The following is a 144,179-nucleotide window of genomic DNA, read 5'->3' as shown; positions in this document are numbered from 1 at the left end:
ATTAATATACATATAAACAGTTTATAGCAGTTATAAGGGTGCAGAAAGTAGATGCAGAAAAGAAAATCTACGCTATTACAAGGCTTCGGGATGGGGGATTACATAACCAAAAATGGGGGATGCGGAAAAGTAAAATCCTAGTTTAAACTATTACAAAAAACCTTGCCACCTATACATAATTTCTAAAATTTAAATAAATAGATAAATGAATAATTAAATAAAAGACGAAAATTAAACAAACATGCGACAATCATAGAGTATGGGATGAGAAGAGAAGATCGCAAATTGAATTTTAAGGTTTGAAAATAGGTGAAAATAATCCTAAGTCTAATTTTGTTATTACTAAATTAATTATAAACCTAAAATTAAATCAAGGCTAAATTAAAAAACTAATTACTAGTTAATTATAAACCTAAAATTAAATTAATAAAACCTAATTACTATATTTTTGCTGATTTTTTTATTGGTTAATTTTGAATAATAAAACAATTAAAATAGGTTAGTAAAAACTAAACACAAAAAAAGATAGAATAAAAACAATGGGCCTGGGGTGTGCAAAAAATAAAAGGGGTGAGAATCAAAACCAAGAAAAGCCCATTTGCCAAGGACAATCTCAGCGTGTGAGATCCATTGTGATGGTCTCTGAATGTCCATGGTACGCCTGCAGGTTCGTGGATGTTGGATTCAACTTTGAGATCATCCAAGGGTCTTGATATGAGGGGCACACCATATGTCTCCTTCAGGCCACGCGCATGGAATCTGGAAACACATTAATTCATAAAAATAAATGTTGGGGGCCAGGTTCGAACCACGCCCTAGCTGTTCCAGGTACCCATTGATTACCAACTGCGCTGCACTAATAAGTTGTTAACATTACCAAAATCAACGAATATATCAAAACAAACGTGACAAGTGGAAAATTCAAATAATGAGTCTAACTGGGCCAATGTATCATGGACTGGCCAATCACGAGCGGAGGGAGAGATTAGCTTCGTTGACCATCCAATGGTAATACACAGAGATGCCACGCACGCAAGTCAGCTGGTCCAAAAACTCCCCCCCGTCGGAACAGTATTGTCGATTGTCTTCTTCGGCGGATTCCAATCACCAAAACCTGTAAAAACTGATCGAACACAAAAAAGGAACCACCCAGACCCACTAATTCGAGGGCTGCGAGTTCAATGGGAGTGTTTGTTTTGACTGAAACACCCTGCATCAGGAGATACGAAGCTTGGCCGTAGTTTTGCCCTAACAATGGCACACGATTGTTCCTGCGTCAAAACTCGAAAGCGAGGCTTCTAAATGCATCCAAACATCATATATAACACATATCTATACAGAAAAAAGATTTATATTGCATGCATGAGAAGTTTGGATTGTTAGGAAATATGCAAATCGTGGTGCATTGAGGGGACGATTCCACGCGTTTTGGCCTTGGTCCTTGAGTGTAACAACTTCCTGGGACTTTCAGGAGAATGAATGAGTGCCTGGAACAGTGTGAATATGGCTGGAGAAGTCAACTCGAATTACCCTAGTTTCTTGAATATTTTGAAAGTTTGGAAGTGTTATTTTGAGACTAGGATTCTCCTCCCTTTACCTTTGAGTATGTTGTGTACTCATAGAGAACTGATTTAGGTTAACAATCTTCAAACAAATATCTTGTGATTATTGTGAAATATATGATTGGAAATTTGTATACAAAGTTGCTAAATTTGGTTCAATCATGATCCAATCAACTCCAAATGAATCCCTTGATCCTCAAGTTTAATATTTGATTGATTTCTGATTGAAAAACATAAGCCATGCACCCCTTATTCTTTATTTGATACTTATTTGATTTATTTTGATTTAAATTAAACAAAAAATCAAAAATAAATAAAATAAAAATCATGGTCATGCACAAATGGGCTTAAAGGTCCTCTAGTATGTCATATTCATATTTACACCTCACAAATTAGTCCCATTAACTAAAACACTCAAAATTACTCAATTTGACTTTTTAGCATTTCCGCAAAATTGCCCAACTTTAGAAAACCATAACTCCCTCAATCTCTATCATATGAAGGTGTTCTAGGACTTTTTGGCATTTGGAGATTTTATTTTTAAGATATGGCTCCTGACAAAAAATGACTTTTTGTGAACTTCTAGAAGGACCTGTAATATTTTGGTTGATATCTTCTAAATTATGCATTTTGGACAAGCCTTTAGAGAGACAAATTGTAGAGAATGAAATTTCCTTCAAAATGAGATTTGGTTGGGGAATTTCCGATGAATCATGCAAAAGTTATGGCTGGTCAAAGTTCAGTTGACTTTTAGTTCAAAAACCCTAATTTGGAAACTTCAACTTCGGATCCAATCTTGAGTTTATGATCATAGTTGACTTATTTTGACCATGATAAACCCTTGATAAAATGATGAGTGTTACCTAATATTCTTGATGTTGTTCAAAAACCTTGAAGTTTTACTGTATTTTGACCAAAGTTGACTTTTAGGTCAACCTAGTCGACTGTTGATCATTTGAGCTTGAAGAGATTGTTTGAACCAAAATGGCTTGAAATATGGAGGTAAAATTTTGGGGTATGACACCTTGATTAATCAAAAAGTTGCTAAGCCGCCCGTACCAAGCTCCAGGAGCTTTTTTAAGACCGTACAAGGCACGCTTAAGCTTATAGACATGGTCGGGATAATCAAAGTTTTCAAAACTAAGAGGTTGAGAGACATACACTTCTGCATTAATATGGCTATTAAAAAAGGCACTCTTAACATCCATTTTATATAGTTTAAATTCTTGTGATCATGCATAAGCTATCAACAAGCGTATAGCTTCGAGTCGGGCGACCAGAGCGTAAGTCTCCTCATAGTCGATCCCTTCCTCTTGACTATACCTTTGAGCAACAAGACGGGCCTTGTTGCGAGTTATAATTCCGTTTTCGTCTAGTTTGTTCATAAACACCCATTTTGTGCCAATTACTCGATGGTCTCGCGGAGGGGAACAAGATCTGGAACCTCATTTCTCTTAAATTGGTATAGCTCTTCTTGCATAGCTAAGTATCAATGTTCATAGACTAAGGCATCTTTAGAGTTTTTAGGCTCAATTTGAGAGACGGAATCATAATAATAGGATGATCCTTTTGAGATTTCTCCTAGAATATTTTCTATAGGATGATCCTTTGATGATTTCCATTCAAGAGGGAGATCACTTTTATCACATGGGTGATCTTCCACTTTCCTTTTGAGTGCTTGATCTGATTCCTCCTCTAATTTCTTTGGTAAGAGGCAATCTTTTTCTTCATCTAGTTTAGCCTCCGGATCTTTTAGAATACTCTCAGATGAGATACCTGCACCATCAAACACAATACCTTTTCCGACGGATTTCGAATAAGACTCATCAAAGGAGACATGGACGGACTCTTCAACAATATGTAACCTCTTATTGTATATCCTATAAGCTTTACTAGACTGAACGTATCCTAGGGCGGATTAAAATACTATTCAAAACATAACACGCCGTATTTATAGCGTCGGCCCAAAAATATTTAGGAAGCCCATGTTCATTAATCATAGTTCTTCCGAATTCTTCCAAAACACAGTTTTTACGTTCCACCACTCCATTTTGTTGTGGAGTGTGAGTTGCGGAAAAATTATGATTAATCCCATATTTCTCACAAAACACTTCAAATAGGTGATTTTCGAATTCACCTATGTGATTGCTTCGGATGGTAACAATGCTAGTGTTCAAATTATTTTGAGACATTTTGGCGAATTTTTCAAATGCGGAGAAGGTGTCACTTTTGCTAGCTAAGAAAATCGTCCAACAGAACCTAGAGAAATCATCAACTATGACGAACCCATAATAGTTTCCACCTAGACTTTTTATTCTAGATGGTCCAAAGAGGTCCATATGAAGAAGTTTAAGGGGTCTCGATGTGGAAACAATATTTTTTGATTTAAACGAGATCCTTGTTTGCTTCCCCATTTGACAAGCGTCACATAAGTGATCTTTGGAAAACTTAATTTTGGGTAGTCTAAAAACTAGGTCTTTTGAAACGATTTTATTTAGCAAGTCAAAATTGATGTGCGCTAAACGTCTATGCCAAAGCCATGAATCTTCACTCATAGTGGCAAGACATTTAGCCTCGGTCATTGATACCTCATTTAGGTCAGGCATGTATACATTGTTAACCCTCAGACCGTTAAACACGTCATCCTTCTTATCATTATTTTTAATTGTGCAACTTTCTTTTGAAAAGGAAACTGAGTATCCTTTGTTGCACAATTGACTAATGCTAATAAGATTGTGTTTAAGGCCCTCAACTAGAAGGACATCTGAGATAGTAGTAGAATAAGGATTACCTACACTACCTTTACAGAGTATAGCTCCCTTGTTGTTATCACCATATATCACAAATCCTTTCTTCTTAGCCACGAAGTCATAGAATAAGGACAAGTCACCTGTCATATGTCTTGAGCACCTGCTATCGAGAAACCATCTTCTCTCAGAGGACTCAAGACATTCCACCTATAATATTAAACAAGGGAAATATTTATCCAATTTTCATTGGGTCCTTGTGTGTGAGTGAAACAAGGGTTTCTCATGGGGAACCATTTGAAAATGCCTTTAGGAACCAAGAATCTCCTAAAACGACATTTCCTAATAGTATGGCCCATTTTGCAACAATATAGACAAGTCAAGTTTGTATGGTCATTACATTTGCATGATTGATCTTTTATCACATTAGTGTATTTTTGATAAGGATTAATCATACTATTTCTAAAATGTGATTTATCAATAGCAAATGCAACTTTGGGTTGTGAAGCTTTGTCTAATTTGGTTTTGAGAGTTCTAGCCTCTCTTTGCCAAATGTGACAAGACTCACATCCACCCCATTTAAACCAAAAATCCTTGTCATTTTCGCTCTTGCCTTTGATAGCCTCTATCATAGAATCCTTAAGATTTTCTAATTCCTTTTAGAATCAGAAACCTTTTTCTCAAGGTATGAAAAGATTTTCTTATTTGAAGCCAAGTGTTTGAAAGCTTCCTTGGCTTCTTGATGTAGATTGTCAAAGACTTTTTGTAATTCAGAATAAAATATTTTATCAACATTATTATATTTGAGGTGACTTACATTCTTTTTCTTCTTTTGATGTGCCATAAAACATAGATTGACCATCTCCTCTTCATCACTTGAATCTTCTTTGCTAGAAGAATCACTATCACTTTCCTAGGAAATGTAAGCCCTCATAGATTTTGTTGATTTCTTTTGGAACTTATTCTTGGCCTTGTCTTTCTTGAGCGATGGACATTCCGACTTGTAGTGATCGGGCTTACCACAATTGTAGCATGATCCTTTGACTTGGGATTTCTTACTATCATCTTGTTTGTTAGTCTTGGCTTGACGTCTATAGTCGACAAGGTTGTTGTCTGAGTGTTTGATTTCATTCTTATGAAGATACCAATTGTACTTTCTTACAAACAAACTCATATCTTCATCCGGACTTTCACCTTCATCACTAGAGTCACTTTCACACGAATCCTTGGTGGGTGAGTTTGAGCTTGAAGCCTTTAACGTGATTGACTTCTTTTCAGTGTCTTTTAACTTTTCTTTCTTTTCATGCTTGTTTAGATTCATGAGATCTTGCTCATGTTCTTCAAGCTTTCCAAATAGAGTCGTAAGATCCAAAGTAGTAAGATCGTTGGCTTCCTTGATTGTCGTGACCTTCAGTTGCCATTTCCTACTAAGACATCTCAAAACTTTATTAGTAGCAACAATATTGGGAGTAATATGTCCTAGAGTAGGGATGTCAATGGGGCGGGGCGTGGCCGGGGGATACATTTCCATTACAATCCCCGCCCTCAAATCTATTCCCCATCCCCGCTTCGGATCCCCGCTACGGGGGGGTTTTGTCCCCCATCCACATCCCCGCGGGTCCCCACGGATCCCCAAGGTTCATGGGGATCCATAAACATGATTTTTTATTTATTATTTTAAACCAAATTAATAGTAAAAGCTTCAAAAACTAACCACAAGAAATTTAGAAATTATTCCCTTGTGATAAATATATTGTTTTAATAATATTTAATCTAAAATATTGAGTGTTATGACCACCAAAATTTCCAACAAAAAAAATTGAAATAATCTTTTAGTTTTCACTCTTTTACTAAAAATACATTTATATTTTAAATTTGTGTATAAGATTAATTATATGAAATGACAAATAAACTTACATAATATTTTAAAATTACATATAAATTAATGACATTATGGTATTTTAGGCGGGGCGGGGACTCCACGGGGCAGGAGATATTTACGCCACCCCCGTCCCCGAAGTGCATTCGGGGAGACTTTGCTCCCCATCCCCGTCCCCACGGGGATAAAATTCCCTGTCTTTGGGGCCCCAACCGGAGAATCCCCACGGGGATCCCCGCTAACGGAGGCAAGTTGACATCCCTATCCTAGAGTGTGTAAGCGATTGATAATATGAGAAAATCTCTTTTGCATTTCCGCAATGGTTTCCCCTTCCTTCATGTGAAAGAGATCAAACTCTTGTGTTAAAGTATTGGTTCTAGCTAGTTTGATATCATTAGTTCCCTCATGGGCGATTTGCAACGCATCCCATATTGCCTTAGCAGTTTTGCAATGTGACACGCGAATTACTCATCAACCCCTAGGGAAGCTATAATCATGTTTCTAGTTTTCCAATCATAGACATAATTCTTTTCATCTATTTCATCCCATTGTACTTTCGTTTTTGGTATGGTAACGCCAGCCTTATTGGTTATGGTTATTTCCATAGGACCTTCGAGGATGACTTTCCATATTTTTCTATCAACGGAATTGATATTCACACGCATACAGTCTTTCCAGTAACTACAGTTTTCACCGGTGAAAACAGGCGCTCTATTGTATGCCCCTTTTGGATCGTTCTCCATTTTCTAAAAAGTTATATGTGAAGCACTAGATAAACCGGCGCTCGTGATTCCACTTGTTAGACGATGTGACGGATCTAGAAGGAGGGTTGAATAGATCCTTTGTTTTACTTTTAGCACTTTTTATTTTTCAAACGAAAGCACCCCGGATTTTGAATCGTCTAAGAACGATCAGTTATTGAAAAACCTGATATGCTAAACCAAGTGATCAATGAAAAGAGAATTAATGCTTTTGATGTATCAATGTGCTTACTTGTGTCACTTTAGTGTTACTTACTTCCAATGAACTGTTTAGAAATTACGACAATAATTTGTGCGTTTGATATTTTGTCAATCACTTGGTGTGCAAAATATCACCAAATTTTAACAGCACACAACAACACAAATTATGCTGAATGAAAATAAAGTGCGATAAAGAAAAGCAACACACGATTTGTTTAGGCAGTTCCCCTTGTCGTCCTCGCGTAGGGTACGTCTGCCCCTAATTCTAAACTTAGAATTAGGATATATGGTATTGAATTGCAAAGTGTTTACAAGAGAAAAAATGTTACCAACAACCTACTACAATTGCAGAAAATTGATACACTAATCTTCTCTCCCCTTGATTCGAGTTGAACCAAGTATGCCACCGATCTTTGATAAATCTCCGGTTGTAGCTACCTTGTTGAGAACCAAATTCGATTCTCAAACCCTCTGCTCTGCTGATTTAATTCCAAGATCGTGACCCCGATTCTTCCTTCTCTATCCTCCGATTGTTGCTACCTTGTTGAGCGAACCCTTGATTCCTTAATCACTTAAGCACAACTGAATATTGATGAAGTGAAGAATCAACAAAACCCCCCAATTCGCAATGATCTTGGAGGACAAAACCCTCATGTTTTATTCAAGAAAACCCCACAATCTCTTAACCCGAACAAGAACTCAATCTACCGTCGGACGTTATCAACACACGCTCTTCACCTTGATTGACAAAAATTGTTATGTGTAGTTGTCAATGGATGAATGAGAGGTTGAAGATGATAAGAACCTTGTGTATCTACTTCACTTTTCTTGTTGTAACCAAATGAAATAACCAAAGAACCTTATATGAGTTATCCAAAGCTAAAGCAATAAGTGAACAACAAAAATCAGTTTTTCACAGCGATAGGTCGACCTGAACAACTGAGAGGGTCGACCTGAGCAAACCTGTGGCTGCAACAAAGAAGGCTTGGCAATCTATGCGTTGACCTATGGGTCCACCTGAGCAAACTTGTGGCTCACTCAATGTGCCATGCGTCGACCTAAACAGGGTTGTGCGTCGACGCTTACTTCCCCATCATGACTTCCAGAATGCGTCGACCTATGGGTCGACATGAGCGTTCCTCGAAGCTTCATCAAAAGACCATACGTCGACCTGAACAAGTTATAGGTCGACCTGAGTTTGTCAAACATAAAAAAATACCATTTCTTGAAACTGTGAGCCGACCTGAACCCTGTGTAGGTCGACCTATACATCACAAACTTCCAAAAATGCCAATTTTGAGATCCTTCATGCTCCCTTCTTTGTCTTGTCGATTAGATTCACTTCCAAACTTGAAGTACACGTTTTGACATCATTGAAACGCTTCCTTGCCCTCACATAATTTACTATAGTATTCTTTGTCGCCCCTTTGACAATTTAGAACCTTGTCTCTTTAACAGAAATTATCTCCAATTTCTCTAGTTTAGGAATGTTGCTCTCAAGTTTACAAGGTATAGAGCTTTTCTGCAAGGTGTGTAAACTCAAAACTTTTATTCGAGAAAAGAAATTAATAATAGGAGATGACTTCTATAGGCCTGATAATTTTGTTGTCCCTGTGTGATGCATTGTTTGATCCATTCTAGATGATGGATGTAGAATGGAAAATGGATTATCCGAAATTTTCCACCCCTAACACGTTCTCCTCTCCCGTCTCTTCGCAGATTCCCGTTGTTGTTGGCGTTCTTCACCTGATTTGCTAAATTCGTCATCTGTTCAGTCAAAGTAATTAGAGTCGCGGTAAAAGCCTCGATAATTCCCTAAAAATCTGCTCTGGTTGATCCGCCATAGTTGTCAAGCTACGAAGAGAACAGGAGAAACCTGCTCTGATGCCAGCTGAAGTAGTCGGAAGCCCTAAAGGAATAGCAAGCGCTAAACCTAGAATATAGAATAAGATTGCAAGCGTAAACCTAGAATAAAACATAGAATTGCAAGCGCAAAAACTGTCAGATAAACTCTGGAGTCCAACAAGAATAAAAAAAACTTTAGATTCTATTATAATAAAAGACAATCCTTATGGCCATGCCAAAGGTCTTTAAATACAAAAAAAAAAAAAAACCCTAATGAACTTAAAGACATCCTAATGAACTTTTAATCCAAAACAAAAATAAAACTAAAAATTGCCATAAATAAAACAGAAAATTGCTAGGGATCTTCTCAATGATGTGAATATGACAAATCATGTGTTAAGAGTCCAAAAATCTACTCTATTTACGAATCAGAGAAGTCTTCAAGAAGTTGGAACCTTCCTTTCCAAGAACTAGTAAAACAATTTTGAATCATCCAGAATAAAGATAACCCTTATGTCTACAAAAATATTAGTCGGAGCATATTGCTCTATGTGCTCATCAGAAACAATGCCCCTACATTTAAAAGGAACATCAAATAAACCCAGCAAAAAATAAGAGACAAGTATGGTAATGAGATCGAAAATAGTACTATCGACATTTTGAATTCCATGTTTCCTGTAAGGCCAGAGTAAAGAAATTTGACCCTACACCTATATCATTCCTATTTCCTTTTACTTTCTTTCTATTTACCTCCCTCTAGGCATGGCAACGGGGCGGGTCGGGGACGATTTTTACCTCCCCAAACCCAAACCCGAATCCCCAATCAATCCCCATTACCCGCCCCAAACCCAAACGGGGATGGGGAATTAAAACCCAAACCCGTCCTTAACGGGTTCGGGTATCCCCGCCTCGCCACCATCTATTTCGTAAAATCAATTTTTTAATAAAAATATTTACTTTTTCAAAAATCAAATTACATTATAAATAACAAAATAAAACAATCTCAAAAAAATTCATACATATATTTCAAATATTTAAAATAATAAATACAAATCAAATTATTAAAACATTAGCCACATATTTAATAATATAAATTATGAAATTTAAATAATAATCTACATATTGAAATAAACGGGGCGGATTCGGGGATGGGTTCGGGATGGGTACTAGTGTCCCCATTACCCGACCCATCCCCATGTTTTCTAATCGGGGAAAACCCAAACCCGAACCCAAACCCAGTTAAAGCGGGTTTTCCCCGTCAACTTCGGGGCTGGTTCGGATGGGTACCCGTGGGTCTGGGTTTTATTGCCATGTCTACCTCCCTCTCTCAAAATAGTGATTTTACGCTTTTATTCTCATTTTTCCTGCTCCTATTTTCTTCTGTCTTTTTCCTCCTAAACTGACTAACTATAAAACTAAGGAAGAAAAATAAAACAAACTCAACTACACTAGATATATTGAACATATGCACAAATAAACAGATCATAAAATGCCAAACATATTGAAGCAAAAATATCAGTAGATCTTCTCATCAAAAGTCAGGTTTATTTCTTTCTAAAGGAGGTTTCTTCACTGTTGCAAGGAGCTCTTTAAGCTCCTTTACATGACTATGCATACCTTTAGATGAATACGCTTTAATCATTGTTCTATAAGTTAAGAAATCGGGCTTACAACCTTTAAGTTCCATGATCTCAAGCACTCCCTTCATCTCATCCAAACAATCTAATCTCATATAAGCATCCACCAAGCAATTGAAGAATACAGTGTCCAGTGTTACATCTGAATTATCAACAAAACGCAGGACACCGCCAACTTTTTCAGGCTTACCTGCATGTGCATAAGCCCTCACAAGGGAACACAGTGTGACACAACTAGGTTTTATTCTCTCTGACCGCATTAGTCTAAACAAATACTCCATCTGTTTGAGATCCCCGGCCTTTCCAAAAGCATCAATTACAATATTGTAGGTCACAATTGTCCAAGAATAATGATATTTCTGCATATATTCCATTACAGCACTCATTTTTGTGAAATCACGGGCTTTGCCGTAGGAATCCAAGAAAATGTTGAAGGTTTGAACATTTGGTTGGATTCCAGATGCTTGAAACTTTTCATAACACTTCTCCATTGTTTCTATCTGCCCTAGGTTGCCAAAGGCCCTGATTGTTGAATTCATGGTCCATACATCAGGTTGACAATCTTGTTCAGCAAGCATTTCCAAAATTGTAGATTCCATTTCTGAAAACCTTTTAAGAGCATAAAATTATATTACAGACATGCAAATACGCTATTGAGTTATGCTGCAGCAGGTTGCAAAAAGAATAAAAATACAAACAAACAACAAAATATGAACAATTTTTCACAAGTTTATCGGCGACAATCCAGGACTGAGTAGTGATGTGTTGGAAAAGTAGGTAGCTGATAAAATGAATTTTTCAACTTCAGTCAACAACTAGATTGCGCATGTAGTACTTTCACAAGATAAAGAAAGAAAGGTTAACATTATACCTTTTTGCCTTCCCATAAGCATCAATAAGGGTATTGTAGGTGACTGTGTTTGGCTTGATACCAAGAGTGGCCATATCAGATAAAAGACTCTGAACTTTGTCAAAGGCAGAAATCTGCAAGCACGATTTTATGAGGATTGAATAAGTCTGGACATCAGGCTTACAACCAGGTGTACTCTTCATTTCCTCAAGAAGAGAAAAAGCTTTATCCAAGAGACCACTCCTACCGTAGGCAGCTAACAATGCAGTGTATGATTCACAGTCCAAAACACAACCTTCATCAACCATAGCTTGAAAGAGTTCAAAAGCTTTATCAGGTTGCTTACATTTTCCAAGCATGACTATTAACTTGATGTATACACCTTCGAAAGGTCTGTACCAAAGCTGTTCGCGCAGTAATTCAAAAACCTGAAACCATGAGAACACGCTTCGATATGATATCAAGTCTTCCTGTAAACTAAACAGTTTCACAAGTGTATGTGTGTATGAGAGAAAAAAAGAGTGCAGCTTCAAATTTCAGACCACTGTTTTAAAACTAATTTTATTATGTTTTAATACTTGCAAACAGGATCCAAAATGGCGTCTTTCACAGTACAATAAATTCTTAAAGTTAAACAGCAGAAAGATAAAACGTTCTCGATCAATTTAACTCTTCGAGTCTTCATTTTGTTGCTACATTTTTCAATTACAGTACCATTTTATTTCTTTAATATGTATCTTTTGTGCAAATATGCTTCCTTAAAACCTAACATTAGAACCACATCACTTCACTTTTTCTAGGTCACCTTTTCTTTCCACATCTCTATACATACTAAGACAACACTATAAATAGATGAGCTTCTTCAATAAATTACCAATATTTAAACAATTGCACATTGGATTGGACCTATAAAAGGTTAGGCCTAACTATAAGGGTCCATAGGTCAATCGGATTGAACAGCAGTTGAATTATGATTCTCTCTCTCTTTTGTGAATTAGCTAACTAATTTCCATTCCCATCCATCTAATTAATTATTTCCCCAAAATTTAATCAAAATTCAATCAAATCAAAGATTATCATAGTCAATCAAAGCCACTCATCCATTTATTCTAACTTTCGCTTTCCCATGTTCCAAAGAAAAAATTAACATGGTACACAATTTAATGCTGCAGAACAAACAGCAAACTTATATTACCAGTTACCACAGCTAAACCCAACAACAGAACCCACATGGATTTGAATTTAACTATAAATTATGTTTGTCAGAAAAAACTTTCAAATAAGTCAACCGCAAAAGTTACAAGCACAGAATTCCAAGGTAACACAGATGATCCCTAAGACTCAAAATTCAAACAAATTTAACGCCGCGTCCCATGTGCATTCTCTTGACTAGACTGACATGCAGAAAAAATACCACAATATATAGATAACTCACATACAAATTGTAAGCTGATGACTACTGAAAATTTTCAAAAAACACAAAGGACTGTGCTAGGCATTCAACTGATATTCAATACATGTATATAGAAGTATAGTTGATTCAGTTTGTATTGGATCGGTTTTTCAACATAGCTGTTAAGAGTCTCTCATTGGATGAGATATAGACTGTACATGTGCTTAGAAGTGGGAGCTTTCTTTACCTTACAATAAGAGAAAGTTTTTTTTGTTTCCATTGTTTTGATTATCAGCTTTGCATTGGATTAGATCCATCGATGAACTCAAAACCAAAACCAACCCAATGGAACTCTATTCCATAATCAACTAATCAAATAAACAAACAAAGAAACAAAAACTCATATCAGACTCATATTGCCATAAAATAAACCGAAACCTATGTAATAACGACACTACATATTGAAGGCGTATTCAATGTCTGACACACTTATATTTTCTTAAATTATTGCTAGTTCCTATGTTGTGTTGGTGTTGAGGGAAATGGACCTTGGTAATATGGAAATCAGGAAGTAAGTACAGCCTAGCCAATAATTGTTCCACCCATATTCAAACTCGTTTTTCTTTCAGAATGACCCGTTCTTAAGAGGAGTTCATTAACCATGTGTCACTGGTTGCTAGTTACTATGTGTCATTGTGATATAGGCGTGCTCTTCATAGACCAAAACCAACCATACAAATAACAACAACAACCAAGCATTATCCCACTAAGTAAGGTCGGCTACATGAATCAACTTTCATCACAATGTTCTATCAAGGACCATACTTCTATCAAAATCATTAATCTCGAGATCTTTCTTAATAACTTCTCTTATAGTTTTTCTAAGTCTTCCTCTAGTTGTTTGACTTCTCTCCGTCCGATCTACTCTCCTTAGCACAAAATCTACATGTCTTCTCACTACATGCCCAAAATACCCAAGTCCATTTTCCACCATTTTTTTCTACTATAGGTGCTATCCCAAAACTCTATCTGATAATAGCATTTCTAATTTAGTCCTGTATTCTTACCACACACTCCTGCACTTACTTTATTCTCGTGTTGAATTTTAACGGCTCAATACAACATCTCAAGTCTTACCTCACAAACAATATACAAAAATACAACCATAAATCCATTTCTCCAAAATACCTCAAAACCAACTTACTGAAACTCCACATGAACAACCACATTCAATTCATCTAAAAAAACAAAACAACTGAAAGAAATAAACCTTGAGAGCAGACTCCCATCGCAAAGCCGCAATCCTTTCATTCAACGCTTCAAGGACAGTTCTAGGCAAAAGCTTCTTAGAATTAACCGGACCTTTCTTCCTTCTCTTATCAATAAGCGCCTTCGTGGCCTCTCTACGAAGTATAACAGACACAGCTTTCTGCGACGCTACCTTCCTATTTGTCATCTCCTTTCTCTCCTTCGCTTCCTTTGATTTCATCTTCTCCACTTCCTTCGCTATTCTCTTTGTTCTTTCGTCCGGTACTGCCATTATTGTGTGGCGGAGTTTGTCTACTCCGGTGATGGAGGAAGGTGGGGGAGAATTGGGGTTTGGGTGGGGGTCGGGTAGGGAGATGGATTGTGCGCGAATTGAAGTGGTTCTGCGACGGGAGATTGTGGGTGATGGAAGAGGAGGGGCGAGAGCGGTGGTGCTGGAGAGTGAAGTCATTGGATTTTGTTGTGCTCGGTTCTTTCGAGGCGTGAGGAGGAGAAGAGAAGAGAGGATACGTCATACGTGTATTAAAATCGCTAATACTAATATCCACGTCAACCAAGTATTTTGGTTGTTTGCAAAATAAAATCACTAGATATTTTTTAGTCAATTGATAAAATTTCATATTTTATTTTCTGCTTTCGTAGATGCACATCTAGAAACAGGAGTGATCCTGAGCACGGGCTCGCGGGGCGGGAGTCCAGAGTCTCATAATTTTAGGGACACCAAAATTTTTTTTTAACCCTATATATATTAAAAGAAAATTTTCTAATAAAAAAATACTTGTTAGATTTTTTTTTTGAAAAATATTGGCTAACAAAATTATAGGGACACTACAAAGTCAAAATTAATAGAAGAATGTAATTTTCCATAAATAAAATATAGAGCAGAATAAAATCAATTAATTCTCCTAAGATAAAATAAATTAATATATCTATAATTTTAACAACTAGAAGTTTAATAGTTTTATGTAGAATTTTTTAAGTCTATGACGCAACAAGTCAAAGAATTACAAAATGTTTTAGAAGCTCTTGGTCTAGATATTGATAATGTCAGGGGACAAGGATATGATAATGGATCAAACATGAAAGGTAAACATCAAGGTGTACAAATAAAATGCTTAGATGTTAACCCTATAGCATTATACGCACCATGTGGTTGTCATAGCCTTAACTTGACACTTTGTGATATTGCAAATTCTTGTACTAAAGCTAAATATTTTTCTAGAGTGTTACAACATATTTATGCTGTATTTTCTCATTCGAAAATGTTGGAAAATTCTTAGAGACAATGTGAAAGGTTTAACTATTAAACCATTGTTACAAACACGTTGAGAAAGTCGTGTGAATAATGTATATGCAATTAAATCTCAAACTTCAGATGTAATAGAAGCACTACTCACTACTTCAACTAGCTGAACAAGATAATGATCCCAAAATTAAGAGTAAAGCTAAATCTTTAGCAACTGATGGAATTGGAAACTTTGAATTTTTAGTAACTATAATTATTTGGTTTGAATTGTTAACTGTTGTTAATAAAATTAGCAAAAGTTTGCAAGAAAAGACATGCGTATTGATGTGGCTATAGAACTAGTAAAAGGTTTCATCAAGTATTTGAAAAAATATAGAGAATCTGGATTTGTAAATGCTAAGGCCAGTGCTGAAAAGATTGAGAATGAAATGGAGATTGAATGTGTGTTTATTCAAAAATATATAATTCGTAGAAAACAACACTATGATGAAAATCCATCTCAACCCACACAACTGAATCTTGAGTCTGCTGGAGAGTCTTTCTGAAATCACAATTTTTTATATATTGTAGATCAAACAATTGGCTCACTTGATAGAAGATTTGAGCAGTATAGCACATATGAAAATATGTTTGTATTCTTGTTTAGTATTGAAAGACTTAGATCATTATCTGATATGGATTTGAAAACATGTTGTAAACATCTTGAAACTTGTTTAAAACATGACGATTCTCTTGATCTTGATGGTGAAATTTTGTTTGACGAATTGAAAGTCATTAGATAAGTTTTAATAGTTGAATCAAAATCAAGCTATATCATATTGAGTTCTTTAAATACTTTTAATTGTTTTCCTAATGCATGCATAACTTATAGAACAATATTGACTATTCCTATCAGAGTTGCATCTGCTAAAAGAATTTTTTCTAAATTAAAATTATTAAAATCTTATTTGAGATCTACTATGTCACAAGATAGATTAAATAGTCTTGCGTTGATTTCAATTGAAAATAATTTTTTGAAGAACCTTGATTATGAACAAATTATTGAAAAACATTTTTGTAAAATCATATATCTTTTTACTTACCTATAAAGTAATAATTATATTTCTTAATTAGTGTGAAATAAGACGGAGGGAGTATTATTTAGTATGATAAAATCCTTTCACAACCACATCAAATTATAGTGTGATTTTTACTTCGCTTTAATGTGCCACATAAAATTATTGAAGAATTATGGCGCAAAAAATATATACTCCATTTTCCGTCTCATAAAAAGTGTTTCATATGTAGTTTTTTCAGTCTCAAAATAGTTGTCCTTTTAAGTTATCAATGCAATATTTATTATTATTTTCCACTATTTATACCCTTATTTACTAATATTCACTTTATTCAACAACTCTATTCACTACAACTAATAAGGATATTCTAGTAATTGATATTAGTTTTAGCATTAAAACCAACACATTTAATCATTTTTTAAAGAATCACGCATTACTCAAATGAGATTCTTTTATGAAACAGAGGAGTATATAAGGAGAAAGTGAAGAATCTTATATATATGTTTGCTTGGTAGTTTTTCAATAATCATGGCAGGTCCAAAAAGACAATTTTCTCATAGGTGATAGATAGATAGAGTGTGGAAGAAGGTGAAGGGATGGAAGGAAAAGGTTCTGTCAAGAGCAAGAGCAGGGAAAGAAGTGCTTATCAAGTCAGTTGCACAAGTTATACCTACGTATGTTATCAGTTGTTTCGGGCTTCCAGAAGATTGTTGCAAAGATATTGAAGGTCTTTTACCTAGATATTGGAGGGACTCATCAAAAGAGGGTAAGAAAATGCATTGGATGAGCTGGTCAAAACTGTCAAAAGCTAAAGGTGGACAAGGTATGGGATTTAGGGGCATAGGTGATTTTAACATGAGTTTGCTAGGAAAGCATTATTGGCGACTCTTAACTCTGGGACCCTCATTGTTGGAGAAATTTTTCAAGAGTAGATATTACCCTAGAACTTTCATGAACGAGGCTAAGCTTGGTTTTACTCCTAGATATGTGGGGAGAAGTATTATGGGAGCCAAGGATCTTGTGGAGGAAGGCTCAGGGTGGAGGATATGGAATGGGCACAATGTGAGAGTGTGGAAAGACAATTAGATCCTAGGTGGGGATTCAAGACTCATGGCCCTGCTAGATGTATCAGGGAAGATACAGTGGTCAATGATCTTATTGATCCAAATTTACGTTGTTGGAAATATGATATCTCATTAAGGAGTGCTTTGAACCTTATGTTTGTGCCGAAATTACCAGTATTCCCCTCTCTTGGAAAAGACATGCGGATAAGCTCATATGGTACAACGAAAAAGATGGAATCAACATAGTAAAATCGGATTATCACCTTCTTTCAAGGAAAAGAGCAACATCAGCCGCAGGCCATTCATGCCATATCCAAGGGAAAATGTGGAAAAAGCTTTGGAATGCACCAGTCCATAATAGATTAAGGAATTTTCTATGGAGGCTGGCCAAGAATATTCTCCATACAAGAACGGTTTTGTGTCAAAAAGGAGTTAAAACCACTCTAATTCTCCCCTTTGTCACAATAATCTTGAAACCACTGATAACCTTTTTCTGCATTATGAATTCTCCAAACAGGTTTGGTTCTAATCTCCCATTGGACTCCATATAAACCCTGTTTTTTATCTGACTTTTTGGATGGATAAATGTTTGAATATGAGTAACCCTTATGGGACTCAATTAATCTATGTTACTCTAAGGAAGATTTGGGATGCAAGGAGTCGTGCAATCTTCAATGGTTATGCTTTCAATCCTATCAATCTTGTTGCTAGAGCCAGAGACTAGATCTAGGAGTTTAACTCCCACAATCCAGAAGTTTAAAAAGAAAAGCCTGAGATATGAGGTTGAGGATGGAGGAACCAAAGGTGTGACCATGATCTATGTGGACGCATGATGTTTCAATAACGACACCATTGCAATAGGGTGCCTGATGCAGAGTCAGGAATCATGTATTTTCCTGTCTACGACCAATATTATTCGTATAGAAGCTGATCCAGCTACTGCAGAGACTTTGGCAGTAAGGTACACCCTCATCTTGGCAGTGGACTTCAAAATTTTGAAGTTGATTCTCCATACTGATGCTCTCTCAGGGTCTATTTGGTTGGGGGGTTTTGAGGGGACGGAGGGGATGGAATATTTTAAATTAAGTATGTTTGGTTAAATTTTTACAAGGGGGATTGGAGGTAATAAAATTCCCTCCTGAAACACTTCTTCGTTCCCCCAAATCGAGGGGATTTAGAGGGGAAGGGAGGAAGATGAGTGATGATAAAGGGAGGGGAGGAAGAGGAGTGATGATAAAGTCATTTTTTGTTATATTGACAAAATTACCCTCATTTTTTTTATTAAAATCATAAATTGTCCTTAATAAATATTATACATTAATTTTTGTCATGTTATTAGAAATTCTCTATTTATTACGGCAACTCCATTATTTTTACTTATATGACTAACATTTCTTTATTTTTATGTGTGTTATTTTGTTCATTTTCATTTATTATTTTGTTTGTAAAAATTTAATTAATTTATAAGTTATTGTGTTGTATTATATATCTATATATAATTATAGTATATGAGTTATATATCTAGAATTTAATTTTATAAATATTTTATAGGATAAGACAAATAATCTAGATGAGAAAATGGTTCATCTGATCATACATCATATAATGATTGTATGAAATTTATTAATATTTTATTTGCGCTTTAATATATTTTAGTGTATTTGTAATATTACATTTTTAGTGTTAGATTATCTATGTTTTATGAATTGAGTTTTCTTTTTAATATCACTTTGTTTTAATTTTATTTAGCATGATTGTTATAATCTTTTAAAGGTTAAAAGGTAAATTAGTTTTAAAATCTCTCTTCTCTTCTTGTGAATCAAACATATATTTGATTAAAAATTCTCTCTCTCATTTCTTCTCTCTCTCTTTTAAACAAAACACTCATTTATAAGTAAAATACATTCTCTCACCTCCCGTTCTTTCCACTCTCTTTTATTAAAAAATTTCTCCTCCGTTGAACCAAATAGACCATCAGTTATGGATTGCTTGAGTCCAGTGTCCTCTGTAGCGGTGTTGGAACTTATTATTTTAGATTGTCTCATTGGTTAATGATTGTTAACTTGCTACATTTCTGTTTGTTAGTAGGAACCAAAACATTGATGCTCACTAGCTTGTTGGTTTAGGTCATAGTAGGGTCGGTCCAATTAAATTTGAAGTTCCGTTCTAATTTAAAAAATGGATCCAAATTTAAAAAAAAATATATAATATAATAGTTAAAAATATAATTATATATTAATAAAAAAATTAATTATAATTATTTTGACACAGATCAATTTTTTTTAATGTATTGAGGCCCTTCAAAATATGAGACTTTGTGCTGTAGACAAGACCGGCCCAAATACATGAGGCTTAAGACGACTTTAAAAATAAAATTTAGGGCAAAACAATTAAAATTTATTTATTGGATTTAAAATTATTTATTAAATTATTTTAATTAAATTTACTTAATATTTAATAATTGATAATAAAGTTAATTTATAGTGTTTATTTTAAATATTTATAAATTTTTATATTAACTACTATTATATTTATTATTATTATTATTATGAAAATGTCATATAATAGTAAAAAATCCTTAATATTTTACAATCAAAAATATATTTATGTTTTATAGTGTTGGTCAGTGTTCCTGATGTGTGCGGTGCTATATTCTCTGCAACAATTTATTCCAAGCTCTCTCTCAAAAATAAATTCAAATTGGAAATAAATCAAACCGTACAGTGAAACACGTTTTCAATAATATAATGTTAATATATCAGAATTGGAGGTCCAAGGCAGTAGCTAGTTGGCCTACCCCTTGGACCGGACCTGGCTGTAGAGTCTGCTGCTCCCGCACATGGTCGGACCTGGGTCATAGAGTTAGCTGTAGAACTAAGCTTGGGAGAATACCCTTTGACCAAGTCTTTAATCTTGTATCAGACTTTTCTACCATCTATTGAAATTAGTGTTTCAATAAAAAAAATACTTGTAGATTAATGACTTTTTTTTTTGATATAATGGAGGGCCTAAGCCCAAAAACAAAAGAGAACTACACCGAATCTAAAAATAGACTACTAATCCCTAAAGAATCTGCCGCCATAAGAGGCCATAAGAATTCTGGTGGCTCCTTGTTAACGGTGAAGGTCTTGTCAATATAACTTCGTTTTGCAAGCACATCCGCACACATGTTGGTAGATCTATAGGCATGAGAGATAACAACAATCTCGTGAAGATCCATGAGATTCTTAATCCTACGGAGGATAGCCACACACTCTAAAATGATTGTCCTCCCTTCTTCAAGAGCAAGAACCACCTCCTTCAAGTCAATATTTACCTCTACCTTCCTAATACCCAAGGCTAGAGTAAGAGTTAACCCTTCATAAACTCCCCAAAATTCTGCAAGAATAACACTACTTCTCCCCAAGGCTAGATTAATGACTTTATTTATGTAGTTTGTTGAGTCCAATTTATACATTGTTATCTATTACTATTTAATATAGTTTGTTTTTAATACTCCTTTCATACATTGACTACTATTTTGATTGATTATATAAGTTATGAATGATTGTTAACTCTAATTTTTATAACTTAGACTAATTTCATTGTTCGACTTCGACATCTAACAATTATAGACATAGGGTGCTATTTGGTTTGTGATAATTAGAATTAAGGTGCCAATTATAGACATAGGATGTTATTTGATTTGTGATAATTAGAATTAAGGTTCCATATATTTAGAACAAATCTATTTCAGCTTAAACCTAGTCTTAGGCACACAACAATATTAAATTATCTTAACGGAGAACTCTGCCGTCCAAATTAGTATATGCTATGCATACTGCTTTTTTTAATAAGTCTATTGTGAGAACATAGTTAGTATATTGACCAAATTATTTAGATTTACTTGTACTATTGTATTGTGTATATCAGTTTACATTATATGGTCTTATTTTTGTCAGTTTCAATGTGATAAACCAGTGAAGAGATGATTGATTCATACATGGAAAATTTGTACACATGAAGTTTATCCCCAAATTTGCAGTTTAATGCATGTGGCAGTGCCAACGTTGTGTGTTTGTGGGTTAATTAAGTCTGTAATTGGTCTGTAATTGCAAAGGAATATATTTAATTGCATATAATTTTAATTATCATCTACTATCTACCCATTACTAAACAATTGATCAAACTACCTATTTTACCCTTTCATCAAAAAAAATTTTACACAACAAAAAGGTTAATTTCGTAATCTATTAATTCAACCACCTTTTTAATTACAAACTACCCATAAAACCCTTTCATCAAGATACTATACTCATACTATACATTAACAATCTATACTAAAAATAAAGGTTGTTTCGGTCAATACATAAATAAAAGGTCTTAAGTGTACTATGGATGTACAGTAACAATGTCAACTGTAAAATAACCATTGGTGAGATTGAATATTTCACTTTTCCCTCCTCCCAATACTTTTCCCTCATTATACCATTTCAACTTTGCAATACTTTTCCCATATCCGATTCTCTCTCATTGCTCTCCTCTCAATACAGTTGTACCTTCTCTCTCTCTCTCTCTCTCTCTCTCTCTCTGAACCCCTTTCCTCTTTTGTTTGCAGGTCTCTCCCTCCCAACTCCTTTCCTCTTGCTCTGCCGAATTTGTGGTTTGTTCTCCGAACTCCTTTCCTCTTTTGTTTGCAGCTCTGTTTGTATATTCTTCACCACAAACATCAGGCTTAGTGTATGTATACATCCATTTTATGTATATATCAGGCAGCGTGTAGATAGACCACAACCATTTCGTTTGTTGCTATTTGCTATCTTCAGACCTTTTTGTAGTATAAACATAAATATTGTTCACCACAACCATTTTTGTTTGCAGTGATTTTGTTGCTATTTTCTGACCTATTTTGCTATCTTTGCATAAATACTCTTCACCACTTTTTCTATGGAATAAATTTTCATCTCTTTGGACAGATGCATATTAGGATTGTTGACTTGTGGGTGGTTAAGGAGAAAACTGGCCAACAACACCTTGAGTTGGTCATTCAGGATGGAAAGGTTTGGTTTTTTCTATCCCAGGTTACATATTTATGTTTTTCAAGGCATTGTTGTTCATGTAAATGTTTGGTATTTTCTAACCCATATGACATATTTCTGTTTTTTGATGAACATTGTATTTCTCAAGATATGTTATATTTTCTGAGGACCATTTGTTTTTTAGGACCATTTGTTTCTGATGAACATTATTTCTGTTTCCCAAGATATGACATATTTCTGTTTTTGATGAACATTATATGCAAACATTATGAACTATTTGTTACATAAGTTCATGTATTTCTAAAGATCTTTACACAGTGTACAAGCATGGCAGCATTTCATTTTTCATTCAAAGGTTTGGTATTTTCTACCCATTCAAATATTTTTGTTCTTGCATTTGTTCATTTTTCATCCAAAGGTCAAGGTTTGGTATTTTCTAGCCATTCAAATATTTATGTTCTTGCATTTGTTCATTTGTTCTTGTATTTGTTTATTTTTTATGCAACATCATAACATACAATCTGAACTTGCATTTGTGGCACATGGTGATCAAAATCACGTCACCACTAGGAGTCAAGATTTTAAGGATTGGATTGAATAAGTTCAAGAGAATGAAACATATTCTCTTTATAATGGAGAGACGGTTGTTAATGATGGAGGTCAAAACGAAACATATTCAAGGCTAATCTTTATAATGAAACATATTCAAGGCTAATCTTTATAATCTTTTACGTAATAGGATTGTTTCGCAACCACTATTGGGACAACAAAACGTTTCAAAGCTTCCAAGTTTGGCTGGTATTTTGAATCATGCCCTGGCTGCAAATCTTCTAAAAAGTCTAGAGGCGAGAAATTTGAATGCCCATGTGGAATTACCAATGTTAAACCTGTAACCAAGTGTTCCATTCAAAACTTAATTTACATATATCTCACAATCTGCCCTTTCATATGCCCATATCATATATGTATTTCAAAACTGCATACTCTATAACAGCATATCAAACATATTTACAAGCAAATACAACTATTTGATATCACTCATATTTTCTCATCAACTTTGTTTGCATTCTATTTTCTCTTTTAGGTTCAGCACATAGATACTTTTGTTTACTGTCAATTAATGTCAAAGCATACTTAACCTGCGGATTGTGCAAACTGTCAAGGCAATGTATTGTTGTGTTTTTTTATGGCCATATCTTTGTGCTTTTTAAAAATTCATTTGTACTATTGTATAATTAATATATGTATTTTTCATTGGTAACTGCATCAATACTTAGCCTGTCCGTTTCCCTGCTACATGTCAGAATTTCTACTTCACTTTTTGACTTTGCCTAGCATTTTGGAGAATGGAAAGTACAAGATCACTTCAACCTTAAATGCTAAGGTTGTTTCCCCACGGTAAGCCCCTGCTGTAACTCTTTTAAAAGAATTTTTTACTGTCCTGCCATGTTTCCAGAAGTTTATACCCATTATGCCATACTTTTCAAAATTAATTCCAATATGCCATGTTTTCAAAAAAAAAAAATGCTTTATAGTGCATCCGCCCTTTGAATGGGTGGAGCTTTGCTGCTTTTATGAACATCCTCCCTTTGAATGGGCGGAGCAGTGTACACGTTTTTTTTTTTTTTTTGAAAATTTTAATTTAAATAAATAACAAATTTAAATAATATAATAAATATTATAATTAATAATAAACCAATAATATATATTAAAAATATTATAATAAAATATATTTTTAATTTTACAACATGTTTATAAAAATTTCAATTATTTAATTAAAATATTTTATTATATATTAATCATATTATTATTAATTATAAATTTTAAATACTGGTATATCACTGCAATTATTAGTACCGCTACTGCAATGGCCAGAGTTTTTAAATATTTTATTATTTAATTTCAGATCCGCCACTGTAATGAGCGGAGCTTTTAAATATTTTATTATTTAATTTCAGATCCGCCACTGCAATGGGCGGAGCTTTTGATTATTTTATTATTTAATTTCAGATCTGCCACTGCAATGGGCGGAGCTTTTGATTATTTTATTATTTTATATTTCAACCTTGTCCTTATAAATAGCACTGTCTTCCTGAGTTGGTACTCACAACACTCACCACTGCAACAATGTTTCCAACGTTTCCCATGATGAAAAGAGATGCACATGTTATATTTACGGCAGTAAAGCCTCCGATGAAGATCACACTTTGGAACACACAGACCTTTGAGCATCTTCAGAGGCACTTGCTCCGCTATCCCAAATTCTTCACAAGAAAACTATGTCAACATGCAAACGTCAATGCATAACACCACCCAACATGATTGGAATAACGAGGGGACCAAATTGAGTTATGGCAGTGCGACGGCGGCTGATTTTATCAATTAAGAAATGGTCGAAGAATTATATGATCGCGGATATGAGATAGGTCCTTCTACTCAACTTGCAAATGATGAAGTGCCTCGTAGAAGAACTACGAGAAATGGACATCCTCCCAATTCTGGAACCACCCAACAGTTACGCTGACCGGGTCAAGGTGGCAATTAAATACCGTTTACATTAATTTATTGTAATTTTATTTTTTTTAATTGCATTGTAACTTAATTTATCAATTAAAAGTATTTTATTTATATAAATATTATTTAATATATTTTAATTCAATTTATTTTAAAATTAAAAAAATTAATTGCATTATTTTTTATATCTAAAACAAAAAATATATAACATATATTAATTCAAAAATTAGATTTAGAAAAAAAATTCGTTTTAAACTCATCCGCCATAGCAATGGGCGGAGCCTCTTAAAATTTCAACACTTCCGCCCTTCCCATTGGCGGAACCTAAAAAGCTAACACACCTCCGCCCATCCAATTGGCGGAGGTTTTATACCAATAACCAAACTTTTTTGAAAACATGGTATATTGGGAATTTGTTCCAAAAGTATGGTATATTGGGTATAAAGTTGCAAAAAGATGGTACATGCATAAAAAATTCCTTTTAAAAAGCATATTTGATCCACCTTTTGATAAGGTATAGATACCTTTTTCTAATGTCAGATTTATAGATGATGAAACGGCTATTGATATTTCCTTTTGCTAATCCGAGTACCAGTTTAGTGCTATGGAGCAGACTGCTGTTTTTTACTGCCTGGCAGTCTATTTCCAAAAATATAATTACATCTAGAGTCAATTAGTTTAACTGAACTAAAGGAACTTATTTGTTGAAGGAGACTTGTAATTTTTAGTTCATGCCACTACCTAGAGGCAATTTTTTTAACTCCACAAAATGACAATTGCTTGCAATTTCTAATAACATATTTAATTGTCCTATTAAATACAATGAATAACTATATCCATCATTTGCTAACAGTATCCAAGATGTAAAATCTACTATCTAGAATGACATGGTTTAGTTGGAAGACTATTAAGTTGCCTGAGTTTTTGTTGTAGGTTGAAAGAGTTTCTCATAGAGATGACGTGCAAGAATTTGTGCTGAATAATTTTCAAATAAATTTAAATGATGTTGTTTTTTGTAGACTGTTAATCCTGCTGCAATTTGCACGTCGACAGATTATAATTCACGGCCGCTGTACACTATTTTTCAGTAATTTCATTGATGCAATTCCGGTGGTGAGTTTTTCATTGATGCTTTTTGAATACACTCTTTGATGAACCATTTTTAAGGAGTATTGTATTAGCTAAAAGTTATTTATATTTTCATTTGATGAGTTAGTTTATATGAGTTGGTTTTGATAACTTGGTTTATCTGAGTTGGTTTTAGAAAGTGAAGTACATATGCAAGAGGAGACCAAATCCATCAATATGTCGTTAAGTATTCCTAACTTGCTTTATGTGAGTTGGTTTATGTGAGTTAGTTTATATTAGTTTATATTAGTGACTTGCCGCTATGAACTTGTAAGTAAGTATTCTATTCCGTTTGTGATTTTCTCTCAGCCCTTTTTTGTTTGAAATTAATCGGTTATGGGATCCTGTTAGTGATGTTGAATTCATTTATATTTTTTGTGTTTGATACGAAACCGATCTGTGCCAATCGATTTGCACGTTAGCTCGGGGTGAATGTACATTCTGTTGCAGTAAGGAGCACAATATATGAATATCTTTACTGTATGTCATTTTATGATTTGGTTCTTTTATTTTGTTGCAAATAATTTGTCACATTTTTCATTGCTCCACATACTCAAATTAAAGATTTAATTATAGTTCTTCCTTGTCTTCTGCACCTTTTCTTCTCCACATACTCAAGTACTGCTGGATTGTGTTTGTATGTCTAGACACCGTGATTTCATGATTCCTCCTCCCTTTAAAATTGGTTAGATTTTAATGGACTCCATGTGTTTGAGTTTAATGCAAAATTACCCAATTTCAATTTATTACAGGAATAATAAACCAAATTGGTTAGAGCTTGATACAATTAACTTTGGAGTTTGAAATTGTTACTAATGATGAGGTTGTTAATTTTTAATTTTATCAACTCAAAGGTCAATGTTGTTGTCATAGACCATATTATTCAGGACAACATAGAGTTAGGACTGTATAGAGTTATAACAGATAGAATTGTAATTAATTATAATGTATAGATTACTCCAATCACCTACATCTTGATGATGGTATGATGTTGAGAATGAGAAAATTGAAAGTTGGCATAAATGACAATATTGCTATTGTGTTATTGAAAAAATTAAAAAATTGCTACCGTAAAACTACTAATGTAAAATTACTATGGTTTTATTAATTGTTACTATTGTTTTATGAATTGTACTGTTTTATTGGATTGTTTTATTAAATGACAAAATCAAACAAAAATGTTTGCTTCATTACTTTTAAAGGCTACGGCTATATATATTTGGTAGTTTAACAATAATGCTGAATTCAACATGTTCTGCTACAATATGAAAATAACTTAATTATGATCAACATGTTCCACTACATGACTCTAAAAATTCAGAATTCAACATGTTTTGATACTTGACAACCATGTACTAATACAAAGTAATTAATACAAAATAATTGAATAACTTCAATCAATTAAACTATATCTAAAACTAACTCAAATCAAAACTCCAAGTAGCAGTAGAAATATGTCTTCCTCCAATGCCATGTTCCCTTCTTTGTATATAACAAAATTTTAATAAATATGAGATTAACTATTAATTTTTTTTCACGGGTCACTATCAATACAATATTTATTTTAATTTAATCAACTATTATCTTAATTTAAGAGATAAATTTTATTTTTAATTTTTTCTTCATCTCTCTATTCTTTTTTTCTTCTATTTTGTATGATTATTTAATATAATTAAATCTATATGATTATTGTTTATTTTACAAATAAGTAAATCATTTCAAATTTTGTATCTATTTCTAAAATTTTATATTTATATTTGTTAAAATTTCATTTTTTTTCTCCAACACACATATCCTTTTTTTTATATGGTTATTTAATACAGATAAATTTTTATGATTATTATTCATTTATAATTAAATCATTTATTTCAATTCACATGTGTCAAAATATATTTTATATATAATATCATAATTAAATACCCGTGCGGGAGCACGGGTCTGTTACTAGTTGTCGAATAAAATCGTAGTTTATCTAAAAACACTTAAATGAAATGGTAAGGAATTTATTTCAACTTAAACCTAGTCTTGGACACACAATAGTATAAAGTTGTTACACACTTCATTTTGAGTGAAAATGATAATTTGTCATTTTGAAGATTGATTTGGTACTTTTGTTTTGGGATCTGCTCAAATTAATATGGGATTAGGCATCAATTTAAGGATAATTAATATGGGATTAGGCATCAATTTAAGGTTAATCGTAAAGTAATGATAGTAAATATTTTGGTTTCTAGTATTTGAAAACTGGGATTTCACTCATTGCATGGAAATGAAATGAGTTTGGGAGGATTAAACAATCTATAAGTTCTCAGATTCAGTTATGACTGAACTGTATCAATCAGGAAAATAATTTTGCACATACACCACCACCCTTATCAGTGAGTGCTGATCTATTGACTTCAATAGAGAAGTGGATCAGGGCATTTGACAATGGTCAACGATGGGGCCACATAACAACAAATTTCGTGAAATCAATGAACCCTATCTTTAAAAGACATAAAAAACCTACTAATAACTGCATTTGTGAGAGCAACATATTTTAGGTTGGAGTCACTATTCGAGACCAGGGGTTCAAAATGGAGGTTAGTGTTACAATCGGGGTAGTTATTTAATGGAAGCTTTATGAAATTTATGTAGGAGGAAATTGTTAAAGCTAACATACATGGTGTTACAATGTTTGACCGTATTAAAGTTTGATTCAGTGTACATGAGACAATGAACCATAACGAGGGGAGGCTGTCATACCCCAAAATTTGCCCACCATATTCAAATATTCAAATAATTTCAAAATTGGATTTTTTTATAAAATTTTGAGGTCATTCACATTGACGTCTTGAATTTTATAAATATTCGATTTAAAGTCTATTTTAAAATATAATAATTTACTCTTAAATTATTTATATTTTAATAAATAGCAAAATGTTTTCCCATGCTTCATACACTTTCAATTGGCTTTTATTTCAAACAAATAATATAGCAAAGTTGGTAAGGAGGTAAGACTTGCAAGTACAAAGTCTCAGGTTCGAATCTCACTTCTAACACTTTTTTCTTTTATTTGTTTCTAACTATAGTCTTAATTTTATTTTCATTTATATGAAAAAAAATCACAAAAAAATTTTTTTTTTTTATTATTTTAATTTTATTTTTCGTACTAATTAAATATGCATTTTTTAAAATAGTCAATTTTCACTTTTATGTATTTTTTAGTCAAAAAATCACCAAAAATCGTAAAATATTAAAAAAAAATCAAAAATTGTATTTTTTTCATCATTTAATTATTATTTTCGTATTTATTTATTAGGCATTTTTAAATTTTTTTTTATTAAAATATTTATTTTTTATATTTTTAGTCTACAAATTATTAAAAAAGAAAATTTACAAAGATTTCATTCATATTTCTAAATATTGCATAATTGTATAGTTTAGGAAAGAATCAACATAATTAGTTAAATATTTCAGAAATCAAAATCAAATTATATTTGATTTAGATTTATGATTTATTAATTAATTAATTGATTATTATATTTTTGACATCCTCTTTATTTTTCGAAACACTTTCTTTCAACTCCCCTTTTTTAAAAACCCTTTTCAAATACTTTATCTAGAATTACAATATTTTTGGCCAATGATGATACCTGAGGCCTGTTTTTTTTAAAATCATTGCTTTGGCCATTTTGCTATATTTTAGTTTAAATTTATGTTTTTACGATCATAATATTTTTTTAAACCCTTGGGAATGTTTGCCCTTTTAGCCATGATCTAACTTTCTGAACCTTTCTTTATTTCTTGGGAAAATTTAGATTATATGAGGTCAAACCCATTTTATAATATTTTTTATTTTATTATTGTAACTATTATCATTACTAACTTTTTTTATTATAATTATTATTATTATTACTAATCATTTTTGTTAATTACTTTTATTATTATTATTATATTGTTGTTATTATTACTATTATACTATTATTATTTTTATTACATTATTATTATTACTATTATTATTGTTATTTTTTTCAGGTACTTCCTTTGGCTAAAGAGGAGCGGTGCAGGATCATGGATTTACCATTGTTAGGGCATAAAGCTTTTGCCTCTTCGAAAACCCCATCGGTACACCATGAACCTCCAGCCACACCATATCAGATCAAATCCTGATTTTTCTTTAATTCACTTTTTTAATTATTGGTTTATTGTTTTATTATTTAATTTTCACTAAAACCCTAATTTTTTTCTTAAACCATAAAATTCATGTTATTTTCACAAATCACTCTAAAAAACTTTTTTTTTCTTTTTCTTTTATAAAATTAATTTTTTTATTTTATTAATTTAGAGTAATATTTATTTTTAGGTTTAAATAATTAATTTTTAAATTTAGGTTAATTCAACAATATCATTTTTACTTAGGTTAATTTAATCAAATTAGGATTTTTAGGCTAATTAATAATTTAGGTTTAATACTTTAAATTAATCTTAGTCTTAAAAGGTTTTTTAGCCATTAGGTTTTTCCCTTTGGTGATGTTGTCCATGAATAAGTGTTGGTGTTCTCGTCCATTTTTTAGGCTAGCATTTTTAGGCTTATAATTTTCCCTCTAAATTTTTTAACTTTAATTTCAACGCGTATTCTCTTCTCACCTTAAATTCTATGATTGTCGTATGCTTTTTCCCAGCCTTGGGGTAAAACTTGTTTATTTATTTATTTTTTTCCTTTATTTAAATTTCTGCCTTTATTTAATTTTTGCCTTTATTTAAATTTCTGCCTTTATTTAATTTTTGCCTCTATTTTAAATTTCTGCCTTTATTTAATTTTTTGCTTTTATTTAATTTCTGCCTTTATTTATTCTATTAATTGTGGTTAACTTGTTCCCCATTTGGGGTCTGCCTTTTATTAGGTTTATCATCTACTTAATTATTTCTTTGTGGTTTCCCCACAAAGTTTGTTTGCCTTATGCCAATTGCCTTGCCTGGTTTAATTCTTGCAATATTATGGTGTTCCATCTATATTTTGCCTTGTGTTCCTTCTATATTTTGCCTCTATTTTCCCTACAGGTGTTTATTGTAATAATTTAGATTTATATTTCCGCCTTTATTTTCTGCCCACAGGTGTTTATTGTAATAGCGTAGGAACTTTTAATTTCTGCCTTTAATGTTGTTTATATTAAACTGCGTGGTTAGTAATCCTAGGGAGTGCAAGCCTGTAACTAATTTAGAATAACTATAATTATAAGATAAATATTATCTGAATTAAATCACGTGATTGTGCCACACACACCTTTAGGGTAATCCCTCTAGTTGCCTTGTTGCCTTGTTGCCTTATTGATAATGCCTTAAAATAGTCAAGTCCCTCGATTCCGAGGATACCTAAAGCAAAGGTTGCCTTATTTCATTGATATCATCAATTTTGTCCCTCGAAGCTGCCTCGGTATAACATGATGGTTGTCCCAATTGCTAAGGTATCCTCGCATGATGCCTAAAAATTTAATGACTATTATATCCTTCCCTTAGACTACCTACCTCTTTATGGTAGGGACAGTCTTGTGGCGAACGATAATTTCTCAATGACCCTTAACATCCAATTGAAAGAATTCCTGCCCTTTCATGGTATGGATAGACCCTTTCGCTCGAAAGAGTTAAAGAACAAGAAAGATAGTCTTAGGGTAGGTGTTTTTAAATGCTTGCTCACAATCAAATCAAACTTTCAAATTACTTTTCACACCTCTCTTTTCAAATACTTTCAAAACAAGGCTACGCTTATTTACAAGCTAAAGTCCTTATTCAAATCTTTTACTATTCACACACGACACTTCAAACTTTTCAAACAAACAAGTGAGCTAAGCAATTAAGAGCCCATGGATAACCATGGATACAAAGGGTGCCTTACACCTTCCCTTTATATAACATACCCCCCGAACTCAATCTCTTTTCAAAGGTCTTTCCTGTTCTTTTTGCCTTTCCAATTGGATAAAATAAAAGTCGGTGGCGACTCATGCTATCCGCAACATTTCTTTCTTTAAAGTCAGTTCACAGTATTACAGAACTAACGACTATGCTGGGGAGAATTTTCGAATAAAAGAAGGGTTACCTTAAAAGCTTAGGATTCACTTAAATGTTTTCTATTGTTTGCTTTGCTTGCTTTATTTTTCAGGGCTGTTTTGGGAATTAAATGAAGGACGAATCCTACACCCGAATTCAAGTACACTTAATATAGGAGTGGCATAGTCATGGCGACCTCTTTCACATATGTGGGAGATGAGTCAATATGAAGTTCACGCTTGAGTTAGGACTCCATAGCTATATGCACACCTTTCTCAAATGAGGGAGGTCTGTGTATGTGCCTGTGGGTGCGTCGGAGCTCAAGGACCTTTAGTTACCTTAACCCATCTTGGCCTTTAGGAACGTAGTGGGGGACTACTCTTGACAAATTTTGAGAACCTAGTCGCTACCCGATACTACAATTCAGATAGGTTCTTTCTCAAAGTATCATTGAGAATCTTCCCTTGGTATAACATACCCCCCGAACTCAATCTCTTTTCAAAGGTCTTTCCTGTTCTTTTTGCCTTTCCAATTGGATAAAATAAAAGTCGGTGGCGACTCATGCTATCCGCAACATTTCTTTCTTTAAAGTCAGTTCACCGTATTACAGAGGCCAAAGGGGATATTATCAGGTCAAACTAGATAGAGGTTGGTGCGATTGCATAAAGTTTCAAGCCTTTCGTATGTCTTGCTTCCATGTCATAGCGGCGTTTTCACATGCTCGCCAGGCCCCTTTCAAATATCTATCCCCCGTTTACAAAGTCGGAAACATATTCAATGTGTACATCAATAGATTCTTGGTGGTAGCAAATGAGGATTATTGGCCTACTTATCAAGGGAGCATTGTTTGGCACAATGAGCATATGCGAAGGAAGAAAAAAGGTCGCCCTAACAGTACGCGTATTAGAACTAAAATGGATACGACAAACAAATTGTTAAGATTATGTAGTACATGTCCTCAACTCGGACGTAATCGACAAAATTGTCCCAATGCTGGGTCAAGCTCCACAACATAATTACTGTATATCACTTTTGGTATGTAATTTATTTGTTGTAACCATGAAATTTCATATTAAATTCAACTTTCATTTCATATTCAAGATAACATTCGAGTACAACAAAATAAAGACAACCACGCATAAAACAAGAACACGGTACACAAATAAAATGAATAAACACATCAACATATCTGGGAGATTACAACCATTAAGACAATATCAGCTGATCCATTCATCATCATACAGACATCCTTGTCGGTTTTAACAGGATCCCAAAAATGAGTTTCTCCATTTTGGTTGAATATCGTAACAAGCTTGTTAATTCTTCTAATCTTTTCACCGTCGAGAATGCCTCCATCTAACCAACAGATCAAGCTCCTCTGAAAATGCTCGAAAGTCTGAGTGTTCCAAAATTGGATCTTCATCGAAGGTTTTGTTGGCGAAAAATGTTGAGCGTTTTTTTGATATTATAAAACATTTTTTGAAGAAATGTTTAACACTGAAATGAGGAGATGAGTGGTAAATGGTGAAAATGAATGACCTATTTATAAAAAAACAAATCACATAGGAGCCAACATATGTAGCGCATGCTCCTAATGTTATAGTCCATGCGCCATGCACATTAGCATGACATAGGTGCATGCGCCATCTTTTATGACATCTCTTCTCAAATTATAGTGCATGCGCCAGTTAAGGTGGCGCCTCCTCTACAGGTCAAAAAAATTTTTTTTGAAAAATAATGAGATTGATGATATTTATTATTTTTTGATATTTAAAAAAAATCTACAAGAATATTATTCTTAAAAAAAAAAATTCTGTTGAAACAAACACACCTATAATGGACTGGAATAAAATAACCTGATGGAACACCTATAATGGACTGGAATAAAATAACCTGATGGAACAGAGCGGAATGAGATAGAATAAAATGATATTTCATTGTTTGGATAATTTAAAAACGGATGGAATAGAGCGGATTGAAGTGGTATGAATTTCATTTCATTACATCACTTACCACTATTTTTCTTCCCCTCCGATTTGGGCAGGATGAACAACTTACCTTGTTACGTCCTAAAATTTCCAAATAATGGAATAATATCTTCGTTTTGCTCCACTCCTCTACTCGGCTTCATTCCACTCCGTTGATTTTATGATATCCAAACATAATTTACTGAAATTGATAAACTTCCAAATATCAGTTATTGTTACTCAAGTTTTACTAAAAGGGTTCAATGTTATTGTAAATTTGTGAAATTTGAAATGATAATTTCGATAGCCCACTAACATTTTAGGTTCTTGATCGTACCTGATCAGATGGGTCTTCAAGGCCTGCAAGGATCTGGATCTTCTGTGAACTGGGGGGGTGTACCTGCAAGGTACTCCGATGCCAAAGTGAGAAGAGAGAGCAATCAGAGCGCAAGTACAAGGTAGAGAAAGTATGAAGGAAGTTAACTGACCCTCTAGTGAAAGAGGGTATTTATAGCCCCCAGCGTTGGCCCAAGATCTCGCTATTGGACTGGATGCTCAGGCCCAATTCGGAGACTGCCAGAATTTTGCGTGGATAGTGGAGACCAGTACATGATTTCCATCCTGGGTCAACCACTCCGAAGTTTAAGGGGAGACACGGTCTTTTAGGGAGTGCGTGGACTCTGTCTAATCCGATGGGTTGGGAGTGAAAGAACCCTACGAGGAGGAGGGTCCCTGGCGGAAGAAGCGTTTGCAAGGAGCACCTACCCAGGGTCAGGCATGTGCCCTTGCCCGGATCATGCTGGACTTCGGTCTTTGATCCAGTGGAGTCGACGATCGAATGTCATGTGCTTATGCCCGGCTGACGAGGATGTCACGCGTTCAATCCTACGGGGTCGGGGAGGAATGCCCTTTACGGACTGATAATAATTTGGTCCTTAGTCTGTTTGGGCCAAACGTCGACTCAGTCTAGAACAGTTCTTAAGAGGACTTAAATAACTATTTACTGAAAATCTGGAGCGGCAGTATATTAGTGGCACGCTTGAGACAATGAACAAGATGAGAAAGAGGAAGACTCAAAATCAAACTCATAAAAAGGAAGATTATTGCAAAGGCTAACAAGCTAATGATTCCAAATACGATTTTCAGTTCAAGGTATGTGGCAGTTCAAGGTATGCTGTGATTTGGAGATTGATTTGGTACTTTGGTTTTGGGATTTGCTCAAACTAATATGGAGTTAGGCATCAATTTAAGGTTAATTGCAAAGTAGTGATAGTAAATATTTCTGTTTATGGTATTTGAAAATTGGGATTGCAATCATTGCATGGAAATGAAATGAGTTTCTGAGGATTAGACAACCTATAAATTCCCAGATTCAGACTTAACTGTATCAAATACTTGAGTATAAAATATGGATAAGCCAAGCAATGCTAGCTAGAATTTGTAACGTCTAAACGGTTCATGATAGTCACATTCAAATTGTATTTCTGTCTAATGTCTGTGTGTCTAGTCTAGACTAGGGATGGCAAAACGTGTCCAGCCCGTTGGGCATGTCTGTTTTGCCCGCACTTTTCAGCGGGGCGGGCTAAGGTAATAGGCTCGCAACCTCAATTATGACTGCCCCACTCCGCTCTATTTTTTTGCGGGCTTTTGCAGCCACAAAAATTTACATAAAATTTTACATTTTTTTGCATAAAAGATGCAAAGCCCGCAGGTCCCTGTCCCGCCATCATTTTTTTTGTGGGGCGGGACAAGGTTTTAGGCCGCACCCTCAACTATGCCCATCCCACCTGTTTTTTTTGGGCTTTTGCAAGGCAGACTTAAACAGGCGGACTTGCCCGTTTGCCACCCCTAGTCTAGACAGGGAACAACTTATTTGATTTTGAACATATATCTTCTTAATTTAACTGTTTTTGAAGTATATAAAGACAAACTCTAGATAAAGGCCCTAATTACTCTAATACAAGATTGTTTCAAACAGGTCATTAAGTCATCAAATATTTTAGCTTTATAACCTGCTTTGTTCTAACTGAGCAAATATACATTTTTTTCCTTGTCATGATGATATTTGTTTTTCTAGAAGAATAGAAGTGATTAAATTTGTCGTGGCCGTGGTTATGACTGTATGTAAACAATTTTGGAACTATGGTTCTCAATTTCAGTTTTGCTATACAATGATTGTTTTGCAATATTCTGTTTATAAATTATCCTATTAAAGAAGTGAGTTTGCAAATAGTAGGAACTCTTATAACCTACGGTGGAAAGTCAAATTGGCAGTGCACCAGTATATTGCATTTAAAGTTGTGCACCCTTGTTTCCACCTATTCGTTGACCCGGTTTCATGAAAAGGGCGCGTTTTTTGTTTGATTGAATGGGTAAACCAGTCCTTGAATTTGTGAGCATCAGTTAAAATTGTCTCTGAATTTACAAATTGGCAAATACCTCGAAACTGTAATTGATTTTTATAGTTTAGTTTATAAAACAATTGAATTTTTTTATGATTGAATTGGTTGACCATTTGATATTAAACTAGATGAGGTTGTTTTTTATGTAAAAAAATGAATGTTTCAAAGTTATAGTTTTTGAAAGCATTAGTCAACTGATACTATTTTATTAAATAGTGAAATTTCTCAAATATTTTAGTATGCATCTGACATCATTAAATCAAACAACCTTTGTTATTTAAAATGGTGGTAATCTTCATAATTGTTACTCGTGATTCGTGAGACGGTTGATCATAATCTGTTCATTGATCACCCTAATGAGTTTTAGCAACTGTGGATATTTGTTTTCTGTTTTGTTCATTTCGTGTTTGTATTTGCTACTACATGTTAGTACTGGTATAGACACGATCACATCGGCTTCATTTATCAAGGACCCTGAAACTCTAATCTCCAAAGATGGTAACTTCACCTTGGGGTTCTTTAGCTCAAAAAACTCAACAAATCGATACGTTGGTATTTGGTGGAAGTCTCAATCTACAATCATATGGGTGGCAAACAGAAACCAGCCGCTGAATGATTATAACGGGATTGTCACAATATCTGAAGATGGCAATCTTGTGATATTAAACGGACAGAAACGCGTTTATTGGTCATCAAATGTTTCCAACACAGCATCCAATACAACTTCACAGTTTTCAGACTTTGGTAACCTCGTCCTTTTGGAGAGCACGACGAGAAACATCTTATGGCAGAGTATTCAGCAACCTTCAGATACATTACTGCCTAGCATGAAACTTTCAATCGACAAAAGGACAGGTAAGAGTGTAAATCTCAAATCATGGAAAAGTCGTTTTGATCCATCCGTTGGTATTTTCTCTTCTGGTACTGTTGAACGCCAACATATAATTGAAGTGTTCATTTGGAAAGAAACACAGCCACACTGGCGCAGCGGTCCCTGGAATGGGGGAGTCTTCACTGGGATACAGGCAATGACAGTTGCATACTTTTTTGGTTTTCAAGGCGGGGACGATGGAGAAGGGAATATTATTGTATACTACACAATACAGAATGACGGAGAATTTGTTTTCTATCACCTGAATTCTGAAGGAATATTAGAAGAAACACGGTGGGATGATGAAAAGAAAGAAGTTCGCGTTACATGGACAAGCCGAGACTCAGCGTGTGATGTTTATAGTATATGTGGGGCATTTTCAAGCTGTAGTTCCTTGAATTCACCAATATGCAGCTGTTTGAGAGGATTTGAACCAAGAAACATACTTGAATGGAATCGAAACGACTGGACTGGCGGGTGTGTTAGGAGAACCCCTTTGCAGTGTGAAAGGGTCAACAATAAAACGAAAAGTAGAAAGGAAGACGGGTTTTTGAAACTACAGATGATTAAAGTTCCAGATTTTGCTCAAGGTTCAACTGTTACACCAGATATATGCAGAAGCCTATGCTTGGAGAATTGCTCTTGCCTTGCATATTCTCATGATGATGGGATTGGCTGCATGTCTTGGACCCGAAATCTACTCGACATACAACAACTCCAAACTGGAGGACTTGATCTGTATGTTCGCGTAGCCAACGCAGAACTTGGTACGCTCTTTGCGTTGTTTGTTAAAGCATTTGAAACATAGGTCATTAACATGATTCTATCTCTTAGGAGTTAGGACTTGATTGAATTTTTTTAATATTTTAAATATAAAAGTTTCCTATTTACAGATCGAGGGAGAAACAAGACAATCATCATTATAAGCACAACAATAATTGGAACTCTCGTAATTTTCATTTGTGCATATATCATATGGAGAAGAAGATCAAACCAACCAGGTAATATACCAATATAACATCTTTATTGATTCAATTCGGATCATGAAATTTATTTTCTATTGATGAGGAACTAAGCTCAAGTTGTGAGTTTTTCCTGCAGCTAGACTGTGGCACTTTATTAATTCAGTAAGGGAAAATAACAGCAAACCTTTCCAACTATCTAATAAATGTGGGGCACCAGAAAGTTATACTAGTGACAACAGAATTGGAGAAATGCCTCAAGGTAAACTGCAAGAGCTATTAATATATGATTTTGAAAAGCTTGCAACCGCCACAAACAGCTTTCACTTGTCCAATAAACTTGGACAGGGTGGTTTTGGCACAGTATACAAGGTATCTTAAAAGCAACAGTTGTAATTATTTTGAAACCGTTGTCCATAGAAGTTGTCACATGATATTTTCTTCTAGGGGAAACTGCAAGATGGTCAAGAAATTGCAGTTAAAAGACTTTCTAGTGCATCTAGACAAGGGTTGGAGGAATTCATGAATGAAGTGGTAGTGATTTGTAAGCTTCAACACCGCAATCTTGTAAGACTTCTTGGCTGTTGTATTGAAGGCGATGAGAAGTTGTTGATGTATGAGTACATGCCAAACAAAAGTTTGGATGCATTCATCTTTGGTTAGTTCTTCGAAGCCCTCTTTATCCTTTTCTCGTATAAAATATTTAAGAATGCAGAACTTTTTCGCGGCCAATGAGTTTTTCTTGAAGCATGCTAATGGAGTGATTTTGATGACTTCACTTCATATTTTAAGCGACTTTCTCAGTCCATCCCCTATATGTTTAAATTTGCAAAAATACACTACCATGTTTTTAGGAGGTGGATTGAGAAACTCCCTATTTTAATATTATACTCAAAATAGTACTAACATTACCCTTATTTTTCTAGATCCATTCAAAAATAAACTACTAGATTGGAGGACACGATATAGCATTATTGAAGGAATTGCTCGAGGATTGCTATATCTTCATAGAGATTCGAGACTAAGAATTATTCATAGAGATTTGAAGGCAAGTAATGTCTTGTTAGACGAGGAGCTTAATCCAAAAATATCAGACTTTGGAATGGCTAGAATCTTTGGAGGGGGAGAAGATCAGGTCAATACCTGCAGGATTGTTGGAACCTAGTAAGTGTGTTCTCCCTATCCAATATTTTAGTACTATTAACTTGAGAATAAGTTTTTATATTTTAACGCAGTGGCTATATGTCTCCTGAATACGCAATGCAAGGATTATTTTCAGAGAAATCAGATGTTTTTAGTTTTGGTGTTTTGTTACTAGAGATTGTTACCGGGAAAAGAAACTCAAATTTCTATGACAATGAGCATGGCCAAAGCCTTTTAGGATTTGTAAGCCTCAACAAACTATTTTTCGATTCAACTGCGGCCTTTTTTCTTTTGTTGCTGCAACATTAAAATATCTGATTATTTCTTTTATTTTTCTCGTCTCATTTAGATTTGGACGCAATGGATGGAAAACAATATTTTATCTCTAATAGATCCAGAAATATATGATTCCAGTCATCATAACTACATTTTAAGGCACATACATATAGGACTTTTATGTGTACAAGAACTTGCTGCAGATAGGCCCTCTATGGCTGCAGTAATTTCTATGCTCAACAGTGAAGCTGCATTATCTCCTCCTTCTAGTAAACCTGCATTCATCCTGATGAAGAATCTGTTGAATTCAAAGTGGCCTGAAGAATGTCAAAGTGTTTCTTCCATCAATAATGTCAGTGTTACAGATGTCTGTGGCAGATAGCACATTAAGGGCTCTATGAAATGTTTTTGACGTCAATGGATATATGTTGGCCAATGCTAGAAAAAGAAAACTCTAGTATAATAAAAGATGCAAAATGTATTGTCAATAAGGAATATTTATTCTAGTGATTCTGTTATAACTATATTTGATGTTAGTCGCTGAATATAGGTTAGGCTGTCCAATTGTATATAAATTATAGGAATTAGAATATTTGAATTATCAATGTCATTTATGACTTATGTAATATATATGGATAGCATCATATCAATGAGAAATAAAAAAGAAAACTGAAATTCAGACAATATACTCTTGATAGAATTATATTCTGACATGGTATCAGCAGGTTATCGATCAAACCTGTAAATTTTTTGTTGATAAGTGTTCTCTTCGACATTATTGTTTTTCGTTTTTTTTTTGGGTTTGACTCTTGTTTTGTTTTCGGTGACTCTTGTTTTGGTCCCCTTCTCTGATTTTTGGTCTTCTCTGCACTCGTTTTTTTCTCGTCGCTATTTCTTGGTTTTGGTTTGGTTTCATGGCTTCGGAAAAGGAATGAGAGAATTTTTGTGTTCGATTTACTAGGAAAAACTATCCTTCGTGGGCATTTCAATTTGAAATGTATGTGAAAGGGAAAGAAATGTCTGGTCATCTAAACAGGGCTTCGAAGGCTCCAACCGAGAAGACTGCGTTAGATACATGGGAAACAAAGGACGCGCAAATTATTTCTTGGATCCTTGCCTCAATTAAGCCTCAAATAGTTAATAATTTGCGCTCCTTCTCGACCGCCAAAGCCATGTGGGATCTTCTTAAGGTTATATACGATCAGAATAATGCAGCAAAACACTTTCAACTCGAACTAGATATTGCAAATTATCGACAAGGCTCGCTGTCCATTCAAGATTACTACTCTGGTTTTCTAAATTAGCTGAACACTCTGAGATCTTGCACGCTGATGTTCCTAAAACATCCCTTGCAGTTGTTCAAAAGATTTATGAAGTCAGCAAACGCGATCAGTTTCTTATGAAACTTCGCGCATAATTTGAAGTGGCTCGTGCAACTTTACTGAACCGTGATCCAGTTCCTGATTTAGAAGTCATTGTCGGGGAACTTTTTCGCGAAGAGCAGCGCCTACTCACCTAAAACAGCATGTCGCCCGACCAGAATACTATTGATTCTCTCACAGTAGCCTATTCAGCCCAAAATACAACAGACAGACGTGATACGCAGCGTGTCCAGTGTTTTTCCTGCAAACAGTTTGGTCATATTGCTCGCAACTGCAGTAAGAAATTCTGCAACTACTGCAAACAACGTGGGCACATTATTATTGAGTGCCCCATGAGACCTGCTCGGCGTCCTACCCAAGCCTTTCAAGCTACTACCCATGATGCTGGTTTGTCTGATACGTTGACTCCAGAGAAGGTGCAACAGATTGTTCTCTCAACTCTATCAGCTCTGGGCATTCAGGGCAAGTCTATTAGTGCTTCAACACCTTGGTTTGTGGATTCAGGGGCTTCTAATCATATGAATGGATCCCCTAAACACTTACAAAATGTCCATGCTTATAAGGGCACCCAAAACATTCAAATTGGTGATGGTAACACTACCTATTTATGTTGTTGGTGATATCAATCATTCCTTTAACAATGTATTTGTGTCACCAGAACTTGCCTCTAATTTAATTTTCGTTGGCCAATTGGTGGATAATAATTATAATGTTAATTTTTCTCGTAATGGTTGTTTTGTGCAGGATCAAGTGTCGGGGAAAGTGATCGTGAAGGGACCTAAAGTAGGCAGATTATTTCTGCTCCAGTTTCATTCCTCTAATTTTTCTTTTGCTTGTATGATGTCTCACCTCCGTTTGCGAATTTGCATAATAAATTAGGACATCCAAACTCTGTTGTTTTGTCTCACTTAATAAAAACAGGTATATCTGGCCACAAAAATATTAGTGTTGACTCATCTTTTAATTGTTCAGTGTGTAAACTTGCTAAAAGCAAAACTCTTCCTTTTCCACTCCATGCTCATCGTGCTGAAAAATATTTTAAAATTATTCATAGTGATGTTTAGGGCGTGTCTCCGATTTTATCTCATGCTAAATATAAATATTTTGTGACGTTTATTGATGACTTTAGCCGTTTTACTTGGGTTTATTTTCTTCGTTCTAAAGCTGAAGTTTTTGCAATGGTTAAGAAATTTTTGGCTTACATTGAAAACCAATTTCAGACCACCATTAAGATATTACGCACAGATTCCGGTGGGGAGTATATTTCTCATGCTTTTTAGGAATTTTTGCAACAAAAAGGCATCCTGTCTCAGCGTTCATGTCCTTATACGCCTCAACAGAATGGCATCGCCAAACGCAAAACTCGTCATTTACTTGATGTTACACGTTCCTTGCTTCTTGCTGCCTCTGTCCCTCCCCAATTTTGGGTTGAAGCTTTCTCCACAGCGGTCTTTCTCATCAACCGTCTTCCTTCTCAGGTTCTTGGATTTGATTCTCCCTATTTTCGTCTCTTTCATGCACATCCTGATTACACTAATCTTCACCCATTTGGTTGTGTATGTTTTGTTCATCTTCCACCTTCTGAACGAAATAAACTTGGTGCCCAATCAGTTATGTGTGCATTTTTGGGTTATAGTACAACTTATAAAGGCTTCTTGTGTTATGATCCCACCTCTCATCGCTTACGCATATCTAGGAATGTTATTTTCTTTGATCAACAATTTTTTTCCAAAATACTAAACCTTCCTCTATTGATTTTGTTACTCTTGTTGATTTTTCTAATGATTCTCTTCCTGTAGAACGATTTAAACCAGGTCAAGTTTATGTCAGACACACTCCTACTTTGTCCCTTCCCGCCACTGATCCGTCACCTGAACCTGCACCAGCACCTCTGCGACGCTCACAACGAGTGTCTCACCCACCTAATAGGTATGAATATAGCCCTATTTCTCTCAGTGCTATTATATCTGGTACACCTATTCCTACTTGTTATTCTCAGGCACTTAAAGATGCTCATTGGGTAACAGCAATGAACGATGAACTACAAGCTCTTCAAGAAAATTGTTCCTCGACCTCCAGGTGTTAAGCCTATTGGGAGTAAATGGGTGTATTCGGTAAAGCTGAATTCATATGGTACTCTTAATCGTTATAAAGCTCGATTGGTTGCATTAGGAAATAAACAAGAGTATGGTGTGAATTATGATGAGACCTTTGCACCGGTCACGAAAATGACTAGTATTAGAACCATTTTGACTATTGCTGCCTCTCAAGGATGGCCACTTACTCAAATGAATGTGAAGAATGCATTTTTTCATGGAGACTTGGCAGAAGATATTTATATGACGCTTCCTCCAGGGCTGCCTTCCTCGTATGAAGGGGTGTGCAAGCTCAAACGCTCTCTATATGAATTACGAAAAGCTCAAACGCTCTCTATCTACGAAAAAAACTATTTTTTTTAAAAAAGGTGTTTCCGAAGGTGCATCTACGGAAGCACGAGGGCATTTTGGTCAACCAAGTGGTGCCAAAGAAGCCTATGAGGTGGATTGAGAAATTGTCTTCTATTATATGTGTTTTGTCCATGGAAATAGAAAAAGAGTACAAAGTGATAAAGAAGAGATTCAAAAAGAATTATGGTGTGTCTTGGAATGAGGAGATACCTTTATTTAAAGGAGAAAAGATGTCTAAAAAAACAATCCATGGGATTTTCAATGCATCTAATCGATCATGACCTCGAGTCAATCAATTAGATAAGCCAAATATAAAAAGTTTTTAAACTTGCTGTTACTAGCCGGCTATAATCTTATTTAAATCATAATGTGCTGTCATCATCAAAACCACTAGGATCATTTGCCACCAAAATCATTTTCAAATAATTATATTTGCAAGTATATAGTTCAACACATTATTGATGTCCCTCCCACATAGCTTTACCAAAAAAAATTATAGACCCAACTCCATGACCTCTTGAGACATACAAACTTCATCAACCACTATTGGTTGTCCATGTCTTGACACATTTCTGGATGTTAAGGTCACTCTAAACAGTTATCGGTCATCGTCGACTTTATCATATTCTACCATGGATCTTCATATCACTATTCCTAAATGTATACATCCTGTCGTCTTCATTATACTTCATGTATTCTATTTCTTTTCCTAAATCTCCACGTGAAACATCATACCACTTGGAATGGAAACAAGCATTAGTTGATGAACTAGTTAATATACCTCCTATGAAGTCTTTGGTAGGTTGTTATTGATGTTACATGGTAAATATTGGCTTTAATGATAATATTGGTCTATTTGAAGCTTGTTTGGTGGTTAAAGGATTTGCTAAATTCACCACAGATGTAACATGTGAAATCTCGATCTATTCATTCTTTAGAGTCACTATATATACACATTACAAGACTACCTAGTTTACAATCTGTTACAAAATCTACTAATCTTCAGAATTCCAATCATAAATGACTCCTAAATATAAGGCAACTGCAACAGCCAAAAAGAACACATAATTGTGCAATAATAACACTAACCTCCACTAGTGGAAGATAGAGCAAAATATGCCATAAACTGATAAATCTATAGTTGTGCAATAATAACAATAACTTCCACCAGTGGAAGATAAAGCAAAACATGCCATAAACCTCAATAAATCTCAATGCCCCCCCTCAAGTTGGAGCGTGAAGATCTCGAATGCCCAACTTGCGAAGAAGAAATTCAAATTGCACTTTTCCCATGACTTTTGTAAAAATGTCTGCTAATTGTACCGATGTGGGAACACACAGAGGACAAATAATTCCACCCATCACCGCATCACGAACAAAGTGACAATCAGCTTCAATATGCTTTGTTCGCTCATGAAACACTGGATTTTGAGCTATATGCAATGCTGATTGACAATCACAATACAATCGCATCCCTTTGGAATGACTAACTCCCAAATCACCAAGTAATTGTTTCAGCCATTTTAACTCACATGTAGTAACCGCCATAGATCGATACTCAGCCTCTGCAGAGGAACGAGAGACGGTTGTTTGTTTCTTAGTTTTCCAAGACACCGGAGAAAAACCAAGTAACACCACCCATCCAGTCAAAGAACGTCTCGTAAGTGGACAACTAGCCCAATCTGAGTCGCACCATCCCTCTAGGTTCAATTCACTATCAGACCGCAGTAGAATACCTTGACCCGGATGTTTCTTCAAATATCGAACAACCCTTAAGGCTGCTTCCCAATGCTCTTCACATGGTTGTTGCATAAACTGAGACAAAATATGTACAGAATACGCAAGATCTGGTCTAGTCACAGACAAATAAATCAACCGCCCGATAAGTCTTCGATATGGTTCTGGATCTGCAATAGGCTTACTAGAAGCCAACGCTAGCTTATGGTGTTGTTCCATTGGAAAATCCGCAGGCTTGGCCCCTAACAAACCTGTTTCCTCAATTATCTCAATTGCATATTTTCGCTGGCATAGATAAATTCCCTCGTGATTACGAGCTACCTCCAACCCCAAAAAATATTTTAAGACTCCCAAATCCTTCATATGAAAGCATGTACCTAAGTAAGTTTTAAAAATTTTTAGGGCTGCAATATCATTTCCTGCAATAATCAAGTCATCCACATAAACCGGCACATTGATTTGTATTTTTCCCTTATGCAAAGTAAAGACTGAGTAATCTGAATAGGACTGAACAAATCCATAGCGCTTCAATGCCGTGACCAACTTAGCAAACCAACAATGAGGAGCTTGTTTTAAACCGTATAATGACTTTTTCAACCTGCAAACCATATTTGGATTAGTGTTTTTAAAACCTGGAGGAACTTTCATATACACCTCCTGTTCCAAGTCACCATGGAGAAAGGCGTTGTGCACGTCCATTTGATGAACTTCCCACTTTTTAATTGCTGCCACTGCCAATAATGTACGAACAGTGACCATTTTTGCCACTGGGGCAAATGTCTCATCATAGTCAATCCCCTCTATTTGATGGTGTCCGAATACAACAAGTCTTGCTTTCAATCGTTCTATGCTCCCATCTGAGTGATGTTTTATTTTATATACCCGTTTGCTGCCAAGTGCTTTCTTCCCGGGTGGCAGTTTCTTCATAACCCATGTCTCATTGTCTTCCAAGGCTTGTATCTCATTGCGCATTGCATCACGCCAACCAGAATCCTTTACGGCTTCTTTATAATTTTTAGGTTCTTTCCCTGCCGTCACAGCTGCAACAAAATTTCTATGTCTAATAGAAAATCTTTCACAAGATACAAAGTAAGTAATAGGGTAAGGAGTACCTGAGGCATGCTCTTGGGTATATGAACTTTTCGAGGACTTTACTTTTTGTATTGTATTAGTGACAAAACCCTTGAGTCTTATATTCGGAACTTTGTTTCTCATCCCTCTTCCCATCTCAGGTGTCACGATAGTCTCTCTCTCAACTGCCACCTCATTCTCTTCAAATCCCGCATCATCCTCTTGCATCACCACAACACCAGCCTCATCAACTTCCTGCGTGGGTGCTTCCTCTCCATTTATACCACTGACACATACTCCCTCGTCGGCAGCATTACCACCTTCACGCAACCCCCCCTGGAGCCGTGTTGGCCCATTGTCTTGCAAGACCACTGATGCGTTCCCTCCTCCAATTGATGCATCATAAGTCTTCCAACCAATATCATCGTGACGTCAACATACTCAATGTAAAAAATAATAGGAGGAGCAGAATGAGTTATGTCTTGTTGCACATCAAATGGAAATTCATGTTCATAAAATTTTACATCTCGAGAGACAATGTACTCTTTGGTTTCTAAATCATACAATTTCCATCCCTTTTTCCCATAGGGATAGCCCACAAATATGCACTTTCGACTTCTACTCGCAAACTTATCCCCATCACGTCGTTGATTGTGGACATAACATAAGCAACCAAAAGTCTTCATGTTGTCAAATTTAGGGACTTTACCAAATAATTTTTCATAAGGAGTCTTATAATTCAGTACCCTAGACAGTGTTCGATTAACTAAGTAACATGTTGCCAACACACATTCACCCCAAAATGTATTGGTAAATGACCCCGAAATCAAAGTGCTCGCGCCACATTCATAATATGTTGATGTTTTCTCTCAACTCTCCCATTTTGTTGCGGAGTACCCACACACGATGTCTCAAACACAATTCCATTATTAAAAAAATAATCACGTAGACAATTAACTTCGGTGCCATTGTCACTACGCACTTTCTTTATCTTTTTATCAAATTGTCTATCAACAAGTGCCACAAAATTCAAAAACATAGTCTCAATCTCAGTTTTATTGCATAACAAATAGACCCAAATAGCACGCGAATAATCATCAAAAATTGTCAAGTAATATTGTGCCCCACACAACGAACGAGTTCTATAAGATCCCCATAAGTCACAATGAACTAATTCAAACAAACTTGCTGCATTATTCTCACTTAATGGAAAACTATCCCTATGCTGCTTGGCATGAGGGCAAACACCACAAGGTCCATTATTCTTGCTCCTAATAAACTGACTTACATGAGGAATAAACCTTAACACATTTTCTGATGGATGACCCAAACGTTTATGCCATAAATCCATTGTTGAATCCCCTTCCACCATCAAGGCATGCACCTTCGGAACACCCTAAAAAAGTAGAGTCCATCGATCCGTTCACCCACTCCAATCAACTTCCTCGTCATCCGGTCCTGTATTACACACAATGTATTAGTAATTTGAACGATACAATCGGAGTCATCGATTAGTTGAGTTACAGAAATTAAGTTGCAATTTAATTGAGGCACCAAAAGAACATTATTGAGCCGCAATCCACTATCCAAAATCAAACTGCCCTCCTTTATAGCTGCAACATCTTTCCCATCTGGCAATCCTACCGGTGTATTTCTAATATTTTTTACATTAATCATACAAGAGAAATTTCTTGTCACATGGTGTGAAGCTCCCGTGTCAATAATCCAGGAAATGTTATTCTTACCATGGAGGCGATCTTTAGTTTTGGAAATATTCAAAGCGTCGAGAATTTGTTGCCATTGTGTCGGGGTAATTCCTGATATACCTGCTGCCTCACTTGAGTGTGGTGGTGCATGAGACTGTCCACCATTACCACCGCTGCTACAACTACTTGTTGTGGCTTTGTTGGCGCGCATAGGTGTGTTATAGGTGCCTCTGCCACGCCCTCCAGAACGGCCTAATGTGTCTCTGCCATGACCCGGTCCACGACCACCACGAGGACGGTCCCCCCACCACTCGGGGAATCCATGAAGCTGAAAACATGAGCGTTCGTCGTGTCCTTCTCTGTTGCAGTGAGGACAAAATTTTTCAGAATTGTCCACAAGTTTAGATTTACCTCGCATATCAGCTGTAGCTTTAAAAGCCATGACATTGTCACGGTTTCGATGAATTGAAGATTCTCCTTGCAACAGCCTCTCGTCTTGAACAACTCGCTGATATGCTTGATCAATATTTGGTAATGGATTTTGAGAAAGCAAATTTGAGCGAATCGTCGCATAAACCCCATCAAGGCCCATAAGAAAATGATGCAGATAATCTTCTGCACTCAAATCAATCACTTGTTGGTTGATGTCACAGGTACACCCTTCATATTTGCAATTTGGCTTTTTGACATAAGTCATAAGTTCGTCCCATACACGAGACAGACGACCGAAGTAGGCCGACACCTCTTCACCTTTGCCTTGCTTGCATTCTCCTAGTGATGCCTTTAATTGGCATATACGAGTACCATTCACAACACAAAATCGTTGCTTGAGATGTGTCCACAAGGATTGTGAATCATCATAATAAGAAAGAGTAGAGCGCAATGATGGCTCGCTCGTGTTTAGCAGCCACGCAATGAGCATCGACGGCACTGCAGTCCAGTCTTCCAATTTCTCAGGTGTTGTTGGTTTTGGGACTTTCCCTTCCACAAAACCGTATTTTCGCTTCGCTTGCAACGAGGTTCGAATTGCCCTTGCCCATTCGTCATAATTCGGGCCACGCAGTTGTATTGGTGTGATCACGTTGCTGGGATTGTCATTGGTGCCGAGAAAAAACACCAAATCCACCTTCTTCTCCTTATTACCACTTTTGTCACCAACGTTCTTCTCATCATTATCACTGTTATCAGCCATAATCTCTTATGGTGCTTGATATGGAAGAAGAAAAAATATGTATTTAATTTTCCCTAGGATATTCCCTAGCTCTGATACCATGTTAAATTCACCACAGATGTAACATGTGAAATCTCTATCTATTCATTCTTTAGAGTCACTATATATACACATTACAAGACTACCTGTTTACAATCTGTTACAAAATCTACTAATCTTCAGAATTCCAATCATAAATGACTCCTAAATATAAGGCAACTGCAACAGCCAAAAACAACACATAATTGTGCAATAATAACACTAACCTCCACCAGTGAAAGATAGAGCAAAATATGCCATAAACTGATAAATCTATAATTGTGCAATAATAACAATAACTTCCACCAGTGGAAGATAAAGCAAAATATGCCATAAACCTTAATAAATCTCAATAAATACACTTACACTTTTGGATTGGGTTACAATGATACTTTCTCACTTGGAATCAAACTTGACATCAACAACTATTTTTTGCATGGTGATTTTGAAGAGAAAGTATATATGAAGCGACCATCAAAGTTTGTTGTGAAAGGAGAGTCATCTATTATGGTATGTGTGCTACATATGTCTCCTAATGGTCTTACATAGTATTCTCAAGCATGTTTAGCAAATAAAATATTGCATGTTTGATAGAATTCGTAGTGAAGCTAGCCATATTTTTTTTTATCCTTACTCATCTAATTGATGTATTTATCTTATTAAATGATATTGTCATACATAGTAGTGATCAATAAAGAATACTTTTGTTGAAACAACATCGTTCTTATTAATAGAAGATAAAGATCTTGGTAAATTTCGTTATTATTTGAGTAAGGACCTTGTGCATGTCTAAAAGTATGGGAAAATTTCAACAAAAAAGATTTCTAACAAAATAGGGTCCATTGTAGTAGTTATGAGTTTTTAATTTTTAATTTTTAGTTTTAACGGTCAACTTCAAAACGAATATTTATTTGGGTTAAATGAGTTTGATGTTTTAAAAGCCCAACGTTTGCTACTTTTTCCATCGGTTCATCTATAGTCCGATGTAAAGGTCCAAGTTTGCCAGAGATTTCCCATCGGTTTTGCTATGGCCCGATGGGAAAGCCCTTATAATCCAATTTCATTTTATTTACAAGTTTGCCACCGCATTTGTTTTTCCATCATTTGAATTAAATACCTGATGTAAAATCACTAAATTCAATTTTTTTCACATCAATTTGTTATTTAAGCTGATGTAAAATCGCTTCATAAATATTTTTCACATCTTATATTTTTATACCTGATGTTAAAATTGTTTATCAAATGTCATTTTTTTAGTAGTATTTTCTTACTTAATTTCAAAACAGTTTTACACAAAATCTCTAGACCAAAAAAGTAAGTTTAATATTTATGTTTTTCTTTTAAAGCAAAAACATTACAATCAATAGATATCGGCTACTACTCCAACTACCATTCTGACTAATGTCAACCACTACTAACTATCATCTAGACTATCTTTGATCATCCTTTTAACAACGGTTGATCACCACTTCATCCATCTCTGATCTCGAACTTGACCACTATTGGTCACTACTAAGTGCACCACCTATTATCAGTCTAACCACTATTTTATCCACTAGTCACCATCATTGACTATTACTTTAATCACTATTTCAACCACTAAAAACCACCACTTTAAACATTAACACTCACTACTCCAACATGTATATATCGAGAACACTAACGGTTAGCTAATATTATCACAATTACTATTATGAAATAAATATATTATATATTTGTAAAATTTTAATTATTTTTCAAAATCTAATTATATAAATTATTTGAATTAAGATATGTTTATGATGAATTTTATTTCTATGTTTTTAACTAATTTTATTTTTTAAATCTTTGTAACTCTATTAAAATTGATTTAAGTATAAAATTTTTTAAGCGAAATAAACAATTTAGAAATAAAGTTTTACAAATATAAAAGAAAACACCTATTAACCTGAGTATAAAATACTTTTACACTGAAAATCAATGAAAATGTGTGTTTCACCAAATTACATTAATATTTTAAAAATTTATTGCATGAGTTAGCACATTAGTATTTCTTTTATTGAATTAATGTACGTTCATTATTATACTCTTGTTTTCTAAAAACTATTTTAAAAGATACAATGGACATATATCTGAAAATTTATAATTAAAACCAACTTCATTTTTTTGTTGAAGTAATCAACCTTACGTTCAACATACGTTGATAAATAATGCATAAGACGGAACAATATTATAATTTGTGGATACAATATTTTTATGTAGTTAAATAATAGATAGTAAAACACTTACGATAACAACGTAAAACAATATATATTTTGCACTTACCATTGTATTCTATTTATTTATCAACATTCAATAAAACTAAATTCGATATTTTCCTTTGACTGATACAACATTTTAATGCGATTGGATAATTAAAACACTTAAGTTGATATCAATATAAATCAAGATATACTTTGCATCTATCCTTTAATCATGCATTGAAAAAGTAAGCGTAAAAAGAAATACTCTTGCAATGTGGACTTTTTAAACAAATAACTGACATATAAATATATTACTAAGCCAACAATAATTTCAATTAGATATTTTAACACCAAAGCTACTATTAGTTATTTGCAGTGCGTTAAAAATATATTTAACAGAAAAAGGAAAAAAAAAAAAATCAATAGAAGATTTAAACCAAGAGGAGCTTAAAAAAATACTATCCAAGAAATAAATAGAATATTAATGTTTCCTCCAGAAAAATCTCCCCTTCTTCAGAAAATATGCACACTGATTTTGTTTCCTCCATGTAAAAAGAAATTAATCTCATAAATTTTCACAATTTGAAGAAAAATTATCCAAATCTTAATTAAAATTCATTCAATATTCGAGACATCTCAAATAATCCCAACTTGAGTCATCAATGTTATTATCTTACATATATTGCAGAAATTAGAAACCCTAAACTCCTTAAAAATTGAGCAAGAAATTATGATGAGGAAACTTGTATTTGTTAAAAGTATAATGCGTGACAAATCCTTATGATGTAGAGTTGCTAGAAGTTTTTAGAGTTAGTGTTATGTTAAGGAATGGTGAGAAGTTTTGTATACCGTATTTTCAAAGTAAATTGAGTGTTACAACCTAAAAGAGTAGTAACAACACTTTCCTCTCTCAGGAACGTGGAAAATGAGTAGTTACTTTGCCTATTACTCTGGAGAACATTGCCACCCTCTTTTGACTTTCTCTCTCACACCATTATGGGTAGAAACACATCCCTCTATGCGTCTGCATAAATGGGAGAGTAATAAATTTTAGATCCGTTCATAACCTTATGATTTCTATCAATATAGAAATCAATAAGATAACTCTAAACTAATTCCTACGAGTCAAATATGTCATCGACTTGCATGCCTTAAACTCATACTAGAATTTAATATGAGAATGAAAACGGAAGTGTATCTGCGTTTGCCATTAAAATTGTTGAAGATTTGCGGGTATGTGATATTCCGATTTATAGAGTTCCTTGAATCTCTTCTGATGGGGATGAAGAGAGAATCCTGATAAACTGTGTTTTGTCAACTCCTCTACAAAGTGGGACCATAACCCATATAAATAACCGTAAGGTCATTTCTTAGTTTTCAGTATTCTAATATGACCCCTCATCAAATTAGATATTGACTCATGTATCTACACAATATCCTTTCATGACATGTAGGAATGTCAATTACATCTGTTAATGGAGATCCACATGGAGATTATTTTTTCGAAACTCCAAAGTTGGAGAATTTTTTTCCTGCGGGAATGAGGATGTAGGGAAAAATTCCTCCGATGATATTTTAGAACGGTGATCAGGGAAGTAACCTCATGCCTGCAGATTCTCCAACCCCGAACATACTATTAAATGTTTATATTTTATATATTATATAGCATATAATAATATAATTTTACATTTTTTTATAAAAAAAAAGTAGTATATTAAAAAATGAAAAAAAAATTATAGAAAAAAATTGTTAACAACTATAAGTGGTTTTACATTTATTTTAATTTTTGATACAAGACGTGTTTTTATTTAAAACAAAAAAGAAAGATGTAAAATTTATGTGTTTTTTTAAAAGAAAAAAAATAATGAAATACTAGTGTTAGACTTATTTTTGATCTAAAAGTATAGAAATTTTCTTAAGATTCAATCTCCGTGGGAATCCGAGGGAATGGAGATGGAGAAAACTGTTCTCCCGTGGCGGTGATCGGGGACGGGGGAAAAATTGGGGGGGGGGGGGGGGCGGGGAAGCATCCTCCGGACATTCTCTGCCCTGTTGACACCCCTACACATATCTCCTTAGCCAGACTTAATATCAATTAGACCACTTTAATTTTTGCTAGTTAAATAATGACCCTAACATGTAACATTACATCTGTGACACAAAACTCTAACAATCCTCCACTGGTCACATATGTAACTTTACACACATGTTAGACTTTATGAGCTCAAATTTTTTCATTATATATTTCAAGCATATCCAAATTATCTCGTCCATTAGTCATACCACTATATAAAACCCAAGTGATTTTCGTTATGTTGATCATAACTAAAACCCATCAGTGATAACCAATAGTGACATAACTAAATAACATAGATTCGTCATGAAATGTGTAGCATGAAAATCACATGAAGTTAGCATGTACATGTCAATTTTCAACGGGTCCTACTTTACTTTTGTGAGATCATTCAATAATTTTATTATACGAAGTATAAATAGCCTAATGTCAAACTTAATAAACCAAAATATTGAAAAACAAAGTATGCATATATAATACCAAATATATAACATAAAATTCATAAATGACTAACTCCCAATAAACTAAATATTCCTCCAACTATAAAATATTAATGTAAGCATTGTGCTCATGAAAGACCTTAGGGGGAAGACATTTTGTAAGAGGACTTGCTATCATGATCATTTGTCCTTAAGTGGTTATATGGAAATCTATCCATTTTGTACTCTTTCCTTAACAACTATGAACTTTATGTCAATATATTTTGACTTAGTAGAACTCCTATTATTGTTGGAGTATAGGACGACTGGTTTATTGTTACAATATAACTTAAGTGGTCTTTCAATTTCTTCCACAATTTGCAGTCCAGTGACTAGGTTCCTCAGCCAAATATCATAGTTGAATGCTTCAAAACATGTAATAAATTCTGCTTCCATGGTGGATGAAGCAATAAGAGTTTGCTTGACATTGTGCCAAGAAATTGTACCACCAGCCAATATGTAGATATAGTTTGAAGTGAATCTTTTACTAACTTGGCATCCCTCAAAATCTAAGTCAGAATATCTAGTGATCTCCAACCGGTCCGACCTCCTATTTGTGAGCATATAATCTTTTGTTCTTTTTAAATACCTCATAACCTTTTTGCCTCCTTTCCAATGACCCATTCATGGATTGATCAAATATATGCCTAACATCTCAACTATGAACACAATATCCAAACGCGTACATACTTGGGCATACATCAGACTTCCTACAACCGACACATAAGGAATCTTGTGCATTAGTTGAATTTCTAAGTTTCCTTTTTGGCACTGGCTAAGACTAAATGTGTCTTCCTTAGCGATTGAAGTATCCCTTGTTTTACATTCATGCATGTCAAACCTTTTAAGTACCTTTTCGATATAGCTCCTTTATGATAATCATAGAACACTACAAAAAATCTTTTGTATAGCCAGGGATATTTTCCAGGGGTAAAGCCCCTAACTAAAAAATAACGTTGCTTGGGGTTAACCCCCTCGCAATGCACAAACTTTAAAAAAATAAAAATAAATTATGTTGTATAGGTTTATCCCTCGGAAATATTAGAAAGGGGAAATTTTGTATTTTTTAAAAAATACATTGCGAGGGGTACCCCAAGCAACTAAAAAGGTAAAGCACTATTTTATCAATGGTGAGATAAAGTAGACATTTGCCAAGTGTAACCCCAAGCAAATTGAAAAGATAAATTTGTGTTTTCAAAACGTCACATTTGTGAGGGGCTTCCCCTCACCATTTATGAGAGTTCAATTTGCTAGGGGAGCCCCATCAACAACTACATTTATTACCCACCCCTCCCAATCTAGTATATTACATCTCTTCTTCCTCTAAGCTTTCATTAAAATTCTGAAAACCATTTTCTCTTCACATTTTTTTCTTCTTCCTCTCAACAACAATCAAATTCACACTCTTATTCTATCAACTATTATATCAAAAATATCAAGTAATTATTTTATTTCAATGATTCAATTTTATATTTACTTTATTTTGAGTTAATTATAATGTTATTTTTTTAATGTTTGGGTTTCATGTATCAATTAGTTTCTTTAGTGGAGTAAAATTTTGGAGTAAAGCTTCAAATTTTGCAGCAAATTTATCAATTTATTTCAGGTGCAATTTTTTTTTAAGGTAAAATATAATAGTTTGTGATAGTTGTAAATATATGTGTGGTTGCTATGACTATGTGAAATTTTTTTAAAGCGGTATATTCTTGAAAGCATTATATTCTTTAAAGCGGTATATGTTTTTGAAAATTTTGAAAGTAGTATATATTCATGTCGCTATATCCCTCGCCTGTTGTATGTTGATTTTCTTTCGTTCCTCTAGTAAATTTAGTAGATTTGTGTTATTTATTTTTAAAAAAGGTATATTTTTATATACTTTAAAAAATGTATATTTATATTTTGGAAATTAATATTTATTACATTTATATACTATAAATAATTTATTTTTTTAAAAGTATTTTTTTAAAATAAAATATTTTTAAAATTAATATTAATAAATAGTATATTTATTGATTTTGAAAATCATCTAATATTCCCAACAATAATTAAAACATTATATATATTTATTATATTAATAACAAGTAATTATAATTATAATAAATAAAGATATATTATTATAAAAACAACACTACAATCGGTGAGGGGTTTAACTCCTCACTAAAATCCAAAACGCATGAAATTTGCAGGGGCTTAGCCCCAAGCTAAGCACTAACACACTGCACCACTCTGTGACACCTATTTGCGCCTACGTATGTGAGACTGCAAAAGTAGAACTAGTGCTTGCATTTAGCGAGGAGGAAAACCCCAAGCTAATTAGCTAGGTGGTAAGCCCCACGCAATGTATTTGCGACCCTTGTTTTACCTAGGGGAGCCGCCCCCTCGCAAATTTAAGATTTGTGAGGGGTTTTTTACATTAGTGAGGGGTTAAACCTCTGGCTAAACGCGTTTTTTCTTGTAGCGGAATACCATGGGACCAATCTCGATGTATCTGAATTTCTAATACAAAGAAGGCATCACAAAGATCTTTCATTTCAAAATTTCTTGATAGAAGTTTCTTCGTTTCGTACATCATGCCTATATCATTTATGGCAAGCAATATGTCATCAACATATAAGATAAAAAAAATGTACTTGCTCCCATTGAATTTGTGATACACACAATCTTCAATAACATTCACCTCAAAACCAAATGAGATAATTACTTCATGAAACTTGTGGTACCATTGACGAGACGTCTGCTTTAATCCATAAATGGAATATGTCAATTTGCAAACCATATTCTTTGTGTTTCCTGACACAAAGTTTTCTGGTTTCACCATATAGATTGTTTCATCAATGTTGCCATTGAGGAATGTCATCTTGACATCCATTTGACGGAGTTCCAAATCATAATGTGCAACAAGAGCCATGATTGTCCTAAAAGAGTCTTTTGATGAAACTAGAGAGAAAGTATCTTTAAAGTCAATTCCTTCCTTTTGGGTATAACCTTTAGTGTAGCGCCCGTTTTTACTTTAATTATTTATGTTATTGTGTGTTGTGTGAATTAATTGACAATTATGTGGATTATGTGATAACTATGTGTTTATTTGATTTTTATGTTATTTTATTTGTGAACTATTAGTAAATAATATAAGTTAGTGAGGCTATTAGTTATTGGGCCTAAGTTAGTGTTAGTAATTGAGGGGTACTAATTAGAGCCCATTAGCATAATGAGAAAATAGTAAGGGTTTAACAAAAACAAGGGTTTTAGAGAATTAGAGAGTTAGAAGCTTATTTTGTGAAAATTTGGAAAAGAAGAGAAAGGAGAGAAGAGTGAAGAGAAGAAGAGAATCTAATATTGAAGGTAGAGTTGTCTTCAATCCAAAGCCTAAGGTAAGGGTGAGATTCTTTCATGATAAGGGATTGTAAGATGATGTTTAGGGTGGGGTTTTGATTCTATGTCTAGTATCCATGAATGTTTGTTGTAAATTGAGATGAAATTGATATGTTAATTCACCTTAAGATAATGATTCTATGCAAGATTGTGAGTGGGTATGTGAATAACTTATGAATTAATGTGTGAATGTGAATGTTGGTGAAACCCTAACTTTGAGATGTTAAGAGAATCCATGAAATTACCTTATGTGTTATGATTTGATGTTTATCATTAATTCTATGTGTTATATATATGATATAAGCATGAATTTCGTGATGAAAACTGAGCTGGAAATGATTTTGGGTTGAAAATGGGGGTAATGGATTTGCTGTCATCGTAGAGAAAATTCTACAGAAAACGCACAGGGCACGTCGCACGGTGTAACGCGCGTAGCGCTGTTGAGTTTGCGCAGACCTTCTTGGCAGAATGTAGCGCGCATCGCGCGGGTACGAAGGTGCTTAGCGCCGAACGTTTTGACTTAGCGTGCGTAGCGAGCTTACGGGCGCATAGCGCGGTTTGTAAATTGGAAACTTTGTATTGATGTATCTTTTGATCTGTAACTCCTTTTTAAGTGCCGTTTGAACCTCCATGAAGCTCTAATTAATGTTTTCTAATGGATATGACTTGAAAACCTTCTGATATCTTTTTGAATCCTTTTCTTGAATTGTACGTTACTAATTTAAAGATGTTTTGTGAAGTTGTATGTGATGTATGCTTGTATTCCGTGACGATGTGATTGAGATGTGGTAAATTACTATGATAGTAATGATATGGTTATTGCCTTGGAATTGAGTTGGTGTTTTTTGAGATGATGTATGACGTGTTGCTTATGTTGTTTATGTTGCTTATGTTGTTTAAGTGTTTGTGGATGTGCATCATCTGAGCCGCATCCATTACATTGTTTGAGACGACCTTAATGGTAAATGTTTGAGACGGCCCTAGTGAAAATTTTTTGAGACGGCCCAATGGAAATTGTTTGAGACGGGAGTTTTACTTCAATGGTACCACATGCATGTGCATAAAGTCAAGTCGCATATTGAGTTGCATTTTAAATATTTGTGATTATGACGTGAATGTTGTGAAGTGTTGATGATGTAGTCGTGCTATTGAATGTGTTATTGTATTTGGATAATAACATTGTTGTTTGTGATGAGAAGTGGTGAACCATGTATGATTCTTTTCCTTGCTTTGAATATTATCATACGTTCCTTTATACAGTTTGATATCTCACCCCTTCTGTTCGAATGTTACCCTTTGTTGGTAACGTGCAGGTAGCGACGTGGAGTAGCCGTTTACCTTATAGCTCGAGTCGGTGTGTCTATGCTCTGATACGTAGCACTTGGGGGATGTTTGCTTGTTGTGATTTCGTTGTTATATCTTGTTGGATTTTGTTGATGTTATCATTTTGTTGAGACATGTTGGATAGTTATTGCCAGGTTGTCAAAGATGTTATGATTTAGATTTATGTTGTTCTTTGAATTTTGCTGCGATATTATGAACTATTTAAGGTTGATGTTTAATGAAGTATGATTCCTCCATTATAAGTGTTATGTATCTTTATATATGAGCGTGCATGAGATTTGTTTAAGTTGATATATGTGACGCCTCAAATGTGATGTTTGTTTTGAGATTTTTGTACTCTGATTTTCCTATTAAATTGTGGGGTAGATTTGGGGTGTTACACTTAGCCACAAGACGAGCCTTATACCCAAAATCCAAATATTAATTAAAACAAATTCAATATTCGAGACGTCTCAGATAATCCCAACTTGATCTAAAAATGTCATTATCTTACATATATTGCAGAAAATTAGAAACCATACACTTCTTAAAAATTGAGCAAGAAATTATCATGATGAAAATTGTATTTTCTAAAAGTATAATGCATGACAACTCCTTAGGGGGGTGTAGAGTTATTAGAAGTTTTTAGAGTTATTGTTGTGTTAAGGGATGATGAGAAGATATATACACGGTATTTTCAGAGTGAATTAAATGTCCTTCACAATCTTAAGGTTGATATATGTATAAGAGTCTCTTAGGTTTGAGTCTTAGAACCCAAAAGAATAGTAACAACACTTTCCTCTCTTCGAAACATGGGAAATGGGTATTTACTTTCCCTATTACTCTGGAGAACATGGCCTCCATCTTTTGACTTTCTCTCTCATACCATTATGGGTAGAAACACGTCACTATTTGGTTTCCATAAACGGGAGAGTAATACATGTTAGATCTATTCATAACCTTAATCGTTATAGAAATCAAGAACAAAACTTTGAACTAATCCCTATGAGTCAAATATGCCATCAACTCACATCCCTTAAACCCATACCATAATTCAATGTGAGAATGAAAACGGAAGCATACTTAGTTTGTTATTAAAATCATTGAAGGTTTGTGGGTATGTGATATTCCGATTTATAGAGTTTCTTAGGGTTCCTTGAATATTTTCTGATGGGGATGGAGAGAGAATCCTGATAAACTGTCTTTTGTCAATCGCTATACAAATGGGGACCATAACCCATATAAATAATCGTAGGATTATTTCTTAGTTTTTAATATTCTAATTTGACCCCTCATCAAATTAGATATTAACTTATGTATCTACACAATAACCTTTTATGACATATATGCCCTTAGTCATAGACTTAATATCAATTAGACCACTTTAGTTTTGGCTAATTAAATAAGACTCTAACACATGTAATTTTACATTCTTGACCTGAAATTATAACAATACATGCAACATGCCATATAACTAAGAAATGGAAGAACATTATGATAAATGGGCGCACACAATAATAGGTGGGTGACAAACTACGTTGCTTTGGGTGACAAATAATATACGTTCAATTTTGGTGAATCGAGTGTCACCCATGATTCCTTTGCAAATATACCAGTACACAGTCCCTTGTGCACGAGGGTTTGTAAAGGGCATAGTGATTTAGTTTATCCGCCTCCTCTTATCAAGACAAGTCCCTCAAACACAACAGGGAAGAGTCTCTTAGGGCGTTCTTGGGGCGAATCCCTCAAGTATACTTAGGATGGACCCCTCAGACATACTTGGGAAAAGTCCCTCAGTTATGACTTGGGGTAAGCCTCCAGTTGTCAATGAGGCGAATCCTTAAATTTCAATTGAGGTGAATCATCTAACGTCTGTTGTTGTGAATCCTTAAACGTTAGTAGGGTTGTTCAGAAAAATTCAAGAACTGAACCGAGCCGAGCTGAAGTTAAAATAACTAAGCGTTATGTTCGATTAGTGGACAAAACCACAATGCACAAACAGTTCTAGAACCGAACCGAAATGAAATTGAACCCGGACCAAACCAAAATTGAAAATGAAAAATGCTTAAAACAAGCTATTTTTTTAAAAATAATTGAAAAATAGCTTAAAGGTTCAATTCTTTGATAAACAGTCCAGTTTGGAAAAAATTGTCTTTTAACAGTTCATAATTTTGAAACGGTATACCAAACCAATAATTTTTGTTTAGTTCGATTCTTTGTAAATTGAAACTGTTCTTTTCAGTTTGAGTGAATTTTTACTATGGTTTGGTTCAGTTCGGTGAATTTTTTTTTTGAATAACCAATTTTTTTAAAAAAATTCCAAAAATAACAAGGTTTTCAAATTAATTACCAAAATATCATTTTTTTACTAAAAAAAACACGTTGTCGCCAGGGGGGTGGCGATAACGTTGTGGGCTTTAGTGTGGTCGCCAGGCCCACTGGCGCCTATGTTGTATCCTTTAAGTGTTGTCGCCACCCCCCCTGGCGACAACACCCCCCCCTATTTTTTTTTCTTTTTTTTGGTATTTTTTTCAACTGTTTTTTTTTTTTCTGTTTTTTTTATATTACTTTTTTAGTTGTTTTTTTTATATTTTTTAAGATGGAAATATAATACCAATATATTAAACATAACCAAAATACAAATTACATTGAATTGAAAAACAACACAAAATACATTAAAATGAAAAACAACTCAAAATACATTAACGATACAAATAAAAATCCTATTGCGCGCCACGTGGACCATGGTACGATCCACATTCAGGTTGTCTAATGGGTCGTGTAGACGGGTCACGAGTTGGTAATGCCCCCTATTCCTGCGACGACGCCCCCCTCTATTTGGTTCGTCTTGTGCTTGAGTCGACGACCCCTCAATGAAATCCGGGTCTTCAACATCTGTGGGCCGTCCTTGACCTCTAGAATTCCCTCCATAGGATAGGCGGGTGCCCGCGGCGCTGTCAAAGCTTTGTCTAGGCGGGTTGAAATTTCTCCTAGTGGGTGCGGCCTGGAAGTTTTAGAAGTTGGTGGTGGAGCCGGTTTGGTTAAAATACAATGGTTGTGGTGGTGTGTTGAGGTCAAATTGTTGGTTGGTGTACTGTGACGTTGGTTGGTCGAATGTGGTGTATTGCGGGTATTCTTCTTCTATGCCCATGTCGGGGGTTATTGGTGGTGATCTTGAAGAGCTCCCCGCATGGAACTCTTGGAAATGTGATCTGGAAGAGCTGCCTACATGGAATTCTTGATTTTGTGGTTGAGTTTGGGATGGAAAAAACTGGTGGTATTGTTGGGAATGTTGTTGGTAAAAAGGTGTTTGTGGTTGGATTGGTTGTTGGTGGTAACTTTGTTGTTGTTGTTGTTGGTGTTGTTGTGGGTAATGTTGTTGTTGGTAATTTGGTGGTGGTTGTTGTTGTTGTTGGTAATTTGGTGGCGGTGGTTGTTGTTGTTGTTGGTGGTAATTTGGTGGTGGTTGTTGTTGTCCTCCAAAATATGGAGGTTGTGCTCGCGGGTCAGCTAAATAGAAAGGGGCAGACACAATCATTTCAGGATTTGTGACCGATCTGTACCAGTTGACATATTCAACAGTTGGCTTCATTTCTTGCGGCGCCACAGGAAATTCTAGAACATATTTGGAACGACGAGCCCATATTTTACGCTGATCTATTGCAAACGTCTTGTAATTTTCTACGTACCACTGTTCGTTAACCTTCGCCAAATGCCAACGTCCCAAACAGTCAGGTTCAGGTGGGTCAGGGATACCTTGATGCATGCCGAATTGGAGCTTCACACGGTCACTTTGGTGCATCTCCACAGTGGTGAACCGTATGATGGGTGATTTTGTCGTCCAAATAGCCGCCTCGTCAAGGTCGGGTTCGTGATCCAATTCCAAGTAAGGTCTCCAAATAAACTGCAAAGCAAATAATATTAATTTCAAAATATAGAAGATAGTTAATTTTATAAATATATTTTGAAAATGGAAATTTTTAGTGGTCTTACCTCTTGGGGTCCAAGTCGATCTAATAGTTGGCGGTAAAAGATGATTTTGGACGTTTAACGTAGTCCACAATCCTAGGGCCAGGAGCATTCATCGGTCCAGCACGGGTCCTAAATCTCGCTATATCCTATAAAAAAACATTACCCACAACCTAATCTTTGTTTGATTTCTGACAGGCACGCTTCTATTGACAGCGCATACAACAATCCGGCAAATGGTTGGCACAACCCTCTGTCTAAGCATGTCTACTGTATTAGGCATATAGCACAGAATTTTATAAGAGAGATCAAGGATAAATTTTTGAAGAACCACTTGGTGAACGCGGGGTATGCCTTAAACCAACCTGGATTTCAATACTACCGCCGAGAAATAGCGTTGACAAATCCAGATGCAGGGAGGTGGATTGACAACATTGATAGAGCAAGATGGACTAGGTCATACGACGATGGGGCTAGGTGGGGCCACATGACTACAAATCTTGTGGAATCAATGAACGGGGTTTTCAAAGGCATACGAAACCTACCTGTAACTGCCATTGTTAGTGCTACGTATTTTCGGATGGCAACTTTGTTCGCCACACGAGGTAAGAGGTGGAATTCAGTGTTACAAACACAACAGGTATATAGCGATGTCTGCATGAAATATATACAACAGGAATCTGCCAAGGGTAACACTCATCGAGTGACCGAGTTCGACCGTCATGGCCACACCTTCAGTGTCAAAGAAACAATTGACCATAACCAGGGGCTTCCACGACAAGAGTATCGCGTCAATATCCCAGGTCGTTGGTGCGACTGTGGCCAATTTCAAGCATATCGCATGCCTTGCTCCCATGTCTTTGTAGCATGTTCACATACTCACTTTGATGCATTATCTTTGGTATCAGAAATTTATAAAGTATCAACGTTGCTCAACGTATACGACAATTACTTTCCGGTGGTAGCAATGGAGGCATATTGGCCTGTGTACGAGGGGGAAACAGTTTGGCATAACGATTTAATGCGTCGGAATAAAAGCGGTCGACCAAACAGCAGGCGTATTAGAACCGAGATGGACGTAACTGAAAAAATGCAGAGGAAGTGTAGTATATGTCGTGAGGTAGGACATAATAGGACCAAATGTCCCAATCGTGGATCTAGCTCCACAACATAGTTTTTAGTTTCGATGATATTTGTAATTTACTTTTTCAATGAAATGAACTTTTTTTTATAAATTTTATGGGTTACAACATAAAAAAGATTACCAAAAAAATAATGGATTCATGATACATATTGAAAGAAATTACCAAATATTACCATGGAAAAAATATTTGGAACCAATAATATTTACAAACATTTAAGAGAAAATATTACCGAAAACATTAATGTTGAAAGTAAAAAATTACCGAAAATATAATACCATGGAAAAAAAAATTATATAAAAAAATCATGTTGAAAGAATATTTGAAAAATATAATATAAAAAAATTTAGAAGGAAATATGTTAAAGAAAAAAAAATAACAAAAAAAAAGAAAAAAAAATATGGGGGGGTGTTATCGCCAGGGGGGGTGGCGACAACACCTAAAATTTACATGTATGCGCCAAGCCCACTGGCGACCACGTTTTGGGCCCAGTGTTGTCGCCACCCCCCCTGGCGACAACGTGTTTTTTTTAGCAAAAAAATGACATTTTGTTAATTAATTTGAAAACCTTGTTATTTTTGGAATTTTTTAAAAAAAATTGGTTATTCAAAAAAAAATTCTAGTTCGGTTCAGTTTTTCTCATGATCTGACCATGAATAACCAACATTAGTTGAGGTAAATACACACGCAACATTAAATGTGATTAATTGTAATTTAACCTCCGGAAGATTTTGGAAAAATGTCACAAATTTTCGATAAAAAATCATAACTTTCATGAGTTTTATCGAAAATTTCCTATAAAATCATAACTTTCATGGATTTTTATCAGAAACTTAGAAATTTCCGATAAACACTCTTGAAAACTTTTACCAAAAATTTACAAATTTTTATCGAAAATTACCTATAAAAACTCTTGTATTTCTTACCAAAAATTTCGAAATGTATGTTTATTGAAAATCTCAATAATTCTAATAAAATTCATACGGACAATTAAAAATGAATTAGTGGAATTTGAAATTTTGATATGTTACCGAAAATTTTAAATAAACTATCGAAAATTTCATACGCAGTTTTTAATTTAAATGATTGAAAATTATGAAAATATATGGGATATGAAATGGGATGGTTGGTTAAATTCTCCCAAAGCGGCAAAGCCACTGCCATCCCTAACTAACAATATCAATGAGTACTGAAACTCTTCCTTCCGCGGCAAAGCGATCAAAATCACCGCGATACTGAGACCGTGAACAAGATCGGAAATCGTCGAACTACGAGAAAATGATTGCAAATTCTACTAACAAGCTAAAGATTCCAAATATGGTTTGAAGCATTCACATTTTTGCTTAGGTAATAAAACAACAACATTTTTGCAGTTCTGATTTTGTGGTTTTGTGGCTACTTTTTGTGAAGTTTAGGGTTAATTGCAATGTTATCAATCATTATCAATATAGCTGTTTGTTTCTGGTACTTTCAAATCGGGATTGCAATAATTGCATTGAAATGAATTTTTAGTAATGTTTTAGGCATCATGTTGATTGCTAAATCATCGAGTGGCTGTAATGTTTCAGAGGTTATTATCATTGGATAGTTCAGTTAAGTCAGCTCGGTTGGTAGCTGTGCAGAGACATACCACTTATTCACCTTTAAAAGGTGAAATTTCAACACTAGGCTACTTAACCAAAAAATAAGTATCACTGGATCAAAATAGCAGCGGTGAGAACCATGCATTCAAATCTCAATTTAATAAGACATGGCATAAATATTTATGGAGTAGATCCCTTGGCCTCAATCGAGGGTTTCAAAGCAGAGCTGCTAGGAATTGACAACTTTTATTAACAACTTGGTTGGTAATGTCTTTCTTACCTTATTTGCTTTCTTAAAAAATGGAGGTTTCTTATATGCCTATGGATCCCATTTGTAGTAATCTGTAATAGATTATTAAGTTTTATAAGCTGATTTGTTCTAACAGAGGAAACATGAATTTTTTTCTTCTTTTTATGATGATATTTGTAAAGGAAAATGATTTTTGTACACCCATACACCTACTCAACACCTTGAGATAGAAAGAAATAGAGAGTGATGTGATAAATGTTGATGTTGAAACTGTGTTACAATTATTAGTTATGTGATCCCAGTATGGTTTTTGGATATTTATAAAAAATAGAAGTGATTAAATTTGAGGTGGCCAATGGCAAGGACTGTATGGAAGCAGATTGGTAACTATTTATGATCCACAATTTCTGTTTTGAGATAAAATGATTGTTTTGCATATTCTGTTTATAGCTTATCCTACTTTGACTGTTGCTCACAATTTCGAGGATCCGTTTTCCTATTCACTCATTTTAACTTTTTTAGTTTATCATATCATTGACTTTTTATGTTCAAATTAATCAACCATTTTATACTAAACTTGATGAGGTTTCCTGTGATGTAAAAAATGAATGATTCAAAGCTATAGTTTTGGAAAGCACTAGACAATTGGTATTATTTTATCAATTATGTGAGGCACTTACCTAAGGAAAATTTGAATACATCAAAGTGATAAGGGACAACCTTATTAAATATGGTTTGTGAGACTGAATCAAAAAACCTTTGTCTCTACAATCTTAGTGTGCATCTGACATAATTAAATCAATCAGTCTTTGTTATTTGAAATATAGCAATCTTCAGAACCCTTATGGTTCACGAGACTGACTTTAAAAAAGAAGTATCGAATCCTAATAAAGAAGAAAGCGTGTCTGTTTATCTATCATAGTGTAACTGTTGATCATACTGTTATTCTCCGTAATGGATTTCAGCTACTGTGCATATTTGTTCTCTGTTTTGTTGGTTTTGTATTTCTATTTGTTACATGTTAGTGTTGGTATAGACACCATCACATCGTCTCAATATATCAATATCAAGGGCAATGAAACTCTAATCTCCAAAGATGGTAACTTCACGTTGGGAGTTTTTAGCCCTAAAAACTCTACAAAACGATACGTTGGAATTTGGTGGAAGTCTCAATCTACAGTCATATGGGTGGCAAACAGAAACCAACCACTAAATGATTCTAATGGGATTATCACAATATCTGAAGATGGCAATCTTGTGGTATTAAATGGACAAGAACAAGTCATTTGGACATCAAATGTTTCCAACATAGCATCCAATACAAGATCTGAGTTTTCAGACTTTGGTAACCTCGTCCTTTTGGAAAGTACAACAGGGAATGTCTTATGGCAGAGTATTCATCAGCCTTCAGATACATTACTGCCTTACATGAAACTTTCAACCAACAAAAAAACAGGTAAGAGTATAAAACTCAAATCATGGAAAAGCCCTACTGATCCATCCGTTGGCAACTTCTCTTGTAGTACTGTTGAACGCCTACATATAATTGAAGCGTTCATCTTGAATGGAACTCGACCATATTGGCGCAGCGGTCCCTGGAATGGCAGGGTCTTAACTGGAATACAAACAATGTCAGTTGCATATTTTTTTGGTTTTCAAGGAGGAGATGATGGTGAAGGGAATATTAATGTATATTATACAATACCAAATGATGAGAGTTTTTTGATCTATCGTCTGAGTTCACAAGGAAAATTAGAAGAAACGGTGTGGGATGATGAAAAGAAAGAAATGCAAGTTACATGGACAAACCGGGAATCCGAGTGTGATGTATACGGTATATGTGGGGCATTTGCAAGCTGTAATTCATTGAGTTCCCCAATATGTAGCTGTTTGAGAGGGTTTGAGCCTAGAAACATACAAGAATGGAATAAACATAACTGGACTGGCGGGTGTGTTAGGAGGACACCTTTGCAGTGCGAAAGGGCCATCAATAAAACCACAAGTACAAAGGAAGACGTGTTTTTGAAATTGCAAAAGGTTAAAGTTCCGGATTTTGCAGAAGGCTTAGCTGTTCCACAAGAAATGTGCATAAGCTTATGCTTGAGTAATTGCTCTTGCACTGCGTACTCTTTCGCTGATGGGATTGGTTGTATGTCTTGGATCGGCAATCTACTTGACATACAGCAACTCCAAGATGGAGGACTTGATCTATATGTTCGTGCAGCCTATGCAGAACTTGGTATGCTCTAGTTGTTGTTTGTTAAAGCATTTGAAACAAGATCATTAACTTGATTGTATCTCTTAGGAGTTAGTATTGTATTGTATTTCTCATATTTTAAATTTAAATTTAAATTTTTTATTGATGCAGATCAAAGGAAAAACAAGACAATCATCATTATAAGTACAGTTATAATTGGAACTTTCATAATTGTCATTTGTGCATATATCATGTGGAGAAGGACACCAAACCAACCAGGTAACATACTATGTTCATATATTCAACATGAGTCATAAAATTTAGGTTAAATAAATGTTGCGATCATTTAAGCTGAATGTCTAAAATAATTTTGTTTTTTATGTTTTTTCTTTTGGTAATAAAGGTTGACAACGTACACTTTTACAAACTAAAAGAACTATTTTGTTAACAAAAAAACTTTTAGTACTAACTTGTAGCAAACGTTTAACTTAGAGGACCACAAAATGTATTTTGTTTAAAATTTACTTTTTATTGATGAGAAACTAAGCTCTAATTATTTGTTTTCACTGCAGCTAAACTGTGGCTCTTAACTAAATCAGCAAGGAAAAAGAACAACAAATCTTTCCAACTATTTAATAAAGGTGGATCACCAGAAGGTTATGCTAGTGACAACGTTATTGGAGAAATGTCCCAAGTTAAACTTCAAGAGCTATTAATGTTTGATTTTGAAAAGCTTGCATCTGCCACAGACAACTTCCACTTGTCCAACAAGCTTGGACAAGGTGGTTTTGGTCCAGTATACAAGGTATCTTAAATGAAATAAAGTTACATTATTTTAAAACCACAATCATTTGTCAATAAAAGAACCATCGTCTATAGCAGTTGTTCTATATTTTCATCTAGGGGAAACTGCAAGATGGTCGGGAAATTGCAGTTAAAAGACTTTCTAGAGCATCTGGACAAGGGCTGGAGGAATTCATGAATGAAGTAGTTTTGATTTGTAAGCTTCAACACCGAAATCTTGTAAGACTTGTTGGTTGCTGTATTGAAGGCGATGAAAAGATGTTGATGTATGAGTACATGCCAAACAAAAGTTTGGATGCATTCATCTTTGGTTAGTTCTTTGAAGCCCCTTTTAACACTTTCTCATGCACAATTCCAAACTTTCATCTTTTGCTTTATAGCTTGTAGTATAAAATATTTTTAAAAAAAAACAATTGTTTCACTTCCTGGGATGTTTTTTCTGGAAGCGAATGATTTTGACGACTTAACTTCAAATAATATATTGCTACTCCTATTTTTCAGATCCATCAAAAAATAATCTCCTGAATTGGAGCACACGGTATAGCATAATAGAAGGAATAGCTCGAGGATTGCTATATCTTCATAGAGATTCTAGACTAAGAATTATTCATAGAGATTTGAAGGCAAGTAATGTCTTGTTAGATGAGGAGTTAAATCCCAAAATATCAGACTTTGGTATGGCTAGAATCTTTGGAGGGGGAGTAGATCAGGCCAATACTAGCAGAATTGTTGGAACCTAGTAAGCACTTTCCTTATCCAATATTTTAGTAGTATTAATTAATTTGAGAATAAATTTTTATATTTTAATGCAGTGGCTATATGTCTCCTGAATATGCAATGCAAGGATTGTTTTCAGAGAAATCAGATGTTTTTAGCTTTGGTGTTTTGTTACTAGAGATTCTTACGGGGAGAAGGAACTCTAGTTTTTGTGACAACGAGCGTTCATTGAGCCTTATAGGATTTGTAAGCCTCAACAAGCTAATTTTTGCTCAACTATGGCCTTTTTTATTTTGCTGACTCAACATTCCAATATTTGATTATTTCCATTCTCTTTTCTTTTTATCTCATTTAGGTTTGGATGCAATGGATGAAAAACAATATTTTATCGCTAATAGATCGAGAAATATATGATCCTAGTCATCACAGTTACATTTTAAGGTACATACATATAGCACTTTTGTGCGTACAAGAACTTGCTGTAGATAGGCCTACTATGGCTGCAGTAATTTATATGCTTAACAGTGAAGCTGCATTACTTCCTCCAAGTAAACCTGCATTTATCCTGATGGAGAATATGTTGAACTCAAAGCGACCTGAAGAATGTCAAAGTGTTAGTTCGATCAATAATGCCAGTATTACAGAAATCCGTGGCAGATAGCTCACTAAGGGCTCTAAGAAATGTTTTTAATATCAATAAATATGGTCAACTCTAAAACAACTCTATAGATTTTTGCATAGATATCAATTATATCCAACATATCAAATTTTCAAATTTTGTTCTTGTTAAGCTCTCGGTCGAAATCTTTATTGTTTATTGATTTGAAGGTGGTATTCAAGAATCTATTTTCTTCTTTATAAAGTGACAATTTGTTTCAATATGCTTAGTTTAATTTGTGGAAGTGGTTTTGTGGTCTTGTTTAATGGTATAACTTCAATGAAAGTTCCTTTGTCACGATTAGCTCCTTTAGAACTCGATGAATCAAATTACTCTCACAAATTCTGAGTTTTCTCTAAACTCGTCTTCTGTGCTAGTGCGTTTCTAGAAACTAATGATTGCTTAGTTTTCCTACACCAAGTACCATAATCAATTAATGACTTCTAAGGGTGTATTTGTTTCAAGGTTTCAAATTACTTTCTTTGGAATAGTATTTTCAGGATTATTATTCTCTGGATTATTATTCCCATTTATGTGTTTGGTAGAGATTAATGTTTCCTAGAAATAATTGTAAATTTGGTTAATTTAAAATTACAAAAAAAAAAAAAAAATTGTGATTAGTAGTGGGAAGTTATAGTTGGTCGAAGTTATTCCCATGAGAATATTATATTCTCACCCTTTAAGCCTTGGAATAAAAATAAAAGAAGCAAGTGTAAATAAGATTCCTTGGAATAAAAAGTTCCTTGGAATAATTTTTTTAAACTTGAATCAAACATAGGAATGTTGGATTCCCATAGTCCTATTCCTAGAAATATTTTTTCTAACCTTTAAACAAACACACCCTAAGTGTTCTCCATAAGAGACCTGGACAAATGACTGACAACACTAACGTAGAAGACAATATCATATTGCGTATCTACCAAGTAAATCAATTTTCTAACTAATCTATAGTATCTTCTTGGGTCAATAGGTGTGTTTATTTTTCTGTGAGATATTGGATCAAACTCTAATATGGTTGAATGGTAGCTTCTGGTTCGATAGAGAATAAGCATGAGGTCGAAGCTTGTTCACATGCTGTTGTCGAAGTAGTGCGTGTTATAGTCGAAGTTGTTCTAACATGCATTAGTCGATATTCCTAGGTTTGTTAACATGTCGAATTAGGCCTATTTGTTAAGCCCAATTATTCAAGTTAGCTTGTATCCTAAGTTAGCTTGGAATGAGTATTTTGTGAAAAAGCTCATTAATTTAGTATGTTAGGTTTATTATAAATAACATACTAGTCTCTCATTATTGCATACTACAAGTCCTAATTAGGGTGTGAGAGGTTATTTGTTATTCTGTAACACTTGTAATCTTATTTCAAAGAGAAAGTAAAGAATAACAGTTTATAATCAATTTTATTGTGTATTTTCTTGCTTCCCTTTCTCCTACCCTTGTGGGTTTCTTTACAAGAAAGTAAACCTATTATACTTTGTTATTGGCATCGATTTCACAAAAAATTGGTGCAGTGAGCGTGAAAAAGATGTTGTCATCAAAGTATGAGATTGAAAAGTTCACTGGTGAATGATTTTGGTCTGTGGCGCTTGAAGATGAAAGTCCTACTTGTCCAGTTCGTCGCCGAGGAGCATTAGCCGACCACTCAGTAGATCTTTCGGTTATTTGTCTGGCCTGCGTGTCGTTTATGTTGTTATCCGTGTCGTTCGGGCTTGGCCCAATTATTGTAATTTTCATACAATCGTGGTCCTCGTGGCCACATTTTAATTTCTGTTGGGGTTTCAGCCTCTTTTTATGTAATTATGCACAATGGTTCGTGTGATCGCTTATGTCGTTTTGACCTTGGTGGTCGCTTTTTTGCTTATGTTTGTGTGTGAATGTTTATTCTACTCGTCCATCAAGGACACTATATGTTTTAATTGTTTCGCTAAGTGTTTTAACAATGTTCGTCGGTGATCCCCGTCAGAGGGCCATATTCGATCGTTGAATCATTTTGTAAGTTGTTAGAGGTTTGCTCGATGACATTCTTGTTTGACGGTAAGGGGAAACGATCAAAACGGGCGGGATAATATTCTGAGCTATGGGAGGGGCTCGAGACCTCGCTTGTGGTCCGAGTTCCTTGGCATGAACGACCCTTCGCGACTTGAGTGTTCTGCCAACGTGGTACGACAATGGTGGGGCTCGATCGAGTGTTCCCCATCGGGCAGAGGATTTTCTCGTTATAGGAGCGTCGTCTCGCCTTTCGTCTTATGTTGTGATGTAGCGCTTGTACCTGGGCACGCATACCTGGTCGGTTCTGCTCGAGATGTCTTCTGGCTGAGCGAGTCGATAGTTCGTGGCCTTAACTGTAATATTGTTTAAGCTTTTCGGTGTTCCACGGTCGAGTGAGTTCTTCCCCGTCTAAACGTTTGAGGTAGTAAGCTCCATTTTCTGTTTTTGCTCAGACTCGGTATGGACCTTCCCAGTTTGCTGCGAGTTTTCCTTCGCGGGAGTCTTTGTTGTTCCTTTTTATAACAAGGCTGCCGACCTCAAAGTCTCTTTGTATGACTCTAGCGTCGTGCCTTATGGCTATTTTTTGTTTGAGCAAGGCTTCCCAAAGGGATGCCCCCAACCGGACTTCTTCGACCAGGTCAAGTTCCTCTCTTATGGCCTCGTCGTTATCTTCCGTGTCCATGGGAGCTTCTGTCCGCCTACAAGGTATGTGAATTTCGACGGGGATCACTGCCTCGGTTCCATATGCTAGTCCGAATGGGGTTCCCCCGGTGGTCGAGTGGGTTGTCGTTTGGTAGGCCCATAGCATGTTGTGTAGCTCCTCGACCCACCTCTTTTTGATCTCGTCGAGCCTTCGTTTGAGGCCGTGTAAATTGACTCTGTTTGCTGCTTCCGCCTGACCTTTGTTTGAGGGTGCTCGACGGAAGCGAAGTGCTGCATGGTGCCGAGCTTGGCTACGAACTCTTGGAAGTTTTTGTTCGTGAATTATGTCCCATTGTCAGTGACGATAGCTTGGGGGATGCCAATACGGGCAAAAATGTTGCGTTTGTAGAATCGCATGATGTTTTGGGTCGTGATTTTGGGCAGGGCTTCCGCCTTTATCCATTTGGTGAAGTAGTCTACTCCCACGATGAGCTATATGCTCTGGTTGGATCCTACCATGAAGTGCCTGAGGATGTTGAGGCCCCACCACGTGAACGGCCATGAGGACGAAAGGGTCTTGAGCTCGTTGGGCAGCGTGAGGAGCTTCTTTGTGTGCCGCTGGCATATTTCGCATTTCTGTACGTGCTCTTTGGCGTCTAGCTACATGGTTGGGCAGTAATATCCAGTCCATAATGCTTTTTGTGCTAGGGACCTACCGCCGAGGTGCTGGGCATTTACACCCTCGTGAATTTTGCATAGTACGTGGGGGATTTTTGGACTCCTCGAGACATTTGAGGAGGGCATTGCTAAATCCCCGTCTCTAGAGTTTATTTTCGACCAAGACGTAGGAGCAAGCCCTGCGTTTGACTATACTGGCCTCCTTTAGATCCAACGACAGTTCATCTTTCACGAGGAAATGGTATACCGGACTCATCCAACAGTTGTTGTCTCGATAGTATACACGTCGAGGACGACCACGACTTTCTCGATGCTAGGTAGGGGAAGGATTTCCTGGATGACCGATTTATTTCCTCCCTTCTTCTTCGTGCTCACGAGCTTGGATAAGACGTCTCCCCGCACGTTATGTTCGCGGAGGACGTGTTTCAGTTCCCCGAAAAGGAATTTCGACATCTTTTCCTTTACCGGGGAGAGGTATTCAAATAAGTGTCATTCTTGAAATGATATTATCCTCGTACTTGGAGGGCGACCAACTGGGAGTCAGTGCAGATTTCAATTTCTTCTGCTCCTAAGTCCTCTGTTAGTCGGAGGCCTGCGAGAACGACATCATACTCTGCTTGGTTATTGGATGTTGGGAAGGTTAGCGACAAGGAGACCTCGACTAAGCCACCTTCCATGTTTTCAAGGAAGATGCCCGCGCCACTCCCCGTTGAGCTGCAGGCTCCATCCACGAAGATTATCTATTTGCGTGCCCCTTGGGTCAGGGACGTTGGTGGAATCATTTCAGTGATGAAGTCGGCCAAGACCTGGACTTTGAGGACTTTTATGCTTTCGTATTTGATAACGAATTTGGAAAGTTCCAACGACCATTTGAGCATTCGACCGACCATTTCCGATTGCCCCAGTAGTTGTTTTACGGATTGGTTGGTGCGCACTATGATGGTGTGGGCGAGGAAGTAATGCCTTAACCTTCTACCTACGTTTATGAGGGCCAACACTACCTTTTCTATCTGTTGATATCTGAGCTCGAGGTCTTGTAGAGCTTTCTACGTGAAATATATGGGTTTTTGCCCTTCGAGTGTCTCCCGTATGAGGAAGGCGCTTATGGCCTTGAAGGCGACCGCGAGGTAGAGATACAGGATCTCGCTGTTATTCGGTCTATCGAGTACATGGGGCTTAGATAGAGCTTGTTTGATATGGAGGAGGGCTCGCTCACACTCATCTGTCCACTCGAAGGCTGCCTCCTTCCCGAGAAGTTTAAAGAAGGGGAAAGCGTGTAGGGAAGATTTCGCCATGAAGTGGGATAGGGATGTGAGCATCCCGTTCAGAGTTTGAATCGACTTCTTCGAGATCGCTATCGGGAGCTCATGGAAATCCCGACATTTTTTGGTGTTCGCTTCAATTCCTCGTTCTGTTAGGTAAAAACCGAGGAACTCTCCTGCACGTATCCTGAACGTGCACTTTTCAGAATTGAAGCGTATTTTGCACTTTCGAGCCTGGTTGAAGACCTTCTTTAGATGGGTGGCATGGTCGGACTCTTATCAGGACGTCACAATCATGTCGTCCATGTAAACTTCGAGTATATCTCCGATCTCTCCTCGAAAGACTTTGTTCATCAACCGTTGGTATGTTGCTCCAGTGTTCTTCAGTCCGAAAGGCATTACGTTGTAGTAGTAGTAGTTTCCTGATTCGATCATGAAGGCCGTATATTTTTTGTCCACTTTTGCTATGGGGATCTAGTTGTATCCAGAATATGCGTCCATAAAGGAAAAAAGTTTGAAACCTGCAAAATTGTCAACGAACTTATCTATGCTCGGCAAGAGATAAGCGTCTTTCGGGCAAGCCCGATTAAGATTAGTGTAATTGATGCACATGCGCCATTTTCCATTACTTTTCTTTACAAATACACTGCTGGACAGCCAATTAGTATACTTGGATTCAGATATGAAATTAGAAATTAATAGATCCCTAACAGCCTGCTCGGCAGCCTCCATTTTTTCTGGGGACTGTCGGCATCTACGCTGAGCTACGACTCTAACGGATGGGTCTAAAGTAAGGTGATGGAAAGCAATATCAGGATCAAGTCCGGGCATGTGTGAGGCGCACCGGGCGAAGAGGTCTGTGTTCTCTGAGAAGCAGGCCTTCGGTTGTTTTCTAGCGAGTTCGGGGATGCCCGGTACGATCTTCACTCCCCTAATCAGATCGTCCCTGAGGAGGATAATTTCGAAGTCTCCGTCGAGGATAGGACGAATGGGATCTGCCAGCTCCTGATCACCGCCCGTTATAGACGTTGATGCTTCGTGCTCTTTCTAGTCTCTAAACTAGTCTCAAGAGAATCGGCTATCGTGGTCGACGAAGTCAACGTGGGGCAGCTGTTTGGGCGCCTCTGAGCTGGTGGGAAGGGACGGTTTGCTTTTGCTCGCATTGCTGATGGACTTTAGTCCCTTTGACGCAGCTTCGAAGCATCTTCTTGCTTCCTCAATATCCCCATGTAGAGTGGCGACGAGGCCCTTAGAGGTGTAATACTTCATTTTTGGATGGACCGTAGAGTACACATTAGTCAGTTCGACGAGAGTGGATCTCCCGAGGATACATTAGTACAGGGGCGGGAAATTTATTACCAAGAATTGGACCTTGATGGATCTGGTAGTTTCAGCAGCTCCGAAGGTGACAATGAGCTCTACGTAGCCCCAAGTTTTGGTGACGGCACCGTTGAAACCTTGCAGGTCGGATCCTACGTAGGGAGTCAGATGGGTCTCATCGAGCCGGAGTGTCGAGAAGAGTTGTGAGTACATGGTATCCACCGAGCTTCCCTGGTTAGCCAGGATTCCGCGCACGTCGAAGTTTCCCATCTGAGCAGGGACGAGCAAAATGCTCACATTAGGGGATTCGTCGGGGAGCTCTTCTTTGTTGCATGTTTGTACTCGGAAATATGTTCGGCTAAATTCCCGATACCGGTATGTAAAGTCACATAACTGAAGGGGTTCAACAATAATTTGGCATAAATATTAACTAAATACTTTTCTAGTTTTGGTTTTTATAATTAATATTAAATTGTTTTGTTACGAGAGTAAAATACAGACTAAGGTTAAAATCAACACAACGAGAGTTTGAGATTTTAACCGGATAGTAGTAATCAAACATTAACTTTAAATATAGCGAGAGCACTTTCTGGTTAATTAGATTTTATTTGTTTTTCAAAAAGTATTTTCAGTTTTTAAATGAGACAGTGAGAGCAAGCGTTTAGATATGATAATATAATCCGAATCAATAAACATGAGAGTGTGAGATATAGGTTTTTCAATCAATAACTTCTGTTGAAGAGTGTTTTTATACTTAAAATAATGCTAATGACTTATTGAATCCCTGAAGTCCAATTATTGCATACCGGCGTCTAATCCTTGATTATTTAATCCAAACTATATTTAATTCTCATTTCCCTATAAAATCAAAGAAATCATAGCTTTAGCTTACTTAATAACATAGATCGTACTAAATTAATCCTCAGTTCTTGTGGGTTCGATATCTTTTTAAAACTACGTGATTAGACTATGCGCTTGCAGTTTGTATCCCAATAGACTCATAAAGTCGCGATTTGATTCTGTCAAGGAAAACGGTCCCCGGCCTGCTTGAATTCGGCATTAGCGCACTCAAACAAGATTTTATTGCGAGAGGCCACGAGGGGTGTGAAATCGTGAAACCGACCGGCTGGTCCTCTGTAGTCCCGTGAATCACGGGTCCGATCGTCCCTCTTCTTGTCCCCTCCCCGATGGGATGTCGAGGGGTATTCTGATCTTGATACTTTGGCGCTCTCCCACTGTCGGGTATCGCAGACGGTGTTGGCCGCCTCCTTATCCTTGTATTGAATATATGTCCGGGCCTTGAAGCGGAGGGCGTCCAAAGAAGAGGGAGTCTCTATGCCGACGAATTTTGCAAAATCACTGCGTGGGTGTAGGCCGCGTTCGAGCAAATATTTTTCACACCGTCTGTTGTGGAGACTTGGAGGACTTCTTTATTGAAACTTTCGATGAACGCCCAAAGAGATTCATCTTTTATGCATGATGGCTTCAAGGGACGCTTCAGATTTGGGGTGGCCCCGAGAAGCTGTGAAATATCGAGAGAAGGTTCTCCCTAACTGCCTTCAAGACGTGTTGGACCCGTCGGGGAGACTTTTATACTAGGTCATTGCTTTTTTCCTCAGAGTGGTGGGGAATAGCCTGCATTTTATCACGCCCCTGATGCCATGATAGTCAAGGAGAGCATAAATATTCTTTATGTGCTTGTCAGGGTCGGTAGTGCCGTCGTATGTGCTCAAAGGGGGAGGCTTCTCCAACCCCTTGGATAGTCGGGTGGCCAAGATCTGTGTTGACAACGGGCGATGAGGCTCATCCTCGTTGCTTAAGCTAGGAGACCGAGCAGGGGATCCCTGACGTCTGCGGTCTCGTCGGGTGAAAGGCTTCTTAAGCGATCTTGAGGAGGTGTTCGCCGGGTTTCTGCCTGAGGATTCTCTTTGCTTTTCTTGGAAGCCAGGGTGGTCGGAATTAGAAAGTGGGCCAGAGACGTCTGCACGGTGTTGATGAAGAGGAGAAGGGGGGTGCATCTGCAAGGCACTCCGAAGAGCAAGTAAGTAGGAACATAGGTACGTGAGAATGTTTCAAGAGTTTGAAATTGTGTTACCTGGCCCTCTCAAATGAGAGGGTTTTTATATTGTCCCTCAGCTCTTGGCCATTGGTCCACGTTTTGGATTGGATCGCGGATCTAGGCCGAAAACGCGCGACTGCCAGAATTCTAGGAGTATGTTTAGGAATCCCGGGAGGCTGCCCGAAACTAGTCGTTGGTCGGGCAGAAGAGCAACTCTGGTCGGCAGAGAGGTTTAACGAGCAGGGGTGGTTTTGCTCCTCGACGGGGAGCAGGACGTGTGGCTGTTGCGCGCGCGGAGGCGACTTGGTCGGCCGTAATGTTGGTTAGCTGTCCTAGACATACTCAGGGAGCGAGCCCGACCGTAGGGCAGAGGAGATGACGTTTCTCTTGCCCTTAGGGCATTGGGTCAAGGCATATTGGGCCGTCCAGCGAGCAGGAGCAGATTGGGCCATGCCTAGCAATTGGGGCAGTCCATAACATATATCTTTTATATACATGCAAACACACGAGTAGATAATCGATTTTATATGTGTGTGAAGTGTATTAGACCATATACTCATATTTTACAACATAATATATAATATAATATATATATATATATATATATATATATATATATATATTGACAATTACTACAACTCAATAAATGAAATTAATATTTATGTGACAATTATCATTAATTTTTTTTAAATTCGTATATATTTGCACTACAAGAAAATTGACTTGTAGTGACAGACAAAATCCGTCACTACAAGTCCAAATTCCGTTGGTAAAGCTTTGGATGACTTTTAGCGACGGACAAAGTCTCCGTGCATTATACTAGGCGACTTGCAACGGACTTTTGGCCGTCTGTCAAAGTCATTTAGCCATCAGTAAAATGTTAAGAGATTTCCCTACGGTTTGTGTCCGTAGATAAAACTTGAAAAAATGTTAATGACATGGCATACTTATGATTTTCTATTGGATGACAGTGTAAAATTATTTTACACTGTCAGTGCACTACCTTTTAACTCTTTTTAATTTTATTTGGTAATCAATAAATTCAATAAATAATATTATAAAAATATTCAAATATATTAAATTATCAAATATATTAACTAATCCAAACCCTGTAATCAATAAATAGGGGTGTTCATGGGTGTGGGTCGACCCACAAACCCGCTAACCCAAACCAAACCAACCCATAAATTACCCGAACCCGTTCATTTACGGGTATACCCAACCCAACCCACAATAACCCATATAGTTTTGGTTCGGGTATTGGGTTTGAGTTTTGCAACCCGTTGACCCAACCCATTGATGTCACATTAGTAATTTCTTATTTTTTATTATTATTTTAAATAAAAATATAAATTATTATCTTAGTACTAACCATAATTTTTCTAAAAAAGTTTTATTCCCCACCAATAATACTACTAAATAAATGAGTTTACGTAATTCTAAGACTAAATTTTGTTTCTTATTTTCTTTTGTATCATTTCCAACTTGCGTATTTTATAAAAATAATGTGTCTTGTGAAATTTTATACTATTATCTAGTGTCATGTCATGTTGATAAATATTTTTAAATATTATATGATGTGCTTCATCCATTTTATGTGTTAGAAATGAGTATAAATGTATCAGAATTGTGTTACAATATTTTTAAATTGAAAAAATTTATTATTATTTTATTTAAAACACAACCCACGAACCCAACCCAACCCAACCCATAAATGCACGGGTTGGTTTGGGTTGGTTTTGATAATGAAATTGCGGGTTGGATAGCGAACCCAACCCATCAAAGTTTGGACGGTTTGGGTAACGGGTTAGGCCAAACCCAGTCCAACCCAACCCACGTACACCCCTATCAATAAATTTACAGAAATAATATTATAAAAATTAATAAAAATTGAAAATGTTACATCATCAATGAGAAAAACGTCCTCATCGTCGAGGCGAGAGAGGTCAATAACAAGCTGACCTGTGATAAGATTAAAAAGTGATATGCCGTATTCAAGAACATCTGTTTTCTCCTAACGATTTTCCGGTTGACAAATATTCCGGTTCAAACTCATCATCTAGAAGGATATTTGCAGCCTTTCGATCATGGTGAATTATCTTCGGATTGCATTGCTCGTGTAGATATTCCAAACTGTGTGAAGTTCCGAAAGCCACACACTTTCTTTTTGGCCAATCTAAGCCTTTCTCATCATATTTCAAATCTAGAATCATAGTGAAATCAAATATATTTAAGCAACAAGCACAAATTCAGAAAAAATGAATCAAAGAACAAAACAAGTTATATCAGTTTTATTACCTCTTAATTGATACGCTATGCTTAGATTTTTCACGAAAGGATATACCAGGATTCTTTCAGTTGAGTTTGAAAAGATTCCAATTAGTCTTAGCAGGTTTCTATGAACTCCAAACGCAACCTCTCCACCAGCATATGATAATCAGTGAGGTGTTTCACTGTGATTTTTGTGTTATCCGAGAGAATACCTTTTACACTTTTCCAAACCCACCTTGGCCTATTATCAGAGAGAGATATTAGCCCAATAGGCTTCTGAACATTTACAAACAGTACATAATTCACAGAATGATGTTAATGTGAGCTATAAATGCATATTATCCATAAAATAGATGCAAGTTTAGACAGAGTTGTTGAAAGCTAAAATCATATGAATACCTTTTCAAAGAGATCCAAACACTCTTGATTGTCCTTAAATTCTACATTGATCCAATCAACTCCTATTTCATAGTCCTGAAACAAGATATAAAAGTTGTTCTAATATTAAAACAAAGCCCAATCACCATATAAGGCATGTTATACTTTTAGACATTCTTAGAAGGAAAAAAATAGCATTGAATTAAACCAAGAGCCTAGAAGAACAAGAACTTAGAAGAATACATAATCACAAGTTAACAAAATATAAAGGATCTTGAGTAAACTAACTAACCTCTTTAAATCTAACAATATTATAATGCTTCAACTATCTATGATTCATAATCTCTCTCTGGACATGATCATCAATCTGCAATACACAAATCTCAACAATGATCCAACCACAAACACAAAACATAAAATGAAAATGAAAGGGTATTAAACTATTTAAATACATATTGTCCTCTTTCAATAAACTATTTAAACACAACATTTTCATTCAGCCATGGACAGGAAATTCATATACGACATTTCTTTTTCTTCCCTAACTTAAGTATCACCTAACATATAAGTTAACATATAAATTCCTTAGTATAATGTGTTTATGTGACATCCAAAAGATTCATAATTTTAATATCGAAGAAGAATATATGTGGCAGAAAAATTCAGCAGCATATTGGTGGTAATCCTGCTATATTTTTACAATCTATTAGGGTACAAAAGTCTATTATTTCATTGTCATCTTTACCTTGTGAATATTCCTGCTATGTGTAAAACAGGAAAGCCTACTTCGAGAAGATAAAAGGACTACAGAAACCAGCCTCAAGGAAAACAATTCTGCTCCCATTACATCTGATTCTCTAACTAGCGGAAGCAAGGCCTCAATGTCGACCGAAACGTCAAAAGCATATACTCTTTCATCATCAAAATTATCTGCATCTTCATTCATAAAGAAAAATAAAACACAAGACTCGACTACAAATGGAATAAGTAAATGTGAAATGTATTTAGTTTTTCGGTGTTGGGTTTTAGCACAATCTAGACATTAAATCAATTTTAAACAATTTTGAACCGAGATTAGGTAATTATGTCACACATTTTGATTTTGATCTGGATAACTCTAAATGCTAATCTTGCATTCTACTATAAATAGGACAAAAATACATATTCTAGCAAACACTCTAGCTGGTCAAATGATTTCCTTATGAAATTTATCTAAACGCAATAGTACTTCGACTAATTTTAGATTTTTTTTTATCCCAAAATTTAAGTATAGGAAAGTTATTCAATTGAAATTAGCTCGGAGAATTAAATACCTGGAGGAGAAAATGGAAGAAGCTTCAAACTAACTAATTCGACTTAAGTAATCTTTGATGCAAAATAAGTGCCCAAAGATTTATTCTCGTCAAATTCTTGTAACACATTAATAAGTTTTCTTGCTTTCTTTTCTACACTGGAGGAACACCATCCATAAGAATAGCATAAAGAAAAGGCATAATCACATAACCAACTTTCACCAAAATACTAACAATCTCACCATCAATATTAGCACACAGTGAAAACAAAACGGAAACACAATACTCCTTCTCAACACATGAAGTTGCGGATTGCAAAATCTCAACCACCGAAGATAAACCTGAAGCTTCTAATACAGCACGAGAACCATCCATGTTCTCTGCCAAAGCTACCAAATTCAGCACCATAATTCATAAGAAAAAGGAAAATAAACTTGGTTGGGCAATTTGTCGAACACTTGGAGTGCGAGTTTTAAAACGGTTGTAACAACAACAATTCGATCTTGATTCGTAAACCTCAACCTGCAACAGCAACAATCATCAACAGCAACAATCATCAACAACAACAATAATCCAACTTCCCAATTTCCCAACCCCTTCATTTTCAAGTAAAAAAATAATCTAAAAAATAATGATTCATATGATTTGGCGTCTTGCCGTAAAGAGTATTCAGAATTCAGAATTCATAATGAGAAAGTAACCAAAATCCATCTAACAGCATACAGATTACAATAACCGCTTAAAATCTTAAAAAACTTGAAGATTGTTATGAAAAAAAAAGAGAAAAAAATGGAGAAAGAGATAGAGAAGAACCTGAAAATAAATATTTCATATAATCAAAGAATTGAAAAGGAAAATAATTTTTTTCTATTGAGTACCTGAAATCGGTGCTTGAAACAAACAGTGGCTGAGAAGTGATTCCACTATTAGGAGCGATTAGAACGATTGAGAGCGATTCAGTGATTGACGATTTGAACGGTTGAGAGCAATTCAGTGATTGAGGATTTGAACGATTGCGAGCGATTCAACGATTCTAACGATTGAGAGCGATTCAACGATTGACAACGATTTGAATGATTGAGAGCGATTCAACGATTGGCAACGATTTGAACGATTGAGAGCGATTCGACTAGGAGCGATTCGACTAGGTTTGGAGTTTTCAGGATCGATTTCAAAATTTGCTTCAAATAGGATCGATTGAAAGTTTTGAAATCTGTTTTGAGAATGAGAATTGAAAACTCTGAACCCTAAAAGAAAAAGCGATAAAAAAAATCTCAGTTATTTTTGTTTATTAAAATATAATAATATAATATAATATAATATAATATAATAATTAACAATTAATAATAATATAAAATAAAATAGAGTTTTAGTGACAGTTAACTTGTGCCCGTAGGTAAATCCTTTCTAAGTGACCGTGGGTATAGGGAAAATTTCTTGTAGTGTTGTATATACATTTTTTTAACTATAACTATTTAATATTTATTTCAATTTTGCGCGACCCGTGCGAACGCATGAGTCCTTTACTAGTAACCAAAGAAAACAATGCTTGTTAAATGTCTACTCCATATGTTTCAGCAGGGGCGTAGCGGAACAAATGTTTCCTTTGCAAGCTTGTCGTGTGTTCAAATCTTGGACACTTTGTTATTACAAGTTCCTACTTTTATTTTACTAAAAAAGAAAATGTACTTATATAACCAAACAAAAAGAAACAAAAGCTATATATGCATCCCATAACATTTTTAATGTTTTAAATAATATATATAAATTATATTTAATTTATATTTACAAAGATCTTTTCTATGATAAATTCATTTTTATTAAATATATATGATAAAAGATAAAACATTATTATTTGTGTTTAGTTCTATTTTTTTTATAATAATAAATTAAAATTTAAAAAATTCAATATTATTCTTAATTAATTCAACATAATTAAATAGATAGTAAATTAAATTATTAATTTATTTTTTATAATTCCGTACTTTTATTCTACTTAAAAGGCAAATGTATGCATATGACTAAACAAAAAGAAACAAAACAATACATGCATCCCACAACCTTTTTAATGTTTTAAATAATACTTTGATTTACCTAAGAGTGCCTCCAATGGGAGATTTTTCTAAAGTCCTCCGGCATGGCAAACATATTGTTCTGTTTTTTGGCCATTGGAGTTGGCCAACCTGATCAACCGTTGATCAACCGTTGCAGTGGGAGATTTTTCTAAAGTCCTCCGACATGGCAAACATATTGTTCTGTTTTTCAGCCATTAGAGTTGGCCAACCTAGTCAACCGTTGCAATGCAGTGTAACGTCTCCTTGAAATAAAATAATAATAAAATTAAAATTGTCTTGCAGGAGTTGGTCAACCTGATCAATCGTTGCAACGCATTGCAACGTCTCCTTGGAATAAAACAGTAATAAAATCAGAATTGTCTTTCAGCAACAACTATTATTTTTTTAACATTTTAGTTGAATAAAGTATTAATATATATAAAAAATTGTGGGACCTAATATGACTTATGTAGAAGTGCACTAATGAAAATTGGATGAGCTGCTTATAGATGATGTGTTTTATAATGGGTATCTAAAAATAGTCTGCACCATTGAAAATGTTCTAATTGGTTCCACCTAATTGGTTCTACATAGTATATTGAGTTTAAAAGGGGATGATGAAAGGGACACTGATAAATACAAGAATTGACACAAACAAGAATATTCTAGACGTCAGAGATTGTCGACTCTAATGGAAAAATGGAGATCTCAATGAGAACTAAATACATGAATTATGATAGAAAATTAACATATCAAATGCGTAGTAAAAAAAGATCTTAATAAATTGCTAGTTTCTTAATAGCCTTTTCACTACCAATTCCTGCCATTGAGTTAAACCAATAACTGCTGTGTTGTTTGTTCTAAATACAAAAACTGTTTGTGTGAATTAGACTTGATCTTCATTTTGAATTCCATTGGATAAACTACCAATCACTTAAAAAATGATGGAGTTCAAGTTTAAATGAATGTTTTCAGTGATATTTGTTAGCCATGCAAACAAGCAGCAATTAGCATGATGAGTTGAAGTATAAATGGAACAGAAATAATATAGAAATGCAAAATAAGGTTAGTAGGACCACAATGGAAAGAACAACAAAGCATAACTCAAGAGATATTACAAAATAAGCTTGCAACTACAAAATAGTTTCATGACTATAGACTGACAAATATTAGGTCTTATTTAGCTGTTATTTTTCAACAAAATCAAGACTGAACAACATACTCTCTTTTTATATGAAAAGCATAATACAATAGAACACAAGATTTTGAAGACATGAAAGCCTTGTTAGCTTCATCAAGCTTGCTACAGAAGCAACCTAAGCTCATTAAGATTAGAAAAACAACCATAGCCACCATGCCACACATATTTGTCGATATCACTAGCTTAGAAATGTAATACTTTTGGAAGCCGACAAACTAATAGATACATTGTGTGCATATGACTATATTTAAGTTATCTTTTCTCCAAATATAGAAAAAATCCAAATAAGAATTGGTTGAAGAAATCTGATTTGGAACCAAATAACTTCCTATCTAGGCATAAGCAATACAAAATGGGTGTTATGTTATAAAAGATATAAGAGCAAAATAGATTCAATGTCATACTGTTTTAACCGATACATAATCACTCATCAATACAATCAAATCAAAGTCATCATAAGAAAATGGTCACACATGTTATATAGCAATAGCAAAAATGTATTAACTCAAATTCAAACAACTCAATCATTGTAGAGAAACTTACTTTCAACAATACCAAACCAAACTTTCAACGTAATCCTTTGCAACGTCTTGCAAAAATATTTGTACTCCTTTAAATCTATTATCTCTACAATTATACAGAATTATATGACTTGGAATTTTGTCCATCAATAATAGTGTATCATTCTTCTCTGAAAGGCGTAATGGCAACCAACAATGGTCGATTTCATTAAATGGAAAATCTATTTGAAGAAGATTATTAGGATAACTAATTTTAAGGAATTGAGTCCAAGAGTCTTCCACTCCAAATTCCTTCATTTGCCAAATAATAAAATGAGTTTGATTGAAATCATGACAAAAACAAAGACAATCATTTAACGCACTTAGTTTTGATTCAATAGTTAGCCGTTTGTCAAAACCCTGAGGGGGTAGAAACTGTGTATGTGTCTCTGTCCTCAAATCAAGTGAAATAATTGGCCCTTTACCAGTGTAATCATGAATCGCCAACCAATTCAAGCTACCACTCAAATTAACAACATACATCCTGTGATAATGATCCAGAGGAGAATTTTGAATATTTGTCCAAACATTATGGCCCAAACTAAAAACCCTAACCTCTCTTCTATTTGGAATGAAATAGGCCACCTTATAAGTGTCTGATGAATCATCATAACCAAATGTCAAATTACGATAGAAACATAGGTTCTCATAATAGAATACCCTAATTTTTCTGATATTGTCCTCGTGGCGGGATTCCAAAAAGGAAGATACCACTCCATATAACCATTGGCCCAAGAATCACATAATAAGCAGAGCAGACCATTGCAGGAACCAACCATATAGAAGAAGTCCTTATCATTCAATTGATGGTGAGGATCCTTGGGAAGATTGATAGTGATCGGAGGATTCTTCAACAAAGGAAAAGCGGTGAAGGATAAATCACCCGAGGAAGAAGATACAAGTGTGAGGTCCGCATTCCGTGCAGATCAATTAAGGTGTCGTTTGACAAAGGTGGGATCGGAGATGAGTGATTTCCATGACTTACTGACACATCTCAGTTGCAGGAGTGTTTTGACAGGAAGAAAGGAAAGCACTTCAGCAACAAGTTGTTCCGGGAGGAATACCCGCAACAGTGACATGTTAGAAGTAAGGAGATTCATGTGGGAGTAGATGTTGGATAAATTTAAATGCAGTCTTGGAAAGCCAAAAGACAGATTCTCTAGGGCAGACAAACTTTCATAGGAAATAGTTAATCATTAAATGTTATGTCTATTTATGTTTCCCTGGTCTCTATATAAAGACCCTCTCTTTGTAACCTAATTTTTACTTTTGCAACAAATCCTTTGCAAGTCAATATATATCAGAAGAGAGTAGTTGATCTATTACCTTCAAATTAGTATCAGAGCGCATGGCAAACATGATGAACCAGATGCCATTGCCGCAACTGTCAAAATCAAACTATGAGAACTGGAGCATCCAGATGAAGGCGCTGCTTGGATCGTTAGATGTGTGGGAGGTTGTAGAAGAAGGGTTTGAAGAACCAGAAACCACGACGGGAAATACAGCAGCCTAGAACAAGGCGTTGAAAGAGACGCGGTTGAAAGACAAAACGGCATTATACATGTTGTTTAGAGCAGTAGACGAATCTGGTTTTGAGAAGATTGCTGGTTCAACTACTTCGAAGCAAGCGTGGGATACACTAGAGACGGCGTTCAGAGGAGCAAATAGAGTCAAGCAAGTTCGTTTGCAAACTCTTCGAGGAGAATTAGAAAGGATGAAGATGAAGGAGACGGAGCCCGTGTCGGACTACATCACGCGTGTGCAAACAGTTGTAAATCAACTGAAACGAAATGGAGAAGCAATGACCGATGCTCGAGTTGTCGAAAAGATTTTAAGATCTTTGACTGAAAAATTCGAAAATATAGTATGTGCAATAGAGGAGTCGAAGGACCTTGCGACAATCACTGTCGAAGAAGTAGCTGGTTCACTTGAGGCACACGAACAACGCAAAATACAAAAGAAGGAGGAGACACTTGATAATGCAGAACAGGCAAAGGAATCCACTAGAGATGAAAGGGCACTTTTATCTCAAAACTGGCGTGGTCGAGGACGTGGTCATAGAGGTCGAAATGGTGGTCGAAGCTATCAGAACAACAATTTCGAAAGAGGACAGGCAAGTCAACAAAATTGGCGTGGTCGAGGACGTGGTCATAGAGGCGGCAGGTCGAACTCCAACATCGAATGCTACAAATGCAATAAACATGGACATTTTGCGAAGGATTGCAACTCATACAGTTGCTACAATTGTGGAAAAGGGGGACACCTTGCAAAAGACTGTCGATTTAGGAGGAAAGTCGAAGAGACAACAAATTTCGCACTAAAAACAGAATCAAACGAAGGATTCCTATTAATGACCCAAAAGGAGACAAACACAGAAGATGACACTATATGGTACCTTGACTCAGGAGCAAGTAATCATATGTGTGGTCACAAACATCTATTCAAAGAAATAAAGAAAATTGAAGATGGTCATGTATCTTTTGGAGATGCATCGAAGGTAAAGGTCGAAGGCAAAGGAACAATTTGTTATTTGCAGAAAGACAACGTACCTGGAAAAATACAAGATGTTTATTATGTACCAAATTTAAAAGCAAATATTCTAAGTTTGGGGCAACTTACAGAGAAGGGATATTCGATATTTATGAAGGATCGAATACTGCATTTGAAGGATAAATCAGGGCACCAAATTGCTCAAGTTGAGATGGGAAGGAATCGAATGTACAAGCTGAATCTGAGAAGCGTTCGAGAAAAATGTTTGAAAATCGACACTGAAGACCAAGCAACTCTGTGGCATCTACGTTTTGGTCACTTACATCATGCTGGGTTAAAGAGATTAGCGGGAAGAAACATGGTACATGGATTGCTTAACATGGAGTTTGAAGGAAAATTTTGTGAAAATTGTGTTTTTGGCAAGCAGACGAGAACTTCTTTTCAAAAGAAGGCAGAATATCATGCTAAGCACATCCTTGAATTAATTCACACTGATATCTGTGGACCAATCACTCCAGAATCCTTTAGTGGCAAGAAGTATTTCATTTCCTTCATCGATGATTTCTCAAGAAAGACTTGGGTCTACTTCCTGAGAGAAAAATCTGAAGCATTCGAAGCATTCAAAGGGTTCAAGGTAATGGTTGAAAAATCGACTGATCGACACATCAAAGCACTTTGTTCTGACAGAGGAGGAGAATATACTTCGACAACTTTCATGAAGTATTGCGAGGAGCAGGGTATAAGGAGATTTCTAACTGCAGCATACTCACCTCAACAAAATGGGGTTGCTGAAAGGAAAAATCGAACAGTCCTTGACATGGTTCGTTCAATGCTCAAAAGTAAGAACATGTCGAAGGAATTTTGGGCAGAAGCTGTGCAATGTTCAATCTATGTTCAAAATAGATGTCCGCATTCAAAGTTGGGAGATCGAACACCGCAAGAAGCGTGGAGTGGACAGAAACCGACTGTATCTCATTTTAAAGTATTTGGTAGTGTTGCTTATGCACATGTACCAGATCAACGAAGAACGAAGCTTGAAGACAAGAGTCAGAAATATATATTAATTGGGTATGATGAGAAAACAAAAGGATACAGGTTATTCGATCCCATAAACAAAAAGGTGGTAGTAAGTAGAGATGTTCGAGTGAATGAAGCAAGTAGGTGGGACTGGAACAATTCGACAGAAGACATAGTCGAAACTGAAGAACCCTCAGTCGGTATACCAACAACCCAAAATCAATTACCAAGGTTTGAATACTCTGACAGTGAAGACGAATCCTCACAGCCCAGAATGAGAAGCTTGCAAGAGTTGTATGATAATACAGAAGAAGTACATCTTGTGTGTCTACTGGCAGATTCTGAAAACATTAGTTTCGAAGAAGCATGGAGAGATGAGAAGTGGAAGAATGCCATGGACGAAGAAATTAAAGCTATCGAACACAACAAAACTTGGGAACTAGCAGAGTTACCAAAAGGAAGTCGAACCATTAGTGTGAAGTGGGTGTTTAAGAAAAAGATGAATGCTCAAGGAAAAGTCGAAAGGTACAAGGCGCGACTTGTGGCAAAAGGATACAGGCAGAAGGAAGGAATAGATTATGACGAAGTATTCGCACCAGTTGCAAGAATGGAGACAATTCGACTGCTGATTTCTCAAGCTGCTCAGCTCAAATGGCCAATATTTCAAATGGATGTCAAATCAGCATTTTTGAATGGTGTGCTCGAAGAAGAAGTCTATGTCGAACAACCACCAGGATACATGAAAGACGGAAGCGAAGGAAAAGTGCTAAGACTCAAGAAAGCACTTTATGGATTAAAGCAGGCACCTCGTGCATGGAATACACGTATTGATACTTACTTCAAAAAGAATGGTTTCCAACAATGTCCTTATGAACATGCCCTATATGTAAAGAAGTATAAAGGAGATATACTGCTCGTTGCACTCTATGTCGACGACTTGATTTTCCTGGGCAACAGTGATCAAATGATCGAAGAATTCAAAGGTCGAATGACACGAGAATTTGAAATGACGGACTTAGGTCGAATGAGCTTCTTTCTTGGTCTGGAAGTTCGACAAGAAGAAACTGGAATTTTTGTCTCACAAGAAAAATATGCAAAGGACATTCTGAAGAGGTTCAAAATGGAAGGTTGCAATCCAATCTCGACACCAATGGAGCCAGGAGCCAAGATTTCAAAATTTGATGGGGGGGAACGTGTCGAAGCAAACAAATTTCGAAGCTTGGTCGGAAGTCTTCGATATCTCACATGTACTAGACCAGATCTTTCTCTAAGTGTCGGAATCTTGAGTCGATTTATGGAAGAACCAGTTCACTCACACTGGAAAGCTTTGAAGAGAGTTCTTCGTTATATCCAAGGAACTGTGTCACTTGGAATGTTTTACTCAAAAGCAGAAGATTACAAGCTAACAGGTTACTCCAACAGCGATTGGTGTGGAGATATAGACGATCGAAAAAGTACATCAGGATATGTATTCTTTATGGGAAACACTGCTTTCACATGGCTCTCAAGGAAGCAACCAATTGTAACACTGTCAACATGCGAAGCAGAATACGTGGCTGCATCATGGTGTGTATGCCATGCTATATGGCTTAGAAGATTGTTATGTGTGTTAGAGCAGAAGCAGGAAAATGCAACCATAGTACAAGTCGACAACAAATCAGCAATCGAACTGGCGAAGAATCCAGTGAATCATGAAAGAAGTAAACACATCGACATACGTTTTCATTTCATTCGAGAACATGTGAAAAATGGAAGCGTCGAACTGAAGCATGTGGCAAGCAAGGATCAAGCTGCAGATATTTTCACAAAACCATTGTCGAAGGAGATATTCGACAGAGGCAAGATAATGCTGGGATTAATTGACCGAAGGAGCATTTAATTTATGGGGGAGTTTTGTTGGATAAATTTAAATGCAGTCTTGGAAAGCCAAAAGACAGATTCTCTAGGGCAGACAAACTTTCATAGGAAATAGTTAATCATTAAATGTTATGTCTATATAAAGACCCTCACTTTGTAACCTAATTTTTACTTTTGCAACAAATCCTTTGCAAGTCAATATATATCAGAAGAGAGTAGTTTGATCTGTTACCTTCAGTAGAAAATTTGGAGCTAAAAAGTTGAACCCTAATTACAGTTGATTTACTTATAGCACTGATGTTGCTATTTTTTGGGAACAATTATTATAGCATTGTTTCATACTTCATGTTTTTTTTTTAAATAATTTTTTTCTTTCGTTTTATGACTGCGTTTATATTTAAAATGATAAAAAATTTCATTAATTTGAATTTATTTATATATTTAAAAATATCTATTTTATTAAATTTATTTTTCAATTAATAAATTTTAGAAAAAAAGCTATAATAAATTATTTATTACAATTGATATTTTTAATAAAATATAATTGTGTATAGAAGTTTAATACTAAAATAAAGTATTACTTTTTATAGATTAATATATATCATATATGTGTATAGAATTTTAATATTAAAATACTACAAATAGTATAACTTAATAAATTGTGAGTTTATAAAAATATATTAATGGTATAATTTCAATATGATTGTTGGAATTATTTTGTGGAACGATTTTTATTGGATTCCGAGTTAGAAATCGACACACCAAAATTGCTTTTCTTTTTGTTTGATATTATGCCAAATGTAGCTATAAAATAACAAAAGTTAAAAAATCTACTATATATTTAATACTTGTACTTATATGACATTTGTTGAAGTTTGTTGTTTCATATAAACTTGTGCCACGGAAACCATATTTCTATTTTGATTTCTTGTCAGATTCCTATGTATTTTGAGGTATTTAAAATTTTGATTACACACAGTTCTCTTCGACAAGAATGGAATTATGTAGTATTATATTTCTTGTTTTTTAAATAAAGATGAAAAGATTAATCAAAATTTTGAACATTTAGAAATGAATTAAAGATACAAGACAAATTAAACAACCGTTTATAAAGATTTTTCAATAGTTATGATAATTTAGTTTTGCAGTGAAAATCACCCAATCAAAAGACCAAACTCTTATATCAATGAAAAGTAGTGAAAACACATGAAAGAGAGGTTTAAATTCCAACTACCATTTTAAATTGATCTGAAAGAATTTTGGAATTCTGATTTCTATATTCATGATCTCAGAAGCTGGTTAAGAACACTGCCATATATTTTCAAGGGTTAATAATAGTTTACCCCCTGTAATATGAGCGTGTTTCGGTTTACCCTCCATTGTTGCCAAAGGCAGGTTTTGACAACGTTTTTCTTTAAAAAACCGTTGCCAAAAGATAGGGAGGGGAAAAGCAAAATTCGCTTAACATTTGGGACTAAATCTATCATATAAGAAAAGTCTACCATTTCTTGATCAATGGGACTGTCCACATCAGCAACTTTCCCCTAAAAAATCCACATCAGCATGTTGAAATTAACTTCTTTCATGCAGTTACATCCTTCTATTCTTCAATTTCCACTCCTCCATCATGCAGCACTTACAGATACTTTAATTCTCTGCCCATCCACGTTCTAAACTGCTACAACAATAATGGCTTCAATAATTTTTTTATTCTCCATATTCCATTCAATTGCACGAAGTTGAAAAACAAACCATAGAGTTCGCTCGGTTTCATCTGTCTCTCTCAAAATCAATAAGTGTTTCCCTTAAAAATCCATGGCTATGGCAAACACAAACCATTCTCACAACCTCATAAATGGTTCACGAAAGCATATAGCAGATGCAATCAAACACAAACATAAACCCCAACCCCATAAATCACCCGAGCCCCAATTCAATATTTTTGATGTTTGCAAATTACCATCATGAATCGCTCAAAGGAATCAATAAGCATGCTCAGATAATACATAAAATTATTATCAGGAAGAAAAAGATACCCAAATCAAAAGCCATAGTGACGATGGTACACAGGTAAGCTCTCTGATTCTTTGTTCCGTGTTTCGGTGTCACCTTCTTCTTATGGAAAATATTATGAATAGCATTTTGTTGTATCAGTTTTCTTTCAAATATTTCTTGTTTGATGATTCACGTTATATGTGGAAAATACTGATAAATTTTTTTTAGGATTCTATCCAGCCATTCAGAATTTGGAGAGCTGATTTGAGATCGAATTGATAATCTGAAAAATAATGACTTGGCTGAGACCCATCGATACTGAGTGAGTAGATCTTGATTCTTCATGTCAGTTCTGTTAGATGTTGCCATGCAATTGATTTTCATTTTTTTCTTACAAACACAGATGCTTTTGATAAAGAAATGGAAGGAACTAACGTCTCAAGGATTATCCCGGGTGTAGCTTTTGTTATTAACCATTCATGTGCTTTGATCATTATTTTTGATTCCAAGTCTTCTACAGCCAATCTCCGTTACTTGAAACCTGGATAATATTTGGTTTAGCTTGTGATGTTGCAGTTTTGTGACTGAACCGATATCAATTGACCTGAATGTTGCATTGAAATCTACTTGTGAATAGTATGATCATTATTGTGTGAGTATACAGGTTTTGAGGTTTATCAGTTGGGGACTAGAGCGGGAACATCGTTTTTGGAGACAGTTAGATCTTTTGATCAGGCTGCTGGAAAGGTATACTTTTTTTATCAATTTAAAGAAAATTATTTATATTTTTGAGCTTGTAAATGCAAGCTTCTCAAGCATAGTGTGTTTTGATGAAGACAATATGGACATCAAGCTTTTATAAACGATGTGCAAAAAGAATTTCAAGTATCAAGCAAAAATACATCATTTCAAAGTCTTGAAGAAATTGTGAAGATTCAAGAATCAAGCTAAAATGTCAAAGGTATAAACAATACTCACTTTGACATATAATTGTTCACAAATATATTTTCATGCATATCATAAACATACTACAAAGTGTCATCCCTCAAAAGAACATTTAAAACCTTTTTCAAAGTTAAAATTCAAAATAAAGGTTTTAGGAACCGGGTTGTCCCTATGGGGGAACCGGTTCCCAGCTTTCTCAGTTTTCAGTTCTCTGTGTTTTACTATGGGGAACCGGGTTGTCCCTAGGTGGGAACCGGTTCCTCAGTTCAAAATTTGAAATTTCTGCTGTAACGTTCAGCAGGAACCGGGTTGTCCTAGGCAGGAACCGGTTCCTACTGAACCAGTGTGTTTTTTCATTGCATGATCTTATTCAAACGAATCCATTTTCTTACCACTTGATCATTGCATTGTTTCATGGAAAAATAACCATTCAAAGAGGTGTTTAACACATTATAAATACTACATATTTCAGAATTATTATACACCTTCTTCATTAACAATTCATAAACCATATATTCTTCATCTTTCAATATTTCCAAGTGTTCATCAAATCTTATTTTCAAGTGAAACTTTCTATACACATTTTCATTGAGAAATCCATTCAAAGTTTCATGCATACATTGTGAACACTTATATTCATTTTGTGAATTGTTTATTTGAAGAAGAAGATCAATCCAAGATTGATAGTGCTATACAAACTTCATCTAAATCTATTGTAAAAATTCAAAGAAAATTATCTCCTTACTATCCAGGATTGTTGGAAGTAAGTGGTGTGTTTGAAGAGGATTGTTCTTCATTCACATTAGTATTGTTTTGGCCTTAAAGGTGTTAAGAACCTTTGATCACCCTATAGGTTAGATAGTAGGCATAGGCTTGTACAATAATTCTAACTATAGTGAAATCTCTTTCGTGTTTGAAAGGGGACTGGAGTACTCTCGGATTGTGAGGGGAACCAGTATATATCGTTGCGTTCTTTACTTTTCCGCACTTTATCGCTTTCATCACCATTACCAAAGAAAAGAAAAGAACCTTACAAAAACCTTCAAACACTTAACCAAAAATTATTAGAAGTATTCTCATAAAACCGATTAAATTTTTGAAAACCTAATTCACCCCCCCTCTTAGGCGCACTCTTATACTTACATTTGGCATCAGAGCAAGTTATAGGTAACTTGTTCCTAAAGATCCATAATGGCTTCCGCAAATCAAAGACCGGTTTTCAAAGATGGTGGTTCTAACAACAAGCCTCCATTGTTTTGTGGTGAATATTTTGACTTTTGGAAAATCCAAATGAAGGCTCATCTAGAAGCACAAGGAGAAGAAGTTTGGGAGGCTGTCCTACAAGGTCCTCATGTTCCTACAACGGTCGTTAATGGTGTTGGATCAGAGAAACCTAAAGCGTCATGGGATGATAATGATAGAAAAAGGGTTCTTGCTGACAAAAAGGCGATCAGTCTTCTTCATGGTGCTCTTAGTATGGATGAATTCTTCCGAGTATCAACATGTACAACATCAAAGGAAATTTGGGATACTCTTGTAGAAACTCATGAAGGTACCGCTGAAGTTAAAAGATCAAGGTTGAATACTTTAAGCCAAGAGTACGAACTGTTTAGAATGAAGCCCGGAGAAACTATTCTCGATTTGCAAAAACGATTCGTACATTTGACAAATCACTTGAAGGCACTTGGTAAGACTCTTACTACCGAAGAACTTAATCTTAAAGTGCTCAGATCTTTGACAAGGGAGTGGCAACCAAAAGTGACGGCGATATCCGAAAAGAAGAATTTATCAAAACTTACTTCCGCAACACTATTTGGAAAACTTCAAGAATATGAGACAGAACTTGGAAGATTGGAAAAGCATGAGAACTTAGAGAAGAAATCCAAAGGCATTGCATTAAAAGTAGATTCAAAAGAAAGCAAAATGAAAGATACATCGGATGAAGATGAAAACTTCTTGCTTCTTGTAAAAAGGTTAGGCAAATTTTTTGGTAATAAAAATAATATTGATAATACTAACTATGTCAAAAGAAAGAAATTCTCAAAGCATAAAGATAAAGAAGCATCCACTTCATCACAAGAAGTTACATGCTATGAATGTGGGAAACAAGGACACATAAAGCCGGAATGTCCAAAGCTTTCGAAGAAGAATGGATTCAAAGGCAAAAGGGAGTTCAAAAATAAAAAGGCCTACATAGCATGGGAAGATAATGAAGTAAGTTCCTCATCGGACTCCGATAGTGACGAAAGTGCAAACCTAGCACTAATGGCATCACACCACTCCGACGATGAAGAAGGCGAGGTTAGTTATGATGACTCTCTTTTTGATAATGGTGCACAAGGTGCAATTGATGAATTATTAAAAGAATGCAAAATTCTCTATAAAACTATCTCATCTCAAAAGAAAATAATATCATCTTTAGAAGAGAAAGTTAAGATAATTGAAGTAGAACATAAAGATGACAAAGAAAAAAATGATTAGTGTTCAAGAAGATAATGTTGCATGCAAGAATTGTGAATCGCTTTCCTTCCAAATTGTCCAATTAAAACGTGTTTTAGAAAGATATGAAAAAGGGCAAATTGGATTGGAAAATGTTCTTAGCACACAAAGATACTCCAATGATAAGAGCGGACTTGGTTTCTCTAAATTTGATAAACCAAGATCCAACAAGACTATCTTTGTCAAGGCTAGTAACCAACCAATTCAAGAGAAAGTGATCAAGCCTAAAGTAATGCAACATTATCCTAAAAGGAAGAACTTTGTTAAGAAGAAATCTTATCCTCCTAGATATAGAAGTAACTTTGAACCTACTTGTTTTTATTGTGGTATTATTGGTCACACACCAAATGCTTGTTATGTAAGGAACTTTAGTGTTCCTAGTGGACATTATGTATGGGTGAAGAAAGGAACTAACTATGATGGACCCAAAGCCACTTGGGTACCTAATAAAACTTAATTTGTTTTGTAGGCATGCTTGAAGACCACCTCAAACCTATGGTATCTAGATAGTGGTTGTTCAAAGCATATGACGGGAGACCTAAACCAATTTTCAGATCTAAGGTTAAAGGCCAAGGGTTTTGTCACTTATGGAGACAACAATAAGGGAAGAATTCTTGGCAAAGGCAAAGTTGGTGCACCACCTTTCACATCCATTGAAGATGTTCTTTATGTTGAAGGACTAAAGCATAATCTTCTAAGCATTAGCCAACTTTGTGACAAAGGCTTCAAGATCAAATTCACTAAGGAGGAATGCTTGATCATCGATGAAGTCACCAATGAGGTAAAACTCAAAGGTACAAGAATTTATAACATTTTTATGATTTCTTTAAATGATTTATCTTTGAAAGTAAAATGTCTTTTGGTAAACAATAATGAATCATGGTTATGGCATAAGAGAGCAGCCCATATTCATATGGATCATTTAAATAAATTAACCAAACATGATCTTGCTATTGGCCTACCTAAGATAAAGTTTGTCAAAGATAAATTATGTGATGCATGTCAAAAGGGAAAGCAAACCAAATCATCTTTTAAACCAAAGAATGTGGTGACTACAACAAGACCACTTCAATTGTTGCATATGGATCTATTTGGTCCATCAAGGACAAGAAGCTTCGGAGGTAATGTATACGCTTTAGTTATTGTTGATGATTATTCTAGATATTCTTGGACTTTGTTTCTTGTGCAGAAAAGTGATGCTTTTAGAGCCTTTAAGAAGTATGCAAAACAAATCCAAAATGAAAAATCATTAAAGATTGTATCCATAAGAAGTGATCATGGTGGAGAGTTTCAAAATGCATCGTTTGAAGAATTTTGTGAAGAACATGGTATCTCTCATAATTTTTCAGCACCAAGAACTCCACAACAAAATGGAGTAGTCGAAAGGAAAAATAGGTTTCTAGTGGAACTTGCAAGAACAATGCTTAGTGATGCAAATCTTCCTAAATATTTTTGGGCCGATGCGGTTAGTACGGCATGTTATGTTGGAAATCGAGTAATCATTAGACCTATCTTAAAGAAGACTCCATATGAACTCTTCAAAGGAAGAAAGCCAAACATTGCTCACTTTCACATTTTTGGATGCAAGTGCTTTGTTCTAAACAATGACAAAGACAATCTTGGTAAGTTTGATGAGAAATCCGACGAAGTTGCTTGTGATGATGATGATCCTTTAGATTTACCCCCGGAAGAACTTTCAAATGATACAATTGTGAAGGCACCGGAAGAACTTTCAAATGATATAATTGTGAAGGCACCGGAAGTACAACAAGAAAGTGTTCAACAAGAAAGTGTACAACAAGAATCAAACACCAATGATCTACCAAAAGAATAGAGAACTCATAGAGATCATCCTATTGACAAAGTTATTGGTGATATTAGTCAAGGAGTTGCAACAAGATTAAATCTCAAAGATGCTTGCTTACACATGGCTTTTGTTTCTCAAATTGAACCTTCCAAAGTTGATGAAGCCTTAGGAGACGATCAATGGATAAATGTAATGCAAGAAGAATTGAATCAATTCAAGAGAAATCAAGTTTGGGAACTTGTGCCTAGACCAAGTAATAAACACATCATAGGTACTCGATGGGTGTTTAAGAACAAACTTGATGAGAATGGTATAATTGTTCGAAACAAAGCAAGACTGGTGGCCCAAGGTTACAATCAAGAAGAAGGAATCGACTTTGAAGAAACATTTGCTCCGGTTGCAAGGTTAGAAGCTATTCGTCTTTTACTTGCTTATGCATGTTCATTAAATTTTCAGCTTTATCAAATGGACGTCAAGAGCGCATTCTTGAATGGCTACATCAATGAAGAAGTCTATGTCAAACAACCCCCGGGATTTGAAGACTTCAAGAATCCTACACATGTCTTTAAGTTGAGAAAGGCTCTTTATGGCTTAAAGCAAGCACCAAGAGCATGGTATGATAGACTTAGCAATTTTTTGTGTGAAAAGGGTTTCGAAAAGGGTAAGGTTGATAAAACTTTGTTCATTAAGAAAATCAAGAGTAACACTTTATTGGTTCAAGTCTATGTTGATGATATCATTTTTGGATCGACTAACAAAGAAATGTGTGAGGAATTCTCATTGATGATGCAAGGAGAATTCGAGATGTCTATGATGGGAAAGATGAACTACTTTCTTGGACTACAAATTAAGCAACTCAAAGATGGAATCTTTATCAATCAATCCAAATATTGTAAAGAACTATTGAAGAAGTTTGATATGGATAATTGCAAAGCAATGAATACTCCAATGGGCTCCGGTACATATGTTGATCAAGATGAATCCGGTACTCCAATTGATATTACTAAGTATCGAGGTATGATTGGTTCTTTATTATATTTGACGGCAAGCCGTCCTGACATAATGTTTAGTGTTTGTCTTTGTGCTCGCTTTCAAGCAAATCCAAAGGAATCACATCTTATGGCGGTTAAAAGGATCATGAAGTATCTCAAAGGAACAACCAATGTTGGCTTATGGTATCCAAAAGGTAGTGTTTGCAATTTAATTGGTTATTCTGACGCGGATTATGCAGGATGTAAAACTGATCGTAAAAGCACAAGTGGTACTTGTCACATTCTTGGAAATGCATTAGTATCATGGGCTTGTAAAAAGCAATCATGTGTTGCTCTTAGTACGGCCGAAGCGGAATACATAGCAGCGGGTAGTTGTTGTGCACAAATTCTTTGGCTTAAGCAACAACTTCGTGACTACGGACTTGATCTCGGATGCATTCCTCTTCGATGCGACAATACAAGTGCTATAAATATTACAAAGAATCCGGTCATGCATTCAAGAACCAAACACATAGACATTCGACATCATTTTCTTCGCGATCATGTGCTTAAAGGAGATGTTGAAGTCACTTTTGTAGATACTCATAATCAACTTGCGGATATCTTCACCAAGCCTCTCCCAAAAGAATCGTTTTACAAAATTCGACGAGAGCTTGGAATTTTAGACGAAGGTGATGTTTAAAATTTATTCGTCATTTTCATACATCAAAGGTACACGTTTCTAAAATTTTATAAGTTAAAAGTGCATTATAAATGTTCATTCATTATGACTTGGTAAATATGTATGATATGTATGCTTTATATTTCATAAAATTAAAGTTTTTGGAAATTTTCAGCCTAGGAACCGATTCCCAGGTGGGACGAACCGGTTCCCCATAGTAATTTCCAGAGGCGTTGTTTCTGTGTTCTTCAGGAACCGGTTCCCATGTAGGGACGAACCGGTTCCCACGTACTTTTTCCAGATTTTCGTTTTCCTCTTTAGGCTGTAACGTATACTTTTCTTTATTTAATATTTTAAGTTTTATTGTTATATCTCTTAAATGCTACTTATCTCTTAAAATACACTTTCACTCATTCACATTCACTCATTTACTCTCATTCAACATTCATCTTCATCTTCTCCAAAACCTTCCACCTCCATTGTCAACCAAATTAAAAGCTCCACTATCTCAACATAACTCTCAAAATTAAAACACCCACTACCTCAAAACTCTATATAATCCTCCATTCTTACACATATCTCACTCAAATTCTCCTCCACTCACCAAATCCGAAAATCCCAACTTAAACCCTAACTCTCAACTTCTTTCAACAATGGCACCCAAAGTTTCAAGAAGTGCAAAGGGAAAGAATAAGATTGGAGAGACAAGTGAAGAACCTCAAGAGACTCAACCAACTGTCAAGAGTCGGAGACTCACTTTCAATATTCGTAGTCGGAAACTCCTTCCGGCAAAATACGGTAAACTTCCCGATTTCCCTAATCACAGCTTCAATTTTCCGGCTAGACTAGCTAATGCAGGGGTCGCTAATTTTGTGCTTGACCATGGTGATTATTACCCGGATTTGGTTAGAGAGTTTTATCATAATCTTAGGATAGTGACCGATGAATTTGATGATTTCACATTATTGTCAAAAGTTTCAAATAAATATATATGCTTAGATGTTGAGGAATTTGGAAGAGTGTTAGGAATTCCATCTCAAGGCTTAGTGCTCCTTCAAGGTAATATTCCGGAGGATTGGCAACCGTATAGTAAGACTGATGTTTTTGTGGATATGTGCCGACCAACTCAATGCGACACGGTTCGCCAACAGCTGGCTACCAAGTTTAACATGTTCGGTTCAAGCTTATCGGTGAGTGATAGGATGCTCCATCTTATCATTGCTTATGTTTTATTTCCAAAGAATTCTAACCATTCCAGGGTCAATGAGTTCGAGTTGATGGTTTTGCATGCTCTAAGACGTGGCATTGAAGTCAATTGGGCTCTTTCAATTATGCGCCACATGCAGCTTATGGCTTCCCTTAAAGGAGGCTTACCTTATGCAAGGGCCATCTCTCATATTATTCGGAATGCTGGTGTTCTCCTCCAAAGGGAACCAAATAAAAATATGGATGAACAAGAGTGTGCTATCACCACCGCTACCGCTCTTAAAAATACAGGAATAGTTACGGATCGTGAAGGTAGATTCGTTTACAAAGTTGGTTTTGAGCCAACCGTGCCACAAGTTCCTCAACCTCCCGAAGGTGGATACACAATGGATATGATGTTTGCCAAGCTTTGTTCTATTCAAACATCTATTGATAACAACAAGCGGGAGAATAACTATGAGCATAACCTTATGAGAAGACAAATGCGGGAAATTCAACGGACTCAAAGGCGTATCTTGGCTCATTATGAGGGAGAGGAAGGAAGTGAAGAAGAAGATGAACAAGAGGATGATGATGAAGAACAAATGGATGAAAGTGACTAAATTATGTGCTTTAATTTCTATGTTATGTTTTCTTTCTATTATTAGTTTTTATTTATGTTTTCTAGACTTTGTTTCATGTATGTTTCGTGATGTTTAGGACTATTTGTGTTTGTGTTGTAATCGTAAAAAAAAAAACTACGTTTCGTATCGTTTAAATCATGTTATGTTTGTACTATTTCATTTTGTGTTATCTTTGTGGTATTTCACATTGTGTTATATTTCATATACTTTTTCTCTTTTTCCCCATCCTTTTTGATAATAACAAAGGGGGAGAAGAATATGCATGTGTTTTTGTTGTTGTTTTGTTTCAAAGAAAAATGCAGGCCATTGTTAAAATTATCAAATAAAACTCTCATCACCATAAATCAAGGAATCATGGATTTAGGGGGAGTCTCTAACATAGGGGGAGCCTTGCATTGTTCAACATAATTTCAAAAGCACAAAACAACTTTTTCAAAACATTTTCAAGACTTGGTTGTCATCATCAAAAAGGGGGAGAATGTAAATGCAAGCTTCTCAAGCATAGTGTGTTTTGATGAAGACAATATGGACATCAAGCTTTTATAAAGGATGTGCAAAAAGAATTTCAAGTATCAAGCAAAAATACATCATTTCAAAGTCTTGAAGAAATTGTGAAGATTCAAGAATCAAGCTAAAATGTCAAAGGTATAAACAATACTCACTTTGACATATAATTCTTCACAAATATATTTTCATGCATATCATAAACATACTACAAAGTGTCATCCCTCAAAAGAACATTTAAAACCTTTTTCAAAGTTAAAATTCAAAATAAAGGTTTTAGGAACCGGGTTGTCCCTATGGGGGAACCGGTTCCCAGCTTTCTCAGTTTTCAGTTCTCTGTGTTTTACTATGGGGAACCGGGTTGTCCCTAGGTGGGAACCGGTTCCTCAGTTCAAAATTTGAAATTTCTGCTGTAACGTTCAGCAGGAACCGGGTTGTCCTAGGCAGGAACCGGTTCCTACTGAACCAGTGTGTTTTTTCATTGCATGATCTTATTCAAACGAATCCATTTTCTTACCACTTGATCATTGCATTGTTTCATGGAAAAATAACCATTCAAAGAGGTGTTTAACACATTATAAATACTACATATTTCAGAATTATTATACACCTTCTTCATTAACAATTCATAAACCATATATTCTTCATCTTTCAATATTTCCAAGTGTTCATCAAATCTTATTTTCAAGTGAAACTTTCTATACACATTTTCATTGAGAAATCCATTCAAAGTTTCATGCATACATTGTGAACACTTATATTCATTTTGAGAATTGTTTATTTGAAGAAGAAGATCAATCCAAGATTGATAGTGCTATACAAACTTCATCTAAATCTCTTGTAAAAATTCAAAGAAAATTATCTCCTTACTATCCAGGATTGTTGGAAGTAAGTGATTTGTTTGAAGAGGATTGTTCTTCATTCACATTAGTATTGTTTTGGCCTTAAAGGTGTTAAGAACCTTTGATCACCCTATAGGTTAGATAGTAGGCATAGGCTTGTACAATAATTCTAACTATAGTGAAATCTCTTTCGTGTTTGAAAGGGGACTGGAGTACTCTCGGATTGTGAGGGGAACCAGTATATATCGTTGCGTTCTTTACTTTTCCGCACTTTATCGCTTTCATCACCATTACCAAAGAAAAGAAAAGAACCTTACAAAAACCTTCAAACACTTAACCAAAAATTATTAGAAGTATTCTCATAAAACCGATTAAATTTTTGAAAACCTAATTCACCTCCCCTCTTAGGCGCACTCTTATACTTACAGAGCTTTCTACTATTGTTATTTTTAATTATAGGTAGTTAAGTACTGGAAATTATAGGTTGTTTTTTGAGCTTTCTACTATTGTTATTTTTCAGGTCAAGCCATGTTGTTTACGTTGCTGGGTGATTGGGATGGGCAAAAGAGATGTTGTGTTTCTTTTTTCATTATGTTTGCCTTGGTATTGAGTGCAGAATCCAGAACCTGCAGTTGATTTTGATACAGTGTCAAATGTCAAGCAACAGCATGAAATTAATGTTGGCAAGATTCTAAATAATTCAACGACCAGCGTGTTTTCATTTTGTGACAACTAAGACCATAATTCTAATTTGAACCATTATTAACTAACAGAGCATTCTTTTTCTTTTTTACCAGGTATTTCAAATTCTTTTGGATTTGGTGGACACAACTCTATTGTTGCATTTTCCGCTTTCAGACCCTGATTTCCGAGGTTGGTTGCACATCATGTAGAACATGGAATCTAAATTAATTGAAATTTTATTCTCTCTACATCATTGAGGCTATTTATTTAATGAGTTCATAATATATAAAAGTTGTAGGTCTGTAATTGTTAATTTTATGGTAATTGTGAACACACTTATCTCAAAAGACTATTTTGTTGTAGAACTTTTTAAATGTAGAACGAAGATAAATTTATCTTCCTTTATTTGTTTGTTATCATCTTCTTCCAAAATACAAACCATGGGAGCTATTTGATATATCAGAGAGAACAGTTCTTTTACGCAATTAGATGAATGCTTATGGTCATAAAAACGAAAGTCACACAAGATAAGGACAAGGTTAAATTTGGACTGAAATCATTAGAAAGAAAATCAGGATATCTCTCATAAACAATTATAAATTGATGCTAGAATCATATTTCAGATTCAGGCAGTGCTGCGGGAGCAACTACGTCAATGCTTTTGTATCATTTGGACTTTGCACGTACAAGATTAGCCACGGATGCTGTCGTGACCCAGGCAACATGCTCATGGCTGCAGCAAAGTCCATGGCAGAAATTATGAACACTCTTATGTCTATTCAGGTAAACATAAGTGAAGCCTTTTATTTGGTACTTCGAATTCTAAATTATGAACAAATGTTGTATGGAAAGTGATGAATTGTCTAAGTGTACTTATGCTTGAATTGGCAGCGAGACTGGTGAAATTATGGTGACACCGTGATCATAAGCTCTTTTGATAAAGTCTTCCAAACAATATCATAAAACTTATGTCATTAGATAAGCTCAAATAAGTATATCCTAATAGGTCAAATGTTTATACTGTTGGTTTATCTTTTTTATGTTATGAAGACTCTTTAAGATAAGGTTGTTTTATAGTAATAATCAAAATACTGCTGCAGATGCTGTTACTCTTTAAGATAATATTTTGTCAATCACTACATATTAGGATTTTATACTATGATTCGATAATATTCTGTTACCATAGAAAGAACTGGGCCACTTTTTTTGTTCATATTGTGGCTTATCTCAATTATCGGCAAACGGGCACGGGGGACACTTCTTTATAGTTTAGAGATTTTGGTGGTCTATATTCACCGAAAAATTCCAGATATATAGGTCATTTGCATTATAGTCTCTTACTAATAGTGTAGTATTATTCACCCTCACCCATCATTACTTAAACAATTTCTTCCTTCATATAATTGAATAACTATTCCTTAATTGGATTTTGATTGCTATCTGATTTCGATGAGTTGCTGATTTTGCGCTCTTTAAAGAAACGCACACATAATTTATTTCATATGCCGTATATTTGCATTGCAGGTTGCAGTGTATAACCGCTTATGTGGAAGAACACATCTTGAATGATCTCAAATCATAAAGTCATGCTCACAATCATCGAGGTTCGAAAGATATTTCTCGATATCTAAATTTGTAGAACAATTCTATGTTATAGTATATATTTGCATGATTTTAGTCGATTTACTTGATTTTGATTTTTTTGAATTCTGATATCTGACTCTAGGAAGTTGGAAATATTCTCCATTATCTCATTTGTTTAATTTTAGTTTGTTATTGAAGTTTTGTTTCCTTTTTCCAGAAGAAAGAAATTCACCTACGCAACGGGCAGTATTTGAATATCTTAAAGGGAAAGTGTTAGATGTATATCCTAAATATAAGAAAGAAGCTAAGGGTCATCTATCAAAAGTTGTAAGCGGGACTGAATTATTAGTTTATGTGATTTACTGTTTTTTCATTCATGTTTAAGTGAGTTATTTTAACTGTTGCTTTTTATGTGGTTCAGGTTAAGTTGAATCCATTAGAAGAAACACTCCTTCCCCTTTTCAACGAAATAACTGAGTCATATCAGATCCTAATATCTTCGGAAGGTCTTCAGAACAAGAAAGAATGGTAACATGTCTAAAAATCACATAGAGTGATTTTTTGTTTTGTTTTCCTTTATTTTTCATGCCGCTATTTATAGAATGACCTATATCGATGAAATTGATCTTCTTTTTTAGACCATAGAGTTCTGGCGGGAAGGTGATATACTTTATAAGCTTCATCATCCAAATGTGGTGGAATTTTATGGGGTAGTTCAAGATGGACTAAGAGGAACAATGGCAACTGTCACGAAGTTCACAATGGATGGTTCTCTTCGACGTGTTTTTCTACAAAAAGATAGGTATTGCATCTGATGGAAGGCCCACACGGACTAGAACAAGGCCCAAATGGTTGGATGGTTTTGAAACAAACTAAGCCTTTTTTATCATTATATCTCAATGCTGTTTGTAATAATAGTAAAGACTATTTGTTGTTTTGGGCCTGACCCACGTTGTTACCCATTAGGGTTTAGTATTTAAAGTCTGCTGCCACCTTGTGGAGAGGCAGAAAATCATTAAGTCAAAATTTATCTTCTTCTTTATTCCCTTTTACGTTTTATGTTATGCTTTCGGTTTTACGTAGATCAATTGGATATAGTTGCTGAAAACTCTTTATCAAATTGGTGCTTTCATCCTTTGTTCTCATGGCCCCTCCCAAACCACCTAATTCTAAGGAAATTATTGATGAAGCGGTGCAAACAGCAGTTCAAACGGCGAGTCTGCATCTAGACAGTGCCCTTCAAGACACCCAAAATCAACTCGACGAGCGTTTTGCCATGGCAGCTACCGAGCTGCAGCTCCAAGTTGGACAGTTGAACACTCGCATGGATAAGGACCGTAACGTCGCAGACTCCCGTTACGACTCAATGATGTCGATTTTAACGAAGCTGGTAGCTCAAAGGGAGGCACAACCTCCTCCTCCAAACCCTGCTGCGGGTTCATCGTCAGGTAAACAAACCGCTTCCACAATTGTGAACTCTATCCCTGTCTCACAACCCTTTACTCCCACAAGCACACCCACATCTGGTCGAACCTCCACCCATTTTACCGTTCCACCCTATACATCTACTATACCCACCACACTCCGTATGTCCCAAGCTATACCCACCCTTGGATCCACAATATTTACTCCATACAGCCACCCCATTCCCTCATTTCATACCTTTAATAACTTCACCCTTCCCTTTCTCACCGCTGGACTCTCACCACCACCACAGGTATCGTTACCTTTTCAGCCCCAAGTGCCTTACACCCCACTTCCCCCCCAGAACCCTCAACCTGTATTTCGCACCCCTAAGTTAGAACTCTCCTTGTTTGACGGCTCGAATCCGCTCGAATGGCTTTTTCAAGCGGAGCAATTTTTTAACTTCTACCAGCAACCTCCGGAAAATAGATTAGCCATGGTCTCTTTCTATATGAAAGGAGACGCTCTTTGTTGGTACAAATGGATGCACCAAAGTCAGCTCTTAACAGATTGGGCTTCGTTTACTAAAGCCCTTGAACTACGCTTTGGACCTTCTACCTACACTAATCATCAAGCAGAGCTTTTCAAACTCAAGCAAGTTGGTTCGGTTGTTGATTATCAAACAGCGTTTGAAAAATTAGGAACGCAAGTTGTGGGTTTGTCGCAAGAAGCTATTTTAAATTGCTTCATTTCCGGCCTTTCTTCGGACATCCAAAACGAAATTGCAATTCTAAAACCTACATCCATATCACAAGCTATCGGCCTAGCAAAGTTAATTGAATCTAAGATTAAGGATTCCAAACCTAAATATCAAAAATCATTTTCCCACACCTTCTCCAAAACCCCCACACCACAGCCCCTGTCCACCATAACCACCAATTCAGCCAAACCAAACCCTCTTCCTCAAACGCCAAAACTTCCTATCCGTCGTCTCTCGAATTCTCAACTTCAAGAGCGTCGTGCTCAAGGCCTTTGCTTTAACTGTGACGAGAAATTCATACCCGGACACAAGTGCTCTACCGGAAATTTTTTACTATTGGTAATGGATGAGGAAGACGAATCGGATACTGTGCTTACTAATGCCACCGAGGAACCTAATCACAAAGCTGACATTGAGGACACCTATTTTCAATTGTCCCCCCAGGCTGTTAGCGGCCACTTTTCCCCAAAAACCTTGAAATTTAATGCTCTCATTCATGGATTGACCGTGACTGTACTCATAGATACGGGTAGCACCCACAATATTCTTCAACCGCGCATTGCCCACCATTTGAAATTACCAACGAATCCTATTCCTAATTTTTCGGTGATGGTAGGTAACGGCTCAAAATTATCTTGTTCCGGTATATGTCCTCAAGTACCTATTACCTTACAGAACCATTTGTTCACAATTCCCTTCCACCTAATCCCTATCGAAGGTGCGGATGTAGTTTTGGGAATGGAATGGCTCCGCACCCTTGGCCCCCTCCTTGCTGATTTTTCAATTCCGAAGATTGCCTTTACCTACCAGAATACTGAAATTACAATTACAGGTGACCCAAAAACTCTTCCCTCTCACTCTTCGTACAACCAACTCTGCCATTTAATTCACACCGACTCCATTGCTTCCATCCACCTCCTCCTCTACCAACCCTCTACTGACCAGTCTGCTGAACCTACCCAGACCCACAAAAGCCAACTGGACACCTTAACCCTTTCTCTCCCGACCCAAATTTCATCAATTCTTCACTCCCACGCTGCAGTTTTCGATAACCCTCGTGGCCTGCCACCAACTAGACTTCATGACCATAACATTCCCCTATTACCCCACACAGCCCCGGTTAACGTCAAGCCATATCGTTACCCCCATTCCCAAAAGGAGGCTATGACAACCATCATTCAGGATATGTTGCTCGAGGGCATTATTAAACCAAGTAATAGTCCCTATTCTTCCCCTGTTTTGTTGGTTCGAAAGAAGGATGGGTCTTGGCGTTTCTGTGTGGATTATCGGGCATTAAACGCCGTTACTGTTCGTGACCGTTTCCCTATACCTACAATCGATGAGCTCTTTGATGAACTGGGTTCGGCAACTATATTTTCTAAAATTGATCTACGATCTGGTTATCACCAAATCAGAGTTAAACCGGAGGATACACATAAAACGGCATTCAGAACGTTTGACGGGCACTATGAGTTCTTAGTGATGCCCTTTGGGTTAACTAATGCTCCTAGTTCTTTTCAATCGACAATGAATGATTTACTTCGCCCCTACCTACGACGGTTCGTTTTAGTTTTCTTTGACGACATTTTAATTTACAGTTCATGCATTTCTGATCATGCTACTCATTTAAATTTGATTTTAAACCTATTATTAGCTAATCAGTTTTTTGCCAAGTTGTCCAAATGTATTTTTGCTGTTCCTACTGTGGATTATCTAGGTCATGTGATTTCCCAACAGGGCGTTACGCCGGATCCTGCAAAAATTCAAGCAATGATCGATTGGCCACGACCTCGTTCCCTCACGGCTCTCAGGGGTTTTTTAGGCCTGACCGGGTTCTACAGACGATTTGTTCGTCACTACGCCTCTCTCGCCGCTCCGCTCACCGATTTGTTAAAATCCACTAAATTGTGTTGGAATACATCAGCTGAGACAGCTTTTACAATGCTTAAGAAAAAAATGACTGAAACTCCTGTTTTGAGTCTTCCTGATTTCTCCCAACTCTTCATCCTCGAAACCGATGCTTCCGCCATTGCTGTTGGTGCGGTCTTATCCCAACAAGGTCACCCCCTAGCGTTCTTCAGCAAGAAACTGTGCAACCGCCTCCAAGCATCATCGGTGTATGTCCGCGAGATGTACGCCATTACTGAAGCTGTAAAAAAATGGCGTCAATATTTGATTGGCAGAAAGTTCCACATTTATACCGATCAGAAGAGTTTGAAGAATTTGTTGGCTCAAACTATCCAAACTCCGGAACAGCAGAAGTGGGCTGCTAAATTACAGGGGTTTGAATTCGAAATTTTCTACAAACCTGGTAAATCTAATCAAGTGGCAGACGCCTTGAGTCGCATTCAGTCGGATGAGGATGCCATTCTGCTCACAATCTCCTCTCCCATTCCCCTGTTCATCACCAAACTCCAGCAATATTACACAAAAGCAGCAGAAGGTCAGAAATTGATGCATCAAGTGTTAACAGATCCAGCTTCACAACAACACTTTCATCAAAAAAACGACATTCTTTATTACAAAGACAAGATTTTTATACCTCCAGCTGCAGATCTTCGCAATCACATATTGCACGAGTTTCACGCCACTCCGCACTCTGGCCATTCAGGGCTCCAACCAACACTAGCACGCTTGTCTTCTTCCTTCCTTTGGCCAGGTATCTACAAAGACACCAAACTCTTTATCAAACAGTGTGTGATTTGCCAACAGAATAAATACCTACCAAAGAAGAAACAAGGTCTGCTACAACCATTACCTACACCTAACCAGGTCTGGGAGGATCTAACAATGGATTTCATAACTCATTTACCTGTTTCTTTCGGTCACACTGTCATCTGGGTCGTGTGCGATCGCTTAACCAAATTCTGCCACTTCATTGCGCTTCCAACGAAATTTTCGGCAAAAGACCTGGCGTTACGCTTTGCTGTAGAAATCTGTCGTCTTCATGGTACACCTAAGTCCATCATCTCTGATCGTGATCCCCTTTTTCTTAGCAGCTTCTGGAAGGAATTGTTCAGAGCACAAGGTACCACTCTTAAGTACAGCACCGCGTACCACCCTGAAACGGACGGACAGACAGAGGTTGTTAACCGTTGCTTAGAAACGTATTTACGATGCTTTGCTAGTGAACAACCGAAGCAATGGATGAAGTACTTACATCTTGCAGAACTTTGGCATAACACAACCTTCCATAGCTCCATCAAAATGTCCCCTTTTGAAGCCTTATACGGCCGTCCTCCTCCGTCGTTCCCTCTGTACAACTCGGGTTCTTCATCTTCACCAGACGTAAACTCATCCTTGCAACAAAGAAACGAGTTAATCAATATGGTTAAACGGAACTTGAATCGGAGCCGAAAACTCATGGAGCAGCAAAGTAATAAGAAAAGAAGTGACATTACCTTCGCCGACGGTGACCTCGTCTTGCTCAGACTCCAACCCTACCGCCAAACCTCCGTCCACCGCCGGGTGTCTAACAAACTCGCAAAACGTTACTATGGTCCTTTCAGGATTCTGAGACGCATCGGCAAGGTTGCTTACCACCTTGAACTCCCCCCATCTTCCAAGATCCACCCCGTATTTCACGTCTCTCAACTGCGTATGTTTCATGGCTCCAACCCCTTCACACCCATTCCGGCCGCCTTTGAGCTTTCAGATGATGAACCGTTGGACCTCTCCTCCCCTCTTAACACTACTCAAAAACCACAAGCTGCTACAGTGACCGCATCTACCGACCAGCTTGAGAAGTTGAATGTTGCTGAAGAACCAACGCAAAAGGAGGGTGAGAAGACAAGGACTTTGAGAAAAAAAGAGTTAATGTTCAAAGACTTACACTTCCAACATAATGTATCGGGACCTAAAGTACTTGGGAACTCACAACCTCGAGACACACCCCAAATCTCCAACGGATCTACATGCAGTCATCCTCCACCATTGGTTTCATTGGATGCCAAAATTAATCAATCTCCACCGTTCGCGGATTCTGCCACACTGCCCCATGTGTCTAACAGCTGTAAAGATGCTTCCCCACTTGTCCCACATGCAGTACAACCCATTACAGCTGTATCCCAATTGCCCAAACCTCCTCTCCACAGCCAGATTTCACCCTCCACGTGGTCCTCTTCATTTACCCATCCCAGGCTGTCTCATGGACCCAACCTTGAGGACAAGGTCGCTCTTGGGCCGGTGAGTACTGATGGAAGGCCCACACGGACTAGAACAAGGCCCAAATGGTTGGATGGTTTTGAAACAAACTAAGCCTTTTTTATCATTATATCTCAATGCTGTTTGTAATAATAGTAAAGACTATTTGTTGTTTTGGGCCTGACCCACGTTGTTACCCATTAGGGTTTAGTATTTAAAGTCTGCTGCCACCTTGTGGAGAGGCAGAAAATCATTAAGTCAAAATTTATCTTCTTCTTTATTCCCTTTTACGTTTTATGTTATGCTTTCGGTTTTACGTAGATCAATTGGATATAGTTGCTGAAAACTCTTTATCAGCATCCATCTTACTGAATTATTGCAGTTGTGGTGTCTGATTTATATAGAGGGTTCTTATCTGAAACATCATTTTGTTGTGACATGTTGCGTGTTGCAAGAGATTCACGGTGGACATTATAGGAGTTGGCTGCTATTCTTCTAAGGATCTATGGACTTGGAAAAAGGAAGGCATTGTATAGCAGGGAAAACAAATAAAACCCATGATCTACACAAGTCCAATGTGCTTGAAAGACCAAAAGTTATTTACAATGAAAAAATAAGAAAGTATGTGATGTGGATGCATATCTGCAGTGCCAATTATGCAAAAGCTTCTATCGGCATAGCAGTCAGTGATACACCTATCGGTCCATTCGAATATCTCGGTAGCCAAAGACTGCATGGATATCAAAGCAGGGACATGACAATTTATTAGTGATTGGTGCTTCAGAGTAAATTTTGGTTTGTATCAGTGCACATAATTCTTTTAATTTTATTTTTTACTTGGCCAGTGGAAGTTTCCCTTTTTTTCATTAGGCCGACCAGAGTACCCCGAGGACTCTGAAGTTGTATCAAGTCGCTTTCAGGTGATTCGTTTGTACTTAAACTTTTCTTATAAAACAATACTATTAGCTAATTTACATTTAATACCATTTTCATATATTGAAACTTGTATTTACCGTACACTGTCCTATTATTGTGTCTTTTGATAGAGAAGAGATATATATGGTGCTTGGGAGCAATATCTTGGCTTGGAGCATACTGATAGTGCTCCTAAAAGATCATATGCTGCTAACCAGGTTAGTAACTTTGTTTCCAAGAACTGATTTTCAACGCCGCAACAAATGCTTCTAATGTGGTTCCATTTTCAACGCCGCAACAAATGCTTTTCATCCGTCCGGCTACTTCGCCACTATACTTTAAAGTGTAGTCATTATCTGCCTGTTTTCGCGCATCAACATGAACGGCCAATTGTATTTGAAATGTTAGCAGGTGAATATCAAATAAGTTCTGTGTGAATGTTTAGAATTTGTGCATCTATCGTGACTCGAGAACTCCGTCGATTCTTCCATTTCTCCCTTCCCTCTCCGCACCAGGTACATCTTCCTCTCTGTCCATCTCTCTCCGATTCTCCGACACGCGCATACTGTTTAGAAAACTTTGCAGTAAACTGCAAAAATCTTTTATCATTTTGTTCTTCTAATTATGTCGTCTTATGTATGTACTTAAGTTGTTTTAAACCGGTAGTTGGTTGGTGAATGAATGATGAGGTTATTTTAATTTGAATTACTTATTTTCTTTTGGTTCTAACTTTCTGATTAGTTAGACTTTGATTAATCTTCTGTAGTAGCCATAACAGACGCATATGTGTTACATACAAAAACTCTACTGCGTTGCATTTCAATAAGCTTGGTAGTTATGACTATGAGTGCCATGCCGTCAATTTGTCTTCCACACGTGCTGCTATCTCTATCTTGATATTTAGTAGTACACTATTTTCTTTTTGCTGGTTGATATTTGCAGAAATTCTCTTACCAGAATAGTTAGATTAACATTTGTTCAAATGATAGGAAATGTGTACATCAGTTAATTGTTAGTAGTATTTTGTTAGGGGAGCTTAAAATTGAATTCTTTTAAAAAAACATAATGATAAGAATTCACATGAGAAATTAAAGAACTAAAAATTCACATGAAAAAATTATTGATTTTGTTAGATAATATGTAATGGGCCATTTATTACAGTTGAGTTAATGGAAGTTTATCCGATTTACACTTTATGTATATTCTATTTGTAACCCTTATTTGTATAAGTTGTATGTTTCATACTAAAATAAAAGATCAATAAAAAGGATGTCAAATAGAACTTTTTCTTGATGATATGAAAATGAAACTTTGGTTATTATGTATCAATACATCTTTAAATTTGTTTATTTTTCTAATTTTGATCACATTATGTCATAATGTGTATGGTTCTATAGTATATATTTCTGGTATTGTTTTGGTATACTTTAGTGTAATGGCCATAATATGTACTACCTGTCATAACACTATAGTGTTTTGGGGGCCAGCTTCCACATTCCACTGTCTTCAATCATAATACATTTAATTAATCCACCTTGCTAATTGCTTTTTAGGGGGGATTATAAATATGTATTGATTTTAGAAATATGATATATTTCTAATTGCTATTCCTTCAATGTTTTTCTTGTGTTGCAGGATATGGGATTTAGCCTTTTTGATTAGATCTGCGATTGCTGAGTTCAATGGAGTTTTGTTTTTAAGTGTAATATGGTGTGAGACCTGTCCACTGCAATAGGGTCCAACCTCAATACCAATCGTCGGAATTTGAAGCGATGTTTGGTGTTGTTGCGGCAGCCACCGGTTCAGGAACACATTCAAGAACAACAACAAAACACCCTGCTTCTTGCAAAGTCAATTATATTAAATAGTTATCACTAATTGAATTATATAATTTGATTGAATATTTCTTCATTATAATTTGTGAATTTGCGATTTTAAAACTTTTCCTTCATTGTAATTTGTCAAATAAAATATTACTATTTTTATAACTTTTTCAATTTTACCCAAAACTTAATCTTTTACTAATATCTTTTATTTTTCTCAATCACAATGCGCGAAAACGACGGGTACCCGTGCGAACGCACGGGTAAGACACTAGTTATTATTAACCCTATTTTCAATACTATTGATAATCAAAATAATACTATTGATAATCAAAATAATAGTTTTTCAACCAATCAATGAACTTTAACAAAATATATGTTAGTAGTGCATTTATTTTTCTCAATAGCAATGCATTATAGAGAACCAAAGATTTTTGGTTAGTTACCAAAAATAAACCAATTCGTGGAAAACAGTACTACACTACCTCTCATCTTATAGACTTATACAAAGGAGAGGCAAAGTGTTTCAAACAGAGAAGTTACAAAACATAGAGGAAGTTCTAACCGCTCTAAATCACTTCCAAGACATTTAAACAATAGCTGAAATACATTATACGAAACTAAAGATTTTACAGTTGAATAGAACGTCGTTTTGCATTAACCGAGAAAAACCGTTGCCTAATGTTATTTCCACACACGCTATTTGAAAAATACACTTTAGGCAACATTTTTATTATTTTACCATCCACTTTAAGCAACGGTTCTAAAACGTTGCGTAAAGTCAAGAATTTTTTTTTAAAAATAAACCACCGGACTTTAAGTAAGTGTTCCGGTATGCAACTTCAAATCCCATTTTAACCTACATGAAAATTATCCGAACTCTTTATCTAAGTGTTTCGGTGTGTTTTTTTTAAATTGGAAAACTTTAAAAAATTGCTCTGGTTTATATTTTTTTTGGTGTTTCAAATTTTTTTAAAATATGAGAAAAAAATAATTTTTTTTAAAATATGTACTATTTATACGAGGATATTTCGGTCCAAATTATTTTCATGTAGGGGTATGAGAATAATTGTAGGGGTACAAAGTAAAATTTTTCCAAAATTATCTAAGCCCAAAATAACTAAGCCCAAGAATACCATTAATAATTAGGCCCAAATCAAGTTTATATTTCAACATCCCCTCCTAAACTTGATTTGTGGCTTCAAGCATACTCCTTAGCTTCACGAAAGTTTCCAACTTGAGTGGCTTGGTGAAAATGTCGGCAACTTGATCTTGAGACATCACATACTTCAACTTTACCTCCTTTCTCTCGATGCATTCTCTTATGAAGTGGTAACGTGTGTCGATGTGCTTACTTCTTTCATGAAAAAGGGATTCTTTGCTAAAGCAAGTGCTGATTTATTGTCAACACATATTTCCATAGGATCTTTTTATGGCATCTTTAACTCTTTCAACAAGTTCCTTAGCCAAACTGCATGATAACACATGATGTGGTGGCGACATACTCGGCTTCACAAGTTGATAGTGTGACTATAGGTTGCTTCTTTGACATCCAAGTAAAAGCAGTATCTCCCATGAAGAACACAAAACCAGTAGTGCTCTTTCTATCATCCAAGTCTCCACTCCAATCGCTATCACTATAGCCAACATAATTGTTAGAAGAGTAATAACGCAAGCCAAATTTTATTGTACCTTTGATGTATTAAAGAATTCTCTTTTCCGCCTTGAAGTGAGTTGTTGTTGGAGCTTCCATGTAGCAAATTCCAACCTAAACATTTTTAAAGAGTTAGATCTACAATCTCTCCATTTTCATGCTTGCTCAACTTGCTTCCACATTCCATCGGGGTGCCAACTGGATTGGCGTCATCCATCTTGAATTTCTTAAGTACTTCTTTGGCATAGCCTTCTTGGGTGATGAAAATTCCTTTGTCTCCTTGCTTTACTTCGATGCCGAGATAATATGCCATGAGCCCCATATCTGTCATCTCAAATTCATTTGACATGTCTTTCTTGAACTCTTCGAACATGCTTGGATTGTTCCCTGTGAAAATCAAGTCATCTACATACAAGCATACAATAAAAATATCTCCACTTTGAGATTTGATATAAAGTGCATGCTCATATGGACACTTGATGAAGTTCTTGTCTTGAAAGTACTTGTCGATTCGAGCATTCCAAGCTCATCATAGTCAATTCCTTGTCAAAGAAATGATCAGTCTAATAGTTTCAAGACGAGCAACATGAGCAAATACCTCATCATAGTCAATTCCTTGTCTTTGACTGTATCCTTTTGCCACCAATCTTGCTTTATATCTCTCCACGTCTCCTTTTGCATTCTTCTTCGCCTTGTACACCCATCTTACTCCGTTTGCTTTGTGTCCTCGTGGAAGTGTAGTAAGTTCCCACGTATCAATCTTCGTGATTGACATGATTTCTTCGTCCATGGCGTCTCTCCACTTTATGTTTTCCTCCGCTTCTTGGTAGCTTAGAGGCTCACAATCACCAAAAAGACAAAAGAGGTTAATGTCGTTTAGGTTTTTGGTTACCTCATAAAGCTCTTTAATGCTCCTTAGTCGCGGTGTCCTCTCACTTGAGTTTGTTTCTTCCAACCTTGGTGTCGATGAGGTCGGTGGTGTAAGATGTTCCTCTATCATTGGTTGTTCAATTTTTTTTCTTCTTCTTCGAAGTAAGGAAAAAAATCATACCTTTCTTCTTGAACACTCCAATCCCAACAATCTTCTTCATCGAACTCCACGTCGCGGCTTATGACGAATTTTCCACTATTTGGATTATAAATCTTGTATCATTTGGAGCTTGATTCGTAACCTACAAACACATATTTCTCACTTTTATTATCAAGCTTTGTTCTTCTTTCATCTGGAACATGGGTATAGGCAATACTTCCAAACACTTTGAGGTGAGAGATCACGGGATTCCTTCCACTCCACGCTTCTTGTGGTGTCTTCTCGTGCACACTTCTTGTTGGGGAGCGATTTGTCAAGTAAACCGCACATGCCACTGCTTCGGCCCAAAACTCCTTAGGCATTTTCTTGCTTTTTAGCATGCTTCGCACCATGTTAAGTATGGTTTGATTCTTTCTCTCTTCTACTCCATTTTGTTGTGGTGATCTTGGCACAGTCAGTGGACAAAAGATTCCATGGTCTTCACAATATTTGTTGAACTCATTTGAAGTGAATTCTCCTCCTCGATCAGATCTCATGGCCTTAATGGAAAGACCACTTTCTTTCTCCACAAGGGCTTTGAACTTCTTAAAGTTTTCAAACACTTATGACTTCTCCTTCAAGAAATAAACCCATGTTTTTCTGGAATAATCATCAATAAATAGGAGAAAGTACTTACTCTTGCCAAAAGAGTTGGGTTTGATTGGTCCACAAACATCTGCGTGTATGAACGCTAGCGGCTTTATGGCTCTTGATGTTTATTCCTTTGGAAAGCTTTTTCGGAATTGCTTTCCACTTAGACATCCTTCGCAGAGTTGGTCTGGGTGGTTGATGCTAGGCAAGCCTCTCACCATCTCCTTCTTTTCCAAACGTTCTAGACCATCGAAGTTGAGATGCCCGAATCATAGATGCCATAGCCATGAAGAATCGGTATAGCAAGCCTTGAGACACTTTGCTACATCATTTTGAATATTTAAGAGGAACATTCTATTCTTTGACATAGGCACCTTAGCAATTAAGTTATGTCTAGAATCTCTTAAGAAAAGACTATGTTCATTCAAATGGATGTCATAGCCTTTCTCTAATAATTGTCCCAAGCTCAAAATATTATTCTTCATGTTAAGCACATAGAAGACATTGGATATGAATTGATGACTACCATTCTTCAAGCATATGAAAATTTTACCTTTGCCTTTGACCGGTATCTTCGAGTTATCTCCAAATGAGACATCGTCAGTTGCCGCTTCATTGATCTCTACAAACATGCTTCGATCGCCGCACATGTGGTTGCTTGCACCAGTGTCGAGGTACCACTTGTTTCTTTTCTCTTCAACTTGGTTTTGACATGCGAGTAGCAATCTTATAACTTTTATTTTATTTCTATATTTTTTATTTAAAAAATTTTAATTTAAAATGTCAAATATATATACATATATATATATATATATATATATATATATATATATATATATATATATATATAAAAGAATAGACTTTAAAAAATTACTTTTAAGCCCGTGAAATAAGCGAGTTAAACCTAACGAGTTCAACCGAGATGTTAGTGAATTTCTAACAAGTCGAGTTTGAGCTGAAAAAAAAGTTTGTGATAAACTCGAACTCGAACTCAAACCCGGCCAAATCTTAACGAGTCGAGTTTGAGTTGAAAAAAAGTTCGTCATGAACTCGAACTCGGCAAATTCTTAACTAGTCAAACTGAGTTGAGGCGAGTTCGACTCGACTCGACTCATTTCCAGCCCTAAAAAGAAATATTCATTGGGTGAAGTGGGAGAATGTTTGCAAACCTAAGGAGAAAGGTGGGCTAGACATTACATATGTTGGTGATATAAATAGATCTGTTCTTCTCAAATGGAAGTGGAGAATTTTGAAGGAGGATAAATCCATTTGGAGTAGATTTCTACTTTTGAGATATTAAAATCCGAAATTCAAAGTCCTAGCTTCTTGCGGGGAAGTTCTAAACCGGGAAAATTCTAGTTGGTGGAGAGATATCATCCTTAATGATTTCAAAGAGGAGGATTCCGATGAAGGCTTTTCGGATTGGGTCCAATGTGAGTTTAAGAAAGGTAACAACATTCTTTTTTGGCATAGTTGTTGGTTGGGTGATCAAACTCTTCGCGACTCCTTTCCGCATTTGTTTGATCTCTCAACCAATAAACTTTGCAAGGTAAGTGATGTCATATCTTGGAACAATGGTGTCTTTTCTTGGAATGTCAATGATCTCTTTTGCCTTGACGGTTTGGCCACTACGAACCCAAATTCCTTCCATTTCGTCTCAAATGGTACTCCCATAGATATAGTTCTTCAATTAAGGGAGTTAAAAGCCTCAATGGAAAGCATTACTCCGAACAATATGGATCCTGACGATTTCTATTGGAAACTAAATCCTACAGGTGCCTTCTCGGTTGCAAGTGTGTCTAACTTGGTTTCTAATGCCAAAGACATTGCTTGGTCAATCAATACCATTAAGTTGTTGGAAATAATGTTGAAGACTAAGGCTCCGAAAAAGGTCCATATTTTTTCTTGAAGATTCTTTATTGATAGACTCCCTGTAAAAGATCTTTTGCTTCGTAGAGGTGTTTCTAATTTCAACTCTCTTGATTGTTTATTTTGCTCTAATCACCCGGAATCTTCGAAACATCTCTTCTTCCAATGTCATGTTTCGAAAGCGGTTTGGGATAAAATCTACAATTGGTTGGGAAATGATTTGGAGTTCAATTTGGAAGAGTTCAAAAGCTTCAGTTGTATTCAAGAAAAGGTGAAGAAACACAATATTAGAGTTAAATTAAACTTAATTTGATTAGCTCTAATTTGGTGCATTTAGTTAATGAGAAATGCTATTATTTTCGAGAATGATACCTTTAGCTTGGAAACGGTAATCTTCAATATTTTGTTCTTTTCTTGGAGATGGTTAGGTAGTAGTGATTCTACTTCTAGGACCACTTTTTATGATTGGTACAAGTTACCTTTAAACTGTTTTAACTCTTTATAGAGTTCTTGTTGTAAGGGTTGCACCCCTAGTGCGATATCTTATATCATTGCTTATTAAAAAAAACATACACAAGTTTCGTCCTCGCGCAATAATGAGCCCCAAAAGCATTTTGAATGTTTCTTCAAGTATCATCATGCAACCTGAAAACCCTAACATTTTTACTCGTTACTGCCACCACCTTATACGTGTTGTTTGATTTATCACAACGAAGCATGAAATTAAAACGAAAACTTAGATTGTTGCAAAAAGAACATAATCATTGTCCTGGTGGCCAGATTCCAAATGCGAAAACAGCTCCAATTACTCCAATTAAGCCAAGAAGAGCCTAACAAGTATAGCAATCCATTGCATGAACCAACAACATGCCGAAATTCATTGTTATTTAATTGATAGTATTGATAGTAAGGATCCATGGGAAATTTGTAAATCATTGGAGAGTTTTTGAACAAAGGATCAAATGAGAAGAATGCTAAGATGAAATCAATGGCACTTACAAGCGTGAAAAATAGTCATTTTGTGAAGATCGACGAAGGTGGAGTCGAAGACACATTTGAATCGCATAAGCCGCTTTACTGTAAGACGTGATAACACATCTGTAATGAGTTCGTCGGGGACGAGTGTCGGAGACAGTGACTCCATGGGAGAACGCCGCGAGGGAGATGGATTGAGGAGCCCCATTATGTGTTTTGTAGATCAGTTGAAACGTTGAACCCTAATATCATAATACACAATTGTTTCCAATTAGGATTAAACCTATATTTACCTTTGATGCACTTTAACACTACTATCCATCATCATCATGAATCCAATTAAACCATTCTTTCTATTGGATGACAGTGTAAGATGCACTACCTTTTAACTCATTATTATTTATGTGTGATATTTTAAATTACAATAAAAAAAAAGAGAAAATGATTTTAGTAATCTAAAGTGCAATGCAAGTGAGTAGAATATCTGGTGGAATTTTAATATATTAATATTATTGTACAACAATAGTCTCCACAATAGTTATACACTAGTTTTCAAACATTTTCACATTTATACTATCAATAATGATAATCAAAATATACTTTCCTCATATTCTCTGTAATAGTTTTTCCAGCCAGTGAATGAATTGCATACACTAAATTCCCTTGTTATAAGATTGACTTTTATTGAGAGGATATTCTTTATAGTTTTTTATAATTAGAAGGACCTAGAATTTTTTACCTATATCTTAGATTTATCCAGGCCGACCCAATATATATTGAGGCCTAAGGCGTATTATACAATAAATTTTTTTTATTGGTGGAGAGATATCATCCTTAATGATTTCAAAGAGGAGGATTCCGATGAAGGCTTTTCGGATTGGGTCCAATGTGAGTTTAAGAAAGGTAACAACATTCTTTTTTGGCATAGTTGTTTGTTGGGTGATCAAACTCTTCGCGACTCCTTTCCGCATTTGTTCGATCTCTCAACCAATAAACTTTGCAAGGTAAGTGATGTCATATCTTGGAACAATGGTGTCTTTTCTTGGAATGTCAATGATCTCTTTTGCCTTGACGGTTTGGCCACTACGAACCCAAATTCCTTCCATTTCGTCTCAAATGGTACTCCCACAGATATAGTTCTTCAATTGAGGGAGTTAAAAGCCTCAATGGAAAGCATTACTCCAAACAATATGGATCCTGACGATTTCCATTGGAAACTAAATCCTACAGGTGCCTTCTCGGTTGCAAGTGTGTCTAACTTGGTTTCTAATGCCAAAGACATTGCTTGGTCAATCAATACCATTAAGTTGTTGGAAATAATGTTGAAGACTAAGGCTCCGAAAAAGGTCCATATTTTTTCTTGGAGATTCTTTATTGATAGACTCCCTATAAAAGATCTTTTGCTTCGTAGAGGTGTTTCTAATTTCAACTCTCTTGATTGTTTATTTTGCTCTAATCACCCGGAATCTTCGAAACATCTCTTCTTCCAATGTCATGTTTCGAAAGCGGTTTGGGATAAAATCTACAATTGGTTGGGAAATGATTTGGAGTTCAATTTGGAAGAGTTCAAAAGCTTCAGTTGTATTCAAGAAAAGGTGAAGAAACACAATATTAGAGTTAAATTAAACTTAATTTGATTAGCTCTAATTTGGTGCATTTAGTTAATGAGAAATGCTATTATTTTCGAGAATGATACCTTTAGCTTGGAAACGGTAATCTTCAATATTTTGTTCTTTTCTTGGAGATGGTTAGGTAGTAGTGATTCTACTTCTAAGACCACTTTTTATGATTGGTACAAGTTACCTTTAAACTGTTTTAACTCTTTATAGAGTTCTTGTTGTAAGGGTTGCACCCCTAGTGCGATATATTATATCATTGCTTATTAAAAAAAACATACACAAGTTTCGTCCTCGCGCAATAATGAGCCCCAAAAGCATTTTGAATGTTTCTGCAAGTATCATCATGCAACCTGAAAACCCTAACATTTTTACTCGTTACTGCCACCACCTTATACGTGTTGTTTGATTTATCACAACCAAGCATGAAATAAAAACGAAAACTTAGATCGTTGCAAAAAGAACATAATCATTGTCCTGGTGGCCGGATTCCAAATGCGAAAACAGCTCCAATTACTCCAATTAAGCCAAAAAGAGCCTAACAAGTATAGCAATCCATTGCATGAATCAACAACATGCCGAAATTCATTGTTATTTAATTGATAGTATTGATAGTAAGGATCCATGGGAAATTTGTAAATCATTGGAGAGTTTTTGAACAAAGGATCAAATGAGACGAATGCTAAGATGAAATCAATGGCACTTACAAGCGTGAAAAATAGTCATTTTGTGAAGATCGACGAAGGTGGAGTCGAAGACACATTTGAATCGCATAAGCCGCTTTACTGTAAGACGTGATAACACATCTGTAATGAGTTCGTCGGGGACGAGTGTCAGAGACAGTGACTCCATGGGAGAACGCCGCGAGGGAGATGGATTGAGGAGCCCCATAATGTGTTTTGTAGATCAGTTGAAACGTTGAACCCTAATATCATAATACACAATTGTTTCCAATTAGGATTAAACCTATATTTACCTTTGATGCACTTTAACACTACTATCCATCATCATCATGAATCCAATTAAACCATTCTTTCTATTGGATGACAGTGTAAGATGCACTACCTTTTAACTCATTATTATTTATGTGTGATATTTTAAATTACAATAAAAAATAAAAAAGAGAAAATGATTTTAGTAATCTAAAGTGCAATGCAAGTGAGTAGAATATCTGGTGGAATTTTAATATATTAATATTATTGTACAATAGTCTCCACAATAGTTATACACTAGTTTTCAAACATTTTCACATTTATACTATCAATAATGATAATCAAAATATACTTTCCTCATATTCTCTGTAATAGTTTTTCCAGCCAGTGAATGAATTGCATACGCTAAATTCCCTTGTTATAAGATTGACTTTTATTGGGAGGATATTCTTTATAGTTTTTTATAATTAGAAGGACCTAGAATTTTTTACCTATATCTTAGATTTATCCAGGCCGACGCAATATATATTGAGGCCTAAGGCGAATTATACAATAAATTTTTTTAATTGGTGGAGAGATATCATCCTTAATGATTTCAAAGAGGAGGATTCCGATGAAGGCTTTTCGGATTGGGTCCAATGTGAGTTTAAGAAAGGTAACAACATTCTTTTTTGGCATAGTTGTTGGTTGGGTGATCAAACTCTTCGCGACTCCTTTCCGCATTTGTTCGATCTCTCAACCAATAAACTTTGCAAGGTAAGTGATGTCATATCTTGGAACAATGGTGTCTTTTCTTGGAATTTCAATGATCTCTTTTGCCTTGACGGTTTGTCCACTACGAACCCAAATTCCTTCCATTTCGTCTCAAATGGTACTCCCACAGATATAGTTCTTCAATTGAGGGAGTTAAAAGCCTCAATGGAAAGCATTACTCCGAACAATATGGATCCTGACGATTTCCATTGGAAACTAAATCCTACAGGTGCCTTCTCGGTTGCAAGTGTGTCTAACTTGGTTTCTAATGCAAAAGACATTGCTTGGTCAATCAATACCATTAAGTTGTTGGAAATAATGTTGAAGACTAAGGCTCCGAAAAAGGTCCATATTTTTTCTTGGAGATTCTTTATTGATAGACTCCCTATAAAAGATCTTTTGCTTCGTAGAGGTGTTTCTAATTTCAACTCTCTTGATTGTTTATTTTGCTCTAATCACCCGGAATCTTCGAAACATCTCTTCTTCCAATGTCATGTTTCGAAAGCGGTTTGGGATAAAATCTACAATTGGTTGGGAAATGATTTGGAGTTCAATTTGGAAGAGTTCAAAAGCTTCAGTTGTATTCAAGAAAAGGTGAAGAAACACAATATTAGAGTTAAATTAAACTTAATTTGATTAGCTCTAATTTGGTGCATTTAGTTAATGAGAAATGCTATTATTTTCGAGAATGATACCTTTAGCTTGGAAACGGTAATCTTCAATATTTTGTTCTTTTCTTGGAGATGGTTAGGTAGTAGTGATTCTACTTCTAGGACCACTTTTTATGATTGGTACAAGTTACCTTTAAACTGTTTTAACTCTTTATAGAGTTCTTGTTGTAAGGGTTGCACCCCTAGTGCGATATATTATATTGTTGCTTATTAAAAAAAAACATACACAAGTTTCGTCCTCGCGCAATAATGAGCCCCAAAAGCATTTTGAATGTTTCTGCAAGTATCATCATGCAACCTGAAAACCCTAACATTTTTACTCGTTACTGCCACCACCTTATACGTGTTGTTTGATTTATCACAACCAAGCATAAAATTAAAACGAAAACTTAGATCGTTGCAAAAAGAACATAATCATTGTCCTGGTGGCCGGATTCCAAATGCGAAAACAGCTCCAATTACTCCAATTAAGCCAAGAAGAGCCTAACAAGTATAGCAATCCATTGCATGAACCAACAACATGCCGAAATTCATTGTTATTTAATTGATAGTATTGATAGTAAGGATCCATGGGAAATTTGTAAATCATTGGAGAGTTTTTGAACAAAGGATCAAATGAGAAGAATGCTAAGATGAAATCAATGGCACTTACAAGCGTGAAAAATAGTCATTTTGTGAAGATCGACGAAGGTGGAGTCGAAGACACATTTGAATCGCATAAGCCGCTTTACTGTAAGACGTGATAACACATCTGTAATGAGTTCGTCGGGGACGAGTGTCAGAGACAGTGACTCCATGGGAGAACGCCGCGAGGGAGATGAATTGAGGAGCCCCATTATGTGTTTTGTAGATCAGTTGAAACGTTGAACCCTAATATCATAATACACAATTGTTTCCAATTAGGATTAAACCTATATTTACCTTTGATGCACTTTAACACTACTATCCATCATCATCATGAATCCAATTAAACCATTCTTTCTATTGGATGACAGTGTAAGATGCACTACCTTTTAACTCATTATTATTTATGTGTGATATTTTAAATTACAATAAAAAATAAAAAAGAGAAAATGATTTTAGTAATCTAAAGTGCAATGCAAGTGAGTAGAATATCTGGTGGAATTTTAATATATTAATATTATTGTACAACAATAGTCTCCACAATAGTTATACACTAGTTTTCAAACATTTTCACATTTATACTATCAATAATGATAATCAAAATATACTTTCCTCATATTCTCTGTAATAGTTTTTCCAGCCAGTGAATGAATTGCATACGCTAAATTCCCTTGTTATAAGATTGACTTTTATTGGGAGGATATTCTTTATAGTTTTTTATAATTAGAAGGACCTAGAATTATTAACCTATATCTTAGATTTATCCAGGCCGACCCAATATATATTGAGGCCTAAGGCGAATTATACAATAAATTTTTTTAATTGGTGGAGAGATATCATCCTTAATGATTTCAAAGAGGAGGATTCCGATGAAGGCTTTTCGGATTGGGTCCAATGTGAGTTTAAGAAAGGTAACAACATTCTTTTTTGGCATAGTTGTTGGTTGGGTGATCAAACTCTTCGCGACTCCTTTCCGCATTTGTTCGATCTCTCAACCAATAAACTTTGCAAGGTAAGTGATGTCATATCTTGGAACAATGGTGTCTTTTCTTGGAATGTCAATGATCTCTTTTGCCTTGACGGTTTGGCCACTACGAACCCAAATTCCTTCCATTTCGTCTCAAATGGTACTCCCACAGATATAGTTCTTCAATTGAGGGAGTTAAAAGCCTCAATGGAAAGCATTACTCCGAACAATATGGATCCTGACGATTTCTATTGGAAACTAAATCCTACAGGTGCCTTCTCGGTTGCAAGTGTATCTAACTTGGTTTCTAATGCCATAGAGATTGCTTGGTCAATCAATACCATTAAGTTGTTGGAAATAATGTTGAAGACTAAGGCTCCGAAAAAGGTCCATATTTTTTCTTGGAGATTCTTTATTGATAGACTCCCTATAAAAGATCTTTTGTTCGTAGAGGTGTTTCTAATTTCAACTCTCTTGATTGTTTATTTTGCTCTAATCACCCGGAATCTTCGAAACATCTCTTCTTCCAATGTCATGTTTCGAAAGCGGTTTGGGATAAAATCTACAATTGGTTGGGAAATGATTTGGAGTTCAATTTGGAAGAGTTTAAAAGCTTCAGTTGTATTCAAGAAAAGGTGAAGAAACACAATATTAGAGTTAAATTAAACTTAATTTGATTAGCTCTAATTTGGTGCATTTAGTTAATGAGAAATGCTATTATTTTCGAGAATGATACCTTTAGCTTGGAAACGGTAATCTTCAATATTTTGTTCTTTTCTTGGAGATGGTTAGGTAGTAGTGATTCTACTTCTAGGACCACTTTTTATGATTGGTACAAGTTACCTTTAAACTGTTTTAACTCTTTATAGAGTTCTTGTTGTAAGGGTTGCACCCCTAGTGCGATATATTATATCATTGCGTATTAAAAAAAACATACACAAGTTTCGTCCTCGCGCAATAATGAGCCCCAAAAGCATTTTGAATGTTTCTGCAAGTATCATCATGCAACCTGAAAACCCTAACATTTTTACTCGTTACTGCCACCACCTTATACGTGTTGTTTGATTTATCACAACCAAGCATGAAATTAAAACGAAAACTTAGATCGTTGCAAAAAGAACATAATCATTGTCCTGGTGGCCGGATTCCAAATGCGAAAACAGCTCCAATTACTCCAATTAAGCCAAGAAGAGCCTAACAAGTATAGCAATCCATTGCATGAACCAACAACATGCCGAAATTCATTGTTATTTAATTGATAGTATTGATAGTAAGGATCCATGGGAAATTTGTAAATCATTGGAGAGTTTTTGAACAAAGGATCAAATGAGACGAATGCTAAGATGAAATCAATGGCACTTACAAGCGTGAAAAATAGTCATTTTGTGAAGATCGACGAAGGTGGAGTCGAAGACACATTTGAATCGCATAAGCCGCTTTACTGTAAGACGTGATAACACATCTGTAATGAGTTCGTCGGGGACGAGTGTCAGAGACAGTGACTCCATGGGAGAACGCCGCGAGGGAGATGGATTGAGGAGCCCCATTATGTGTTTTGTAGATCAGTTGAAACGTTGAACCCTAATATCATAATACACAATTGTTTCCAATTAGGATTAAACCTATATTTACCTTTGATGCACTTTAACACTACTATCCATCATCATCATGAATCCAATTAAACCATTCTTTCTATTGGATGACAGTGTAAGATGCACTACCTTTTAACTCATTATTATTTATGTGTGATATTTTAAATTACAATAAAAAATAAAAAAGAGAAAATGATTTTAGTAATCTAAAGTGCAATGCAAGTGAGTAGAATATCTGGTGGAATTTTAATATATTAATATTATTGTACAACAATAGTCTCCACAATAGTTATACACTAGTTTTCAAACATTTTCACATTTATACTATCAATAATGATAATCAAAATATACTTTCCTCATATTCTCTGTAATAGTTTTTCCAGCCAGTGAATGAATTGCATACACTAAATTCCCTTGTTATAAGATTGACTTTTATTGAGAGGATATTCTTTATAGTTTTTTATAATTAGAAGGACCTAGAATTTTTTACCTATATCTTAGATTTATCCAGGCCGACCCAATATATATTGAGGCCTAAGGCGTATTATACAAAAATTTTTTTTAATTGGTGGAGAGATATCATCCTTAATGATTTCAAAGAGGAGGATTCCGATGAAGGCTTTTCGGATTGGGTCCAATGTGAGTTTAAGAAAGGTAACAACATTCTTTTTTGGCATAGTTGTTGGTTGGGTGATCAAACTCTTCGCGACTCCTTTCCGCATTTGTTCGATCTCTCAACCAATAAACTTTGCAAGGTAAGTGATGTCATATCTTGGAACAATGGTGTCTTTTCTTGGAATGTCAATGATCTCTTTTGCCTTGACGGTTTGGCCACTACGAACCCAAATTCCTTCCATTTCGTCTCAAATGGTACTCCCACAGATATAGTTCTACAATTGAGGGAGTTAAAAGCCTCAATGGAAAGCATTACTCCGAACAATATGGATCCTGACGATTTCCATTGGAAACTAAATCCTACAGGTGCCTTCTCGGTTGCAAGTGTGTCTAACTTGGTTTCTAATGCCAAAGACATTGCTTGGTCAATCAATACCATTAAGTTGTTGGAAATAATGTTGAAGACTAAGGCTCCGAAAAAGGTCCATATTTTTTCTTGGAGATTCTTTATTGATAGACTCCCTATAAAAGATCTTTTGCTTCGTAGAGGTGTTTCTAATTTCAACTCTCTTGATTGTTTATTTTTCTCTAATCACCCGGAATCTTCGAAACATCTCTTCTTCCAATGTCATGTTTCAAAAGCGGTTTGGGATAAAATCTACAATTGGTTGGGAAATGATTTGGAGTTCAATTTGGAAGAGTTCAAAAGCTTCAGTTGTATTCAAGAAAAGGTGAAGAAACACAATATTAGAGTTAAATTAAACTTAATTTGATTAGCTCTAATTTGGTGCATTTAGTTAATGAGAAATGCTATTATTTTCGAGAATGATACCTTTAGCTTGGAAACGGTAATCTTCAATATTTTGTTCTTTTCTTGGAGATGGTTAGGTAGTAGTGATTCTACTTCTAGGACCACTTTTTATGATTGGTACAAGTTACCTTTAAACTGTTTTAACTCTTTATAGAGTTCTTGTTGTAAGGGTTGCACCCCTAGTGCGATATATTATATCATTGCTTATTAAAAAAAAAACATACACAAGTTTCGTCCTCGCGCAATAATGAGCCCCAAAAGCATTTTGGAAATTTCTGCAAGTATCATCATGCAACCTGAAAACCCTAACATTTTTACTCGTTACTGCCACCACCTTATACGTGTTGTTTGATTTATCACAACCAAGCATGAAATTAAAACGAAAACTTAGATCGTTGCAAAAAGAACATAATCATTGTCCTGGTGTGTCATACCCCAATTTTTGACCTAAGATACCACCTCATATCATTGCATATGCATCATTTGCATCTCTAACAAATTGCATAGTTTGTGTTTGCTACTTGTGACTCAGCAGGGATTTGATCAAGAAATCACTCATCAGTACAAGCAACAATCAACTAGGGTTTTGTTCTCCCTTCATCTCAAATGAATCATCTTCATCAACAATCAACATTTGGTCCTCAGAGATTCATTTCAACAAGCTCAAAGGCACTGAATCAACCAGATCAGGGTTTTGACTAAAGATAGCATACTCCTGACATTTGCTCAGGATTTGACCTAATGACTTGGGACATGACTTCAAGACCCCAAGTGCATCATTTTGACCTAATCCATTGGCTCAAGACATCTCCTACACAAGGATTGATCAACAGTGAAATTTCAAATCATCAGAATTAGGATTTTGAACTATCAAGGACTGAAATCAGGGATCACATTTGGGAAACCCTAAAAATCCCCAGGAAGTCAATCAAAGGTTTCAATCATCTTCAAATAATCCCTATGACAATATACAATGGAAATTGCATCTCAATTCAAGATCCACAGTCATCAATTTCATCAGGTCGACAATTAGGGTTTTTGACCTAATTCACTGGACAACTGACCTTTTAAATCAGGACATGGTGCCACAACTCAAACCATGGCTCAATAACCTCTAATGCTTCAATGTGATCCATTCATACCATTCATTTGGTGAGGATAGCCTGTTTCATTTGAAATCTCCAGAAACGCGATTCGTCTGAAAAAGTCAACTGTACAAGATCACCATTGACTTTTGGGGAATTTTGGTCAACCATGACTTTTGAAGTTTTGAATCATCAATATATGATATATGAAGTCATTTGATCAAGAAAAATCAAGAAAATCAATCAAGAATCAAAAAGTCAAAGTTTGACTTTCATACTTAGAAAATTTTTTCTAAGTGTTTTTCATGGTTTTTTCCAAACTTTGGAAGGGAATTTCTCAAAATTTCACCTACAAACTGAAAAAAACTTCCAACATGAAAGTTGTAGATTTTGATCCAATAAACAACTTTGACACATATAAATTTTTTCCATAAGATCAACCATTTAAGAGATATGGAGCTTCAAAGTTGGCATCGTTGGAAAATTTCACTTGAAACTTCATTTTTCTCAAAGTTCATGGATCTTTTTCACCCATTTCCTTAAGGGTCTTGAAGAAACTTTCAACTAGGGTTTTTAAGTATGTAACATGAGCTTTCCAAAATGTCCAAGAGCATGAAAAAATATGGAGTGTAGCTATGGTTTTGATTTTTGCAATTAGAAGCCATTATGCATGAAATTACAAGCCATTTTCACTAAGTTCAAATACTATATGGCCTATAATTCAAGTGATGACACACCAAAGCAATGATTGAATGATATTTTTCTGATTTGAGATCAGAATGGAAAGAGATAAGAAGCTTAGAGAAATAACCATGGTTAAGTCACTTTAACCATTTTGCATTAAATGGTAAGATTCCTTTCTATCTCCAAATGCGAAATCATCACTTCTTGAAGCAAGTTGCAAAGCTCTGAGTTCAGACACTTTGGCCTATAAATAGAGGTCATTTCCACTCTTCAATTCACACCAAAACCTCACAAAGCATAGGTTTTCTCTTTCTTTCTTGAATTACAAGTTTCATAGTTTTCAAAGAGGTAGAAAACTCAACCTCTAAACCTTGCAAGTTCTGAGCAAAGTGATGCTTCTCACAAGCCATAAACATCATATGGGATGTGTTTGATCCATCCATACACCCCAAAAACACCTAAAACTCAAAATCACTACCTCACTTCTCAAATATGCATAACCTAAGCTTTATCATGCCAAAATCAATTCCAGGCCATATCTGTCCAAGTTAACACTTCTAACACCATCCATATACTTCATATGAACTGTCCCAACCATCATCCATGATCTGAAACACCTCCATCATCAAATTCGATTCACTCTCCAAAGCTCTGCAGATCGGGTTCCATAGCTTAGCTCAGATGAATTCAAACTGTTCCAAGCATCCAGACACCTTTCCTAAGGTCCATTGAAGCTGTCCAGATTGAGCAACAACATCTGTAACACCTCCAGGCACGATTTCAATTTCCGGTTGGCCGTTTTTGAAGGTAAGCTCTCTTGAACTTCAAACTCATACATACATGCATCATAAATGAAAAATTGAGTTGCTATCTTGTTTCTGCACTATCACTGGTCAATAGCCCTCAATCAATTTCATAATTCATCAATCATACACAATTTTAGAATGAATCATAGAATTAGGGTTCTTCGTGTTCATCAGAGAATCAATGGCCCTAGAGTTAAAATAAATGAAATCAAAGACCACCATCATGTTCCTCGTGAAAAACCGAGTGAGATAGACCCTTTGATCGATCAAAACAACACAAATTTGAAGAAATTCAAAAATCAGTTAGGGTTGTGTTCTTGGCGCCAGATTTGGTTTGGGAAATTCAAATTCTTGATTTAAAATATATTTTATCAAACGCGTATGTTTAACAAGCCACAAGCGTGGCTCAGTTGGTCCAGGTTTTGGCCGGTGAGAGAGAGGGCGTGGGTTCAAGCACTAGTAGGACCAAAACCAATTTTTTGACACTATTTTTCTTTCATTTTTTTTAACAAACTTCACCAATTATTTAACCTATCAAATTAACTCATTTTTCACTCATTTTTTACACACCTCTTATTTAATATACATATTTTGACAATATCAAAAAAAATTACAAAAAAGGATTTATTTAATATGGTTTTAACTAGGTTTAAAATGATACATTTTTAAGTGTTTTTAAATACTTTAAATATTGTTTTTCATTTAATTTTCAAACCTAATCACTTGTAAATATTTTGTGATCAAACCCTAAATCACTTAGGTCTTAATTAAGCATTAAAATTTGATTTAAACTTAATTAAGTTGACTTTTATCAAATTCAAATCATTTTAAAACAAGCGATCGCGACTCTTTTCAAAAAACGATAAACCATTTCTTTTTGATTTCAAAGGAAACTTTTGATTAAATCTTTGTAATTGATCAATTGATTTTCAAAATGAAGTGGGGCCTCTCGAATATTAGAGAGTATAAGTCCCTTTCCTCTTTCTTGTACAGTTTTTCTTTGTACAGAAAACTTCTTTCAAAACAAACTTTCAAACAGTTTTTCAAACCTCGCATCTTTTTTTAAAAAACAATCAACCATGTTTTATAAAATAAAACATGGGCCTCCACATAGGTATAAGTCCCATTCCAGTACATGAAATTAGGTATTTCATTGTACGCCTTTTGTACATATCTCAATCAATTTGTTTTTTTAACCTTGAATAACTAATCAAAAATGAAGGTTTTTTCCTTAAATCTTCCCAAAAATACCATGGGCCTCCATGTAGGTATAAGTCCCAAGCCCTTTTGTAAATACTTGTTTACATAGCTTTTGAATAAACTCAATGGGCCTCTCCCCGAGTATAACTCCCGAGCCCCGTGTATACAAATGGATCATGCTTACAGGTATATTTCCTTCATAAACTCCATTATATACACACACTTTGTCATATATATATAACTGTTCATAATTGTTCATGTACTTGTTCATATTTGTTTGTACTTGTTCATACTTGTGATTGTGTTATATATGCTTGTTCAACTTAGTACAACACTAGGTTCCCCATAGCCTCCTATTGGGCTTCGTGCAAAGAATCTCCACTAGTTTAGGTTAGGACATAGAGTATGGTTTCCCGGTGAAATCGCTCTAAGAGCTCAAACCAACTATACCATGCCTCCTCTTGGGCTTTGTACAAACGACTTGTCCCTCCCATAGCCTCCTCTTGGGCTTACAATGCAAGGACCCTGGATTGTCCCTCCCATAGCCTCCTCTTGGGCTTACAATGCAAGGACCCTCGGATAGCCTCCTTTTGGGCTTCGTACAAGGACCCATGGGCTTCTTATAAGCATCCCCAATATCCAAAACAAATACCCTAGGAGATTAGACATTTTTCATCTCTATGATAGGAGTATCTCTTCTATATCATCACAAACAATCAATCAATCAAACTTTTTTGCCACAAGTCTGGCTAATCAATCAAACTTCTTTTTGCCACAAGGCTGGCTAATCAATCAAACCGTTTTGCCACCATACTGGCTGATTAATCAAAGTTTTTGTCACAAGGCTGACTTCATTGAAACTTTTGCCACAAGGCTGGCTGATTAATCAAAACTTTTTGTCACAAGGCTGACTTCATTGAAAGTTTTTGCCACAAGGCTGGTTAAACAAACAAAAACATCTTTATCATTCTAAGCGCCATAAGTGGCATGGCCCAGGGCTTATAATGAAAAGATTTTCAAACAAAAAACAAACAGATGTATGTGATGATATAGATTAGATACATCGAACATTTAGATGACATTTGTCTCTTTTCCTTTGCTTCCACTAGCATAAGTGGGAACTACGATTGCTCTGACTTTCTCAACATCCCTTTGAGAATACGTAGGCACAAGGTCGTATCCTTGGCGAGCAAAACTTCTCCCTCAAACCACTCAAACCTTAGCACCCGTAGACCCCGAGCTACATATGCTCTGATTCCCTCTAAGGGATATGTATGCAGAGGATCGCGATGATCTTTGTGAGCATAATCAAACAAACACCTTAGGTCCCACCTATTTCACAAGAACCTCCACCATAACATAGAATGAAACAAACACAAAAAAAAGCCTATAGAGAACTATAGATACGTTGGGTGCTAATACCTTCCCTTCGTATAACCAACCCTCTTACCCAAGATCTCTCCCCCACTTTTTAGGTTATTGCAGCTTTTTTCCTTTTCCTACTTTGGAAACAATAAAAAGTTTGGTCGATACAAAAGAAAAATCATTTTTTGAGCACTCGAGCCCAAAGAAGGCATTAGGTGTCTCATCCCGAAAAAAGGATAATGATTTTTCGCCCGCGACAAAAAAATGGCGACTTCACTGGGGACCATCTTTTTATTGTTTCCAAAGAAAGGGTTAATTCTAATTTTTGCGTTTGTTATTTCATTTTTGTTACATGTTTGGTTCTGTGGTTCTGTTACATCTATGATTCTGTTACAAGTGATACATTATGGACAAATCCTAACCCGGATTAAGTACACATAAGAATTAGGTGGAAGGTATAGTCATGTATGGCATACAAGGAGTCAGTCCTTAAAAAGTCAGCATGAGAATCCTTCCGCTCAGTGGAGGTTCTTTGTTTGTAGTATATGTTTAGCAAGTTCAGTTGCGAAGACATTATTGCTTTCATTGAACTGTAGAAGCTGAGTTGGCTGTAGAACCCATAACCCATCCTGGCCTTATTAGGACGTGGTGCAGAAACGATCCAGGTGAAGACTTGGATAGTTGTCATGCGGAGAACCACACTCAGACGAGTTTTTCTTGAGAATATTTCTAGCTCACAAGTTCAGTTGTGCAAGCTGGTAATATCCGAAAGAAAAATGTAGACTCTGACGTATCAGTAGAACATGTTTTGCAGGTGATAAACCCTAGTACTATCCCATGTTTGGTTCTCTGACCTCATGCTCGTGACGCTGGACCTTTGAACCTATGTGTACTATGTTTTGAATTACCATGTTTGTGTACCATGTTTGTAGTACCATGTTTGCGTTACCATGTTCGCATCACCGTGTTTGCCTTACCATGTTTGTATATGTGGCATTCATGCATCCATGCATTCATACATTCATAAAAAAAAAAACCATCTTTTCCCATAAAAGCATGATTTTTCCAAAAAAAAAAGTTTAGAGAATTTTCTTTGCAAACATTATAGGATTAAGTTATGGAAGGGGTAAAAAGGCATACCAAAAAGTACGATTTCAAAATGCCTAATGTGGAAAGACTGAAAGAGTTAGCATCTTCTGTACAAGATCCTTCTGATTTTAGGAAAAGCCATGGAAAGCTTTTGCCTATCTTGAACACTCATGTTGATGAAGGACTTCTCAAAACTCTGGTTCAGTTCTATGATCCCGTTTACCGGTGTTTCACCTTTCCAGACTATCAGTTGGTACCAACCTTGGAAGAATATGCCGATCTTTTGGGTATTCCTGTATCTGACAAAATACCTTTCAATGGTTTGGAAGCCATTCCTAAGTCACCAGTCATTGCAGCAAGTATCCACTTGAAGAAATCTGAAATAGAAAGTAATTGGACTACCAAAGGAAACCTTCCAGGTTTGCCTTCACAGTTTCTAATAAAGAGAGCCTTTGATTTCATCGAGACTGGTAGCATGATAGCTTTTGAAGCTGTACTAGCCTTGCTCATCTATGGGTTGGTTCTGTTTCCCAACATCAACGACTTTGTTGATATCAATGCCATAAAGGTCTTTTTGAATGGAAATCCCGTTCCGATTCTGCTTGGTGACATGTATTTCTCTGTCCATCATAGGAATCACCAAGGTGGTGGAATTATTGTATGTTGTGCACCTCTGTTGTTTAAATGGATTGTTTCACACTTACCTAAGTCTCCCATTTTCACGGAAAACCGGGAAGGTTTACGTTGGTCTCAAAGACTTATGTCTCTTACTAATAATGATATTCAGTGGTATACCTTGGCTCGCTGCGGTACAGAAACCATTGAAAGTTGTGGAGAATTCGCCAACGTACCCCTCATTGGTACACAAGGAGGAATTAACTACAATCCGGTCCTAGCCCGACGACAACTCGGGTATGCAAATTCAACTAAACCCATTGGCTCTACAGTGGAAAGCTACTTCTATCAGGAAGGAAATGATCCTCAAGGGTTGAAAACAAAAATGGTGAAAGCCTGGTACGACATCCGATGGAAAGAAAAAGGTGAGATAAGGAACTGTATCGCTACGAACGCCTACGTCTGTTGGGTAAAGAAAAGGGCAAAGGAGTTTCAAATGCCTTATGATTATGAAAAACCCATGTTCCCTGTGGTACCTCAACGACCCAACATTCCCGCTATGGAGGAATACCAAGACACTTTGACCAAGATGAGGATAGAAAAAGACGCTTGGGAAGAAAAGTTTCGAAGAACTGACGTGGAAAATAGAAAGTTGAAGAAACAAGTGAAAGAACATGAAGAAACTCTCTATTATCAGGATGGATGGCTCATGAACAAAGATGAGAAGATCCGTCGGAAAGATGCCGCAATCAGAAGATACATCAAAGAAAGCAAGAAAAAGCTTGAAGGCTCAACAAGCAACGCTCCGATACCTGACAATTGGAAGAATGTGGTTGACAAGCTGAGAGCTGAAAAGGCCGAGTTGAAAGCTTACTATGGGAAAGAAATCATGAAGCTCAAGCTGCACAATGCATTTGGTTCTTCGTCTGATGAAGATGCTTAGGATTTGTTTAGATTTTCATGTATCATTTGATTCTGTAAGGAGCTACGCTCCAATGTTGTAACATTTCCCATTATTTCAATAAAAGGATTGTTTGTGTTCAAATATTGGCAAGGAAATAATCTTTAAAATGTTTGGAAAAATCATAAATTTATTTTTGCATACATCATTCTGCATATCGAGTCTGTTGTATAGAGTCTCATCTTTTGGATCTTTCTCCAATAGATCGCCAAGCTGTCGCGTCTCAAAGTTTCTCGACCGCGCTCGCAATCAGATCACAGATACAATACTCGTTCAAGCAGAAGAAGAGTAATGGAACACTCTGAACAAGAGAATATTGAGCTCCGTGGTACAGTGACCACCCTTCAGGAAAAATTGGAAAGTCTCACTACTCTGGTTGACTCTTTAATGGCCGCACAGAATCAGCCGCCGCCACCTAACAGTCAAGCAACGGTAACATCTGAAGTCACTACTCCAGTCTCTACAGTTGCATTCAGCATTCCATCTTTCTCTATGCCAGAAGGTTGGGGCACGCCTTTCAGCTTCGGTGCAGGTTTCCGCCATAATTTTTCTGGGGTTCAAACAACCACAACTGAAGCGCCTGCTGCACAAGGTTCGGCGTTTATTCCACATTCAGGGGTAACTTTTTCCCAAATCACTATGGCACTTTCTCAACCCACTATGACAGTTCCGACCCCTACGGTTCACACTGTTCCTTATGATGGCAATGAGATTTATCATGATCAAGGTGATAGCACAAATCCGCGTAATCTTGTGGAAGATCTCCAAGAACAGTTCAACAAGATTCAATTGGAAGTCAAGGCTATTCGTGGGAAAGATTTGTTTGGAAAGAATGCACAGGAGCTATGTTTGGTTCCCAGTGTACAAATACCGGCTAAATTCAAGGTCCCAGACTTTGAGAAGTACAAAGGTAGTTCTTGTCCACAAAGTCATCTCGTAATGTATGCCAGAAAGATGTCTACTTATGCAGATAATCATCAGTTGCTTATCCATTACTTTCAAGACAGTTTGACTGGTACCGCACTGAAGTGGTACACAAGCTTGGATAGCACTAATATTCGAACATTCAATGACCTAGGTGAGGCCTTTGTCCGACAATACAAGTATAACTCGGATATGGCTCCAGACAGAGATCAGCTTCGGTCCATGGCTCAGAAAGATCATGAAGCTTTCAAAGAGTATGCCCAACGATGGAGAGAAACTGCTGCTCAGATTAATCCACCGTTAAAAGAGAAAGAGATGACAAAGATCTTCTTGAATACTCTCAGTCCGGTTTATTATGAACGCATGATTGCTAGTGCTCCAAGTGATTTCACCGAAATGGTAAACATGGGGATGCGTCTAGAAGAAGGAGTCCGAACCGGACGTCTAACTAAAGAAGGTGGATCTTCAAGCGGAACCAAAAAATTCGGAAGTGGTTTCCCAAAGAAGAAAGAACAAAGTGTTGACATGGTATCCCAAGGAAAGCCAAGAGGAAATGTCAATCGTCAACAACAGGTTGCTACTATCGCGCCAGCCGCTAATACAACACCGAATCCGGGATTTATTCCGCAGTTTCAACAACAACAGCCTCGACAACAGGCTCAACAGTTCAACAATAATCAGAATCGTGTGCAAAGAGCTCCACAGTTCGATCCGATTCCAATGACCTACACAGAATTGTATCCTGCGTTGGTTGAAAAAGGTCTCGTTCAAACTAGAGCACCACCACCAGTACCTGAGAAACTCCCATGGTGGTACAAAGTAGAGGTCTCATGCCCTTATCATCAAGGAGCACCTGGCCATGATCTTGAGCATTGCATAGCTTTGAAATATGAAGTTCAGAGGTTGGTTAGATCTAATCTCCTCTCTTTCAGAAATTTGAATCCAAATGTGCAAGCAAATCCGCTGCCCAATCATGGAGGGCATGTTGTAAACATGGTGTATGGATGTCCTGGTCCATATCGAGTCTATAATATCAATTTCTCAAGAGCCGATTTGGTACAAATGCATGCCACTCTCTGTCGAGGACAGAATTTTCGCCAGCATCACTACGGTTCCTGTAGCATATGTTGTGTAGATCCTCACGGATGTTCGATTGTGAGAAGAGATCTCCAAGTTCTGTTGGATAATGGTACTATTCAGATCTACCGAAATAGGGATGAAAATGAAGTTAACATGATAGGATGTTATCCGCATGAGCTTTTAGTCTCAGATATCAACTCGGAAATGCCTAAAGTTAACGTCATCGTTCCTCATTTCAACATGCCTGAGCGCATAGAAGTTACCTACAACAAGCCAAAGGTTCCTATTGCTCCTTTGATCATTTGTCTACCTGGACCTGTTCCTTATGACTCTGACAAGGCAGTTCCATACAACTACAATGCAACAATGATAAAGGATGGACAAGAAGTTCCTTTACCTACTCTTTCATCTGTCGTGAACATCGCTGATGTGAGTCGAGTAACAAGAAGTGGACGTGTGTACACTCCACTACCTCCAAAGCAGCCTGTCGCTCCTGCAACCGGGCAAAATCCTGTTGATACACCAGTGGGGAATCCTGTGGAAATTCCTATCAGTAATACAAACACTGATGTTGGCCAATCCAGTGGAACCAATGTCAATCCTGACTTTGACGAAATTTTGAAGCTTATCAAAAGAAGTGAATACAAGATTGTGGATCAGCTTATGCAGACTCCTTCAAAGATCTCAATACTTTCATTGCTGTTGAATTCAGAAGCCCACAGGGAAGCCCTGATGAGAGTTTTGGATCAGGCTTTTGTAGATCATGATGTGACTGTTGACCATTTTGATGGGATAATAGCCAACATAACTGCTTGCAACAATTTAAGCTTCTGTGATGAAGAACTCCCCGAGGAGGGTAAAAATCACAACCTTGCTCTACACATTTCTATGAACTGTCAGTCAGACTCTTTGTCCAATGTGTTGGTAGACACCGGATCTTCCTTGAATGTGATGCCAAAGGCGACTCTTGCTCGCTTGTCTTACCAAGGAATGCCTGTGAAGTTCAGTGGTGTAGTTGTCAAAGCATTTGATGGATCGCGAAAATCTGTTATCGGCGAAGTCAACCTTCCCATGACAATTGGTCCACATACATTTCAAATCACTTTCCAAGTCATGGACATTCAAGCTGCTTATAGTTGTCTGTTAGGACGACCATGGATCCATGAAGCAGGGGCGGTAACTTCTACGCTCCATCAAAAGTTAAAATTTGTAACAAATGGAAAATTGGTAACAATAAGTGGAGAACAAGCCTTAATGGTGAGTCATTTATCTAATTTCTCTTTCATTGGTGCTGATGATGTGGAAGGAACTCAGTTCCAAGGTCTCTCTTTAGAAGACAAATCTTCCAAAAAGAAAGCATCGATCTCTTCTTACAAAGAGGCAGTAAAAGTAGTGAAAGATGGAACTACCACTGGCTGGGGGCAAGTTGTGATCCCTACCAAGAATGAAACCAGAGCAGGACTCGGATGTTCACCAATGTTCTCAAACTGCACCAAGAAGGACGAAATCCTTCTTCCGATCAAAGAAACATTCATTAGTGGAGGATTCCTTAACCCAATTCCTCAAGAGGTTAATGTCCTTATTGAAGAATGCATCGAAGAAGGTCTCTCCGATACTGAAGAAGAATGGAAATGTTATCTCAATGACTCGGGATACATATCTCAGGAAGAACCATATCCTCCTTCAGAGAAAACAAGTGCTAAAGAAACTGAGCCTGTTCCTGCAAAGGTCTGGGACACCTTGGGACAACCAAGTGGAAAATTTGATTATATGGTGAAATACACTGCACCTGAAAGTTCAAAAATTGCGATTGAAGACATCCAACCAACTGGATGGGGAGATCCCTTTGAATATAACAGTCAACCAGAAGAGGCTTATCAACCCTGTCAATTTTCTCAGCAGCCTGAAATTACTGAAGATTTCAGCTTCAACGCATCTACCAAGATTAACAATCCTGAAGATGGTTATTATCACATAAATGCCATTTTTGAAGATAAAGGGGAAGATGGTCCCGCAACTTACTCAGAAAGTGTCGCTGACAATGAGTCTCTTCATCCTGGAGACTGGGAAATACATCCTGAAAATTCTGAAGATTGTGACTCATCTTATGCTCTTCAAGAAGTAGAAGAAGACCGTTTTAACTCTACAAAGAACAAGGTTGACAAACCAGGACCTTCAAATCCTGCTCGACCAGCGGTTAATGTCAATACTGAAGATCACTCTGGGGAGGATTTTCCTGAATACATAATACATAGAGGAGTTCGTTGTTACTGGAAAGCTGTCGACGTTCCGAATGTTGTTCGCCGCTCAAAGTAATCACCTCGCTGTTATTTTGACCTCCTGCCTTGCCCAAAGCAGAGAGATGTTTTATAGGGCTTTGCTTTTAAATGTTCCGCCCAAATAACTTTGTGTATAGGGCTTTGTTTTAAAAGTTTCCCTCTTTGTCCTGCCCAAGACAAATGAGTTTGTGTTTAGGGCTTTGTTTCAAAAATGAATCATAAATAAAGTGTCATTTTGAATTCCCTACATTATGTGTTTTATTTTTTGCTTTTTTCTGGAAATGGTAATCCTAAAAAAAACCAAAAAAAAAAACTTTTCAAAAAAATCTGCATACACTCCTGCATTCATAAATTTTCTGAAATAAATATAAATCACATGTGCAGATTAACTATTGATAAACCCATTGAACAATAACCCTATGCCCTCTCCCAACTTTGAGTTTCCTGTGTTCGAAGCCGAAGAAGAGGAAGAAGAGTAGATCCCGGACGAGATCTCTCGATTACTTAAGCACGAGGAAAGAGCCATTCTGCCTCACAAAGAGCCTTTAGAAAAGATCAACTTGGGTTCTGAAGAAGACAAAAAAGAAGTGACCATTGGATCGCTGCTTGATGCTGATATCAAGAGTAAGTTGACAGACCTTCTCAAAGAATATGTTGACGTGTTTGCTTGGTCCTACCAAGACATGCCTGGGTTGGATACCAACATTGTTCAGCATTACTTGCCATTAAAGCCAGAATGTCCGCCAGTTAAGCAGAAATTGCGAAGGACTCACCCTGATATGGCTTACAAGATCAAAGTGGAAGTTCAAAAGCAACTCGACGCAGGTTTTCTAGTCACCTCTGAGTATCCTCAATGGTTGGCCAACATAGTGCCAGTTCCGAAGAAAGATGGCAAAGTCAGAATGTGTGTTGACTACCGTGACTTGAACAAAGCCAGTCCAAAAGATGACTTTCCGTTACCTCATATCGACATGCTGGTTGATAACACCGCTAAGTTCAACGTCTTTTCTTTCATGGACGGGTTCTCCGGTTATAATCAGATCAAGATGGCTCCTGAAGACATGGAGAAAACATCTTTCATCACCCCATGGGGTACCTTTTGCTACAAAGTAATGCCGTTTGGATTAAAAAATGCAGGTGCAACTTACCAAAGGGCGATGACTACTCTCTTTCATGACATGATGCATAAAGAAATTGAAGTTTATGTGGACGACATGATAGCCAAGTCCAGCACAGAAGAAGAACACATTGAATACCTTTTGAAGTTGTTTCAACGACTAAGGAAATATCAGCTTCGCTTGAATCCTAACAAATGTACTTTTGGGGTTAGATCTGGAAAACTGTTGGGTTTCATTGTCAGCCAAAGAGGTATCGAAGTAGATCCCGACAAAGTCAGAGCTATTCAAGAGATGCCTGCACCAAAAACTGAAAAGCAAGTAAGAGGATTTCTCGGACGATTAAACTATATCTCCAGGTTTATCTCTCAAATGACTACTACTTGTGGGCCAATTTTCAAGCTTCTCCGCAAAGATCAAGGGGTTGTATGGACTGAAGATTGCCATAAAGCGTTCGACAGTATCAAGGAATACCTGTTAGAACCACCAATATTGATTCCTCCAGTTGGAGGAAAACCATTAATCATGTACCTTACCGTGTTGGAAGAATCCATGGGTTGTATGCTTGGACAACAAGATGAAACCGGTAAGAAGGAGGATGCCATCTATTACCTGAGTAAGAAATTCACAGACTGTGAGTCTCGTTACTCCATGCTCGAAAAAACATGTTGTGCTTTGGCCTGGGCTTCAAAACGTCTCCGCCAGTACATGATCAACAATACTACCTGGTTAATCTCCAAAATGGATCCGATCAAGTACGTCTTTGAAAAGCCTGCCTTAACAGGAAGGATTGCCCGATGGAAAATGCTGTTATCCGAATATGACATTGAATACCGTGCTCAAAAAGCGGTCAAAGGAAGCATTCTCGCCGATCACTTGGCGCATCAACCAATTAATGAATATCAATCTCTCAAGTTTGACTTTCCTGATGAAGATGTCTTGTACTTGAAGATGAAAGATTGTGACGAACCGTTACCTGAAGAAGGTCCTGATCCTGGATCAAGATGGGGCCTAATTTTCGATGGAGCAGTAAACGCTTTTGGCAATGGAATTGGGGCAATCATCATCACTCCCAAAGGTACTCATATCCCGTTCTCCGCCAGATTGCTATTTGATTGCTCCAACAACATCGCAGAATACGAAGCTTGTATCATGGGTCTCGAAGAAGCCATTGACTTAAGGATCAAGATCCTCGACATATATGGAGATTCAGCCCTCGTGATCAACCAGATCAAAGATAAATGGGAAACTTATCACCCTGGCTTGATTCCTTACAGAGATTATGCAAGACGTCTGTTGACTTTCTTCAACAAGGTTGAATTGCATCATATACCTCGAGATCAGAATCGAATGGAAAACGCCTTGGCTACTCTATCTTCCATGTTCAAAGTCAATCATTGGAATGATATGCCTACAGTTAGAATTACGCGCCTTGAAAGGCCCGCCTATGTGTTTGCAACTGAAGCAGTCATCGATGATAAACCGTGGTTTCACGACATCAAACGCTTCCTTCAAACTCAAGAGTACCCGCTTGGGGCATCAAACAAAGATAAGAAAACTCTAAGGAGACTTTCTGGCAGTTTCTTC

At 36.1% G+C, this 144,179-nt stretch overlaps 4 protein-coding genes, 2 long non-coding RNA genes and 1 pseudogene across 9 annotated transcripts; 3 read left to right on the top strand and 4 right to left on the bottom strand.

The window, feature by feature from the left end:
* Positions 1 to 10,496: 10,496 nt before the first annotated feature.
* Positions 10,497 to 14,662, bottom strand: LOC131630207 (pentatricopeptide repeat-containing protein At5g48730, chloroplastic-like). Its single transcript, XM_058900989.1, has 3 exons — positions 14,146 to 14,662; positions 11,504 to 11,910; positions 10,497 to 11,241 (listed from the first exon to the last, which is right to left on the bottom strand). Exons 1-3 carry the CDS (start codon positions 14,590 to 14,592, stop codon positions 10,527 to 10,529), a joined length of 1,569 nt encoding a protein of 522 aa, XP_058756972.1. The 5' UTR covers positions 14,593 to 14,662; the 3' UTR covers positions 10,497 to 10,526.
* Positions 14,663 to 20,537: 5,875 nt separating this feature from the next.
* LOC131630227 (uncharacterized) lies at positions 20,538 to 20,963 on the bottom strand. The gene has a single exon (XM_058901011.1). It carries the CDS (start codon positions 20,961 to 20,963, stop codon positions 20,538 to 20,540), a length of 426 nt encoding a protein of 141 aa, XP_058756994.1.
* Positions 20,964 to 35,109: 14,146 nt separating this feature from the next.
* On the top strand, positions 35,110 to 40,488 carry LOC131630206 (G-type lectin S-receptor-like serine/threonine-protein kinase At1g11300). The gene is made up of 7 exons (XM_058900988.1): positions 35,110 to 38,200; positions 38,327 to 38,434; positions 38,535 to 38,767; positions 38,843 to 39,053; positions 39,322 to 39,559; positions 39,631 to 39,781; positions 39,888 to 40,488. Exons 1-7 carry the CDS (start codon positions 36,919 to 36,921, stop codon positions 40,194 to 40,196), a joined length of 2,532 nt encoding a protein of 843 aa, XP_058756971.1. The 5' UTR covers positions 35,110 to 36,918; the 3' UTR covers positions 40,197 to 40,488.
* A 24,600-nt stretch (positions 40,489 to 65,088) lies between these two features.
* Positions 65,089 to 70,667, top strand: LOC131630205 (G-type lectin S-receptor-like serine/threonine-protein kinase At1g11300). The gene is made up of 8 exons (XM_058900987.1): positions 65,089 to 65,334; positions 65,556 to 68,059; positions 68,189 to 68,296; positions 68,590 to 68,822; positions 68,921 to 69,131; positions 69,323 to 69,560; positions 69,634 to 69,784; positions 69,894 to 70,667. The coding sequence occupies exons 2-8, from the start codon at positions 66,775 to 66,777 to the stop codon at positions 70,197 to 70,199; spliced, it is 2,532 nt and encodes an 843-aa protein (XP_058756970.1). The 5' UTR covers positions 65,089 to 65,334; positions 65,556 to 66,774; the 3' UTR covers positions 70,200 to 70,667.
* A 9,332-nt stretch (positions 70,668 to 79,999) lies between these two features.
* LOC131630204 (uncharacterized) lies at positions 80,000 to 83,347 on the bottom strand. Of its 4 annotated transcripts, none has more exons than XR_009292280.1 (8): positions 82,963 to 83,347; positions 82,327 to 82,606; positions 82,106 to 82,242; positions 81,538 to 81,728; positions 81,085 to 81,159; positions 80,814 to 80,888; positions 80,442 to 80,655; positions 80,000 to 80,346 (listed from the first exon to the last, which is right to left on the bottom strand). It is a non-coding gene; the product is annotated as an uncharacterized LOC131630204 (long non-coding RNA). The 4 variants fall into 4 exon arrangements; XR_009292281.1 differs by having other exon boundaries at positions 82,106 to 82,237; XR_009292279.1 differs by having other exon boundaries at positions 82,106 to 82,606.
* Positions 83,348 to 85,884: 2,537 nt separating this feature from the next.
* On the bottom strand, positions 85,885 to 86,999 carry LOC131630226 (F-box/kelch-repeat protein At3g23880-like; annotated as a pseudogene).
* A 6,485-nt stretch (positions 87,000 to 93,484) lies between these two features.
* LOC131630230 (uncharacterized) lies at positions 93,485 to 103,893 on the top strand. The gene is made up of 3 exons (XR_009292284.1): positions 93,485 to 93,580; positions 93,923 to 94,005; positions 103,858 to 103,893. It is a non-coding gene; the product is annotated as an uncharacterized LOC131630230 (long non-coding RNA).
* Positions 103,894 to 144,179: the final 40,286 nt, after the last annotated feature.

This window comes from Vicia villosa, unplaced genomic scaffold (assembly GCF_029867415.1).
Source record: "Vicia villosa cultivar HV-30 ecotype Madison, WI unplaced genomic scaffold, Vvil1.0 ctg.000659F_1_1, whole genome shotgun sequence".
Lineage (NCBI taxonomy): Eukaryota > Viridiplantae > Streptophyta > Magnoliopsida > Fabales > Fabaceae > Vicia > Vicia villosa.
The sequence above is the reverse complement of the archived record's forward strand: the minus strand, read 5'-3'. Positions and strand labels throughout refer to the sequence as shown.

What these genes read in the sequence shown, in the direction of transcription:
- LOC131630227 (XM_058901011.1), bottom strand. Translation starts at nt 20,963, where the DNA reads ATGTATAAATTGGACTCAACAAACTACATAAATAAAGTCATTAATCTA.
- LOC131630206 (XM_058900988.1), top strand. Translation starts at nt 36,919, where the DNA reads ATGAGTTTTAGCAACTGTGGATATTTGTTTTCTGTTTTGTTCATTTCG. An exon ending in AAGAAGATCAAACCAACCAG is followed by an intron (nt 38,435 to 38,534) that starts GTAATATACCAA and finishes TTTTTCCTGCAG; the next exon opens with CTAGACTGTGGCACTTTATT. An exon ending in GTTTTGGCACAGTATACAAG is followed by an intron (nt 38,768 to 38,842) that starts GTATCTTAAAAG and finishes ATTTTCTTCTAG; the next exon opens with GGGAAACTGCAAGATGGTCA.
- LOC131630205 (XM_058900987.1), top strand. Translation starts at nt 66,775, where the DNA reads ATGGATTTCAGCTACTGTGCATATTTGTTCTCTGTTTTGTTGGTTTTG. An exon ending in TTTGGATGCATTCATCTTTG is followed by an intron (nt 69,132 to 69,322) that starts GTTAGTTCTTTG and finishes CCTATTTTTCAG; the next exon opens with ATCCATCAAAAAATAATCTC. An exon ending in CATTGAGCCTTATAGGATTT is followed by an intron (nt 69,785 to 69,893) that starts GTAAGCCTCAAC and finishes TATCTCATTTAG; the next exon opens with GTTTGGATGCAATGGATGAA.
- LOC131630207 (XM_058900989.1), bottom strand. Translation starts at nt 14,592, where the DNA reads ATGACTTCACTCTCCAGCACCACCGCTCTCGCCCCTCCTCTTCCATCA. An exon ending in GATGGGAGTCTGCTCTCAAG is followed by an intron (nt 11,911 to 14,145) that starts GTTTATTTCTTT and finishes TCATGGTTTCAG; the next exon opens with GTTTTTGAATTACTGCGCGA. An exon ending in GCTTATGGGAAGGCAAAAAG is followed by an intron (nt 11,242 to 11,503) that starts GTATAATGTTAA and finishes TGCTCTTAAAAG; the next exon opens with GTTTTCAGAAATGGAATCTA.